At 42.6% G+C, this 133,844-nt stretch overlaps 8 protein-coding genes and 4 long non-coding RNA genes across 15 annotated transcripts; 6 read left to right on the top strand and 6 right to left on the bottom strand.

Annotated features, from left to right (window-relative positions):
* Positions 1-428: 428 nt before the first annotated feature.
* On the bottom strand, positions 429-22,791 carry kcnq3 (potassium voltage-gated channel, KQT-like subfamily, member 3). Its single transcript, XM_088014772.1, has 18 exons — positions 22,257-22,791; positions 21,452-22,170; positions 17,776-17,933; positions 11,678-11,814; positions 10,610-10,719; positions 10,397-10,523; positions 9,059-9,231; positions 8,490-8,663; positions 8,105-8,215; positions 7,712-7,807; positions 7,537-7,631; positions 7,380-7,406; positions 5,265-5,458; positions 5,080-5,185; positions 2,641-2,772; positions 2,461-2,556; positions 2,289-2,376; positions 429-1,987 (listed from the first exon to the last, which is right to left on the bottom strand). Exons 1-18 carry the CDS (start codon positions 22,789-22,791, stop codon positions 1,352-1,354), a joined length of 3,714 nt encoding a protein of 1,237 aa, XP_087870898.1. The 3' UTR covers positions 429-1,351.
* Positions 22,792-29,232: 6,441 nt separating this feature from the next.
* Positions 29,233-31,337, bottom strand: LOC106925068 (tripartite motif-containing protein 16-like). Of its 3 annotated transcripts, none has more exons than XM_088015033.1 (2): positions 30,857-31,333; positions 29,233-30,289 (listed from the first exon to the last, which is right to left on the bottom strand). In XM_088015033.1, the coding sequence occupies exons 1-2, from the start codon at positions 31,320-31,322 to the stop codon at positions 29,658-29,660; spliced, it is 1,098 nt and encodes a 365-aa protein (XP_087871159.1). In that variant the 5' UTR covers positions 31,323-31,333; the 3' UTR covers positions 29,233-29,657. The 3 variants fall into 3 exon arrangements, with proteins under 3 accessions (XP_087871159.1, XP_087871158.1, XP_014854619.2); XM_088015032.1 differs by having other exon boundaries at positions 29,233-30,292; positions 30,860-31,333; XM_014999133.2 differs by having other exon boundaries at positions 29,233-31,337.
* Positions 31,338-65,375: 34,038 nt separating this feature from the next.
* On the bottom strand, positions 65,376-83,804 carry dnaaf11 (dynein axonemal assembly factor 11). The gene is made up of 12 exons (XM_014999127.2): positions 83,780-83,804; positions 83,153-83,320; positions 82,009-82,086; positions 81,756-81,928; positions 80,673-80,833; positions 80,393-80,530; positions 71,509-71,586; positions 71,288-71,353; positions 70,973-71,042; positions 69,496-69,591; positions 68,861-68,946; positions 65,376-66,060 (listed from the first exon to the last, which is right to left on the bottom strand). The coding sequence occupies exons 1-12, from the start codon at positions 83,787-83,789 to the stop codon at positions 65,895-65,897; spliced, it is 1,290 nt and encodes a 429-aa protein (XP_014854613.2). The 5' UTR covers positions 83,790-83,804; the 3' UTR covers positions 65,376-65,894.
* Positions 83,805-84,753: 949 nt separating this feature from the next.
* Positions 84,754-89,621, top strand: LOC106925064 (uncharacterized). 2 transcript variants are annotated; one of them, XM_088015034.1, is made up of 5 exons: positions 84,754-84,968; positions 85,092-85,327; positions 86,599-86,672; positions 86,746-86,857; positions 87,873-89,621. In XM_088015034.1, the coding sequence occupies exons 2-5, from the start codon at positions 85,093-85,095 to the stop codon at positions 88,568-88,570; spliced, it is 1,119 nt and encodes a 372-aa protein (XP_087871160.1). In that variant the 5' UTR covers positions 84,754-84,968; position 85,092; the 3' UTR covers positions 88,571-89,621. The 2 variants fall into 2 exon arrangements, with proteins under 2 accessions (XP_087871160.1, XP_014854610.2); XM_014999124.2 differs by having other exon boundaries at positions 84,755-85,327.
* A 1,729-nt stretch (positions 89,622-91,350) lies between these two features.
* Positions 91,351-92,883, top strand: LOC148154509 (uncharacterized). Its single transcript, XR_015765937.1, has 2 exons — positions 91,351-91,656; positions 92,181-92,883. It is a non-coding gene; the product is annotated as an uncharacterized LOC148154509 (long non-coding RNA).
* Positions 92,884-93,310: 427 nt separating this feature from the next.
* On the top strand, positions 93,311-97,528 carry LOC106925062 (uncharacterized). The gene is made up of 3 exons (XM_014999118.2): positions 93,311-93,948; positions 95,567-95,627; positions 96,153-97,528. Exons 1-3 carry the CDS (start codon positions 93,592-93,594, stop codon positions 97,130-97,132), a joined length of 1,398 nt encoding a protein of 465 aa, XP_014854604.2. The 5' UTR covers positions 93,311-93,591; the 3' UTR covers positions 97,133-97,528.
* A 6,981-nt stretch (positions 97,529-104,509) lies between these two features.
* Positions 104,510-116,046, top strand: LOC106925063 (uncharacterized). The gene is made up of 4 exons (XM_014999120.2): positions 104,510-104,942; positions 113,572-113,672; positions 113,974-114,058; positions 114,137-116,046. The coding sequence occupies exons 1-4, from the start codon at positions 104,633-104,635 to the stop codon at positions 114,874-114,876; spliced, it is 1,236 nt and encodes a 411-aa protein (XP_014854606.2). The 5' UTR covers positions 104,510-104,632; the 3' UTR covers positions 114,877-116,046.
* LOC148154506 (uncharacterized) lies at positions 104,949-113,006 on the top strand. Its single transcript, XR_015765939.1, has 2 exons — positions 104,949-105,085; positions 112,249-113,006. It is a non-coding gene; the product is annotated as an uncharacterized LOC148154506 (long non-coding RNA).
* On the top strand, positions 105,529-107,060 carry LOC148154508 (uncharacterized). Its single transcript, XR_015765940.1, has 2 exons — positions 105,529-106,693; positions 106,840-107,060. It is a non-coding gene; the product is annotated as an uncharacterized LOC148154508 (long non-coding RNA).
* On the bottom strand, positions 109,664-112,246 carry LOC148154507 (uncharacterized). The gene is made up of 3 exons (XR_015765935.1): positions 111,179-112,246; positions 110,909-111,032; positions 109,664-110,077 (listed from the first exon to the last, which is right to left on the bottom strand). It is a non-coding gene; the product is annotated as an uncharacterized LOC148154507 (long non-coding RNA).
* A 156-nt stretch (positions 116,047-116,202) lies between the features above and the next one.
* On the bottom strand, positions 116,203-126,760 carry tmem71 (transmembrane protein 71). Its single transcript, XM_014999125.2, has 11 exons — positions 126,542-126,760; positions 123,836-123,897; positions 123,449-123,505; positions 122,683-122,728; positions 122,004-122,213; positions 120,209-120,477; positions 119,919-120,131; positions 119,756-119,822; positions 119,500-119,561; positions 118,719-118,768; positions 116,203-118,642 (listed from the first exon to the last, which is right to left on the bottom strand). Exons 3-11 carry the CDS (start codon positions 123,477-123,479, stop codon positions 118,619-118,621), a joined length of 972 nt encoding a protein of 323 aa, XP_014854611.2. The 5' UTR covers positions 123,480-123,505; positions 123,836-123,897; positions 126,542-126,760; the 3' UTR covers positions 116,203-118,618.
* A 614-nt stretch (positions 126,761-127,374) lies between these two features.
* On the bottom strand, positions 127,375-131,493 carry ift57 (intraflagellar transport 57 homolog (Chlamydomonas)). Its single transcript, XM_088015031.1, has 11 exons — positions 130,812-131,493; positions 129,716-129,890; positions 129,500-129,618; positions 129,330-129,420; positions 129,161-129,229; positions 128,955-129,077; positions 128,800-128,871; positions 128,560-128,691; positions 128,420-128,482; positions 127,803-127,869; positions 127,375-127,719 (listed from the first exon to the last, which is right to left on the bottom strand). The coding sequence occupies exons 1-11, from the start codon at positions 130,967-130,969 to the stop codon at positions 127,538-127,540; spliced, it is 1,251 nt and encodes a 416-aa protein (XP_087871157.1). The 5' UTR covers positions 130,970-131,493; the 3' UTR covers positions 127,375-127,537.
* Positions 131,494-133,844: the final 2,351 nt, after the last annotated feature.

Raw genomic sequence — 133,844 nt, 5'->3', positions numbered from 1 at the left:
TAGAAAAAACTGTTGTTGTGTTCAAGTTGTGCTAAAAGGAGTTAGCATATCAGGGGAGCTATGCTAGCCTAAAATAGCATCTTAATGCTAAACATGTAGCAGCTAATGCTAATGTTAGCGTCCACAGTCCTGGACAGAATAAAATTTTGCTCCAATCAGATGGTTTAAGAAACTAAATAACAGATTAAAAACTATAATATCTTAGTTGTTGAGCTCATGTTTCTATTTATTAAATAATTTAGCAGCAAAAATTGGTTTTCAAGATAATTTGTTGCTTATTCTGTCAATATACGGTTTTAAATTAAACAATTAATTAATTACAGACTCTGTAATTAACTCAGTTAAAGCTTTAATCGAGTCCCATCGCTGTCGTCCATGGAGCTGAATTATCACCAGAGTTTGAGCGAGTCTGAAAACGTACAAACCTGTTATGGTTAAACTTTTACATTTACTGCAACTTTCCAAAGTAGTTCAATAACATGCTTTCACTTTGTCATTGTAACTGTTTTATGGGGATTTTTATTTTTAAGAATACCAAACTAAATCTGGGTAAACATGGAAAAAGCAAAGGGGCGTAAATACTTTGTGTCTTTATACATATTGGCCAACATTATGTTGCCGTGTTTCATGAGATGAGAGACGGTTCATATCCCTGAATTCATGTGCCAGCAAAGCATCAGAAATTTAGTGTTTCAAATATTTTCTGACAGTAAGTTAGTAAATCTGAGATGATTCCAGCGAAAACAAAACGACATGAAAGTAAGAAGTTTGGATCAAACATGGAGACAGACGGTTGGTGAGGAACAAGAACAGACAGGAGACTTTTGGTTCCAGTGTCGCCCCCTAATGGTCACCCCAGGAATGGTGCAGCATCATGCAAACCATGCAGAAACAAGGATGTCTTCATATAAAAAATAAGTGTTACAAAATGGCATAGCAGGTATATGTTCCATTCAATCTCTGTTCTTTTTCCTGATAAATCCTGAAATTTGCAGTGTCTACACTAAAAGTCGCATGCGTCACATGCAGTGCGGTTGGCTTTGCAGCAGTAAAGCTTTTGGTGTATATATTACGTATAATGTTCTTTTTTAGCTAAATTTTCGTGAAGAGTGCGCTGTACAGAGTTTTTCTTTACAAACGGTCTGCTTTCCCTTTTTTTGTTTTGCCGTTGGGGCGGACTCGTTGCCGGTCTCCGTCTGGACCGCGGTGGTCTCTGCAGGTCGTTCAGAACGCGCAGCAACGAGGCGGATTAGATCCACCTTCGGCCCAAAGGTGTGGCTTTGACCCAGCGTTCTGGGTTTTACAGGCATGGGTTGGATTTAAGGTCTCAGAGCCGAGGCGACGTCGTGTTTCAGGGCGGCGTGTTCCACTCTGCGTCCCCGAACCCCTCGCCGGTGGAGGAGAGGGGCAGGGCGCCCCCGCTGGGCGTGAAGGGGTCCGTGTCCGTGTCCGTCTCGCCCTCGGCCAAGTAGCTCGGCCTGGTTCTCGTCCAGCTGGCCTCCCCGGCCGCCACCGCCGCCCCCATCGACAGGTCCAACCCCGCCTCGCCCTCCCGCTCCCCGGAGATGCTGAACCCGCTGGGCGAGCGCTCCAGCTCCTCGTGGTTCACCGACAGGAGCGAGAGCGGCGAGTCGCCCCCCCCTGTGGTCCTGCCCCGCCCCGCCGACAGGTCCTGCAGGGAGCTGATGGGCAACACGGTCGGCCGCTCCGTATACGTGGGGATGGCGCCGCCTGCCGACCTGACCCCCTGCCTGCCGCCTCGCCCTCTGCTGCAGGTCGAATTGGCTTTGCTGACAGGCACCTGGTATGACATCTGAGGGAACACCTCGGAGTAGTTGAGGAAAACCCGGCGGATCTCACCGTTCGCCGTCTGGTCGCAGGCCTCCACGGTCATCCGGGCGTCGCCGGCCGAGTCCACCTGCAGGTGCTCGGTGTGCTGGATGTGCATGTCCACCAGGAAGTCCAGCTTCTTCTCCATGTCCTCCACCTGAGACAGAGACACATCCGTCCATGAGCTCAGGAAAGTGACCCGGAACACCGACGCTCAGAACCATGAAGGACACGGTCAGCTGCTTCTCCAGGTTCAGAAATACGTTTTATTCCTGATTCCACAGAGAAGAAATTCATGGATTTAAAGGTTTTCATAAACTTGAACTATGAATAAATTTAATTAATCAACCAATAAAAACACAACAAAATAATAGCAGCACAACAAAAACACACCAGAGTCCACAGATGGGAAGTGGGGGCATCAGACCATTATATAGTTCTTTAATTTGAACTCTCACCTGTCTCTCCACCCTGACAAATCTACCCATCATGCTTTGGTCTTCAGTGTCTGGCATGGACGTGGCTTTGGCTAAGTAGGACTCATGCCTGAAACAAAGAGAAACACGAACATGAAGATGGTGCCGCCATTACATGCTTGGACATTAGCGATGCAGAATGGTGTCGCAGTACCTGGGTGACTGGCTGGACGGGTAGTTAAAGGGTGTTTTCTGGGGCTTCTTGCTTTTCGGGGTGAGGGGAGGTCCAGGGGCAAGAATCATGTCGATCCTTTAGAGAAGGAACACATTGAGCACGGCACAGATGAGGCATTTAGCTAGATTTACCCTCCACATCTGTGTGGTGTCTGCTCACCTTGTCTGGAGGTATTTAATTCTGCAGAGCATGTCCAGATGTCCGGCAGAGTACTGCTCAATCACATCTTTGACATCGTAAGGCCTCAGAGTTTCCTTAAACCTCTTCTTGTTCAAGAGAAATTGCATGATCCTGTGAAAAAAAGTCCAAGATCAGGATTTCAACGAGGAGCGTAGCTGCATCTGTTGAAGCTTTGCAACTTCCTGGAGTTTAACCAACTACACCGTCCAACCGAGGCAGAAGAGTCTTAAAAACCTCAGGACATCCGTCCATTGTGGGGACTGGTTTCTATCTCCAACGGTCATTGGGCACAAAGGGCTGTACACCCTGGACAGGTCAGTGATCCATCACAGGGTAATGCTAAGGGCATCTCAGTGGCCAACAAACCTAACACTGATGTTTTACATTGCTGAGCTGTAGGATGCAGGTTCAATGTCTGCCCTGGGTTGGCTGCTTGGGGGGATGGGCCAAAACCACCAGGAGAAGATGTCAAAGAGGCGTCAAACGACTAAAAACTACCAAACTGCTGGGTCTCAGAGAGAGGTCATGCCAGATGCTAGAATGTCTTTTTCTTTGGTCAAGTACATATCTCACCACCCAGTCCAAGACTGTAAGGCAGACGGAGCAGCAAATTAAACCCTGTTGACTTTGATTGGACTGGAGGGAGCAGTAATAAAACAAGCACTGTGGGTCAGTCCTGTTCTTGTATTGGTGGCATTATCCTTTCAGTCTAAATTCGGTGCCCTCAGGTGGATAATGTTCATCTTAAGGACTGCCTGGTCTCAGTCCTCAGAGTTCAGATGAATCTGTCGGCGCTCCAACGTAGCCACTCTCTGTGCACAACCTCCAGTTTGGTTTAGACTGGTGTTTCAGTCCTCAGGGGCCACTGCCCTGCATACTTTAGATGTGTCTCTGTGCAGGAACACCCGATTCCAATGACTGCATGACCTCCTCTGCATGAAGATCTACTGTTAATCATCCACCTATTGGAGTCAGGTGAGTGGCAGAAGGGCCACACCTAAAACATGCAGGGCAGCGTTCCCTGAGGACTGGGACTGAGAAACACGGGCTTAGATCCAAGTCCAGCCTGGCAAAATGCCTTTTACTGAACAGTCACCTGACAGGAGCTCCTTTCTCTAGCCGCTCATTTCAGGCGAACCGTGCCCCGCCTCCTTTGGCTTTAACACTTTTCCTACTTGAGTTCAATCCCGTCATCCATCAGGTCTCTGACATGCTCGTCTTTCAGACCTGTTGCCACCCACTGAGCTGTTATCTTCAGCTCTTCCCAGAGTCCTCGGCTGCTGCAGGAGCTCCGGTGTTTGGCAGAAAGTCTTGGGGGTCCTGAAACCAAAACTCTTCATGTCCGAGTTCCCCTTTCAGGGAGCCATTCAGCCGCAGCATAATGGGGAGGGAGGAAGAAGTGCTTTCACAGGGTTAATCATTCATCTCACAGGTCTTCACACTAGATTGAGTTCCTGCATCATGTCAGCTGTGTGGCCTATAGATGCTCCAGGAGGCCGTTAACATGGTTTACATCACTGATGTCGACACATCCAGCTTTGTATTGCTGAAAGTCACACTGAGCACACATGATGAACCTGAAGACCAATTACATGTGGAGCTGAGAGCAGTTTGCACTAAAACACATGAAGGCCTTTAACTTGGTCACCAACAAGGTTTTGATAAAAAGAAACATTTTAACTGGTAACACATATAATACTGATATAATACTGCCTGATTATTGCAACGTGCCAAGACAGGACAGAGCGAGGAGACTGCCATCTATGGAAAATGTTGGCCTAAAACAAAGTTTCGTTTCAGATCAGTAAGATAAGCATGGAGGGTTTCAGAGCTTCTGCAGGCCAGTGGCAGGAGGGAAGCCTGACATGCAGGGCAGAGCATGTTGACCATCACCTCTATGAAACACAATCCTCTGTTCATTTGATCAGGTTAAAACAGTCGGTGTTTTCTACAGACTGGTTGTTAAACACTTTTATGATCCGGCTTCGGGTCTTTCTGTACATGTTGTCCCTGGACATGATGGTTTCTCTCTGGATATTTCCCCTGAGAGACCAAAGACATTCCTCCGTACCACTCCATTCCTGGAGACCCTTCGGTTGTAGACCTGTGGGAAAATGGGCGGAGCTACAACACAGTCCTTCGGTTGGGACAGGAAACGGTTTTCTTCATGTTTGTTATTGCTCTAGTATGACGCAGCGTTAGGTGTTTGGGTTTAACCCAACCTGCCCAACGAGAGTCCAACTGGTGGTGGAAACATTCTCCACTGGACATAAAGTATCGTACCAAACCATGCCGTACCGCTCAGTGGAGACGAGGCAAAGACCTTTTCAGGTTTTCTCTCTAGACTTTGGATGATGTTTTAACAGAATCAAGCTCAAAGTTCAGGATCACTGGAAAGTGAGAAGGATTACTCCGGACCTGACTGCCCTGATGACCAGTTTCAGCGTCGGGATCATCTCCTCCAGAAGGATCTCTGGCGGGAAGCCCCGGTCCTCCAAGACTGGGTCTGCAAGGCCTCCAGTATCTGGAAGACAAACAGGATGCAGTCACCAGCAGCAAACTGAGCGCTGGCGGAGTCGTCCTCCTGCGGGTGGCGCTCTGACCTTCAGAGCTCTGCCGCAGCGTGTAGGCCTTCATCCGGAAGGCGGTCCGGAAGCGTTCGCGGTTACTGAAGCCGGCAGGTTTGGGCTCCTTGGAGGGGCTCTCCTCGATGGACTCGGCGTTAACCTTCCTGACCATCCCCAACGACGGCCTGGCGTTGGAGTTGCGAACCCGTTCCAGCAAACTCACCTTCTGACTGAGGTGGAGAGGAAAGGAGCAGAGCGTCAAACCGTTTACATCGTGTGTTTGACAATAACAAGCTGCTTTCTGAAGTGCAGAAACAGGAGAAACAGGTGTTGACCACAACCACACGGGCAGGACTGGCACTAAAATAATATATTCAAACATTTGTAGTAAATATTAAAGAATCGTGTAGGATTTCACCAGCTGAGGCAAAATCTGCCAAAATATTTTCTTGTAATGTATTAACTACAACTAATTAAATCTGAAATGGACAAAAATATTAAACTTTTCCATGACATCCGACCAATCGATCAAATTTATTTATAACACTTCTCAGCAGCAAGAAAGTGTTTTACATCATAAAACACAAACAGTCACCAACTGAGAAGTCAAACATTACATTTCGTTTCCATCACCAGTGCACATCATGCATGTTGGTCCATGTTCCATTTATTATGGTTTTATATGAACCTGCACCACGTCGGGATTCCTGCGTCTCCAACGGAAACATCTTTACATCCTCAGGTTCTGCATGTCAGAGCTGCACGAAGCGGCGAAGAACCCAAGGAGATTGGTCTTGTGACAATATCTGGCAGCACAAAGTCGCAGCTTTCTGGTAAAATAAGACTCCTGTGTCCCTGAGAAGAGGCGGGGAGGCGGGGCAGTAACCGGAGCCGGCAGCGGCCCAAACGAGGCCTCTGAAACGTGGAGCGCTCTCAGCGACTTTGCTCCCACAGCGGACACAATATGAGCCTCTATGTGGCCTCCGGGCAGAAAAGGGCCGGCAGATTACAGCGCTGAGAGGCTGCAGAAAGGCAGCGCTGTAAAGGAAGAGGGAATCTTCTTTCTGAATGCTCCTCGGCGAATAAAGAGCAGAAAATGGGATGTGATTATCCCCAGATCTCTCTAAACGAGGCGACACAACAAGCCCAGATAGTCCAAGCCCAAAGTTTTCAGCTCAGAGCTGTGGTGCTTATTTCCAACAACAAGATTAAACTTCATAGAGATAAAAGAGATCACAATAAGCCGGAATGGAGAAGATCTGAAAGGATCTGCTGGCAGCAAGCAGCAAAACTCATTTTCTGTTCACATTGCAGGGAAAAGATCCCAGATTAGCACCAAACTGTTGAAAAAAGCAAAAACTCACAAAGAGCACAAAGCGCTGCCGTGGTTTCTGGATGGAGTCCAAAGCAACCAGATGAAGTCCGACCCAGATCCGTCTCTTTGTTCAGGATCATGTCTTTATAGTTTCTGTGTTCATGCAGGATTTTCCCAGCAGTGTGATAGAAAATGAAAGACATCTGATTGTTTAACGAGGAGCTGAGAGGAATGAAGGAATGAGACGCAGACGGAGGAACGGATGGGCTCGACTAACACCAAAACTCACTGATCCATTTATTGGTATTCATCAGAAAATCAACCGATAATAAATACTAATTATCACGCAGGAGCAACTCAGACGAGTTCAGAACGAGAAGAAATGAGATTCAACAGTAAATCTGAACCTGTCAGAGACCAAAGTGATTAAAAGATTAAAAGCATTTTTTATTTTCTAATATTTTCAGTGATTTTGACATTTTGATGGGCTGCAGAAACTCATTACTGTCTCTGAGCTGATGAAGGGAAACCATCTTTAATTAATGAACCTGAACCGTCACTCATCATTCAGGCAGGACTAATGGGCGGACGCACTAATAAGTTCTCAAGAAATCCTCAGCTTGATGTTAAAGTCAGAATGAGCGGCCGTTCAGGATCGGCTTCTTCCCAGAGTCATTTATCCGAGTCATGGATTAATATAGGAAGCTATTTAAAGCCTGGCTGGGTGGGATATTTTAGGAAATGTTCATTATTTTCTCTCTTCAGCTGGTGGCCTAATTAAAGTCTTTACTGTAGGCACAGCTCTGTAATTTGCAGCATCTCTGCAGGAGACCCACCTGACCATGGCCTCCAAGGTGTCCTTCCTGTCAGACAGAGAGGACAGAAAGTCAGGAAATAAACAGAAACCTGTGAGATTCAGACTGGCATTTATCTGAAAACCTGAAAGTCTTTTAAACCTGCAGCTTTAAGGGCTGGACAGCCGGAGCCTCGTACCTGAAGCAGGGCAGAGAGATGATGGTTTCATAAAACCTCCAGGTGGCAATAAGATCCTCCCTGATGGGGTTGGTGGAGTAATACCGCCAGGCCGACTGGGTTCAACACAGAACAGCTTCAGGATTCTGATGCCACACACAGAACCAGACGGACACGTTTGGGTCTGATCTCTGACCTGGATGAGTCCGGCCGCCGGGTGGCGCCGCTTCTCAAAGTGCTTCTGTCTGTGCTGCTCCTGGACCTTCAGAGCCAAACCAGAACCCAGAATCCCCTGCAGCCAGAACCAGAGCCACAGTTCAGGCTGCAGCTTCATAAGAGCATTGATAAAAATAACAGAACGGCTCGGTCCGAACGAGCTTTAAGATCTAATTACTGCTGCATCAGTTTTGTATTGGATTAGTTCCAGTCAATAACAGATTTGATTCATTAGCCTTGTTTGTCGCTCAGCTTTAGTTTTTAACTGTTGGTGCAGTTGCTGTAAGTCCTCTCACGCTGACCGGCTGTCAGTCTAACCTGCATATCTGCAGCCGAGCATCGCAGCAGCTAATGGTCATGACTCTACACTCACGGCAGGCAGAGCGAAGAAGGAAACTCCGATCAGAGCGAAGGTGCCGGCCAACAGCCTCCCAGCCCAGGTCTTCGGGGTTTTGTCTCCGTATCCGATGGTGGTCAGCGTGATCTGCAGGAGAGAAACATCAGAAACCGGAAAGGTCACAGAGCAGATCCGCAGCCGTCGGGATCGGGAAGGACGACGGATTTAATGAGGAGAAAATCACAGCTTTATGGACCCGAGGCGTTCGTTACTGCAGAACTTCACACAGATTATTTCACTGTGGAGAGAAACTCTGTTCAGACCATGTCACAGCTATTCCCATTTACATGTTTATAGGGGGAATCCAGATTCCTTACATGAAATGAAACCTGTGTAGTTATTTCAGCAGCGGTGAACGTACCAGCCCCCACCACAGCGCGTCGGCGTACGTGTCGAAGTCCTGCTGCTGGCTCTGCGCCGTGGGGTTCTCCTGGTCAGACACGTTGACCGAGCCGTCGTCTTTCTCCACCAGGTAGACCAGGAAGGACGCCAGGATCAGAGACAGGAAGCCGATGTACCAGGCCGTGATCAGCTCCTGTGGAAACACCGGCAGAGCCGTAAAACCTCTGGAGCTGCACCCAGGCTGCTCAGACATCACGACGGACACGTTCTCCTTCTGCTGACGGTTTTAACCTGAGACAACTGATTAAATCCTCTCTACGCGTCTTTAGGATCCATAATGAAGCACAGAGGCAGACAGCAGAGATTAGCATGTGGATCAGTAACTCAATGGCAGGATTAACTCTGAAAACAAGACGTTGTTTGTGTCTTTACTTCACTTTAGGACTTTTTATTCACAGTTTTAGTGGATAAGATGGATCTAACCAATGAAAAATGGTAAACAGATTTTAAATTGTGCGTTTCTGTAATCCCTGGAAGCTACTTTATCGTTTTTCTGTTTCCAGACGTGTTTTCTCTGGTCGGTCGTACCTTACTGTGAGCGTAGATGGCCGAGCCCAGCAGCTTCCACGTGCCGCCTCTCCGGTCCATGCGCAGCATGCGCAGGATCTGCAGGAAGCGCAGGCTGCGCAGCGACGTGGCCAACACGTTGCCCTGGTTACGCACCGCCACCACCGGCACCGAGGCAATCAGCACGAAGATGTCTGCAGCAGAAGGACCAGAGTTTCTGAGAGCTAATGAGTTTGACCCCAACACGTCTTCGTTGGGGAAAAAGAGACAATTTTTCAAGAGATGCTAATCTCTGAGAGGACCTGACATAAAAAACTGATTTAGTTTGATTAATTCACTCTTCTCTTGAGAAAAGAGCCGCTGAAGTCTGCAGAGCTTCTCATTTAAGTCTCAGATAAATCCTAACACAGCTGACAGAAGTGTTAAAATGATGAAGGTTACAGGATGATGGATCCTGCTGCCAACTGTCAGAAAGGAAAGCTGCTCTCTGAATGGAGGAGAGAAACATCGGCTCTCACCGCCTCGTTTACCTGGAAGGTACCCAGATGACACTCTGGGGAAAAAATCAACCTCACAGGTTTGCTTTTATGTTGGTTTTTAGTTTAGCTTTCTTAAACTCTCTGGTGAATTTCAGAGCCAATAAAGTAGTTTAAAACATTCGTCCTGGAAATGTTCTTCAGGTGACAGAAGATCGACTTTGTAGTCGTCTTTATGTGTCTCTGAAGGCTCAGCTCTGAGGTTGATACTTTCCATCCTGATTTTTGAGTTTAATGTTACTATTAAACTAAAAAGGAGTGAAAAAGCTATTATTAGTATTTTTATCTTATTTTCCCTAATAAACGGAAAGAAAAATGATCAAATTTAATTTAAACTCTTTTTCTGTGCAATTTGATCTTTAAAAATCGATGGAACCAGAGGAAGTCCTGGTCGTTATCGTCTCCTGGTTTCTGCTCAGAGCTGCCAGCTCGCTGAGGACGGACAAATCAGGCGTCTTCAGCTCTTCAGTGGGAGTTTTAAAGGCTGAAGCAAGCAGCTCTAAATCTGGACAAACTGAGGATGTTTGATGCCTCCAGCAGCTTCAGGCATCCTGACTGCCACAGAGAGTGAAGGACAGCCTCTTCCAGGGAGGATTTCTGGCCAATTACTGGAAATTTATTCTGAAAAGCTGCTGGTTTGTTCAGGGCAGCTGACAAAGCTCCTGTCAGCCTGACTCACTCTGCCTGCACGGTGCATTTACGAATGTTTTCAGCCTTTTCTCTGAAATAATCATCATTGTGTTTCTTTCAGCTTTATAAATGACTTCCTGAGCCTTTAATTTTATCTGTAAGCATTAACATATTTATGATTCTCCCTGCTTACCCAGAATGCACAGCGGTTTGCGGGCGAACTTCAGCCTCCCCCTCCATCCTTTGTAGCGACAGCAGCAACCAGCCGCCCAGATCCTCAGTGCAAACTCTGCTCCGAATATGAAGATGGCAAACGTTTCCTGCAGAGGAAACAGGCTCACACATCACTCTGTGTGTGTGTGTGTGTGTGTGTGTGTTTTCTGTGGAGAGACGGAGTCGTTCTCACCAGTATGACCAGCCAGTGTGCAGAATCCTTCTCATGTTCCCTGAATGTGGTCAGTATGGCCAGAACCAAACATCCCAGAACGATCAGAAACCTGCAGAGAAAAGAAAAAACTGATCAGACAACAAAACGGTTCGAGAAATTACAAATTATCTGGAGGATAAATCAGCAGAAAACCAGCAAGAATTCAGCCAAACAGCGAGTTCGTTGCTGCTGCCACTAGAGGGCACCGTTTCCTCTTAAGACGACAACCATAAACTTAGACTAAACAATAAACGGTGCAGATTCTGCACGTTGCTGCCCCCTGGCGTCAGCTGTAAAAACACCAATAAATAAAACCGACCAGTTCTTCAACCTGAGATCCGAGCAGGACGATCCATTTAAGGCACCAAACATCCAGAGAGACGATGACAACCAGCATGACCCGACTGCAGGTTTTCCAGTTTAATCAGCAAAAATCAGCCTGAACTGAATTTATTTAACGGTTTAATGAGAGGAACAAGCAGCAAAAACAACTCAATGAATAAAAACATGCAGTGAAAAACAAGCAAAGCCTTCCTGGGGATTAATGATGAAACCAAGAACAGTTTTATGATTCGGGTCCAATAACAGAATATTTTACCAAATTAATAAACTTCTCATTTATCCCACTGGGAAGTTAAATATGGGCACATGGTGATGCTGAGGGAAGGAGGGACCTCCTGTAGCAGTCAGTCTCGCAACAAATCTTAAAAGGCCTCTGACTGAAGATTGTTGCTGAGTGAAATGCTAAAAGGTTAATCATAACAACTGTCCAAAAGTAAATAAGAGCAAAAATCTTTCCAGCTTCCCAGCATCCAAAACCAGAGGGAACGATGACGGGAACATTCCCTAAACTGAACTGATGTGTTTGATCCAGATCCAAAATATTAAAGTGATTAACAAAATCCTCCCGGGGTTGTTTACATCTCAAGCTGCTGCCGCCGTGAGCTGGACCAACCCAAACTGTAACGCCGAGGCTCCTTCATTACTTCCTGTTGGACAAATAAACGCAGCGCAGGGTCCCATCTGTGCTGTGATTTCAATCTGGGCCGTCCTGCAGAGAGCCAGCCGCCAGGACAGAAACCTCCTTCCCATCATTTCCCTCCGCCAGGCTCAGTGAGGAGAAGCTTTTCATCAGAGCGGAGGCGGAGGACGGACACTCAGAGGGAAACACTTCCTGTCCGTCTCTGACACAACAGACGAGGAACGAATGTTTTTCATCCCAGCAAGACAAAAAGTCCAAGAGTCTCAGTTCACTGCCTCAACAAAGATCAGCAAGATTTCTGAATCTGTCAGCAAATAAAGCAAAGAGACACTTAAAACTTGAAAGACAAATGATAAATTAAACTACACTGCGATACAATCAAATTGGTTCAGATAAGTTAAAATCAGCTAAATGAAGATGAACAAAGAAAGAAACAAATAAAATAAGCCGAGATGCAAAAAGTAGGTTAAAACAAAATCTCCAAATTAGCCAACATATAATAAACGTAAACTAAACAAAACAGAGATCATATAAAAAAAGCTAAACTTAAACTCAGCTGTTAGTCTAAAATGAAATAATGAATCAATGTGGATGAAATAATGTAAAATATTACAACATCTAATTTTGTCTATTTATGATCACAGATCTGGTTTCGTCACTCGATCGATCAACAAATCCTCAAAATGTTCAGCTACTGGACCGAAAACAAGAATTAGCCACAGCTTTCTGTGCTCTAAGTGATCGGCCCATCCTCTATAACTCACTTTACATTCGTTAGCGCCGCGGAGGCCCGGTTCTGATGGGGCTCCCCGGCCCAGATGGGTCCCTGGAGGATCCCTAACAAACAATTTATGGCTGAGATTCAATACAGTGAGTGCAGACTCTGCATGTCTGACGGATAAATCCCTCAGATATATGCAAATAGTGGAGAGCGGAGCAGAGCAGCGGCTGCAGACAGAAGTTAAAGAGTGTGACATTTATTAGAGCCACTGGGGGTTTTTATATCTGACATGCTGGAAAAACAACCAAACTTCTGCTTCATCAGCAAATCTGTTGGCTGAACTGACACAGTTAAAAAACCCAACAAGCCTTCAGGCAACATTTACTGCTTTTAACAGCCCAGAGTGCAAAGATTTATGATGCTGTGGATATTTTGTCAAAACATTTAGAAATGATTATCCTTTAATTGCGTTTCTCTGGATACTTTTCCAGAGAAACGCCTCCTAGTGGTCAGTTTGTCTCTGTGGGTTTTGGTGAGTTATTGCTCTGCCTCCCGTTGGTCAGAGGTTGGACTTCAGGTTAGATTTGCAGCTGTTTGAAGCGAAGCCAGCAGAAACCGCCGTTCCTCCGACAGCTGAGATTCACACTCTGGTCAGAGAGCTGCTGACCCTGCAGGACAGTTTCACTCAGCGGCTGGACGAACCGCGAGTCAGGAAATAATGCAGCTCAGCAGCTTCAGACGGGCAATTATGAGAAAAATGCTGCCGAGTCACAAACCAGGAGATCCTCAGACACTTAAAGAAAACCACGGAAGATCACATCCAATGTAAAATCTGTTCTACTCTGAATTATTCAATATTTGTAAAGCAACGTTTCTGATGATATGTCGGGTGATTTACATCCGATCCTTCATTTCAGGCTGAGATTTCCTCTACATTCAGGCTGTTTCACACTGAAGCTGAGGTGGAAACAAAACTGATCCAGTAACGTCACACTGCCTGCTTGTCTCTGGTGGAACGTGAGACAAATTATCTGTTCCAGAAAAAAACGTGGAAATTTATGAGTTTGAAAAATCAAGAATTTGCTAGAAAAAACTTTTTGCAATAAACTTCAGAAATGAGAGGAAAAACCATGGAGATGTTCTGAGTTTGAGAAGTGGAAGAAGGTTTTCCACTTCTTTTTTCATTAGTTTTTTCTTGCAAATTTGCAACTTTTCAAAGACTTCCAGGTTTTTTCTAATCTTTGTCTTTTTTTCTACAAAATTTCTGACTTTAATCTCAAAATTTGAGGTTTTTTTGTGGCACATTTTTGACTTTTCAAACTCAGAAATGTTCTTGGTTTTTCTAGAAATTTCCTGAGATTCTTTTGGTGGAAAATTAGTTTTTTTCTGTCGAACTATCCCATCCTTAGTATCGTTATTTTCTAAACGTATCCAGATGTTTTGTGTCTAAACATCTGGACTTTCTGCTGATGTGGAGAAAGCAGCTCCTCAAACATGAAAAGGTCTTTTTTACATCCAAACACTGAACAGTTTCACAAACCAGAGCTTTCAGAAGAGCCTCTGCAGATCCATCAGCCGTTTAAAATAACCAACACTTCCCCTGGTTTCCTCTGCAGGAGAAGCCAGCCCACAGACTGACCTCTGACCCCAGCCTCCATTTACTGGTTTTACATGTGGAGCTGTCTCAAAGTGATTTAAGACGGGCAGGACCGTCGCTGACACGTTTGAATTATTACTTCAGAGAAATGGATGCGGATTTAACCAGCAGACTCCAGAACAGAGTTTCACCTCCGTTACTGAGGACGTTCAGCCGGATCAGTCACTCCTAAAGGGCGTCTGTCGCTCATCAATCAACGGCGTTCCTCCGACCCGCAGCTCATCCATCAATCAGCCGAGTTCGTCTGCCCAACTCTGAAGTTATTAACAGAACCGAAGACGTTATGATGAAAAATCACTGGGTCTCGCATGAGGGAGAGGATCTGAGTCTGTTTACAGGAGGGACGAAATCAGACGGGTTGACCTGGTTTCTAAGCAGCAACTTATTGTTGCCTGCAGGGAGAGAGAGAGCAACACCGACCAGCTGCCTGAGAGCGAGAGTGGAAAATTAGAATAAATGTGAAGCATTAATGATGCAAGAAGGAGGTCAGGAAGGAAAATCAGAGCCGAAATTCTGCTTCCAACGTCGCAAAGCATGAAGAGAGCTACAGGTGGGATGGGTGCCTGTTAGCTTAACTATTAGCAAAAACACCACAGTTGTGGATGATTATAATGTGTGATGCTGCTGAGTGAGGCTACGAGTCTCATATGAATTATTAATCACCCATCAGACGTTCTAGGGTTCAGGGTTCCCATGTCGTCCGCCCCTTCTTTTCACAACTCAGAGGACGACATGAAGTCCTCTGCTTCAGATGCTTCAGCTCGTGTCGCTTTGCAGGTTTTCAGCTGTTTTTGTGCCATAATCGCACATTTAGATGAGACTCTATGTACAGTTTGTACCTTCAACAGTTCCCAGCTGCGTTATTCAGCACCAAGCTCTCGTCCGGGCCGAGTTTCCGATGGGCTGGCCTGCCAAAGGCTGGGATTTGTCACCTGAGTGCCCTCGAGGCCGAGGCAGCCATTACTGGCTTGGCAGGAGGAGGTGTCAGCAATCAGTGTCAGGCGTCCAGCAGAGCTGTTCATTAGCACGAGGACTGCTCTCGCCTCACTGACTCTGACGTCTGTCGCCTTGTCCCTCCGTCTGGGCTGATGGAAACGGGTTTGCTTTGTCACATTCAGCAGCTCATTTAGTCTGCAGCAGCAGCATTCAGGCTCTCCAAAGACTAAAAGGTCAACATGGAGAAGTGGGACTCCTGGACGCAGTGATGTGATTCGACTCTGGACGACTTAATGCGTCTTTTATAATTAGCAATTGAGAAATAATTTCCACCGAAAGCCTCCATGTTGTAGGATAACTGGCTGCAGAAACTGTGAGGAGCAGAAAATCCTCTTTACTGCACGTTTTACAATAAAGACATGAAATCTTTTCACTTTTTACGAGATATAAAGGATGCACATATGCTAATTGTTAAAGGCTCTTACAGGGTATCGCCAGGCTTACTGAGGGCTTCATGTGTGGGACACGGGTTACCTACGTACGTTCTGAGGTGCAGACAGGATGGGAACCCAGGAGGAAGACAGGCGATGAAGTGAAGGGGCGTCTGATCAGCCAGTGCCTCTGTTACTCATCGTATCATTTAAACGCACAAACAGCTGCTAAATACATAAAATGCAGAGTAGAAACAATTTATCCACCATTACTTCCTCTAGTGTAGCTCCATATGCATCCCACATAGAGCACTGGACCGCTTTATGCTGCAGGGAACCTGCAGGGATCGGCTGGATTAAGACGTAATTAGTTAAATGGTAACTCTGCTTCCTTTCTAATCCACTGACTACTTTGGTGGTTGGCTAACCTACCAAACGCGCTCAGTGGTCACACACTCTGGAACCAAATTGATGGAAAACCATTTGGGGCATCCTGCATGGTCTAGTTCTGTCCCTGGTTTAACACACCTGGATCCAGTGATGGATCATTAGAGACCTGCTGAGGAGGTTGTTTCTACCACCAGGGGGAGAAAACATGCAGGATGCCGGCCCTCCAGGTCCGATTCTGGGAACCACTGAGTTACGGAGTAAATCACCAAAGGGATTGAGAGACAACAGAGATAATTATGGGCACAGTTGAGTTTTTACAGGTAACCTGCAGGGCATTTGGAGGGTAAAGTAACATGGGACCCTTAAATACCGTATATGGATAATTATAGGGTAACAGTAGTTATTGGCTGTACTTACAGAATGCTCAGAGTAATTACTAACCAGATTTAAAGGGACACTTCAGAGTATTACAGATTATTTCTTTGTAATATGCAGGTTAACCCAAAGTCGATAAGTCAATGAAATACTTAGGATGATAAGAATCGACTTACAGGGTGTGCAGGGGGCAATTATGAGGAGCCAGAGGAGTTTTATTACCCTGAACTTATGAGGTGAACTTAAAAAGAGCTTCTGGTTTCACTTACTGGTACCGCAGAAATATCTGAGCAGTCAGAAAATATTTCAATACAATCAGTGAGGAGGTATTTTACTCTGTGTGAGACCTGAGTGAAAATGAACAGGAGGCTGTAAAATCACAGGAAGGGGACCTCGGGTGCGTCTCCATGGTAACGGGGCTTTGAGAAAGTTGGGGTTTTGTTTAGTGGAGAGTATTTGGTGTGTGTGTGTTTTAACAGGAAACACTGTTAGCATTAAACAGTATTTACTTCTCCTTAATGAAAGCTTTATTCTTTCCAGAGTAATGAAGAAAAGGTCATTATTTATAGTGGCTTACAGTCAATTTAACTCAGAAATACCTTATTGGTCCTTATTGATCCTTATTGATCCCAAATGGAAATTACATTTTGTTGTACCTCATTATCAAACTTTCTACACAGAGTTTATGGTGTAACTATTGAGTATCATTGGGTTTTTATGCTATACCTTTGGAGCATCACTAGGTAATTATGGGTCCCAAGAAGGTCCGTATGGGGCCCTCAGGATGCTAATAGTTTAGTCAGTGGGTCACTTACAGGATGTCCTGTGAAAAGTTTAGCTTTGGGTTTTAACAGACAGAGCATTTATGGGTAAAGGGCTAAATAAAAGGTCTGTGCAATTAAACTCCCAGGTTTATTACTAAAACAATGCAAACCTTTTCCTCTTCATGAAAACTAAAAGGTTCGGTTGTCTGAATTTACCTGCAGAAAAACATCCAGACACGTAAACTGGACCCAAACCCAGAGCTGAACGTCTCGGGTTGGTGACGAACAGAAACAACCAGATCCAGGATCCTCCCAGTGCAGCGGATGATTATCTGCTTTCCACTCAGTATTGATCGTTTTGGTCCTCAGTCATAAATCAATCCCGTCTCATTGTTGCAGTAAACAAACTGGTTTTACTGTTTAAACCAGCAGCAGCAATCAAACACATGGAGGCTCTGAAAGGTGATTATCTTCAATATTCAAGGCATTTTAATGAAAACATGTTGCTGATTAAAACTTTACAGGCTTTTATTATTAGTATTATTATTATTAAGGTTTGCTAACAGCGCCACCTGCTGTCTGTTGGTCTAGACGTGAAAGTGACTCTAATTCAAGCAAATAAATATTTAAAAAAGAAAAAAACCTGATAAATAAAGATCGCATGTTAATGTATGTTTTGTGTGTTTAGGTTTGATAAAACTGAAAACCTCTCAGGTGAAGGAGGTCGTCCTGGTTCTCTGAAATCTCTCAGGTGTTCCCGGTCAAAGGTCACGTCAGGTTTCTCAGCTTCCTGTTTCCTCTCTGAGCTCAACGAGCTGCAGCATCACTCCATCCTCTCTGCTCCTGCACACGAGATGCTTTCTGCGTCTCCATGGCAACAGCTGCTCACTGGAGCATCCCTCCCGCTCCCCATCGCCATGGCGACACCTGCTCGTCTCCCTCCCTGCTGCCAGGGAACACCGGCTTTACCTCCGCTGTCAGAGTCTCCATGGCGACGAGCGCGTGGCAGACGAGTCGCACAGCGAGCGGCGCAACGTGATTGGACGCCTTTCAGAGCGAGTAAACAGAAAATCCTCAGACAGAATCAACAAAAGGCCGTCTGATCAGATGATGTCATCCTCACTTCAAGGAGACTTTATGAAGAAATGTAGATATAAAAGTATCAAAGGAAACGATCAGAGAACGCCACAAAACTAAAACCTGATGATAAAAAGCTTCAGGCTATAAACATCCACAACTCCATCACCTCCAACAGGTTACAGCAGAAATAAACTGAAAACAACCAGTTTTCATGTCAGAAACAGAAAATGTCTCAGATTTCCCTCCTTCACAACAAACATCCACCTTCGATTTCTAAAACATCAAACATGGCCGAACTCTTCGACCGCAGCAAGGAAAACATTTTCCTGAGCTGCTGGAAAACGGATCAGGTCAGGGAGGAGAGAGGCGACACTGGGAACCAGCAGTAATACTGGGAACCAGCAGTAATACTGGGAACCAGAAGTAATACTGGGAACCAGAAGTAATACTGGGAACCAGCAGTAATACTGGGAACCAGCAGTAATACTGGGAACCAGTACTGGGAACCAGCAGTAATACTGGGAACCAGCAGTAATACTGGGGACCAGTACTGGGAACCAGCAGTAGGACTGGGAACCAGCAGTAGGACTGGGAACCAGCAGTAATACTGGGAACCAGCAGCAGGACTGGGAACCGGCAGTAATACTGGGAACCAGCAGTAATACTGGGAACCAGCAGTAATACTGGGGACCAGTACTGGGAACCAGCAGTAATACTGGGAACCAGCATTAATACTGGGAACCAGAAGTAATACTGGGAACCAGTACTGGGAACCAGCAGTAATAAAGGGAACCAGCAGTAATACTGGGAACCAGCAGTATACTGGGAACCAGCAAAAATACTGGGAACCAGCAGCAAGACAGGGAACCAGCAGTATACTGGGAACCAGCAGTAATACTGGGAACCAGCAAAAATACTGGGAACCAGCAGCAGGACAGGGAACCAGCAGTATACTGGGAACCAGCAAAAATACTGGGAACCAGCAGCAGGACAGGGAACCAGCAGTATACTGGGAACCAGCAAAAATACTGGGAACCAGCAGCAGGACAGGGAACCAGCAGTAATACTGGGAACCAGCAAAAATACTGGGAACCAGCAGCAGGACAGGGAACCAGCAGTAATACTGGGAACCAGCAAAAATACTGGGAACCAGCAGCAGGACAGGGAACCAGCAGTATACTGGGAACCAGCAGCAGTAAACCAGGATCTTCCATAAGTCCTGGACCCATCAGCTTCCTTCCCTACATGAACAAACATGCAGCTGCTGCTAAATAAGCAGCTTGTTGTTCCTGACGATGGAGAAGCACCTTAAGGTTCATCCAGGGTCTTTGCAAGAACGAGTCACGAAGTTCCCCTAAAATGTTTTTCTGAAAGGTCGGCTGGCCGATGTTGACCTCTAGCTGACCTGTGTGAAACATGTTCTGCATCATTCATAATCCTTCAGCCGAACCCTGAACTCCACCAGCGTCTGTTTGGATCCTGTTCTTTAAAACGATGCTTGAACCTGCCTTAGATTAGATTAGACGTGTGGTCCATTAACGATGCAGCGCCCAGAACCGTTATCTCGGATCAGACGCGTCGGAGAGCTTAGCCTCCTAATGCAGGAGTCTTGTTCTCCGCAGGGAGCGCCGGCGGTGACGTCAGCAGACGGAGCCGCAGCGCCGAGGCTCCACCAAATTAAAGCCTGTTTCTCTGCTCAGGGATCCAGGATGGAAAACTCCAGTTCTACTGGATGTTCTGGTTCTGCTGGGGGTTTACTGGGCTTCACAATGAGAGACAGAAACAAGACGACTGCTGTGACACCTCCTCAGATGAATGTTTAAGGTTTGGATTCATGATTTATAAAGCAGAGCAGTTTATCGGCAGCATAAATCCTGGGATTAGTTTTGATGCTTTTTATGCTTTTCTTCTCATTCTGCTGCCTGGAAACATAAATCCAGACAGATCCAACAAACGAATCCCATCCAACCCGAACAAAGGCCGCAGAGAAACAAAGTGGATCCATTTTTGTGAATGTTTGTTGGTTTATTTGTAGTTTTTTCCACAAATGTTGTTCCATATTTCAAAGCTGACCATCATCAGGTCTTCTAACCACAGGATCATAAACCTGCTCATACATGCAAAGCCACGACTGACCTTGAATATGTTATGAATTAGAAATGAATAATGAGGCTCTGAAGGTCACGTCTCCCAGTTGCCTCGTCTTCATGATGCTCAGATGTTTTTTCGCCCCGGGGGACGAGGGGTCACTTATTTACAGCCTGGTGCAGCATGTGGACGGATCTTTAAGCGTCAACATGTCTGAATCAAAGGAGGAAGTTTAACCGCAGTCGGCTGTTTGAGTCTAAACACCTAAAAAGTTTGATATTTAATGGCGTAAATGAGTCGGTCCCAGCAGAGCGAGGAGTTTTCCTCTGATCCTCCTCTGATTAATTAGCCTGCAGTCGCAGCTGCGTCCCTGCTCACCGACAGACGGCTTCATGTTTCTGTGGGTTTCATCTCCAGTTCCTCCTCTGTGAGGAACAGCAGAGCTCACGAAAGACGAGATTCATTAGCTGCTTTGGTTCTGCATTACAGCTCCACCCAAATCCGGAGAGCTGTTTCTAAGTCTGAGAGGTGAAAAAGTCTGGGTTAGGGTCTGGTCACTTTTTATTCATCAATAAATGCACAAACGTTTTTTTTATAAATGCCATAAACAACATTCATGTGTTTCCTGAATTTTAATGCTGGTTGATTAAATTTGCTCGGATGCAGACAGATCTGAGACCTCAGAGTGTTGCGTCTCATCTGCAGTAGCTTCTTGGAGTCAGTCGACACGAGTCTGTCAGCTCGGGGTGTCAGTGATGTGACGAGGACAGAGCAGGACTGTGAGGACATGGAGACGTCCAACAGGTCCAACAGATGAGCTCCGTCTGCAGGAATCAGGTCACTGGATGTTTCCTCTGACAAGCAGGATTTCACTGCAGATTAATGCAACCAAGAAATAATAAACCGCTGAACCTCACAGCCTCTACAGACCACAGGCAGCAGGTGAAAGGTCATGAAAGGTCAGTTAGTAAAACACTGAACCAGTCAGGCTGTTTGAAGGGCAACGCTGCTTCTCTCTAAAAACAAGATGGCTGCCGGACCTGCTTTACAAAACAAGAACAATAATTTAATTTGTTTAGCCATAATGGACAGCAAACCAAACACCACATTAGTACAAACAACTCCAAAGCACGGTGGAGGAGGGATCATGATGTGGGACTGGGTGGAAGCATTTGTCCTCTAACTGGGAAGAACTTATTACACTGTCATTAAACCTTTCATGTGGAGTTATGGTGATCATTGGCCGTGTTTTTATTTGCCTTTTGAAGAACCGCACTAGAAAAGGTTGAAACAGAAAAATAAAAACAATTTCCTCGATTTAACAAAAAGATTTTACTCTGCCTTGAGTTGAGATTTGACTTTTCGGAAAAAATTGGTGGGTCTGTGACGTAGCGAACGCTCCCCCTGCTGGTGGGTCTGTGACGTAGCGAACGCTCCCCCTGCTGGTGGGTCTGTGACGTAGCGAACGCTCCCCCTGCTGGTGGGTCTGTGACGTAGCGAACGCTCCCCCTGCTGGTGGGTCTGTGACGTAGCGAACGCTCCCCCTGCTGGTGGGTCTGTGACGTAGCGAACGCTCCCCCTGCTGGTGGGTCTGTGACGTAGCGAACGCTCCCCCTGCTGGTGGGTCTGTGACGTAGCGAACGCTCCCCCTGCTGGTGGGTCTGTGACGTAGCGAACGCTCCCCCTGCTGGTGGGTCTGTGACGTAGCGAACGCTCCCCCTGCTGGTGGGTCTGTGACGTAGCGAACGCTCCCCCTGCTGGTGGGTCTGTGACGTAGCGAACGCTCCCCCTGCTGGTGGGTCTGTGACGTAGCGAACGCTCCCCCTGCTGGTGGGTCTGTGACGTAGCGAACGCTCCCCCTGCTGGTGGGTCTGTGACTTAGCGAACGCTCCCCCTGCTGGTGGGTCTGTGACGTAGCGAACGCTCCCCCTGCTGGTGGGTCTGCGACGTAGCGAACGCTCCCCCTGCTGGTGGGTCTGTGACGTAGCGAACGCTCCCCCTGCTGGTGGGTCTGTGACGTAGCGAACGCTCCCCCTGCTGGTGGGTCTGTGACTTAGCGAACGCTCCCCCTGCTGGTGGGTCTGTGACGTAGCGAACGCTCCCCCTGCTGGTGGGTCTGTGACGTAGCGAACGCTCCCCCTGCTGGTGGGTCTGTGACTTAGCGAACGCTCCCCCTGCTGGTGGGTCTGTGACTTAGCGAACGCTCCCCCTGCTGGTGGGTCTGTGACTTAGCGAACGCTCCCCCTGCTGGTGGGTCTGTGACGTAGCGAACGCTCCCCCTGCTGGTGGGTCTGTGACATAGCGAACGCTCCCCCTGCTGGTGGGTCTGTGACGTAGCGAACGCTCCCACTGCTGGTGGGTCTGCGACGTAGCGAACGCTCCCCCTGCTGGTGGGTCTGTGACGTAGCGAACGCTCCCCCTGCTGGTGGGTCTGTGACGTAGCGAACGCTCCCCCTGCTGGTGGGTCTGTGACGTAGCGAACGCTCCCCCTGCTGGTGGGTCTGTGACGTAGCGAACGCTCCCCCTGCTGGTGGGTCTGTGACGTAGCGAACGCTCCCCCTGCTGGTGGGTCTGTGACGTAGCGAACGCTCCCCCTGCTGGTGGGTCTTTGCCTCAGCACAGGTCCAACCTCCGGCTCACAGGGGAAAACTGTTTTTCTAAGACTTGGTCCATGCCAGGTTTCCACCTCTACTTCCTGTTTACTGCAGCCATGCGTAGCATCAACATCTGATGACATCACGCTTTTCATATCCTGACCGATTCGCTCCAAACCCAGTAGATGGAAACACGACTAATTTCAGATATTTACTTAAAATCTGCATGGCAGTCGGATGGAAACATGGTTGCTATGGCAACGTAAACAACCCGAGGCGATGACGTCACATTGAAATCAAAGGAATTTCCTCTTAGAGCCACCATTCCTCCATCACTGGGATCACTGGTCTGTTTCTCTCCACAGCTTGTTAACTTGCTGCATCACCCATAAATCCTCCCTGACGATGATTGTTGTCCAACATGTAATCAGGCCGTTTTGTTATTTTTTCCCTCCATCTTTCCCTCAGAGCGACGCACTGCTGCGTTTGGCATTTTAGTTTCCATGGCGACTGGAAACCTTTTGGCCCTCCTTCCTCCCATCATGCAGTCATTTTGGCTCTGCTCAGCATGCAGCGAGTGAAAACGGTAATCAGAGGAGAGGAAGCAGACGCTCAGCAGCTTCTGCGTATTATTCTGATGAATTCTCCTGAAACTCCGCCTGGTGCTGCGTCAGAGTTCCCAGTTTTATTTTTCTGCTACTTTATAAATATGGAGGTCAAAGACTCGGCTACGTTTCTTACTCTGCTCTCCTGCAGGATTGTTTTCCTTCGACTACCAGCAGGAATCCAGATGTAAAGGGATTCTTTCAGATGAAATCTGAAACCCAGAGGATGAAACTCCTCGACCCAACGCCGCTTCTGAAAACGACTAAGGCGATGCTGAGAGAAGATTATGTAATATTAGATGTCAGAAACAAGTATTGTATTTACATCCCTTTACTATCTGTAATCACATCGTCCAAACCCAACAGAACCGAACTTCAAGTGATTTAAAAGCCTTAAAAAGCAACAACTCTACATTGACTAAAATTATGTTTTCACTTCAGTTCTTTTGTCAGATAAACGTAATCAGTCATTTCTTCGGGTTATTGTCTCAATCGTTGACAGATACTCATTTGAAGCTATTAGATGAAGGTCACTAAAGTTCACGTTTCATTCATATTTGGTCGGCTGCTGAATTTTAGTTTACATGTAAAAATTAGAGTTAGGACTTTAACGCATTCATTTCCATTAGTAAATTACATGGATTTTATATGTGTTGCATTTTTCCATAAATCTGATGCACAGCTAGTGATGGACGATGAAGCCGCTTCTCTCGGCCCAATGAGGGTTAATTTCTGATTCCAAACCGATCTGAAGGAAAACTCTACCGTTGTGCTCGCGTTGTACAAAAAGGAGTTAGCCTATCAGCTAAAATAGCATCTCTGTAGCAGCTAACATGTAGCAGCTAATGCTAACGTCAGTATCCACATTTCTAAGCACATTTTAGCGTTCTCCATCAGTTCCTCCATCAGTTCCTCCATCGGTTCCTCCATGTTTCCTCTATCGGTTCCTCCATGTTTCCTCCATCGGTTCCTCCATGTTTCCTCCATCGGTTCCTCCATGTTACCTGGATCCCAGAGCTGCTCTGAGCTTGTTTCCTGGAGCAGAACCGTCTCAGCAGCGCCATGTTTCTGTCCTGGTCAGGCTGAACCTCCACTGGGACGCGGCGTCGCATGCGGAGCCTTTAAACCTGTCAGGGACTGAGTCATTGGACTATTTAAGCTGCAGCTGTCCTGCAGGTCTCCTGCTGCAGGCCGTATTTCACACTGTAAGCTGACTTTATTGCACCTGCAGAACCACGGCGGCTGCAGCAGCGCCTCTTATTAAGCCTCAGAGAGGCAACATTTAGTTTTTCTATACGCAGCGACGCCGGATCATTACCTGAGCTGTAAACGAGCCGCAGCAGAGAGACGGAGGTCTTAGAAGTGCAGCTCTGGAGGAGCTTGTTAAATTGACTTCCTGTCACCTGGATTGATCGTCTCCGGCTGATCCTGCTGGTCGGATCTCCGGGTCGGAGTGTCTCAGGTCTCAGCGTTTGGAGGGATTCAGTGCAGAAGCAGCTTCTGTGTTTAGTCGTGGCTCTTTGGCGGATTTAGTAGATTTTATGCGACTGAAACTAAACAACATGAAAACACAACATGCAACAAGTTATGTACAAGTTGCTCCTCTGCAACCCCGACAAGAGGGAACAGAGGGATGGATCACAGAGGTAAATGAGGATAATCAGGATAAAAAGACACAAACACATTAAAGTCACAAGACACCAGAAGCATCACTGCCGTCTCCTCTTATTTTACGGTACTGAAGCTACAAGCACAGTAAAATAAATCACTGTCAGAAGTAACATGGCTGAATAACTTCTCAGACTCGACATCATTACAAAAACCAGAACAGCACAAGCAGCACAATGTTCGGCACATTAATGCCACGTCATTAAAATTAATCTGAGTGTTTTTCTTTCATTGCTTCAGACTTTCTGTGATGCTCATCTGTCTTAAAGAAAAGTTTCTACCACTTTTATAATCTCCCTGCACACAGGCTGCATTCACACCGGCCCTGTTCAGTCCGCTCTAACTGAGCTCCAGTCCGAAGATAAACGTTTCAGAACATCTGATCCTTGACAACTGGAGAGCAGGACTCCTGAAACATGAACACTGAGGAAAACCCAAACTGTCTGGGTCCAACATCACCGGGTCAGAACCAGATATGGACGTGTGAAAGAGGCGTGGCCAAGTGTGGAGCTGAGTGGAAGGAGGTCGAGACAAAAGAACCGTTTCCAACTCAACGACTTTCCAGACCCACCTAGTGACTTTTATCAAAAAAAGCAACTAGCAACAAATCTAGAGACTTTTTTCTGATTGGAGAGTTTAATCCCGACTCCTCTCTGTGTCCTGAATCAGTAGTGAGGGCGGCCATCAGCCTCTCGCTTCGTCTGCACAGAAACATGAAGCTGCAACCCTAAACAACACATTTAGTCAGTTTATCAGTAAAAAAGCAGATCTGGAGGTGAATTCTATACTATTTAATACTTCAGTGACATTTACCCATCTGTGCTGTGGATGATGCTCCAAAATCTAAATAACATCCCAAATATGTGAGAGACAGAAAAATATTTCTCATTTTGAACAGAAACATAATTCAGATTAAATATGAATATATTTGGTCTCCACAGCTGCAGATCACAACACTGGTCTGATGAAGACATGCTGCTAAACAGTCCCAGTAATTACTTTATGAGTTAATATCTCACACAACTGTAAAAATAAAACACTACCCGTGTTTTCATATTAAAAGTATAACTGCATGTAATTAAACCCATCAGTGTTCTTATTTCTGAGGTAAATTCATGTTTTCTGCTCCAACTTTGCATCTGAATGTTTTTCTGTCTCCTCACTGAGACGCTGCAGGTTTTGCCGCCTATTTAAAGGAGACATTTCAGGACAGTTTGAGATAAACGCTCATTATCTGACCACGTTTTGGCAGCTTGAAGCCTCAGAGGGACAGTCAGCGTGACGCCACCGGCAGCTTCTGCTGCTTCTCCTCCCGTCTAGGAAAACGCTTCCACAGCTATCGATGCGACATGCTGAGCTGGTCCAAGTCCTCCAGGGACAAACCAACCGGGAGTTCGTTTCTGACAGAGATCCTACTTCCAGAATGACAGGATGATCAGCTCTGACTGCTGATGGAAAAACAGGCAGAACAAGCAGAAAATGCTGAAATGTCTCCAGTTCTTGGTGAATAGCAACCTAAAAATACAACAAGTTATTTTCAATTCTAAATCACACGTATGTCTGAAAACAGAGCAACAAAAACACATGCAGCTATTTTATTGCCATAAAGTTTTCTTCCTTTTGTGCCCATTTTTTCAAACTGGGGATGAATCTCATTAAATCTAATATTTTCTTAAACCTTGTGTAACTCCACTGATGGTGCTGGATCCACCTTTGGCCAGTTGGTTCTTATGAACATGAGGCATTATGAGACGCTTGAAGATAAAATTACAGAACAGCTGCCACTGTTCATCGTTCTAATGGTGAATGATCCATCATCATAGTGATGGCCATCAGTCACTGGATTCGGATAAAACACACTTCCTTCTGCAGGTGCAGAGGAAATAATAGAAAATGATTTTAAATCCTTCAACAAAGAAAACAGAAAAGGTTGGAATGAAACGACCAAAACTATGATAGAAAGGATGAAGATGTGAAATTAGTAGCTGAAAGTCATATAAACTTGTTTTATAGCCACTTTTCCATCAGTGTTTTGTTAATCGATGCCGTAGGCCGCATTCCCAGCTGTCCAGTTCAGTCCGCTTTAACCCAACTCCAGTCTGTTTGCCTAGAAAGTCCAGTTCGTTTGGGGAGGTGTGAAAGCGTAATCGAACTCTGGTCCTCCTACGAACCTCAATCTGGGTTCAGTTCAAACGAACTCTGGTTCAGTTCGAATGTGAACACCAAGCAGACCAGAGAGCGCTCCAAAAGCAGGAAGTGGACTACAGCACAGGGCATTCTGGGTAAATACAACCAAATCAAACACGCTAGCCTAGCGCTAGCGGACGAAATGGGTCGTGATTTTTTGCCAAAGACAAAAGAGAAATCCTCCAACCACTAAAATCTGATGCTACTCCGTTTTTGTGTCTTCTTCAGAACCGTTTCTACTCAAATAGTCCAGAAGTTAGAACTAGAATACCTTTTAGGCTCCCAGTGTGGAAACTGACATTTCGGTACAGCCTGTTCAAAGAACAAGAAACATGAGACACGAGTAGACAGGAGTCGAAGGCTGCAGCCGTCATGGGAGGCGCTGCCCACACTGCTGGATTTATGCAAAATGTGCAGAGAAAAGCTCAGTTATTCTAAATCCTCATCTGTATTTCTACGTTTGGAAAATACAGATCACACTTTTAAATCTTCCTCATCTTTCTCACTCCTGTGTGATCACACTTTTAGTTGTCCGTTTGTTAAAAATCCACTTTTCCTGTCCAGGAAAGTGAGCAGGCAGATAAAGGAGCTCAATGTTTGGATCAAACTGCTAACTTCCAGAACCAGCAGCTTTGGCTCGGGAACCGCCCGAGGTCCGGTGCTAATTAATCCGGAGATCCTTCTGCTGGCTCAGAGTCTGCGTCTCCTCGCCAGAAGTCCTGCCCTCCTCCAAATCCGCTCCTCCTTTTCTCCTCTAGCAGTTAAAATCGGAAGTGCAGGTTTCACAGGGTGACTTTGAGACACACTATCACATCTCATTACCTACTTTTATTCAAACTCTGATTTAATCTGGCTTTAACTTTATTCAACTGGAATCAGACCAATAATGCTCCTTTATGCCCTGAAATCCTCTTTAATATGTAAAGCGGTGAAACGGCGACGCATCGGTTTCCACAGGATGATCAAAGTCTGGCTGGGAGCCATTTCAACGGGAGGATCCTCGTCCTGAGGCCACATCAGAGTTCTGACGTGGACAGAGACTTTCTGAGCTACGTTTAATTAACCAAGGTTGTTAGTTTCCAACTAATTACTCAGCAGGGCTTCAGCCGCAGTGCAGAGAAAAACTGGAAGGTTTTCAGGGTCAAAGATCAACTTGAAAGGCTGCCACTGACCTCTGCAGGTCAGAGCGGGACAACTTTCTGCTGTTTTATTTTAGGAGCAGATGTCTGGGTGTTGTATTCTACTTCTTTCTTTACTTTTATTTCCTTCTTTCTCTTTAAACCTTTTCCCCACCTCTCTTTGTGTCCATTACTTTGAAATAAACCCAAAGCCATTTCTGATAGTTTTGCATGTATATCAAGTGAAAGCCGCATCGCTCCGCTTGTGAAAGTAAACCTGTTGTGCCACTCAGACAACAATCCTGATTTCCACACCGTCTCATTTACAGTCAGTTGGAAACTCGGCCTTCTATCACCTGAAGAACATTTCCAGGATTAAAACACCAACGTTTCAGCAAGATCTAGAAACTCATCCATGCATTTATCTTTAGTCGCATTGATTACTGAAGGTGTCTTTACAAGTCTGCCTAAAAATATCACTCAGGTGATCCAACACGCTGCTGCTGGCGTTCTGACTAAAACCAGGAAGACAGATCACATCACCCAGGTCTAAAGTCCTCACTCTGAGAGAAGAGACTTTAAAATACTGTTGGTGGTTTATAAACGGCTTTGCACCAAATTACATCTGCTGGTGTTGTATCAACCTGCCAGACCTCCCAGGTCTTTGGTTCTGGTTCTGCTCTGCGTCCCCAGAACCAGAACCAAACATGGAGAAGCAGCATTCAGTTTCTATGCACCACAAATCTGGAACAAACCTCAAGATAAATGGAAAGCAGCAGAAACTCTGAGTTCCTTTAAGTCCCGACTAAAACCCACCTGGTTAGAGCTGCTTGTGATTAACAAGATCTGGATCAATGACCATCATTTGATGTGTATTGATGATTTTAACTATGGCAGTTGACCAAATGTAATGTCAGTCATCTGTTCACAACTATTGACTATATGTTGTGTTTGTAATTTTTTGGTTTTCATGATGGAGTCCGGCGACGATAAAAACAAAAGTATGTTTTTATCTTTTTTAAAATCTCTTTCTCACTGTTTATTCAATGTCACATGCTGTTTTTATTTTTTCTTTAATTATGTAAAGCACCTTGTAATGCTGTGTTGCTGAAATGTGCTATACAAATAAACCTGATTTATTCAAGTGAAAACAGCCAGAGAACGAACAGCAAATATTTATTTTTCTGATCTACATCCAAAGTATTTAATAGAAAATAGCATCAGCTCTAAGTTGTTTGTTTCAGTTTCTTGAAAAAAGACACAACAGCAGAGAAGTTTAGATTTTCATATGGAGAAATATTTCAGGGTTATATAAAAATGAAGTGATTTACTTTATGACTCCTGGAACGCAGACGACATTTAAACCAAAAAAATAAATACTAGCAGAGCAGAGAAGAACAATGAACCCTGACCAACAATCAGAGAGAAAACCTATTTGGGTTTACAGAACTCTGCAGTGTCTCCAGTCCAGCGAAACCAAACCCCAGCATGTAGCGGCTCAGTGAATCTGGTCTGGACTCTGTGGATCAGAGTCATGGATTCAGAGACGCTGTAGAAGGACAGAAGACCTGATCTGTGGTCCAGGTACACTCCGACTCTGGAGGAAACTGGACCTGAGACGGGGCTCCAGATGTTGTTGTGACCAAATTGATAACCATCTGAGTAACAATTTAAAGCCCAAGATTTGTCATTACCTCCAAATCCACATTCATTCCCACCTCCTGATCTGCTGATGTTCTTGTATGCGACTGCAACAAAAACTCTTCCTCTAAACTCCACCTCCCAGTAACAGCGTCCAGTCAGACTCTCTCTACTGAGGACCTGACAGTAATCAGTGAATCTGTCTGGATGACTATAATAAGACTGAGGTTGGTTCATCGCCGTCACCTTCCTGTTCCTCTCTGACAGAACCAGCTTTGTGTGAGCTGTGTTTGGATCCAGAGTGATTTCACGTGAATATTTTAAGAATCCAGCTCTGGTCTTTGGTTCTGGTTCTGACAGTAGAACATCCACCTTGGTGATTTTCAGTGAGATGTTTGTCCATGAGTCTCTCAGGACGTCCTGTAGTTTCTCTCTGAGCTCTGACACAGCTGCTGTCACGTCCTCAAAGTGTCTCAGAGGACGGATGTTGATGCTGGATGAGTGTGTCGACTCACTGAGTGCTGGCAGTGAGGGGTAGTTGAGGAGAAACTGGTTGTGATCCTCTGTGTGTGAGAGCTGCTCCAGCTCAGCATCTTTCCTCTTCAGCTCAGTGATCTCCTGCTCCAGCTTCTCCTGAACATCTTTGACTCGACTCACTTCAGTTTCCTGCTGGGATCTGATCTGCTGCTTCACATCAGAGCTTCTTTTCTGGAGGAGACGGATCAGCTCAGTGAAGATCTTCTCACTGTCCTCCACTGTTTTATCAGCAGAGTGATTGATGGCCTCCACCTCCTGTTGAAGCAGCTTCACATCTTTCTCTCTGTCCTGGATTCTCTGCTGGATGTTTCCTCGTCTCTCCTCCAGCTCTCTCTGCCTCTCAGCTCTTTCTGCTGCAGCTGACACTGTGTCGTGGCCTTTATGTTCATCCAGTAAACAAAAAGCACAGATACACTTCTGATCAGTGCGGCAGAACATCTTCATCACCTCATCATGCGTAGAGCAGATGTTCTCCTGGAGGTTCTTGGACGGCTCCACCAGCTTGTGTTTCTTCAGTCCAGGAACTTCAAGGTGAGCCTGAAGGTGTTTCTCACAGTAAGAGGCCAGACAGACTAAACAGGACTTGATGGCTTTCAGTTTTCTTCCAGTGCAGAAATCACAGGCCACATCTTCAGGTCCAGCATAGCGGTGATCAGCAGGAGCAGCTTGGAGTCCGGTCTTCTTCAGCTGCTCCACTAAAGCTGCTAGCATGGTGCTCCTCTTTAGTGCAGGCCTGGGTGTGAATGTCTCCCTGCACTGAGGGCAGCTGTATATTCCTTTCTGATCCTCTTTATCCCAGTGGGATTTAATACAGTTCCTACAGTAGCTGTGTCCACAGGGAATCGTCACCGGATCCTTCAGTAGATCCAAACAGATCGAACAGGAGAAAGTTTCTTGGTCCAGCTGATTCTGCTCCATTTCTGCTCTCAGACACAGCGACTGTGTGAGTTTCAGTTCCTCGGACCACAAACACGTTTGAGCTCTGATCTACAAACCATGTGTCAATGCATAAAGGCTGCAGCCAATCAGCTTTCAGCTTCAAGGTGTGTTTGAGCAGGAAGAAGAGGGAGGAATATCAGACTTTGATTCCAGGAAGAGGAAGGCTCAAAGTGATAAGGTTTAAAGATTAACCATCTTCACAAGTTTTCTGTTCAAAACAACAAACTACAAATAACATTAGTGAACAATGGAAGGTCGAGTTCAAACCTTATTAGGAAATTAGAAGATAATACAGGGACAAGATAATGTAATTGATATGTATTTCTCAAAGACATGCCCTGAGGCAAGTTAATATGTCAACTCCAGGAAATGATAAACTCTCTAATATAATGGGAGGAGAACTTGGTGGATCTGCATGATAAAGCACGGGAATGTGGAACACTGGCTAAAAGTTGGAAAGAGGCACAAATCCCAAACCTGGGGAATATTTATACAAATCCAGGAAATTATAGGTCCATTCCATTAACATCCTTCTGTAAAAACTATGCAGAAAATGATAAATAAAAGATTAAGGTAAAGTTATATTTAAAAAATACCCAAGATCTGAATTTGAAAAGCTGAGAACAGAGAGGAAATGGATCTATATTTTGTTGTTGTTTCCGTTAGGTACATTTGAAGACATTTCCCTGTTATAGTTACTGATAAACAGCTAAATACAACCTGCTGTTTCCACTGGATTTCAGACAGGAAGCAGCAGACAGGTGCTGTTGGCTGAAGGCCCTGATTACCTGATCACCAGGATATTCAGCGACTCTGTGTCAATTAATGAAGCTGAACCAGTACAGCAGATTGGAAGTATTAAGGAGAAGGCCTTGGTTGAGAAGAACCAGCAGATTAGCAGAAACCCGTCATACCAGCTGCTGAGCATGGTGGAGGAGGGCGGGTGATGTGGGCTCGTCCTGCAGCCACCGGTCCTGGGTACTTCAGACTCAATAAGGCTACGTTCACACAGCAGGTCCTGATGCTCAGTTCAGATTTATATTTTGCTGAAATCAGCTATTTTGTGGTTGTTTGTACAACCAATAAAATGCCACTGCAATCCGTCTGGGGGACGAATGATTTACGACCCTAAAGCACCGAGAAGAAGAATGTAGACGTCACACTGCAGCGCTCTGTTTACCGAGGAAATGATCGATCTATGGACCGGTTTTAAAGTTATTCAGCAACGACAGTATCATCACGACCATTGCTTCGTCCAGATTTACTGCGTTTGGCCTCTTCTGGTACCAAATTATGAGGCATGTTGGGTAAAATGCAACATGGCTGCTGGACTGCAGGTGCTTATAGATGCGCATCTGATTTAGTTACAGAAGTGGAAGTGGCACAAATCCGATTGTCTTTTGGGTGAAAAGATCGGAAACGGGTCATTCAGACTGAATGTGAATGCAGCAACCAGGATTTCCTCTGAATGCCAAAGTATTCCAGAAACTTGACCAAACCTTGGTCACCAACTGGACTGATTCCAACAGCAGCAGATTTACATAAGAAAAAAGAAGTTGTTACAACGGCCTAGTCAAAGTTTGGAGCTGAAATAGAGCTCTCCAGAAACAAACAGTTGACTTCATTCGCGGTTGCCTTTTCTCTCACCAACGTTTTGTTTTTTAGTTTCGTTCTGATTGAACATGTTTCATATTACGGGCCTCAAATCTTTATTTTAAACTATGATGTCATCATTCAGATTTTAAAATGTATTGTTTTCCGTTTCCTCCTCTGATTCTCTGCTTGAGGAACAGTTGGAGTCTCTACGGACGGTGAATCTGCAGCGTCATGCTGTCATTAATCCCACGTCTACAGATAATGTGAGTGTGAAACAAACTGTTGTTTTCCAGGATCCAGTGATCCTCTGCAGCTCTGCAACCTGCTGCAGCAAACGCTACCGAGTGTTTTAGCTGGGGTTGCCTAGCAACTGGGACTCGGCTGTGTCATCGTGTTGTTGCTGAAGCACAAAACACACTCATTACAGACAAACACACACACACATCTTGATCCGAGCCCTCACACCCACCAACCTGCTAAATATAGGCAGGCATTGATGCAGTCAGCAAACCGGCGTCGTCTCGGGGGAAAACATCGGGTCACGGTTCTGCTTAATGCATGAACCCGGTATCATTCTTTCACTTCAACTGTTTACAGCAACAAGGTGCTCTGATCACTTTAAAGACCAAACATTGCAGATTTCAGGCTGAAATGAGGTGATTGTGTACAATAACCACTGGAACTGGTCCAAATCACAGTGGTGGAGGGACTGGTGGTGAACCAGCAGGACGTAAGAGAAGGAGACGGCATTATCAGCCGTTCACAGGTGCTTCAGCTCAGGGAGGAGGAAAACAAAACTGAAACACTGCCGATAAAGACCTGAGCTGGTTCTACTGGTGACTTGGATCTGCAGAGATGGAAAAACTCAAGTTTTCCATTTACAAAGACGTAAAGCTACAAAAAGAAAAAAATTACTGGAGTCAGAATACTTGAGCTCATTCATAGGAGAGGTTTTTTATTCGTGTTGACGACTGATTTACATTTAGAGTACAGAAAACACCTGAGCTCTTCCACTGAAGGTGAACTAAGTCTCTGACAATCCTCCGCTACGTCTTACCTGGGCTGTGATTGGCTGGATAATAAACCTCCTGATGCAGGAATCAGGAAGTTGAGGCATCCATCCTTGACTGGCACCAGATTCTCACATTACATCCAACCTTAGCGTTTCCCAGAGGGGTAATGCTGCCGAGGCTGAGCTCAGCTAAGCCCAGGAATCGAGGCTCAAACACCAGGAGCCTGCTAACGAGCTCCCCCATCCTGGAGCCAGGCCCCATCCAGGCCTCGCTCCAGGAGGGGGCGATGGGGCCTAGCTCCCCCCTCTGAACCCAGGCCTGGCTCCAGGAGGGGGCGATGGGGCCTAGCTCCCCCCTCTGAACCCAGGCCTGGCTCCAGGATGGGGCCAGGCTCCAGGAGGGGGCGATGGGGCCTAGCTCCCCCCTCTGAACCCAGGCCTGGCTCCAAGATGGGGCGATGGGGCCTAGCTCCCCCCTCTGAACCCAGGCCAGGCTCCAGGATGGGGCGATGGGGCCTAGCTCCCCCCTCTGAACCCAGGCCTGGCTCCAGGATGGGGCGATGGGGCCTAGCTCCCCCCTCTGAACCCAGGCCTGGCTCCAGGATGGGGCCAGGCTCCAGGAGGGGGCGATGGGGCCTAGCTCCCCCCTCTGAACCCAGGCCTGGCTCCAGGATGGGGCCTCTGTCTCCCTAATCCTGGCAATCTTCTCCAGCAACTGTGGAAGAAACGTGCTGACGAGCTGCTTGCCTTAACTTCAGTTTATACTTGGCAGCTTCTAATGAAATCGCTCTGGTGGGCAGCTACTGTACCTGCGTGGCATTGACCAGACCACTTTCAAAAACAGAGGGTTGAAGTGCAACAAAGCAAGCTAAGGTGTGAAGCTTTCTCCACCCGCTCCACAGAGTTCTCCAGATCAAAGGTACTTGAACCTCACAGACAGTCGGGGTGGCGAGTCGACCGAAGAAACTTACTGCCAAACATCAACAAAAAAACACAACTCTGCTGTATGTGAACCACCTTTGGACCCGTTTGATATTTGGAACAAAATCTAAAGGAAAAACTGTTTTTCCTTTTCTGCTGGGTTGATCTTCATTCTCCTCTGGGATCCCAAGAAACTGAAGCAAAAACTCAAGTCAAACTAGTGGGAATCATTCTGGCCTCAGTGCAGCTGCCTCCCATCCCAACTGGTTCCTGATTTACTGATGTAACAGTCGGACTTCCAAGTGGACTACAGGCCTGAACTGAGCCCTTCACAGTGTAATTCAGATGTTGACTCTTCCACTTTCTGCATGTTAGACAATAAATTTGGTCAAAACAATTAACAGATTGAACTCATTCTTGGTAAAAGGGCTTTTAAGAAAAGTTGCTATATTTCATGTATTAATGATAAAGATGAACAGCAACTAAACCAAAAACAGACAGCAAAGGTGTTCAAATCAAGGGCGTAGGTTCGGTCTAAGTTTTGGTGGGGACCTTGACACCCCCCCATCCCCCCCGGCAGCACAGTGAAATGCCCAAGAGCACCGAACATTTTTGAGAAGGGGGGGGAAACCACATTGGCTTAATAACCCCCTCCCCCCAACCATAACCATATCATACATCTTGTGTATACAACCAGATACAGTCATACTCAGCAGATCAGTTCAAGAACACTTTACTTTTTCCTTTACAAAATTCAGCAAACGTTACAAGTAAGATCAAAAGAAATATCCTCTGGATACTCCCTGGTCACTGGCACTCACACTGACAGCCTCCTATAGAGCAAACAAAGCGTAACCTGGTTTGTATTCACACTAGCTTAACTTAATTTAAGACTAACACTTCAAATGCCATATTTACTGAGATAATTTCACAGTATATTTCATATCTGAGAACTAACACCTCACCTGGAGCCCTGAAGCTCCAGCCACCTCTCCATCGTTCTGCTCTGCCCCTTGCTCTGCTGTCTGAGCATCCTATGTGAAAAAATATTACATAATTAACAGACCTATTCTACCTCACATTCAGTGCTGACCTTACTAAACACCGGACTTTACAACAAATGCGTTGCGTGATAGATATCTAACTTATGGGTCCACTCACTGTACTTACAGCCGACGTAGCGAAATAACTTCTAATGTCTGTCCTTTTCTTTTTTGGTGGCGACATGGTCTCGGAGACTCAGAAGGAGACGCGTGTGCCCAGCTAGCCGCCGCCTTTTGCAGCTAATCAAAGAACGTCCGACGATTCAACTGACTCCCCCTCCCCCCACCCCCACAGCACCTGACTCCCCCTCCCCCCCCCCCCCCCGACAGCACCGTTCCGACACGGTCTCGGAGGCTCATAATAAATGTCAAACTAAGAAGCTTCCGTTCCGCGCACCGCCTGTTGCTGCTAATCAAAGATCGTAGATCCACGTTCTTTGAGCCAATATGGCAAAAATTGGTCGGGACTTTTTCATATCCCGTGAATATTGGTCGGGACATGTCCCTACCGTCCCTACCCAAACCTACGCCCATGGTTCAAATACTCCTTCATATCAGAAACATCTGCTTGGGTCCATCGCTTTGCCTGGAATCACCTTCATGCCAAAGCAATCATAAACTAAAGCCATGAAGCTTTTTCTTTGCTAGTTAATACGGTGAAACCAAACTCTGCCAAGCATGTTCCAGCTAATCCAAAAAATACAGAAAAAGGATGTAAAAAAGGCTGCCAGCAGTAGATGTGTGTGAGTTGGCGGCTTTGGAAGAGGAAAAACAAAAAAAGTGGGGCGAGAGGCAGAAATAAAAGGCTGGCGGGAGACGAGAAAGGAACATAGAAGCAGAAATAACCGACAGCTGGTGGCGGGGAGCTGAGAGCATGGCAACAAGAGGCTGATAAAAGAGCAGAGAGTCGACCGCATCCCTGAGAAAATAGTTCAAACACCGGTCCTGAAGAACAGCAACAAAAGAGAAGTAGGTCTCGCAGATGCATTGCTGCCTCACCCTTACATTTATCTGGTATATATGGATGAAAGCAGAGCAGTTCTCTGCACCTGGACTTGTACGTTCATATAAAACCAGAGCAGAGGCTGATTGGCAGGCAGCAGCAGCAGCTGGGTGGACAACCGATGGAGCGTTTGAGGAGGACAAACACAGACAGAGATGTGAAGCCTGTGATCAATAATTCAGAAGCCAGGGACGGCTGGAAAATGTCAGGCGGCTCTGAATCTTCACACCACTACGAACACACAGTCTGCAGGTCTGTCAGGTCGAAAGGAGGGAGGTCTCTCTTCTCTGTCCTGGAGCAAACCTCCAGCACCTTTTCCCTGCTAGGAGAAGGTCACGCTGGGTTTCATTAGCCTTCTGTTAGGGGGCAGAATGTCTAACAGTTGTGGGTTTGATTCCTGTTTCCCTCCTGGAACATATCAATCTGCCTTTTGCCGCAGCAGCTGAAGCCAAATTACCCACCAATCTGCATACTGATGCATGAAAGAGTACTAATTTCTTAGTGTCAGTCCATTTAGTGGGACTAAAAAAGGACTGGACAACTAATCACAATCATCAAACTGTGGGAGAACAAATCAGGTTTTTATAAATGCAACTGCTCCAAAATGTTAAAAAGCTCCATTATAAATGTTGTGGAGCTTTTCTCATGGTAGACATAAAAAATAGGACAGCAGACTATGGAAAAATTTGTGATGTAAATAATGTTGGTGTGATCTTTAGCATTTTGACAATCTGATTTGTGGTAGTGTGAGATTTTGCTGCCATGAGACTCAGCCTGACTGGCAAATATGGCATTATGTAACCAGTAACACATCACTTAGTAACAGGTAACATGAAGAAGAGGAAGTGTTAACTACTGGAAATATTACATTTGCTTGAGGCCAGTTCAGAAAATCTTAGGAAAGCCAGGGGCCTGGAGAATAAATAACTACAACAAAACACACAGTATTAGAAACATGTTGCTTTCAAGAGACACAAAAGAAATGTGTGCACCCTGTTTACCCAAAATAAAAGTTTGGCCCTGATCTTTAGGTGTCTTGTTATAAGCTAGTCTGTAAGTGTAAGGTTGGTAAATTCCCTTCCAGTGATCTGTCAATGCAGAGCAGTTTGTCCTACCACACTGTGGACAAAAGGTTCTGTTCAAATGGCCAACGGGTCGCCATCCATGAATGGAGCATCTAAAGTCTTCAACCTGGTGGATCCAGTCTCATTTCTCAGATCTCTGGTCCTCCAGATCTCAATAATATAAAAAAACTGACCTGTAGATAAGGTCAGAACTACATTACACTCATGCTTTACGTAAAATCATAACAGTTAACTGCCTTGAAATAAGGCTGAAACGTCACTTTACTCATATTTCACTTCTGTTGTATAATTTATTCAAATTAAATTTTACCAATGTGAATTAGTATCATCCAGATAATAGGTAATAAAGCTAAAGGTAATAAAACATAATACATGACTACCAATATGTAAAACAAAGAATAGTGCAAAAATACTTTTAGCCACATAGTCTGAGTCTTTATAGATTTTCCCCATTCCATTTTGCTCTGTAATTCACGGAGTCAACATGCTAACTGTTTTAGCATAGCTCAATGGAGTTTACAATAGTCTAAACTAGCATAGCTGCTAACGGGTTCGCGAGGTCGATGTGAACTCGCCAATAAAACTGACTAGGTAGGGAAACTATTGTCAGTCGACTGGCTGTTACATCAAATACAGAGACTCCTCACAAGGTTTACGTCACGCTTTCAGTATAAAACAACTATTAACATCATAATATCAAAGCATACCAGCTAGTTTCATGAACTGATTCGGCAACTTACGAGGTTAGCTAGCTTCTCTCATCACAGCCACGCTGCTACTAACTAGCGCAGGCAAAACGCAAACTGGGGGCGGGGCAACCAATGTGATTGGCTGAGGTTCTTCCTCTTCATCTTTTTTATGGCGTTTGCATGTGCATTACCGCCATCTACTGGAATAAAATGTGGATCGGGATGCTAAAAACATATTACACAGATTTTAAAACTAAACAAAAAATAAACAAATAAATCAAAATAAACAAATAAAAAGCAATAACAACAAAAGAAAACTATATTTTGATTTGCTGAGGTTACCTGAAACGACTTAGTCTATTTGTTAAGATGCACAATCATACATTTTTATACTGAGCTAAACAATAGTTATCACACACTTATAAAATGAATGGAGTTTTAAATATTTACATTTGGGGTAGTTTTATTTCTTTATATAAAACAGTTTAGAATGTCCTTTTTTTTGTCAACTTTAAACAAAATGAAAATTTTTTGTTTTTGAAATATGTTCCTAATAAAAAACATCTGGACCAGAAAGCCCCCCTTAAAAAACTAGAAATCTGTATTAACCAGTTAAAGCCTGATCACTGCTCTCTGGTTAATCACTAGTTAGAAACTCCCGCTGGCTGTCCAACTATCAGCAACACATATTTTAGATACATTTGATGAATAGAAATAAAAACATATTTTTTCAGTTTTTGATCTGCCAATCACAAATCAGGATGGAAAACTGGTCAACCTGTCTCTGCCGTACTATTTAAATCATTTAAGGTTTTAGTTTAGCATTAGCTCATTTCTAAAAACTGAAAATAAATCGTCTTTGCTTCTGTTTAGATGCTTATAGTCTACTTGTCCAAGTCGCCCATCCTGCAGTGGGTCTGGTGTTCGGGTGTGGTCCTGTTTTTATTTAGTGTCTAATGTTGTTCTGCTGGGTCCATTATGTGGCTAAGAAAAACATCTGCACGTTCCAGGCCCCAAATGTTTTCCAGATCTAATTAGCCTTAAATAATCCCTTTAAGGCAGGAGGAGTTATCGGCCTGATCTTTTCAGAGCTGCTCATCCATCATCCAGTATGTTAGTGAACATCAGGATCCATCAGGAGGAGGAAGGAGAACCAGGGGAGTCAGCCTCACTGATGGCTCTGCTTTTAATGAAAGCACTGCAAAAGGAAACTCTTTATTTTAATAAAAATGAAAATGTTTGATATTTTTCAAGTTCCTGAGTAGATTTAATATATTTCATGGATTTAATTAAAGGTAAAACTACCTACATTTGAAGTAACACTTTATTTCTGTTTGCAGTGGCTGATGGATCGCTTGAACTGCCAAATATTCATTCAGTGACTTCAGGTTGCAGACAATGAGTCCTGGAGGTTCTTCTGTCCCAATCATGGCAACTAACTGAATTCTGTAAGTTCATGAAGACAAACCAGTCCAAGTGGGATAACTCCACCTTTTCCCTTTAAGAACCAGAACTTCAGGTCTTCACTGGTCCAAAAGCCAAACTGCTGCTGCATCTTTGCACTTTCATGACCACAAACTGGTTCCAGTACAAATAAACAGCATCTTTCCAAACTCAAACTTTCTGCTGGGCCAAAGTAAAGAGCCACATTCTCACCTGCTGCATTTTCCTTACAAATGTGAGCAAAACTCTGTCAATATTTCACTAATGCTGAAAAAATAAAACACAATTTTACAATCGCATTGTTCCATTAGATAAGAAGCACAGTTAAAACCCCATGTCATTAAAAACACTCCATCATCCTTCTACCACTTCCTGTCTCCTTCTTCATGGTTTACGGCAGTAGCAACATCTGGTTGATGTTCATGTGTTTCCAGATTTACTAAATAAACTTCGATGAAGCTGGAAAACCACCTGATCAGAACATGAAGCTGTTTAGCTGAGCTCCACCATCTCAGAAACTCAGAACCAGAAAAATGGTCAAAGTTTACAGGATGAAACCTTCAGGGAGACGAAATGACGGGTCTTTATAGCGCCACCTCTGGCTCACCACTGGAATCACTTTGGTAGAAATAACTGTTGAGATAATTATTTCACAGAAACAACAGGCTGAAATGTTTCTCCAGATCAGGTAGCGAAGGAAGAAACAGACGTAATGAACGGCTGCAGTGAAAGTTTCTGTCGCCTTCAGGAGGAGAAAAGCCGCATCAGCATCTCTCTGAACGTCTCGGACTCCAGCCGCGTCCTCTCCCGTCCTTCAGGCACCACACGGGTCTGAATCCCTGCCAGTGATTTGGTTTCAGTTTGACGGGAATGTTAGCAGATGATCTGCTGATCCTCTTATTATCAGCGCTACAACGTCAGTCTGAGCCGCAGCTGAGAGCCGACCGGAGGATCCGGACCAGATTCCTCTTTTTTATTCAGATTAGAAACTGTGACCCTTTAGAAGTTAAACAAAAAGACTGTTAGCAACATGAAAGATTACTTTAAATTCAAAACTGTACTGATATAAAAGGACTATAAAGTTAAAAGGACTTTGAACTCAGCTGATTCTCTTTTGCAAACTGATAAGTAACGAGAGTAATTAGGGGATTTCCTGGCAGCCTTAATAAACTCCTAATGTTTAAACTGCTGCCAAGACTGACATCAGTCAAAGTGTGATGAGGCACAGAGTCAGAGCAGCCATGAAAATGTTTTTAATCACAATTTATAATGAGAACCGATTTACAGAAACACCTGAATGCACCGGCAGGGATTTTACACCAAGAAGCTGAAACTTTAAACCGAGACCAATGACGACGATTTAAGACTTTCTGTTGCATAAAAATTCATTTTCTACACGTATAATTAGATGTCAAACAGAAACGTGTTTCCTGAGATCCAGGAAATGTCCAGAGTTCTGTTGGATCAAGTTAAAAACACTTAGCATTTCTTCCACTTGTGTTTTAGACAGAAATGGGTCTTTTAAAGGAAAATAACCCTAAACAGACCAGCAGTCTGGACTCCGTCACAAAGTCCTGATCTCGGTTCCAGAGCTGGAGAGGTGTGTGAGTCCGGCGGCCTAAACCCGACCCAGTTCCTCTGGTTCTGTCAGAGGAATGGGCCAGAAGCAAACCACCGTAAAAACGCTGAGGAGGGAAACCCAAAACGTCTGAAAGTCAGAATAAAAGGAGATTCTGCCAAACGCAAAGGAAACTTTCACAGATAGATTGTTTGGTCCTAACAGACCCACAGTTCATTTGTTTTAATTTCAATAAATGTGGATTCGCTGATGTATTTATTGCTCTGTGAGACCCGGGCGGACTGGAAGTGATGCTCCATTATGACAGGAGGGTCCGGGGCGCGGTGCAGGAAGGGCAGGACTAATGGTTCCTGGTGCAAAACCCTGCATCAATAAATGATGAGAGCAGAGTTCACGCTGGAGCTAAGTGCTTGTCAGCTGCAGCACAGATCTGCAATCCGATGCTGCAGCCGCACACACCACAGAGCAGAGCCTGAACCAGGACTTGGGTCCAGATCAGAGGCAGCAGAGACGTAGCAGAACTTTAATCTTTAATATTCAGGGATTTTATGAGTATGAAAGCCGGTGCAGCAAGCAGACAGGAGGCGCTTTTCACCCAGAAGAGTCTGAAACAACGACAGGAGATATTTATCTGTGTTCATCTGTGTTTAATTCAGAACCACTGAATGAAACCTGCAGTGGTTCTGATGGGTTGGGTTAGGATGGGTTAGCATGCTAAGGCTTCAAACGGTGAACTGGACTTCAGTTTGGATTCACACTTTGTTCGACAGAATCGCTTACGGCTTTGATTTTATCCTTGAGCCACATCAGAAAATCAAAACTTTTATCTTTCCAACTACATGTAACATCTAGACAGAATGTCACAAAGACAATCTAGGTCCAGATCCAGAACCAGAACCAGAACCAGAACCAGACTACTGTTGGGTATTTAGATGATCTGGAATGAAATAAAGCAGCTGCTGCTGTGAAGTCGTAAATCTGTCGCATTTCTTTAACCAGACGTCTTTCTAAACACAATCTGAGCTCATCATTTATTTCAGACTTAAAGGATAAAAATGTTTCTGGAGGCAAATGGGATAAATTATGGGAGAAACAGACCAGCAGGAAACTCCTCTAAAAGATCCAATAGGCAAAACGAAAATGCTACAGATTGGGTTTAATCACTTTACAGATTAAAAATCTGACTTTAGCTGAAATACATCAACATTCTGAGATTATCTAGATGAAGATTAGAGTTCTGATGGTTCTACACAGAAACCCAAAGTTAGAAAACCAAAAACTGGAAATGGATGGATGGATGGATGGATGGATGGATGGATGGATGGATGGATGGATGGATGGATGGATGGATGGTTGGATGGATGGATGGATGGATGGATGGATGGATGGATGGTTGGATGGATGGATGGATGGATGGATGGATGGATGGATGGATGGATGGATGGGTGGATGGATGGATGGATGGATGGATGGATGGATGGATGGATGGATGGTTGGATGGATGGATGGATGGATGGATGGATGGATGGATGGATGGATGGATGGATGGATGGATGGATGGATGGATGGATGGATGGTTGGATGGATGGATGGATGGATGGATGGATGGATGGATGGATGGTTGGATGGATGGATGGATGGATGGATGGATGGATGGATGGATGGATGGATGGATGGATGGATGGATGGATGGATGGGTGGATGGATGGATGGATGGATGGATGGATGGATGGATGGATGGTTGGATGGATGGATGGATGGATGGATGGATGGATGGATGGATGGATGGATGGATGATGGATGGTGTCGTTGTCGTCCCTGTTTGGTCCCATAAAGCATTTAGTTAATGCAAACATTTAAAGTGAAGCTTTTACAGCAGAAGGTGGCCAAACAGTGCCTGAATGTAAATATTCACCAAAACACAAATTCAGCCCATTAAACAGCTGAGATAACAGGAACAGGGACGAAGCTTTGATTCTGTTTTTGTTCTGTCAGGATTAAAAGGTTTGTGTGTTTAACACCCCCCCCCCCCCACACACACACACACACTCCGCCCCAACATAACAGGGAAATTACTCCACTAATGTGCACCAACACACACAAGCTGAGCTGCAGGAGAAAACAGCTGCACCAGATAATTAAGTGCAAATTCATTGTTACCACACAGACTGTATCAGAAGCTCCCACACAAACAACCACAAGCAGCTTCCCTCCATCCCTCCATCCTCCTTTCCTGCCCTCCTTCCTTGAAGGGTGATGCTGCGTTCTGATTGGACCAAACTGACGTCCACATTCAGCCATCGTTCAGACGGTTTCTGGCTCCGTCTGCAGAGACTCAGACTGACTTTAATGAGGTAATCAATTGGATTTTTACTGCCGAGCTGCCCGACCCGAACAGAACCGCTGCTGTCTCAGAACCAAGCGAACACAAATCAGGTTAATGTCCAGCATGACACCATGGCAGGAGCAAAACCTAAAGGTTTCATCTCAAACTGACCATAAAACCTCCATTCAGGTCCAAACCTGAGACGGAAAATAAAACAGAGAAACTTATTAACAATAAATATGTTCATGTCACTACGTGAATAAATCCGGATCCGTCCGCCTGAGTTGGTTCTGGTGTTTTAAAAGCCAACAGCTGATAAGTGGTGAGTGTGAAATGACTGAACACTTCCACAGAGCTGCAGCTGTCCGCCGCACCAATCAGAAAGGCAGATTAATAATCAGGAAGGCAGATTAATAATCAGAAAGGCAGATTAATAATCAGGAAGGCAGATTAATAATCAGAAAGGCAGATTAATAATCAGAAAGGCAGATTAATAATCAGGAAGGCAGATTAATAATCAGAAAGGCAGATTAATAATCAGGAAGGCAGATTAATAATCAGAAAGGCAGATTAATAATCAGAAAGGCAGATTAATAATCAGGAAGGCAGATTAATAATCAGAAAGGCAGATTAATAATCAGAAAGGCAGATTAATAATCAGAAAGGCAGATTAATAATCAGCTGGGTGTTTCTACGTTTCCAGCATCAGGAACAGGAAGTTCTCCTGGTTGAGCTTCCTGAGGTTTTCCTCTAAAATTCATGAATGATATTAACTCAAAATGTTCACCATGTGATTCTCAGCCTGAACTATTGTTCACTTTTTCTGACTTTGCTAAAAGATGTGTGTTGGTGTATAATTAATATATTTATAAAGATTTTGGGTAACACTTTATTTGAAGGGGGGTAATAAGACTGTCATGACACCTTCATAACACCTGTCATAAACATGTCATAACACCTGTCATAAACATGAATAAGCCTTCATGAATATTTATGACTGTTGTCATAAAGCGTCATTCGGTAAATTATGACACTTTTAATACAAAGTTGACTTTATTCAAAATGTCTTTATGACAACTTGACATTAACCAATAAATCATTACTGATATAAATTTGTTATAAAAGTTTTAATGATTGCACTTTAAAAATTAGGTAACTTTATGTTATTAAAGGTAAAGTTTAAACAGTGATGATTTCTTGGTTAATGTCAAGTTGTCATAACAAAGACATTTTGAATAATGTCAACTTTGTATTAAAAGTGTCATAATTTACCGAATGACGCTTTATGACAACAGTCATAAATATTCATGAAGGCTTATTCATGTTTATGACAGGTGTTATGACATGTTTATGACAGTGTCATGACAGTCTTATTCAACCCCCTTCAAGTAAAGTGTTACCAGATTTTGTTTTACGTTGGGATAATATTGTCCTTGGTTTTCTCAATTATTCAAGAAAATAATTTTTTTAAAATTAATTTTATTGTATCTTTTGCAAAGACTTTTTTTTCACAAAAGTAAATTCAATAGAAAAATTTCTTGCTTTGTGACTTAAAGTTAAGTGATTTAAAAACAGACAAAATGTCAGAAATAACAAAACATTTCATGAATTACTAAATAAACTGCAGGAAGCAGGAAATATTCCCTCCATGATGCAGGAAGCCCAGAAAAATCACCAACAGACTGAAATTACAGACGGTAAAGATTCAGTTCTCCCTGGTTCCCCCACTGCACCACACACACACCCACACATGTTTGTGTTGCTATCTTTGTGGGGACTTTCCATTGACTTCCATTCATTTCTACAGCCTAAACCTGACCTTTACCCTTTTCCTAACCCTAACCAAAACTCAATTCATACCTTAGCCCTAACTCTGACCCCTGACCCAAAAACAGGGTTTCCCCTTGTGGGGACCAGGCTCCGGTCCCCACGAGGAGCAATTGGTTCCCACAACGTAGTATATGTCAGGAAAATCGTCTCCACAAGGTATTACAAACAAACGCACACACACACACACACACAGAGGGTGTAGCAGCTGCAGTGGGATTGGAGGGAAGGGGGGTTTCCCTTTACTGGCCTGGATCTGGTTTCTCCTCCCAGTAAGAGCATCCTCCTCTGGGTCCACCTGCACCATCGATCCGGGTCACAAGCTGCAGAGTTCAGGGTTGCCCCAAAACAAAATCATCCAACAAAATGCTGCAGGGTTTGGATTTTACACCTTCATAAATCTCATGGTCGACGTTTTCAGAAGCATCTAAAACATGTTGAGTTTCTCCTGACGGCTAAAGTCTCAGCTCCAGCTGTTCCTAATCTGGGTCCAATTCCAGGTCCAGAAGGACAGAACAAAAAAACATGACAGCAGGATTTAGGAGACATAAAGACCAAAAAGTTATTTTAAATGGAGCAAAAGACACAATTATTCTGAACTTTGGTAGATTTGAATTTATTTTCATTAACTGTAAAGTTTCTGCTGACAGGAAGTAAAGTGGACGTCTCTCAAACATAATTAATAAAAGAGGATTGACTGGAAATACATATAATAAAAATAATGATTACATTTTCAATCAATGACAATAAAACCTTTACTGTGACCAAACTGCAGGTTTCCACTGATTCAGACATTTGGTGATGAAGACTGGAAAGCCTCCCTGCCATCACCCTAATATTTACTCCACAGTCTCTGTTAGATTAAAGTCAATAAAACCCCCAGTGTGACTCGGCTTCTGCAAAACATTAACACTAAGCTGAGCCAAAACAAACATGTGGGGACAAAATGACTTTACTTCATCTGCCAGAACTTTGAGTATTTTATTATTGGTGTGTAAAAAACAAAACAAAGTAAAACAAATATTCAAAGTAACTCCATCTCTCATAAAAATAACCAGAAACATCCAAACACAAAGAGCTTCATGCTAAAGATCCCAGATAAACACCAAGCAGCTCCAGACCGAGACGAGGAAACGCTCTGCAGAGAAAAGCTGAAATAAAGAAACACTGAAACCAAGACGAGTGAAAACAGACAGAAAGGCTGGAAACAACCTGAAGCATAAAAAACACCATCGTCCAAATATCGTCCTGGAAACCAGCAGAGAAATGTGTGAGGGCGTCTCTGTGAGACCTGAGGACCAACGGGACGTTTTGTAGCATCGCTGCCTTCATCGCTCCATCCTTCATCCCTTCTTTACGTCTCAACGGCTCAATAAAATCCTCCGCTGAGGTCAACGCAGAATAAAACTGAGTAACGTCTCTGAAAACTGCAGCTCCCGCTTCCCAGCATGCATCTCTGCAGCCGTAAACCATCAGAGTCACTGAGAGGAAGAAGAAGCTGAGAAATTATCATCATCATCATCGTCATCGTCATCATCGTCATCATCATCGTCATCATCACCATCATTATCATCATCGTCATCGTCATCATCCTCCTCCAGCTGCAGTCAGAATAACTGGACCCGTTTCCACCAATCCAACCCGGTTCTTCCTGACTCCTCCAGAACAGCCGACTGAAATGTCCCAACAAAACTTTGTCAATATTCTGCTAACGTCGAGAAACACAGAAAATAGTTTTGCTCACAGGATAAGTCATTAAAAAACATCATCCTCCAACCACTTCCTGTAGTCCTCTTTGTTGTTTCCCCCAGTAGTAACATCCGGTTGTTGATCAAATGACCCGTGTGATGAAATAAAGGTAAAATAAACCAATAAAACAAATTCAATACGGACAAAAACCACCTCATCCTAAAACCTTTTATCGAAAACGAGATGTTTTGTTTCATTTCCCGTGTTTCAGCACATTTATTTTATATCAAATTGTGCAACAATACGGTCAAAGGAAACGTAAAAACAGTAAACGGTAGCTCTACTGTCGGAGTTCGTTTCAGAGCTCGGTTACACATTCACACCTCCCCAAACGAACCGGACTTTCCAGACAAACGGACTGAATTTGGGTTAAAGTGGACTGAACAGGGCCGGCAGACGTGAGTTTACAGAAGAGTTTTGTTTTATTCAGATCTGATTTCACTCTCTGGAAAAACAAACGATTCACTCAGTCAGGATTTACTGGACCAGAATAAAATAATCTGTTTGACTAAAAGTGTGACTAACCGACATCGTTGCAGTTTTTACCTGCTGATCGAGGATGAGCTGCTCAAGGGCACTTCAGTGGCTCGTTTCTGACAGCAGGAGAAAACATTAGTCACTCTGAGCACCCACAGATTCTGATGCACACGCAGAACTTCAACATGACATGCGTGTAAAAACTGAGAGGGAAGTGGGATGAGGATGAAAGAGGAGAAGCGGTTCAACGAGCTGCGATAAGGAAACTCGACACAGAAACACGAGGAGGTGGAGGGGAGAGCAAATGTTCCACACTTTGGTTTGTTTGGCACAGAAAGTCTGATAAATTAAGACAATATGACCCAAATACCAGCAAACATTGAGCAGGTTTCTAACGTTACCCTTTAAGAGGAAGCTAAATCTGACTAGCAACTTGAATCTGTGGTGGATCTTCAGATCGTCTGTACAAAGCTTTAAATGTTACCCGTAGCATGCTAACACTGTCTTAGCATTAAGATGTTAGCTTAAGATCCTAAATGTATAGTTAGCATTGTAACATTAATGTTGGGGGATACAGGAATGCTTAATGAGTTTTTAAATATAGACTCATTAAAATGTTAGCTGAATGCTAACTTTAGAGTTAGCAAGGTGATGCTGTTGTTAGCTTCAAACAGTTGCTTGACGCTATAGCATTTGTTTTAGCATGCACACTTTAAGCTGCACACACTGTTCACTGGTTACAATGAACTGCCATTTTATAGCATAATTAAGAAATTAAGAAACTATGTTAACCTGAGTTGTTATAAAAATGCTACATATGACATCTAAAAACAATTTGACTTCGTAATGCAACACCTTGTGTCTTTAAAAACTCCTGCTCTTTCTGAAGCTCCGCCTCCAGGAAGTCATCACATCATGACGTTTTTACTGCAGCTCAGAGGTGGAGCTTCGCCTTGGAGGCGGGGCTACGTCCACCCAGGCGTTTGCACAGCTGAATGGTTGCCATGGAGATTAAAGGATTTTTCAAACACACATGAAAAAGATCAAAGCAAATCTCCAGATGTTTTTGATGAGAGAACAGCATCATAACGTGATGGAAAGATTAAAAAAAGTTCATTTTATATGATGGTGTCATGAAGCTTGTTAGTTTAGAAAAGTGAAGGTTAAACATGAACTGTAGGGGAGACAGAAATCTGAAACCAGATTAAAAACAGTTCAAAATGTTTAGAAACGATTCCAACCTGGATCAGGTTCTAGTCCAGGTTAAATGAACCCGGTTTGGACCCGTTTTTAACCCCAACAGATCAGAGAGTAACGATGAGTTTGTGTTTCTCCTGCCGGGTTCGTTTCAGATTCTCATCGTAACGTTTGTTTGTTTTTTGCTGTAAATCTTCAACTGGATTCAGTTTCGATCTGCAGGAGGTTCATTTCAGGTCAGAGCCAAACTCTTCACTCTGGTACCCAAATACTGGTTTCCGTAGCAACGCAGCGATGAGAGCGTGCAGAACCGGCTCGGGATGGAGGCTGAGTGAGTGAGCGTGTGCGTGTGAAAGCAGAGGGAGTGAAAGGGAAACTGGAGATCTGGGGCGTCAGCAGTTTTGGTGGCAGATCGCTGCTGACCTTTGACCCCCTGCAGACGTCCAGACGCACCAGGCTGACAGCAGAGAGTCTTCTGGATGAAACGTGGATAAAGTCACCATCTGAGCTGCGCAGCTCACCAGGATGCTGCTTCCTCTCTCAGGAAAAGACGCATCAGCAGTTACCGGGCAGAGTTCAGACCGGTCAGATAAAATTAATGATACTTTTATAGCCATCAGGTGCAATAAAATGAAATGCTGCTGATAAGAAAGATAAAAATGTTTAAAGCAAAAAAACCTTTGACCAATTTCCACTGACCATAAACTTACACAATGTGACAATTAGGAAATAAATTATCTTAACGTTGTAAACTTAATGTAAAATTCCAAATAAAACCGGTTTTGCAGCTGCTTCTGCTCTGATGTCTTCCTGAGTTTACGTTCTGCCATGTTTGTAGTTTTTAGTGTTTTGTGATGAGCAGCGCCAGCAGGATAAAACTGGAGCAGGAAGCCGAGCGGCTCGTTAGCGACAGATTCACTCGTTTCTCAGAGCGACTATAATATTCTGACTGAGTGGATGCTGACTCAGCAGAATCAGTTTGATCTCATCGTAAGCTTTTCCCTGACAGGTTTGATCCTGAAGCTGCAGAAAAAGCAGATTTTTCTCTCTGAAAACATGTTTAGAAAGCTGTTGGTGATTAAAACCTTTAGCTCCACATCGTTTCATATGGGTCCCCATTTTATTTGATGGTTAAACAGAACTCATGCTTTGGGTCATTTGTTTAAATTTACTGGGACTTTTCATATCTACACTCATCAGATTGTTGAAATCATTCTCTGCTGACAAGCAGGAAGAAACAGGCTGGTTTATTTGTAGAAAACTTTCTAAGCATGAATGCATAAAAACTCACTTTGATCGAGTTAAAACTAGTAATATAGTTACAGATCAAATGTCTTGTCAGATTAAATGTTTTTTCAACACCTTAATTAAAACTGAAGACTTTTGTTGATGAAAGCAGATTTTCCAAAAATGTCTTATTATGATTTGGTTCTTATAAAGTTTAATTCCTCTTCCTTTATTGTGATTTAGTAAGCAATTAATCGCAGTAAATTAACTGTAAAAAGAGAAAACAAACAAACACACACACACACACACACACACACACACACACGCACACACACACACACGCACACGCACACACACACACACACACACTAGAACTGTTTCTGTTTCCCAACCGGACCCGGATGTTCTGGGCTGTTTCATAAACGGTTCTGTTTCATTTCTCCCACAGATTCGTGGTTTCCTAAACCCAGCTTTAGGTTGGGGTATTAACCTGGTTCTGGTTCTGATCCAGTCTCTGTCTGGGCAGCTCTGTTTATGTTTACCAGCTGTGGGTCGGGTCCAGACTCCCTAATGGACTCTGTGGTTGTGGCCGTTTAGACTAATCACATCCGTCTCTCCGCTGGGAGTCCAGAACCGACGGTTGCAGGTTCTGTCCGGACCCATCGGTTCTGGTCTGGTTCTGATGGCTGGACCGTCGGAGGATAATGATGTCGGTTTGGCTCATGCTGTTGACCCTCCAGGTTTCCCTTAGTGTTTTATCAGCCTGGCGGGCCACCAGGCTTGATTTCACCTCCACCAGGCCGAGAACTGCTTGTTTTTCTTTTTAAGTCTTTATAAATGATGTTTCAATATTTTTAATAATGTCTTCCAATAACACATATTTACCCAGTGACATTTTCAAATTTACTCTCAACTGGATGATAAATCAACAGCAAAACACTCGTCTTTTCCAGCAGCCATTGTACAGCGCAGACAGCAGGAAAACCAGATGACCAAATGTAATAGAGCTCAGATGTGGTTGCTAGGTAACAGATGGAGCTCAGATGTGGTTGCTAGGTAACGGGAGGAACTCTGCTTCGGTTTGAATTCATATGTGAACGCCAAGCGGACCGCAGTCCTCTCCAAAAGCAGGAAGTGAACCACTGGAAGTGGAGTTTCTGTGTCGTTTCCTTCAACGTTTTCCAACTTTCAGTCCAACTTTCTTTGTTCATTTTCACATTAACACAAGGAAGATCTGCTAACAGCAGCAATGGACGACGAAGCCGCTTCTCTCAGCCAATGAGGGTTAATTTCTGTTTCTAAAATAATCTAACTGGACGCAGGAAAAGGTGTTATTGTGCTAAGAGCAGTTAGCCTGTCACCGAAATAGTCAAGCCTGAAATAGCATCTCAAAGCTAACATGTAGCAGCTAACGCTAACATCAGCATCCACATTTCTAAAACATTTGTTCAAACTGAAGGATGAAGAACCTCAATAAGATAAAAAACCGTAAATATCTTTACTGAGCTCACATATCTATTCATTCAACAGTTTATCAGCAAAATGTTGTTTATCTTGTCAATATATGGTTTGATTAAAACCCAATCATTTAATTACAAAGTAATTAGCTTAATGTAATTAATTTCCACCACTGACAGTTACTGAAACTGAACTGAGCTGCATGTTAATGCATCCAAATCTGAGGCTGTAAAATGAGAGAAATGTCCCGACATGCCAGAGTTTAGTGGGACATTTTCAGCATCACCAACATTTTACAGCCAAATCTGAGGAGGATTTTTCTTCCTTTTTACTGAAAAAGTCCTGCATTAAACCTCAGGAAGCCTCAGACATCAGGTGAGCATCGGTCCAGACGACTGAACCTGAACCACCACAGCTCCCAGTGCTCCCAGTAGGACAGAAGAAGGAAATACGCAGCATGCATCTGAGTCTTTACGCCTTCATGTGCAATTAAGAAAACATATTTTATGAAAAAGCTCAGAAAACTGTGAATGTTTAGATGCATTTTTATGATTTGTCCCTGAAAGCCGGCGAGTTTGTCTGCAGATTAAATCACAGGGACAGAAAAAGGAGTGGCGCTTCGCTGCATCCTGTGGAGGCGAGAGGATTTCACACCAGAACCAACACATGAGGTCACTTTGATACGGACTCCCACCCGACATCAGCAGAAGGAAAAACTGGCTGCTGCCGGCAAGAGGCACGTGATGCAAACAGCACGTTTCTGCTCCAGGTGGAGGGAGCAGAAATAAAAAGAGTCATGACAAGAAAACCGGAGGGATTCCTCAACCCTGGATCAAACACAAAGGTAAAAATCCTGAATGAGAAGAAAAAAATACAAAAAGACGCAAAGCAGCAGCTAAATTAGACTAATGTGGCGTCAAACTGCTCAGTGGAGACGAACTGAAGCACAAACCCAGATGCAGCTTCGAAGAGAAGCAGCAGAGAAATGATCAAAATTAAATAAACGTTTCCGACAGATAAAATCAAAGCTGAATTTAAGCCTTTTTTTAATTTTCTGGCCCAGATTCCAGTGATGTAAGGAGGAAACTGGGCTGAACAGGTCGGAGGAAACAGGTTGCTTCCTGTCGGGTTGGGTTCAGTCTGATGAGTTCGCTCCTCTATCAGCCACAACAACAAGATCAGATAAACGCTCCTCCTCACCGCAGACAGGCGGACGGTTAAAAACGCTGCATCGGAGACCAGAGCGCTGAGAGGAGTTCTCTGAAGGGGTCAAAGGTCAACAGCTCTGAGAAACAGACGCAGAAGTTTAATGGCCGACCTGAAAACAGGCGGATCGTCCAACGATCGCAGAAAATCCCATAATGCTTTGGTAATTCTCCATAAATCATCTGAAAACCTAAAGTTCAACATCATCAAAAATAAACATTTTATTCTAATAAAGATTTTTCTTCATCATCACAAACTAAATATTGAAATAACCTAAATATTTAGTTTACAAACTAAATTTATCTTCAAACTAAATATTTAGCTCAGAATTAAATATTTAGTTTGAAGATAAACATTTATCCTCAACCAAAATGTTTAGCTTCAGAACTAAATAATTAGCTTGTAAACTAAGTATTTACTTTGAAAAGGAACTTCTGACTCATTATAACATGAAAACCCAAATTATGGCTGTTAGTTTTTGACTAATTTTACAAACAGCGTCTGGTATCCAGGTTACCATGGCGATGATCAAACCATAATACCCAGTTTGATTCCTGACATAATCATCATTTCAAACCTCTGACTGACTTTTAAAACCAAAATCCGTCCAACCAGAGATCCAGCCTCCAAACACCACTAACCCAGTTCAGACTGGTCCAGAACCAGTTCATGTCATGTTTAGCTCTGTCTCTCCAGGAAGTTGGGATCTCAACTATTAATACAAATCCACTCATCAAGCGTAAGTGTTGCCATTTCTGCAGAGCGTATGTGATGCTCAACCAAAAGGCAAAAACCGAACTTCCAGACGAACCGTGAGAAAAAGATGCTGCATGAGGGAAATGTTAGATAAATGATGGCTAGTTAGTCCATGCTAGTGGATCAGATTAAACTTGTTACCAATGATCTGATGTTGCTTTACGTCTTTTGCCAGTTAATGGAATAAAATCCAAAAATGTCAACTTTCTGTGCTCTGGAAATTTCCACGTTTTTTTCTAGAAGATTTCTGAGATCATTTAGGAATCTGAGTTTTCTGGTGAAATGTATTTTATATATGTAATATATAAATGTATATATTTATTACTGCAGCGGTTCCGATATGATTAGCAAAATCGCATCAATCACAGAAAAACATCGCAACATCCTGGAGGGACCGGATGTGGATTAGAGCCACCGGAAAACAGAAAAATACCTTTTCTCTCAGATTTCTGACTTTAACCTCAAAAGTTTAAAGTCAGAATTAATTTTCAGTTTTTTCAGTGGCCCTCGTCCCGTTCCGTAGTTTGTTGGGTCAGAAGTTTCTCAGAACCCGCCTGGCTCCTCTTCAGCCTCATTTCTCACCAACAGATGAGTGACATGATCAGTAAACACCTGCATGCTCAGCTCTCCAGCAGCGGGTCTCAGCCGAACCGGACCCGGTCCGGTCCGGTCCACATGTCGCAGCATTTACTCACACGAACGCGTGGTAGAGCAGGGCCCATCCTCTCGGCCTCTCCAGCGTGTCGTAGATGAGGTTCTGGATCTTCCTCTTGCGGATGTTATTCCTCTTGGCCGGCCGGGTGTAGCTCAGGGGGGTTTTGGCCAGCAGCCCGATGGTGATGCCCGGAGCGCCCCGCTTGAAGTCCTCCCGGCCCACAAGCAGCAGGGCCCCATCTTTGTCCGCTCCTCCACCGCCGCTTTGGTCCAGTAAGTCCCCGGAAGGAGGAAGAGGAGCGCCGGAGGTCTTCTTCTGCTCCTCGGAGCCGCTAGCGACGGTCCTGGACCGGAGCCCCATGGTCAGTGCTGGAGGGCCGGTGAGGGCAGCATGCCATGATCCGGACCAGGCACCCGGTGTTCAGCCGCGGGTCAATCCGGGAGGAGGTCTCCGGGGAGCGGGGAGGTCCTCAGCGGTGCGCCTGGAGGACAGAGGGAAGAGGGATGATGAAGAAACGAGAGGAAGAGGAGGAGAAGAAAGCATCGGCATCTGCAGCCAACAGGAACCAGATCCGAGCTGTGCGTAAAACACGCCCTGCTGCTGCGAGGAAACTCTAAAAACTCACCGCTGCGGCTGCACGTCTGGAAACATGAATACCAACCAGACGGTGAGTCCAACAGCTGATGTGAAGGAACCAACCCAGAAACATCCCATCCAGCCTCCCAGCCCACAGGAACAAACACCGAGCCCTACCAGCGGCCGAGTCCGAGCATGGTGCGCGCCTCCGGGCTGCCAGCCTCCATCCACCTGCAGCGGAACCGCGGAGGAAGAGGAGGGAGAGGAGGGCGGAGACCGGAGGAAGCGGAGCGGAGATGCTGCGTGAAGGAGCTCGATACTGAAACTGAAGAAGATGAGGAGGGGAGAACCAGCCAGCTTCATCAGCACCGGCGCCGACGTGACGTGCGCGCACACTCACAGGTGCGTGCACCCGCGCGGGAACGCGACTCACACCTTGATCGTTGCGGTTCTCCTCTTGAGAAAAACGCGTGTCAGCAGAGACATGTGTGTGGATGCGCGCTCCCGAGGACTTGCTACGCATAGTGACGTGCGTGTGCGCGCGCTCTCGTGTAAACATCTGTAGGAATTTCTATATTTCACCAAATTTCAGCAAATTCCTGACATAATGGAGGTAATTAAACAGAAACCAGACTGTTGGTCCGTTTAGTGAGAAACAACAGAAAATCCTCAGAAGGTTGAAATCAGAACTTGACCAAACCCACAGAACCCTGCGGCCCGCAGGGCGCCGCGCTGGAGGGGGCGCCAAAACGACGCTGAAAAATCATTTCCAAACTTCGACTCTTCATCACTTCATTAGATTATTGAAACCAAAAATCCTGAAAATCTGTAGATGTTCTTTAATTCTGCTGTTCAGATCAAATACTTTTTAAACAGATGAAACATGGAATCGTTTCTCATGTCTGTTGCTTTTGTATTTATTTTTCATGTTTTCATTTAAGCATCGTTGCTTCAGAATAACCACATGAATGACGATGGTTTATATTTTTGTCTACAACAGTAAAAGTAAAATCCTCAGTAACTGTGATAAGATTTCTATTTTCTGCATTTATATTGTTTTATATTTACGTTATGTATTTATTTTAATTTGATTTGTTACAGTTTGTGTCTTTTATAAAGTTGTTTTAGTTGATGTTTTGTGATCAGTTCAGTGGCTTTATGAAGAAACTGTTGGGCCAAAAGAAAAAAGATCAAGACATTACATTTATTTTAAAAAAAGATTTTATTGTAAAGTATAACTGCTAAAGTTAAACTCTTTAGCGATGAGTTTTAGTTGCAACTAACATTCAGACCTTTTAGTGGAGATATTTTCATCATCTTTGTGTTGATGAAGGTCCATCTGCACTGTAAAACACAAAATCTTACCAAGTATTTTTGTCTGGTTTCTGGTATAAATATCTTAAATTACACATCAAATAAAACAAAACTAGCTTACAGGTCATTTCAAACTTTTCAGGAAGATGTAAGATTTTGTTTTGATTCATTAATATTGATTTAAAAAATCTTGTTCCATTAGATTATTTCCCTAATAAGATGTGAAAATGTTTTCTCTGTGCTGAAAAGGCAGAATGTTTTGTCGTCTGCACCAGGATTCACCCAGAGGAGCAGAGAAATCCTAAAATAGATTGGTCCGACGTCTGTTTGCCCTTTAGCTACTTAACGCTGCCGGTCGGTGGATTTGACTAATTATCTGGATGAGAAGCGGCCGAACAGATCCGTAATTGAAAAAGCAAAGATTTGCCAGGGTGCTGGTTCTGCTGTACAGGACGATCCGGTGAGTCACGGCGGCTCCGAATCGCCTCCCAGGGACAGATGGGATTCAGAGTCCGCGCTGCTTCTTATAGCTTCTCATAAAAATCAATCCTCCTGCTGGAGTTCGGCTTTTTTTAGACTTTGCTGCAGCAAATCCTGCTCTCTTCATACTTGTTAAATATGTCCTTCAAGTTCTTGTATCTTTTTGAAGTCTGGATAAATGACTGGAACATAAAATCTTCTGCAGACTTTTATGTTTTCTTCCTTTTTTCAGCACACAATAACGAGTAAAATTTATTTTTTATAAATCAAATCATAATCTGGGGTTATAATCTGGGGTTCCTTTACCACAGTGAACTGGATTGAGGTTGTTTCCCTGTTTCCAATCCAACATTCTGCAGTTTTAAACTGTATAAATATCCAGTGAAAATGTTTTTGTGCTCTGCAAACAATATGTGACACTGAAAAACATGCAGCTGGTTATTAATTACTGTGTTTTATGCATTTTTAATTCAAAGTTGGTTAAAAAAAAACAAGATGTCAGACTTTCTGGTAAAACAAGAAGACAGAAGTGGCTATAATGTTAGTTTGTAAAAAGAAAAATCCAGACTCCTTATTTTAGATGTTAAATAAGCGACCCTTTTTTTTAATGTGACATTTTTCCAAATTAGGAAAAGTAATTAATCTGCCAAACTAGTAATTATATTTCCAAATTGAACAAAGTTACATTTCTGGACTTGTGTAAGTGACTCTGTTGCTGCTAAGCTAAGATAAAATGTTGCTGAGGCACCATATTGTTAAGCTAGATACATTAAAACACTGCTAAGCTAGCTGTGTATTTAGCTTGACTAAATAAAGCCAACTGACTGTACAAGTGCTAATTTTGCCAAGTTAAAGTGATCTATTGATAAACTGACCATTATACTAAGCTAGGCTACGTTAGCCTAATGTTTAGCTTGGCGAGCCAGCCATTTTGCTAACCTAAGCTGAGTTAGCATACAGCAAAGCTAAGTTATCATTGCTAGAACCAGACAAAGGGAACCTTTTGTTAATTAGGTCACTGTATATTTAAGCTAAATTACGTTTACATTAAATTTCCAACTTTCCAAACTTTTGGCTCAAAGTTGTTTCTTAAACTTACAAAATGTTTAAATGACTTTAATTTTGAAGCAGTTTAAGTGTATTTTCCATATGTTCTGTGTTTTTTTCCACCTTATTGATGTAATTTCCTGTGTAGGACGTTTGTGATTTGTTTGTGTTTCATAACCAGCCGGATCTGAACCGGAGTCCCTCTGGGTTTTTCCAGGTCTTCCTGCTTTCTCGCCTCGTCACCTTTGTCCTGCACCAGAAGGTTTCTGAAAGTTTTATTCTGCTGCCGCTCCTGAAGCTTTCACGGCTGAGTGGTGAGGCTGAGCTGGACATCGGAGTGACAGGAGCGTTCAGAGGCTCCTGACTGGACCGCCTGGATCCTCCCTGATGACACACAGAAACCTGAGAGGAAAAAAACTTTAAAAGACTCCATAAGATCATAGTTTTTACTTCAGGAGCTCTTTATGACTTTCAGGCGTAATAACGGCTAAATTCGGCCTAATTTTAACCAGAATTTGCTTCACTGGAAGCAGGAGGAGGAGTGCTAAACAATTGTTTCTTAATTTCATTTTTATAATTCAACAAATAATTTAAAGTGTGAATAACTACTGGCAAATTTTACAAAATCCATTGTTGCTAAAATAAGCTAACTGACAAAGTCGCTAATCTAGGTTAAGCTAAATGGTGTTATTGATCAACGAAGTTTGTTGATCAAATTGCAAAGCTAAGCTAACAAATAGCAAAGCTAAAAATTGTCGCTAAAGCAACATAATTGAACCTGCTACCAAAGTAGGTTAAGCTAAATGGCCTTTTTGTAAAGCTAAGTGATTTGATTGCTAAATGCTCAGTTATGGTTTGTGACTACTTAGTTGACAATAATAGTTGAACTGAATTCTCATGACCCTGAGTGGTTAAGTTGAGTAAATGCCCAAAGCTACCTTATAAGAATTAGAAACATATTTTCATTTATTTAGTTAAGGTTTAAAATGCAGTTTATTAATTATGCAACAACTACAGATGGTTTAATTTTATATAATGTATTCAGTCTGAAAACTACAACAAAATCCCAAAGCCACAGCAGCAGGTTTCTAGAACAAAATGTTAAAATTTTAGCATAACTTCCATCATAATGTTGTGGCTTTGACATTTCATGGCTGTAGAGGACCGACCTCATTTCACCAACACTAAACCAAAGTTCAATAAACCAAAACAAACCACGAGACAAAAGGCATTTCTTTGTAGTAAAATGTGTTTTTTTTCTGAGTGAATGTTTCCCCAGCATGCTGCTGCTGGCTGGACTCAGGTTCTGGTTCCTGTTTACCCAGGCTGTGAGGAATCCTTCCTGGGTCTTTGTCAGAGATCAGCTGGTGAATAATTGAAGGCATTACAGCGCTGCGTTATATCTGCATGATGTGGCCGACTCCTCAGCCGCCATGTTTTATTCATTCAGCTCATCCAACTTTCACAGCGCGGGGTTAAAAGACACAAAGACGGAGACGACTTCATCGACACGACCAGCTGAGGAAGAGACGGGCGAGGAAATCCTTCCATTGTAGACGGAGAGGTTAACTGAAGCAAGTTCAGATTTGGTTTTACATAAAAGCTGGAAGTCTCAGCAGGTTGATGGCTCATATTCAAGACCGAATGAGATTGTTTAAAGCTGTATCGTCTTATTATTTTGGAAATATTACCGTTCACGCTTTGGTAAAAGCCCAAAATGAATCTGGCATTCTTGCATTCTTGAGAAAAAGTTGTTAGCCTGAGTAAAGCTAGCTTCAAAAACAGTTCAAATCCGGCCCAGTCCTGCTGCAGATCCTGATTTAACTCTTTGAGTTTTATTTAATTGACTTAATCTGTGTCCAGATTTTTGATGCCTGGTTGTTTATGCTACTGAAAAATGAGACAACAATCAGACTTCTGCCAACAGTTTACACATGCTAGCTAGCTAATTAGTGGGCTAGTTAGCATGTATGGCATTTCTTGTATTATGTTTGGGTTAACTTTAATGTATTTTTAAAAAGAGTGTTTGCTTCATTAATTTAACGTAGTTTGTCTGTATTTGTTTATTACTTTTTATAGAAGTTTTTGATACCAAGATATTTGGTCTAATCTGTCATTTTGTGATTCGTTCAGATGGAAAAACAGCATCAGACCACTTGTAGCTGCACTGGAAGTTAATTTTGATCTAAATATGATTTACAAGTTTCATCACATTAGATTAATTAAATCTGATGGACTGTTTAGGCTTAATAATGCAGCAAATATAAAAAAATATTTTCTTGGTTTACAGATTTGATTCTAGACGTGAGATTAAAAATTAAAGGTAGAAACAAACAGATTTAATTTGGTCTTGACCTTGAACTGATCGGTGGATTTTCCTGGTGAATCTGACGGTGGAGCCCAACATCGACGTAAAGCCGCCATGAATCAAACTGCTCCCATGAAAAATGAGTCCAGCTGTCGTCTTCTGCAGGACTGACACAGGATCAGATCTGCCGATTCAGCAGAAACAACAAAACAAACACATCAATCCACACCGAGCGGCATAAATCAACGTTTGACCTCAGAGCAGCGGCAGGTTCACAACACGCGTCTAATCCTGGAACCAGAACCCAGAAGGTTGTAGGAGACTCATCGCTTCGATCTGAAGAGCAGCGAGGATCAGTGTGACTTTCAGATCAAATATTTTCAGACCTTCACTGTCATTGATCTCGTTTTTTTCATGTTATTTCAGAGCTCAGAGGTGTAGAAGAAGAGAGAAAACCTAAAGAAACTGCACCAAAAAAGCCTAGAAACCATCTGGAGCAATAATGAAATAGGATAATTTTCCTCATAATGTAAAATAAACAGAAAGACGAATTCGGCTTCCACTCTTCCAGCTCTGAGCATTTTCTCCAACCAGCGGTCGGCTGCTCAGTTTTTCCGTCTTCCAGACGGTCCTAATGTTTATGGATTGGTCAACATTGATTTTCCATTTTCTCCCAGTTTCAACAATACCATCTTTTTCTTCAGACAGTTCTCTGCTCTCAGTGTTTAACAATAAATGCAGCTGGAAGTGAGCAAACATGCTGCCGTATTTTTTGTCCAGTCATTATTACTGGACGCAGCAGGAAACCGATAAAACCTGCTGCTCACGTGTTTCAAAGTTTCAGAAATCATAAATGAAGGCTGGCAGGATGCAGAAATACTTCCTTAAATCTGAGGGGATTTATTCAGCATGAATTCAGTTTTCATATCCGCTGCTGCCTGAAAATGATTTGACCCACAGGAGAACTTTCTGCTTTTGGGTTTTTAACATTTGATTTTTCTGAGTCTGAATTTCCATGTTCCATCCAGTGTGCTAACGTTTCCATAACCTACATTAGAAATATTAATATTACTGTTAGCCTGGAATGCTAGCATCAGCTAGCATCAGCTACCATCAGTGTGCTAATTTTTGTATTAGTATGAAAGCAGACTATTAGTAAACTGCTAGGAAAGAATGCTACTTTCAGTATGCTAATTTTAGTGTTACCATGGAAACGGGCAGTATTAGCATGGACTGTTTGTGTGCTAACGTTTGTTTTTGCATGATTTCAGACTATTAATACTAACCAACTGTTATGTCACATTTAGTGTGTTAATTTCTTTACTAGCCTAGCATTAGCATTTTAACATTAGCATTAAAATATTTGTTTTAGTATATTATTTATAGACATTACTGAAAGCTTGGCATGCTAACGGTGGTGTTAGCATCAAAATGTTAACCATAGCATCTTAATGCTACTATTTGCATAAAAACATTAGCATGCTAATCGGAACGTTAGCATGCTAATGTGCTTTGTGTTTAAGTTGAAACTTTGAAATTCAGAATGATTAGCTAACTGCTACAGCTAGCTGTAACAGCAACAACAGAGCTTCCTGTAAGTTTACTGACGTTTTGCTGTGGCAGCATTTATATATAAAAACAAAGGCAGGAGTCAGATTCCTCCTGTGATTGGTTGCTTCTGATGGCGCTGCTGCAGAGGAAACCCCGCATCGCGACTCTGTATCTGTCCTTGGCTGCAGCTCAGGATGCAAAGATGGAGCCAGGGAGGGTTCCTGTGAGGAGCTGCAGGCAGGTTAAATAATTCATCTCACAGAGACGGAGGAAAGAAAACAGCAGAAAATAAAACAGGAAGTTGAACAAAGATTAGCACTGAGGAATACTTACAGATCTGGAAGCATCACCTCACTGTGAGCGCAGCGTCGATCAGTGAGCTGTAAATATCTGAGGCTATAGGAGCCTTCATCTGTTCCATAATCGAGAACTTTGACTTTATATTAACGTATCTGACGGGCCTTTCCAACCTCCTGGCTCATTATAGAAACAACCAGAGACCTGAATTATACATTTAGCTGGAGGGATTTTCATGTGGAAAAGAAGCTGGAAGACGTTGTTAGCGTACGGCGTCTGACTGAAGAAACGCTCATCATACAGCCAGAAAAAAACACCCAGCAGCACCGAAGAACTGGGTCACTGAGAAAAATCATCATGTGAAGACAGAAGAAAAACAACGGAGCATTTAATTCAAAGGACAGGAAGAAAATAAACCATTAAAACCAGGTTGACCACAAAGACCAGTCAGTCAGCACTCTGAGCCATTAACCCCGACATAATGGTCCCAGTGTGACAGTAAATTCAATCAGCTGTTAAATACACTGATGATGGTTTCTAAGCTGCTTCCAGACAATTTAATCAAGAATTTACAGATTTGTGGGAAAATGGAGATTTAACAATGATGCTGATTCATATCAGAAAAAAACACAAGATTAGATTAAATCTGCTTTAAAGACGAATATCAGGAAACAAATATAAACCATATACAACACAAATACACATTTAAATGTCTGAAGTGAAGCAAAACCCAAATAAATGAACCAAAACGTATTTACATCTAAAGTATCATTAAATCATTCAGACTGATTTGTTTTTAAAACAGCAGCTTGCTGTAATGTTTCTCAGTGCTGTGAACACATCGGCAGGGTTTTCTGTTTCTGTCCTGAGATCAGATAAAGTTTTACTGACGGAGCTCCACAGGGCGCCACACTCGGTCCTCCTCCGGTCTGTTTTCATTTGGTGCAGTCGTTACAGAGACAATCCGGTTTACAGATTAACCAATTAGATTATATGTCTGGCAAAATAATCTAGAAAAATAAATGGCCTATTCAAAGTCAGAACTGTCTCCTGGTTAACCGAAGAATTTGTTCTGAATATTTCCTAAAACTGCTCAGAAACCCACAGTTGATGTTTTCCATGTAAACTTTATTTGGATGAAGGTGAATTTATTTTTGAGTTTGTTTCCTCTCAGTCCTGATAAAACTGATGAGCATCACATTTGCTTTATAAATAAACATGCATTCATTTAGAAAAGCTGTGGAAGTGGGAAGCACCCACTGAGTTACTGCACCGGCGGCGCAGAGCCGGAGATTTATTACCAATAAATCAGAAATCTGCAGCCTGCAAAGACCTGATCGATCATCATTTCTGAGTTAAAATAATAAGATGTTTTCCAGTGAAAGTGGAGAAATGAGTTAGTGCGGCTCCAGGCTGCCTTCCATGAGCTCTGATGTACTTGCAGGTTGCAGTAAAGACAAACATCCTGCTGTACGGCGCACACAGCTCAGTCCAAATATAGCCTGGATAATAAAAGAGTGAAGCCGTCAGGATGGCAGAACGATTCCTGCAGGCGTACAGAGGAGGAAGAGCAGGGCGAGGAAGAGGAGGAGCGACCTCAGAGCTTTTTAAGGTGACAACTCAAGAGGAAAGCGAAGACTCAGGAGAGTTCAGCCGAGATTCAAGGAGGGAAGAGCGAGCTGAAGAATAAGTTTATGTCCTCTGGGCAGAGAGGAGCTTCTGATCAAAGTTTGGCACTGAATCTGAGGGCGAGCAGCACAACTCGACGGCCTAAAACCGCAAACAAAACACAAAAACAGCCACAGCGCATCGATTTTCCTGCAGCTGCAGCTTAAAAACAGCACAAAATTAAATCAGGGAAGAAAACAAGTCAGGATTTTAGTAGTTAATGAATTAATGAGAGGAATATGTTCACTTAAAAAGAAACTAACTAACTTTGGTCAACAAGCAGCAGTTAAACATCTGTCAATAAAGGTCAGTATGAGAGAGGCTACGCTAACTGCTAACAACACATCAGTCAAGCTAATTGCTGAGCTAACAGCCAAATCAACAATTCAGTTAATATTTAATCGAACAGCTTAAATATTAAGCAGAGTTATAAAGGGAGATAACTGGACTTTTGTTATCTTGAAAATATTTCAGCCTCATTAGTGACGCTCTAATTCCCAATCAGCATGATTGATCTGATGACAGTTTATAAACCTAAGACTCTCATCCTATAAGCTTCTGAACTGAAAACGACTTTTAGATGAGAGACTCTGTTGCCTTCATTAATTCTCAAGTTGACCTTTGACCTAACAGTCAGGGTAGCACTCAGACAAACAGCTGTTAGCATGACCGTTTACTCAATCACTTTAAGAAACAGTCATGCTAATACAAGCTATACTTAAGCTAACAGCTCTCTAAACACTCAAAACAGTGAAGCTAATCAATAAAGTGACAGAATGAAAGCTGAGCTAAAATTTCACTAATATTCAAGCTAACAGTCAAGAACCTCTTGAGCTACGCTAATGCTAACATTCATATAAACAGTTAACAGTTGATAGTCAAGCCAATAATGAACAGTGAGAGAGCAATCACACAGTCATGTAAACAATCACACTGCTAACATTAATAGCCATGTAATAATTAAGCTAACATGCTACAGAGCTAATAGCTTCTCGACTTAAAGTAAAACTATCAGTCAAGCTAACAGCTGACTGATAGTTAGCTTAAGTTGGTTTGCTAACCGCTAATAAAACCCAAAAGAAGAAGAAGCTGCCAGCTGAGTTGGCAGATGAACTAATAGACAAGCTAATAGAAGAGCTAACCTTCAGCCAAGATCACAGTTTAAGTGACCAATAAGTTACAGATCAGGAAGAGTACGGTGAATATTTAAGCAAATATTACACTTTCTCAAAGTCAAGCAAACAGGCACAAACATTTTAAAGGGAACAGTTGAGCTAAAGTTTAAGCTAATATTTGAGCTAACAGCTACTCTGACATTTTCTTTCTGCAGATTGGAGGTTTCCTGTTGAGGCCAGTGAGGCTGAAGAGTCGCTGACAGAGACGAATGAACCTGTGAGGCCTCATCAGATCAGAAGCAGGAAGCTTCAGCGTTAGCACGCCGGGTTCCTCCGAGGAGTTAGAAACTAATTTAACACTTGCTCTTTGCAAAGAAATGAAACGATTCCAGGCAGACACTGAGCTCAAACGTTGGAGAAAAGCTGCAGAAACTCTTCTGGACGTCCGGAGAGGCAGCCAGCTTCCTCATTATGGTTCCACTGATTCTTCAATCTGAGACCAATAACACCCAAATCCACTAAAACATGAAAATCCCAGTTTACCATAACGAATCCGTCACAAACTGCAACTAAAGACAGTCAGATTAAAACACAATGAAGAGTGAAGGTCAGTAGTTTCACACATTACAGCAGATTTAAGTTATATTTGTGTTTTTGTTTGTCGAGGCGATACATCATGTTTGGTCTTAATATTTATAACATGCATATGGATTCTGTACTTAAGCTCAAGAAAAAGGATTAAAAAATAAAACACCAAAAACTGTCCAGAAGAAAATCTTTTTACTGAAATAAAAAATAAAATCTGTTTTTCTGTCAGAATCTTCTGAGGTTTTGTTGCCATCACTAATATTTGTTTTGCTGTAAGACAATTAAAATCACGTAACCAGGATTTGCCTTTTGCGTCATTTTCTGTGGAGCGGCGGTGAAACTTTGTCTTTAAAACATTTTAAATGAGTGGAGGAACCTCGGGGTCGTCCATGAACCCTTCAGGGAGTTCTGCGGTTAAATCCCGTTTCTCCTGAAGATCTCCGCTGCTCCGCTCAGACACAATGTTGGTGATATCAACGGATTTACTGGGATCAACTTCCAGCCTCTCAGGAATTTTATCCTTTCTGGAAACAGAGAAATGTGTGTTAAAATAAAGCTGGAACTGAGTTTTGATGCATTTTACACTCTTTAAATATCAGAGCTTCCATGTTTTCATGGTGTTTGCAGCCACAGTGAATCTATTTTCCTTTTTTTCCCACATGGAGCTGAAAGAGTTAAACTAAAGCTGTAAAAGGTTCAGGTTGAGAAACAGTTGCTGGTGTTGCTGCTGTGCAGCAGCTGGTGGCAAACAGCAGCAGAACCTCCTCACTGCTTCTGCTGCTTTATTAAGAGGGGAATTCAGCTTCCAGAGGACAAAACGTCCCGACTCGTCTCACTGAGGAAAACTACCGGAGAAACGGGTTTCAGCTGGATCCTCGTCCTGAACCCAGGAACTGGACGGCTTTCGGGTCAGAACCTCAGACTGTCACTCTGAGTTTCTCCTGAACAAACCATAGAAGAAGAGCAGTGGAGGTGTCACCCATAGATATAATATAACATAATAATAATATAATATAATATCCTTATATTATGTCTATGGTGTCACCGCTGCAGCTTTTTAATGAGAGTGTAATTGAGTTCTGATTGGACGGGCCGGTTCTGGTCAGTGTCTGGTGATCCGGGTTTTGAGGAATCTGATTGTAAGGCCATCAGCTCACCTTTAGACAGGAACCAGACTGTAATCTGATGAGTCACTTCACGGTTCGGACCTCCAGCCATCAGAACCACCTTCACAGCAGGAGTCCAGTGATTCATCAGAGATGTTGGTCCGTGTGGAGCTTTAATTTCTCGGCTGTTTTGTAAACTTTCAGTTGAATCAAGTTCAACTTTGTTGTTCTGATTAGCGGTTTTGTGTTAGCGTAGCCACCGTTTTAGGCTCAGGTTCCCATTCTGAGTAGCTTGATTTTGTTTGGATAGGATGAATTAATAGCTCAAATTATTTATTCGGTATCTTTATTATAATAACGTTTCTTAGTGGAACCAAGAGTTTTTCTGCTAATCAGAAAGACGTTTTGGGTGGAGCAGTCAGTGGTCCTCTCTGCTGCCCCCTCTGGTGAGGAGGTGCCATCCCACCCCCTCCATCAGCCTCTGTGTCTTCATATCAGTTTTTATTTCGGTGAGTGAATCATCAGGAGCTGATCTTCATGTCTCAGGAAGCTGGAGGTACTCCATTATCCTAAAATCCATTTCCTGCTCTCAGGAAAACCCATTCAGACCTCATCATGTCCTTCAGATCCGCTGCAGGACGGCTGATCTGTGGCAGAGCCAGGGGTCAAAGGTCGGCCTCTGATCGGCTGCATGGTGCCATAAGTCACCATGCAGGTCCTGGACCGGGCTGCGGGTCAGCAGGGGGGCTGATGGGGAGAGATGAAGGACAGGAAGCGACTGATGATGGTGATGGTGGTGATGATGATGATGGTGATGGTGGTGATGGTGATGATGATGATGATGATGGTGATGATGATGATGATGATGATGGTGGTGATGGTGATGATGATGGTGGTGATGGTGGTGATGATGATGATGATGGTGATGGTGATGATGATGATGATGATGGTGGTGATGGTGATGATGATGATGATGATGGTGGTGATGGTGATGATGATGGTGGTGATGGTGATGATGATGGTGGTGATGATGGTGGTGGTGGTGATGGTGATGATGATGATGATGATGATGATGGTGATGATGGTGATGATGGTGATGGTGATGGGAGGGGCTCCAGTGGTGTAAACTCTCCCAGCAGCCTGTGGTTCACCTGCTGCTGCCAGAAGGCGGCGAATCCTTTATGATTCATTATGGATTATTGATCAGATGACCAGAGGATGATCTGCAGGTCAGTCAGGAACTCGGAGATCCTGAACGTTGATCCAAACTCTTCAGGTTTAAACTGAACGTTGATCCAAACTCTTCAGGTTTAAACTGAACGTTGATCCAAACTCTTCAGGTTTAAACTGAACGTTGATCCAAACTCTTCAGGTTTAAACCGAACGTTGATTGAAACTCTTCAGGTTTAAACTGAACGTTGATCCAAACTCTTCAGGTTTAAACCAAACGTTGATCCAAACTCTTCAGGTTTAAACCGAACGTTGATTGAAACTCTTCAGGTTTAAACTGAACGTTGATCCAAACTCTTCAGGTTTAAACCAAACGTTGATCCAAACTCTTCAGGTTTAAACCGAACGTTGATCCAAACTCTTCAGGTTTAAACTGAACGTTGATCCAAACTCTTCAGGTTTAAACCAAACGTTGATCCAAACTCTTCAGGTTTAAACTGAACGTTGATCCAAACTCTTCAGGTTTAAACCGAACGTTGATCCAAACTCTTCAGGTTTAAACCGAACGTTGATCCAAACTCTTCAGGTTTAAACTGAACGTTGATCCAAACTCTTCAGGTTTAAACTGAACGTTGATCCAAACTCTTCAGGTTTAAACCGAACGTTGATCCAAACTCTTCAGGTTTAAACCGAACGTTGATCCAAACTCTTCAGGTTTAAACCGAACGTTGATCCAAACTCTTCAGGTTTAAACTTGGTTGTTTCTGTTGCTGCTGAGTCGATTTTCCAGAAAGATCCAGTTTCAGACTTTAATTCCCAAACAAAGCCGTTCCCAACCAGCAACACTCTCATTTATTCTGCTTTATCTTTAAAAACCGCAGGACTTGGAAATATAACCTGAAATGTCTCGGAAAGTAAAAATCAGGAAACATGAACTGGACCTGGACTGGGAAGTTCTGGAAACGTAAAGAACCCAGTAAGTTTGTAAATGTGATGGCCCGCAGCGCTCCGGTTTGGGTCCGGGTCAAGGTCCGGGTCACGGTCCTACCTGTTCCGGTCCTCTGCTGAGCTGCGGCTCGGAGCGTCTTGGCGCCGGCGAGGAACGGGCTTCTGTACTCTGAGTTCGCCTTCAGCCTGGGGGAGAGGTCAAAGGTCAGTGGGCCGGTCTGGTTCGGAGTCGTTTGAAGATGAGGACAGAGAATCTGAGAGATGTTGTCGTTTCTCTCATCTTGTTGGTTTAGGACAGAATTTAAAGACAAAAATGAAAAAAGAAACAAAACTGAAAAAAAAAATGATTTAAACTGAAGAATTACTTAGAAAAAAACCTAAACTATTTCAGATTCAACTTGTTTTCTTATGAACAAACTTTATGGCCCTAATTTAGCCCCGTAGTTCCTGGACAGAACCAGAACCAGAGCCAGCAGTACCGACCCGGGGCATGTTCAGAACCAGAACCAGCAGTACCAACCCAGGGCATGTTCAGAACCAGAACCAGAACCAGCAGTACCGACCCGGGGCATGGTGAGAACCAGAACCAGAACCAGCAGTACCGACCCGGGGCATGTTCAGAACCAGAACCAGAACCAGCAGTACCAACCCAGGGCATGTTCAGAACCAGAACCAGAACCAGCAGTACCGACCCGGGGCATGTTCAGAACCAGAACCAGAACCAGCAGTACTGACCCGGGGCATGGTCAGAACCAGGTGTCCGGTGGTCTGGGAGCGCCGGGCCGTCGAGCTGTCGGGCTTCACCTCCGCAGGAAGAACCACCTGGAACATCTGCAAGGTAAATAATTCAGAACCGTAATTAGTGAGATTAATGCAGCGACCCGGTTCTGACGCCGACTCGGTTCTGACGCCGACTCGGTTCTGACGCCGACCCAGTGGATTCAATCATCACTCCAGCTTTTTAAAGACGCACTTCCAAAATAGATGGTCAATCAGACTCAGCAGAGAAATTAGGAAAGCAGGAAAACTAAAACAAGCGCACATAAATCCAGCGGTGTCTGCGCTGATGAAATGTTTGCTGCAGGCAGGAGCTGAGGAGCGGCAGCTCCTGGATGATCATCCAGATGTTTGGTGACTCTGAGGCTCTGCAGCTCCTGGATGATCATCCAGATGTTTGGTGACTCTGAGGCTCTGCAGCTCCTGGATGATCATCCAGATGTTTGGTGACTCTGAGGCTCTGCAGCTCCTGGATGATCATCCAGATGTTTGGTGACTCTGAGGCTCTGCAGCTCCTGGATGATCATCCAGATGTATGGTGACTCTGAGGTGCTGCAGCTCCTGGATGATCATCCAGATGTATGGTGACTCTGAGGCTCTGCAGCTCCTGGATGATCATCCAGATGTATGGTGACTCTGAGGTGCTGCAGCTCCTGGATGATCATCCAGATGTATGGTGACTCTGAGGCTCTGCAGCTCCTGGATGATCATCCAGATGTATGGTGACTCTGAGGTGCTGCAGCTCCTGGATGATCATCCAGATGTTTGGTGACTCTGAGGTGCTGCAGCTCCTGGATGATCATCCAGATGTATGGTGACTCTGAGGCTCTGCAGCTCCTGGATGATCATCCAGATGTATGGTGACTCTGAGGCTCTGCAGCTCCTGGATGATCATCCAGATGTTTGGTGACTCTGAGGCTCTGCAGCTCCTGGATGATCATCCAGATGTTTGGTGACTCTGAGGCTCTGCAGCTCCTGGATGATCATCCAGATGTTTGGTGACTCTGAGGCTCTGCAGCTCCTGGATGATCATCCAGATGTTTGGTGACTCTGAGGCTCTGCAGCTCCTGGATGATCATCCAGATGTTTGGTGACTCTGAGGCGCTGCAGAGGTTTCCTATGACGTCATAAACCAGAGACGCTCCGCAGCTGAAACTAACAAACTGAGCCGAACGAGGCAAAGAAATCATTCCATCTGGTTCCTCTGCATACAGCAGACACATCCAGATTTTATTCTACTTGAATATTACACTGCTCTCTTTTTGCTGAAAAAGATTAGAAGTACATTTTATAAAAATATTTTCCCATTTTCACTATAATTTCTGGACCTGTTAAAATGCCAGCGCAGTCTGAACAGGCTGCTGGGAGTCTGAGGACCGCTTTTTGTTTTAAAGTTCAGTCTTTATGTAAAGGTTTAACTGGTTTGTCTCAGCACCTTTCCTTTGACGCTGACTCTGGCGTACGTCGGCTGGACGTCCACGTCCATCAGGGAGGTGTCCATGTGTCTGAGGATGAGACGCTTCAGGTCAGCTGACACTGAACTGCATCAAGATCAAGTTTCCGAACTGAAGTTCTCAGTGAAATTAAATCAGATTTACTAGGAAAACAACAAACGCTGTGCAGGACTCAGCAGGAGAGATACTGTTTCTAATCCATCATATGTTTTTATATATTTCCCCCAAAAGATCAGAATAAATAAAACAAGGAACTAAAACCCAGTTTAGAGTCAGGAGCTGCCAGCAGGCCTCACCTGTAAACGGCCAGGTCCAACACAACAGCGTCGTTTTCCTCATCCTCAGTCAGAGAAAAGGCCAACCTGACACACAAACATCAGAAACACGACTGAGATTCAGGTCAAATGTCACGTCAGATTTTATCTAAAATGTAGCAGAACAGAAAATAGCAGAATCTAGATCCTGTCAGGTCCGAAAGGTTCTGGCTATTTTTAAAGGAAGACCCTGATTTTCTTACTTGGGTTCGTTGATGTTCATGACCCGTCCGTCAGCGGTGATCAGAGTCCTGGGAGGTTTGTTCTTCTTCTCTGGTTCCCTGCAGAGAAACAGAACCAGACAAACTACAACTCTGACTCAGCAGACAGGAAAGGTCAGATCCAGGATCATGGCGTCTGAAGCGATGGATGGGGCCGCCATGTTTTCATCTGAAAATTCCTACAAAGTGGGCGGAGCCAAGATACATAGAGGGGCGTGGCCAAATGGGGCATGAGTGGGTCAGCAGGATGAGAGAACATTGTCGCCAATTTATCGCTGTGTTGCTACAATTGGCAACTTTTTAGACAGCTGGTGACTTTTTTCACAGAAGTGATGAACTAGAAATGGGAAGCTTTTATGGCGACAACACATGAAAACAGCAGTCGCTCTGCAGTAACTGAGTGATCCCCGCCCCTTTAATAAACACCAAACGCCCCTTTAATAAACACCAAACGCCCCTTTCATAAACACCAAACGCCCCTTTCATCAACACCAAACGCCCCTTTAATAAACACCAAACGTCCCTTTAATAAACACCAAACGCCCCTTTAATAAACACCAAACGCCCCTTTAATAAACACCAAACGCCCCTTTAATAAACACCAAACGCCCCTTTAATAAACACCAAACGCCCCTTTAATAAACACCAAACGCCCCTTTAATAAACACCAACCGCCCCTTTCATAAACACCAAACGCCCCTTTCATCAACACCAAACGCCCCTTTAATAAACACCAAACGTCCCTTTAATTAACACCAAACGCCCCTTTAATAAACACCAAATGCCCCTTTACTAAACACCAAACGCCCCTTTAATTAACACCAAATGCCCTTTCATCAACACCAAACGCCCCTTTCATTAACACCAAACGCCAAAACACCAAACGCCCCTTTACTAAACACCAAACGCCCTTTCATCAACACCAAACGCCCCTTTCATTAACACCAAACGCCAAAACACCAAACGCCCCTTTAATAAACACCAAACGCCCCTTTCATCAACACCAAACGTCCCTTTCATCAACACCAAACGCCCCTTTCATTAACACCAAACGCCAAAACACCAAACGCCCCTTTAATAAACACCAAACGCCCCTTTCATCAACACCAAACGTCCCTTTCATAAACACCAAACGCCCCTTTCATCAACACCAAACGCCCCTTTAATAAACACCAAACGCCCCTTTCATAAACACCAAACGCCCCTTTCATAAACACCAAACGCCCCTTTCATCAACACCAAACGCCCCTTTAATAAACACCAAACGCCCCTTTCATAAACACCAAACGCCCCTTTCATAAACACCAAACGCCCCTTTCATAAACACCAAACGCCCCTTTCATCAACACCAAACGCCCCTTTCATAAACACCAAACGCCCCTTTCATAAACACCAAACGCCCCTTTCATAAACACCAAACGCCCCTTTCATAAACACCAAACGCCCCTTTCATAAACACCAAACGCCCCTTTAATAAACACCAAACGCCCCTTTAATAAACACCAAACGCCCCTTTAATAAACACCAAACGCCCCTTTCATAAACACCAAACGCCCCATTCATCAACACCAAACGCCCCTTTAATAAACACCAAACGCCCCTTTAATAAACACCAAACGCCCCTTTAATAAACACCAAACGCCCCTTTAATAAACACCAAACGCCCCTTTAATAAACACCAAACGCCCCATTCATCAACACCAAACGCCCCTTTAATAAACACCAAACGCCCCTTTAATAAACACCAAAAGCCCCTTTAATAAACACCAAACGCCCCATTCATCAACACCAAACGCCCCTTTAATAAACACCAAACGCCCCTTTAATAAACACCAAAAGCCCCTTTAATAAACACCAAACGCCCCATTCATCAACACCAAACGCCCCTTTAATAAACACCAAACGCCCCTTTAATAAACACCAAAAGCCCCTTTAATAAACACCAAACGCCCCATTCATCAACACCAAATGCCCCTTTAATAAACACCAAACGCCCCTTTAATAAACACAGCAGTCAGAGCAGAGGACATCCAGTCCGCTCCATGTTCACACTACAAACGGCTGAGAATTGCTGTCGATCAGCGCTGGCAGTGCTTGTTATTCCAACTTCTGACACCAGGGGGCGTGTGTCTGCTGGACCTCTCGAACCAATGAATGTAACTGCAGTAGCCAGACTTTAGTCCACAGAGGGCAGCACTGAGATGATTCCAGGCAAAAATATTTAAGAATTAAATAAAATTTACACTAAAATGTCACAATTTGAACAGAAACGTAAAGATGATACAGTTAAGGACCAGTTTAGACAGTTCATCTAAAAAACAAAGTTTATTTTGGGTTTAGTCACTGTAAGTCATCAGTGAACTGGAAGTAACATGAAATCTAAAACGATCTTCTTAAATCAGCCAGAACATTGAAAACGGATCATGGAGTGATCCTGACTCATTTAGTTTCTGTTCCTGGTGGACATTTCCACATCCACACTGTAATATTACAACACGCCTGTTTTAAACTAGAATCTGACTTTTACTCTGGGTTTTATCGTAGAGACTGAAGAGGACACGTAATATGTCCTCAATACATGTAAACATGTCATTTTTTGAGCAATATTTGTTCAAAATGTAAAATAACTTTATATTTAATATGACATTTTTATAAAACCTTACAAAAACAAAATCTGAAAACAATTTAATCTCCAAAATACTGCTACAAATCCATTTTGCTTTGTTTTCATTTTTTATTTCTATGTCCGGGTCTTGCAGGGTTGAATCTGTATCTGTATTTCTACGGTTGCCTCCTGAAGTTGGACGTGAGTCAAAGAGTTTTCTGCCGTTACAGTCGGCCCCTCTCTCCTTCAGCTGCATGAAGCTGCGGTGAAACACACTCCTCACAACCGTCCGTCCATTAGCCCCGCCGCGCAGCAGATGGCTGCGTCTGTGTCTGAGGCAGGTGAGCGTTTAGCGCTCTGCGGCGGGTCGGCTGCCCCGACCTCTGGCAGTGGCCATGAGGAGTCTGCAGCCTGCTCAGCTCAGAGGTTCAGAGCCGCCGAGACGAAGAACGAGCTGCCAGACTGAATATCAACTTGTTTTGTTGCATCGTTTTCTCCTTTTTCATGTCGAATCGCAATTTCATGTTTGAAATAACAGAAACGACTGCTTGGATGCCAGATCTATAGAAAAATGTCTTCATTACATAACCTGCCAGTGGGACTATAACTTTCTCAACAAAAAAGGTTAAAAAGTTTTTACGTCAGAAGTTACTGACTTAAAACAAGCTCTTATCTTACTGAAAAGTTACTTGTAAGTTAGTTTTGTCTTATTTCAAATGTACTAAGATACTTACACCAGAAACTAGAACAAAGTCCTTCATAAATCCTGAACAAATCCTGCAGGTTTTGAACTTTGTGACCAGGGCGAAGGTGGAGTTTATAGTTATTAAAGCTGTGAAATGAGATTTGACTGAATCCAGACAAAATGAGCATCCTCATCGGTGTCTTTCTGTCCATGCAGCAGCTTCTCTCTGCTGTTGACAAGGTGACATTGTGGCTCTGCATCCCGTCTTCCTCAGATGGGTGTGAAGAGGAGTCTCAAACAGCTGAGTCATGCAGACATCAGAAGTGACAGCTCTCTGCTGGCCTGAGTGGAGTCAGGAGGGGAGGATGATCTCTTCAGACAGTTTCCAGTTCGCCATGAGCCGACCGAGTCCGTCCTGGACGCAAGTCCACGGACGCCTCGTCAACTCATCGAGTTGGTTTCACATGACGGAGGCGTACAGTCTCCATCACATACACCTCCATCTCAGGACGTCCAGCTCAGGACTGAGGGAACCTCGGTGGCCCGGACACCAGGGACGGAGAGACGGAGGGTCAGAGGGACGCAGAGACAGAGGGCCAGAGGGATGGAGGAACGGAGGGACGGAGGGACGCAGAGACAGAGGGCCAGAGGGATGGAGGAACGGAGGGACGCAGAGACAGAGGGCCAGAGGGACGGAGGGACAGAGAGACGGACGGTCAGAGGGATGGAGAGACGGAGAGACGGAGGGACGGAGTGCCAGAGGGACGGAAAGACGGAGGGATGGAGAGACGGAGAGCTGGTCCTGGTCTTGGAGGAACTGGTCTTGACTCCGTGCCTGATGGACACCTCTGGTTATTCACAAACCCTAAGTGGAGACGATGACGTCCTGAAGTTGTGAGCGTTCAGAAGTGAGGCTGGCAGTGTGCTGTCTGGGTCTGAGCTTCAGTGGTTGGTCAGGTCGCACTGGACTGATGGAGGAGTTCATCTTAAGACACTCAGAGGTTGTTTAGACTGTAAGAGGACCGGAGGCCCACCAGGTGTCTCAGGCCCCAGCATGCTCAGGCGTACTCCACTCTGCAGAGGTCCGAACATACTCAACATGGACTCAAAGCAGACCAGATGATGCCTCAGAGAAACCGTTCAAGCTAATCTCCACCTCCACCGTCTCTATGCAGCTCGATTAGCTGTCTCCATTAGTCAGGCTGTCAGCTTCTTTGACCTTGAAGCGTCTTTGTGTTTTCAGTCTCAGCTCTACAGAACCGTTTCCTGGTCGACTCACAGTGGAAACAACCACAGGAGCAGGAACTTCATCTCTCCTGACATTCCTGTGATGCCATGAATGGATTCATTGGTGCTTTGAGCTTTTTAAACTCTAAAAACTTTTACTTCTCAGAGTGTGGGTTAACTCCGACTGAAGTGCTGAACATTTGGAGGACTGATCAGAAACACCTCCAGGTCTTTGGCAGCAGACGAAGCAGCAGAGAGCGGTAACCCAGCAGGATCATTCATCGGCCAAAGCTCGGCTGTTCTGCTGCTTAAGGTGTCAGGAAAGCTGAAAGCTGTGAGTCAGCAGGAAGCGGCTCTGTCCTCATGGGCAGTGTGAAAACTGAGACTTTCTAAAGGCTCTGTGTGATGCAAACCAGTGGACATCCAGAGATAAACTGAACCACAGCGGACCAGCTGATGTAACGACTCTCTGTGCCAGAAAACACAACAAAAATTGAGCCATTTGACATTTTTTCTCAGCTCTGTCTGCTTGTTCTGACCCTGTTTCCATCAGAGCCTAAACCTGAGCTCTGTGGTTTTATTTTGAACAACAAATAAACAGAAACATGAGAACCGAGTCAATCCTGCAGACTGACGGGAAGCCAGAATTATCCCGTTAGAGGTGGGATGGTGTGTTGGTTCGTCTGGAGGCGATGAACACAGACGGTCCGGTCTGATCCGCAGGTCTCAGAGTTTATGGATTTATAATCAGAGACGTTTCCCCATCAGGTTTATCTGAATGGCCTTTAATCATAGCTACACCCTTTACGACTCCAGTTACAGAACAGCAGAGTGACGCTCCACCAGGCGGCCGGATGACACTGACGAACCTTCAGAAAGGGACGGACGCAGCCTTTAACCGAGGAAACAGCCAACAGACTCACATACTTTAATCCCAACAGCGCAGGATTAGCAGGACTGGCTCTACTGGTATCAGCTTCCTGTCCTGGTTGCACACCTCCAACATCAAGTCACATAAAATGCTCAGCAAAGAGGTGAATGATTTATCCTTTAATCATTTAATGGTTCAATGGGGCTGATTCACCGGGTTATAAAGACTCAGGTCCCCCGGCATGGACCCACAGCCGGCCCAAACGCAGCAACACACCAGGTGAAACCAGTTTAACTCATAAAGCTGAAACCAGTTTAAGTCATGAAGACACACCAGATAAAACCAGTTTAAAGCACAAAGACCTGCAGTGTGGAGACGGCCTGTACTCTGTGTGAACCAACTGAAGCAGCAGTCGATTGGACCGTAGGTCCTTCTCCTTCATTGTGGCTCTAAGTGGTTCTTCCTCGGTCAGCCCCGGCCAGATTCTGCACAGCCTGGGCAGTTCCTCTCTTATTTTCTTTAGAAACCGGGCCAGGCCAGCTACTTTGGCTGATTGGTTTGTGGATTTATGTTACTGGATGAGTGACAGCGGTACCTGTGAGGGTCAACCGGTCAGGGCAACCCATGATGAATAAATATACCGAGAGGTTTCAGAGAACCTGTCTGCCCAAGAGTACAGGTGCAAAATGACTTTGGAGCGCTGGCCACCGCTCCTTCCTGCCGACGGTCCTGACCACAGACTGAGAAACCAACGCAGACACACCCGACGATAGATCAACCTGGACATTAACCGGCTGCAATGAGAGTTGATAGTGGTGAAGGAACTTAGTGCTGCCACTACCTTTGTGTACTTCACCATGGAAAGTACTCCTGGCTCAGTACTCCTCTGCTTTCTCTGAGGCTGAACCTCTGATGACTGCACTGCTGTGATCAACCTGGTGGACTCTTTGTTTTGACTCTTTGTTTTGACTCTGCTGCCAGTTCAGTGCTTGTCTCTCCTCTGTCCTGTTAGTTGTAGCAGAGGACGGTTTCTTCTTCCTGTTGAAAGGTCGTTGTTCCTCTCCACTCCACCAGATGATTAATCATGATGACAGATTGCTGTAAAGTCAGCGACACAACCCAAACGATTGTCTGCTGTCGTCCAGCAAACTCTGGAAACAGATTCAGCTTCCAGGGGAACCTGGTGATCTGGGAACAAACTGTGGGAAACTAAATATTTCCGTCTTGTGATTGGCTGACTGGGATCGTTCTGGATCAGCGGGATCCAGCCTGGAGTCCAGTCAGAGTCCCAGAGACGTTTCCTCCAACCAGGTCCAACACGTTTTCACACGTTAACAACTTATTGTCTGTTTGTTGTTAACTTTCCTACTTCAAACAATCCAACATTTAACCTGTAAATCATCACCTCCAAACCCATCGGTTCTGTTCTGGACCCGTCGGTTCTGTTCTGGACCCGTTGGTTCTGTTCTGGACCCGGGCGTTCTGAGTCCCAGCGGGTCGCAGCAGAACTCTGGGTCCAGTTCTGTCCATCCAGGACGGGTTCAGCGGCTACATCCCGTCTTCCTGCTGACCTGGCCGGTCTCTGTTCGGTCCAACGTCACCAGAACATTCTCAGAACAATCGGCCCATTAAGCTGCTAATTAACCCGAGCGGACTCGGCGGCAGACGCTCTAATCTGCTCTGCTGACGTCAGATTAAGGTCGGCCATCTCTTCATCTGCTCAGGACGCTGAGGACGGGTCCATTAGCCGGCAGCAGCTGCATCGTGCTGCCATGACCCAAAGGTCCGCTCTCGGTTCTGCACAGAAACGCTCAACATGTACCAATGTTTTATACTGTTTGGTTTGTTTTTTATTTAACTCGGTTGTTTTTTCTTCCTCTGATGAATCTCTGGCTTCAGTGTGTAAAGACTTCAAGGGAATTTATTTCTTGTGTTTTTTCTGTAATTTATTCCAAAAGATCAATAAATAGATTGATGGAAAAAAAAGAGTGAATGTTGATGCTGTGGGGTGGACAGGGCTCCAGTAGCAGCCAGTCTTACAACGAATCTGAAGAGGCTTCTGACTGAAGGCTGTAATGATCCCGGCAGCAGAGACTCCACCAGCTGTTTTCTAGCTCTGCTAATCCACCTCGTTTGATTTTGCCGCTTCGCTTTAAACTTGTCTGGCTGAAAATGGCCACATATCTTTAAATTACTGAAACAGAACCCATCTGACAACAGGAAGTAGGCTGGTAGATCATAAAAAGACAAATTATGTCCAGATCTAAACAAATGGATGAGAAAGTCCCTGATTTACCGTCTGTCTTCTTCTGGTGCAGAATTAAGACGCATGTTTCATGTCAGAGAAGAAGAAGTTGGATAAAATGCGACATGAGAGTTCAGACTGCCGACGCTTTGAAAACTGTAATTTAGCTCCACATACGGAAGTGGCTCAGATTGGATGTCTGGAAAGAATCGGGTCGTTCAGACTCGTGTGAAAAGTCGGACCTGGTCGCATTCGGCTGATGAATTATGATTTTAACATCAAATTTGGTGAAATGGAAAAATCATCTGATCTGATCTAGACTCGGGTCCTGGAAGCAGTTTTTTGTTTACTCAGGTTTTCTTTGTCTGATATTAAAGTCTGGATAAATCTGAACCAAACCCAAAACAGAAGAATCCTAAAAGGAGGAAAAACCTCGTTAGTTGGGTTGGGAGGTACCAGCAGGTCTGGTTCTGTGGTTTGGGATCACAGGTCCAGATGTTTGTGCGACCTGGACTGAAGGTTTCCATCTGTCTATCTGGTTGTTAAACTGGATCCTGAACCAGTTTGAACCGGAGCTGAATCTGTTTTCTGCTTCCTTCCTGCAACATTTCTCTGAGTTTTCCTCTGATTTTCCTCAAGGACGAAGAAAATATGAAAATGTCAGGAAGCGTCGTAACATCAGCTGCTCAGATGTTCAGTTTCTGCTCAGGTGGAGATAGAAACAGGTGCTATGGTGACACCTTGTGGCCAAGATCCTAAACTACATCCAAACAGACAAAGTTCATATTTTAAGTTCTCATATATTGGTTCCTGTTTAACGCCTGGTTTTCTAATAATATGGATATATTAATATAGATACACTATGTAAATACATAATTAAATATGTTTTTTAAATCTGTGTTTAGATGTTAATTTATTCAGAGTCTGACGGATTCGGTCAGAACAAGAATAATCTGCAGGATCAGGAAACAATTGACAATTTTCTCAACAAAATTATTCTGAATGTTTAGGAGAATTGCTCCATAAAATAATTTCACATTTTTAATTTGTTTCCAAAACAATAAAGTTAAAATGTTTGGCTTTTCTTTTAAATTTACTGTAAAAGAAAAGCTAAATAATTTCTAGGTCAGACTCATGAAAGAGAACTGGGATTATTCTGAGTTAAATCGAACGTCTGACACAAACAGAGTCAAAGCGTTCAGAGGATAAAACGGATGAAACTGGTCCGCTCACTTCCTGTTGGCGTTCTTCTCCTCCTCCAGGCGGCGGTGTGCCTCCAGCCGGGACTCGGGAGTGAAGGAGCAGGGCGTGTGCCAGAAGTCCTGCTCCTCCTCCTCGGCGCTCCGCAGGTTCTCCTTGTCGTCCTGTGAGCTGAGGAGGAACACGCAGACATTCAGACCATCTGGGAAAGTTTGAACCAGGTTTGCTTTCAGCTCCAGATCCTGAATTTAAAGGGAAATACAATCAAAACTCTGTTCTTCTGATAGAAATAACTCCTCTTGCTGAAACTCACTCTGGTTTCCTCTCCTTGTCTCGTCGTGCAGCTTCCTCTCTCTGCTCCTCTCTCCTCCTCAGGTACTCCTGCTCCTGCTCCCTGACTCGCCTCCTCACCTGCTCCAGGCCCTGCAAGGCTCTGATCCGCTCCGACCGGCTGATCTCCGTCCCGTCCAGCCACTGGAGACGGACACACAGGACAGGGGACTTCTGGATGCTAATGACTTAGCTTCAGCTGCAGGTACTGTCTTCAAATCAAGATCCTGAAAGGTATGTAAAGGTGACCTATTATGCTTCATGGAACAGATCAGCAGACGTTTATGGCAAAGAAGAAGTGGCTCCTCCTGTACAACCAACCAGAATGCAGCAAGTGGTTTCAGGATGGTAAGTCAACAACGAAACATTTGTGTTTTCCAGCAGCCATTGTACAGCACAAACAGCAGGAAAACCAGCTGAGCAAACGGGCTGGAGATCGGCTTGGGTTGCTAGGTAACGCGGCAGTGCTTGCTGATTATGGATGTTACCTTCTGAAGGTTTTTGAAACCAAAAAACTCTAACCTGCAGCTACAGCGTAGCTGGGTATTTTGGATTCATAGAAATTTGACTCCGTAATGTAACGTCTTGAAATTGGGCCTCTGTCTCTTTAAGAAGCTCCTGCTGTTTCTGAAGCTCCGCCTCCAGGAAGTTATTCCAACATGGATCCTCTATTAACCCCTTAACAGAGTTTTTACCAGTGTTGCTCTGAGAAGTAGCTCACCAGGTGTTTGCTAATAGCTGCTGGCTAGTCTGAAGGAGCCGAGGGGAGAAGCTGCACTTTGAAGGCGGGGCTAAGTCCACCCAGGCTTTTTAGACATGGCGATTGAAGGATTTCTCAAACATGTTTGACAGAATCAAAGCAACACTCCAGGTTTGTTCCTGATGAAGGAAAAACATTATAACATGATGGAAAGATCAAAAAAGTTGATAATTAAGCTCTTGGACTGTTTTTAGAAGCAATAGACGCCAAAATGGAAGAACAAAAACCTGCGAAATGTGAATTTTTTGTAAAAGGTCCTCTTTAAAATCATGGTTTTGCTGATGAAGTGTGAGGAAGTGCAGTGACCTTGAGCTGAGGCAGCGCCGTCACGACGTACTGCCGGTAGCCCTGGAACTCGGTGCAGGGGTTCCCCACCAGGAAGAGCTCCCTCAGGTGGGCGTTGTGCTGCAGCGACTCCACGCTGCTCAGCAGGCCCACGAAGTTCACCGTCAGGTCCAGCTTCCGCAGGCTCTCACAGCCTGAGGGCAGGAGCAAAATCAGAGTCTGGTTCTGAAAGCTGGTTCTGAAAACGGGCCTGCAGGGTCGGCTCAGCGGACACCTTCCAGGTTTTCAATGACTTGGATGTTGTTCAAGGCCAGATTCAGATACTCCAGCTTCTTCAGGCGCCCCACGTTCTCTGCAACATCAGAAAAGACCAAACTATAACAGATAAAACAATAATATCTCCTCAGGAACTCAGTATTTGCAGCTCTATAACTGATGAAACACTAATAATCAGTCATATCCAACAGAGAAGCAGGAAAAAAATCCTACTTCTGGGAATTGTGAATCAATTCAAAACAATCACATTTCACCTGCTTAAACTTTTGTAAAATAATATTTTGAATGATTCTTTGATATATTTTTATTTAAGAAAAACCCAGGCAGCTAACCTAACATTTGTTATTTAAGTATTTTATGCACAAACCTGTCTTTGTTTAAATATAATCTGACAGTATTTTTAGAACTGTTTTAAATAAATGTTCCATATAAAATTATTCCTCTGGTCAGTCACATAATTTAAAGAGAATCTGTAGACCGTTGGAATAGAATAAAATGTTTCTGAAACAAAAATAGTTTCTGGATCGAATCTTCAGCCTAAAAATCAGAATTTATTTTCTTGCTGCTGAAAGATTCACGTCTCCGATATCCAATCATTTCTACCATAAATAATAAAGTTCTGGTTTCCATACGTTGACATGAATGTTTTAATTTAGGGATTTTAACGAGTCGTTTCAAAGGTTTTTTTAAGGGAATAAAAAGAAATGAAATCATTTTTTAAAACTCTCTAATCAAAAGTATTCACACCCTCACTTGTATTTTTTAAAGCTCTTCACTAGGTTTCACCTTTTCCAGACACTTCTGTATCTGTCAATATGATCTTAACATAATTCTGGATGAATATTTGACCAATTATATTATAATAACTCATCATAACCAGTTTTGGAACTCACTAAGCAAACTGACATTAAACTTCCTTCCTTAGGAGTTTTGAGTCATTTTTACCATAAATAAACAATAAATTCAAACTCCATTGTTTTGTTTTTTTTATCATTTCTACTGTATGTTGTATAATTATTATTCCACCCTGGAAGGAGAATGGTTCAAATAAATCACTTGAAGCTGCAGATGATGCAGCATAAACCCCATCCTGTGTTCTCCATGCAGCTCAGACTGATGTGTCTCCTGTAAACCGATCGTACCGATTCTGGGGATGAGGTTGTTCTGCAGGTAGAGGATCCTCAGCTCCCGGCACCACCGGTCCACATGCTCGATCCGCTCGATGTCCTGCTGGTGCAGAGAAACCTCCTCCAGGGAGAGGATCTCACAGTCGTTGTGCTCGGCCCGCCGCCGGATCAGCTCCTCTGTGACTGGATGGAGAAAAACACAAAGAACATGGACTTCACATGGACCCACAGGACTTTATGGAGCATTTCTGAATGTTTATGATTAAATTATTATGTTAAAACATATCAGGAACCTACAACAGAATGAATTAATTCAACACACGACTATTTTAAACCATTAGAATATTATAATTAACTTATTTTTATTGATCAGTGATATTTATATTTTACGCATACTTCTCCGCATAGTCTTTCAAAATAATAAAGTTCTGGAAATCACATTACGTAACAACTCCACTGAGCGGCTAAGCTAACTAGCATTTATTTTCCATGAAGCGGAAACAAACTAACCAAAAACTAATAAAATTAGAGACAAATATGATTTTAAAACAAATAAATCCAAAAGATAACTGTAAAATTAAGCTTATAGACGTTAAATGTTCATTTTTATTAGTTTTTCGGAACATTTCCCCCTAAACTTACTGTAAACCATCTTCGTCTCAGTTGTTGTGACGCGTTGCCGTGGAAACCAACTTTATGCTACGTTCAATTTCTGCAGGAAATTTTAAGCATATCAAAACTAATTTAAAGGCTTTTCTTTTCTGAACTTGAAATTATCACAAAACAAGTCAGAAATTAAGATTAAAAAAATGAAGTGATAAGTGAATTAGTGAGCCTTTAAATGTAACAAAAGTGATAGGATCCAGTCAAAATTGATCAATAAATCAGACTGAGTTCAGACTTCTGTTTAAGGTAAATACTCCACCATCATTATTTTATATAATGTATGAATTTTTACGTTTATTGTAGCAACTCATGCTTGTTTTATTGTCTTTTTGTCTCCTAATAAAGAAACCTTGATTTTTAATACAATTTATTTTAAAGTTTTTACTGTAGTTTTCCTTAAATAATAGGAGTTACAATAACATTTAATTTCCCTTTAAGATTAATAAAAGATTTTTGAATTTAAACTAGAATTTGAAATAGAAATAAAATATTTGACTTTTTATTGGTTCTCAAATGTACATTTACTTCTCATGAACTTTTTGATTTAGCAAATTTCCCTCCATGACATGCTGGGTGATGGTTCTACATTACTTAAATTTTCTGCTACACACCAGAAACGCCGTCACACATTTTACTGTTTGTTTCAGGCGTAAAAACATCTCTTCTGATTGAGTAACAATTTCGTCTTAAGACGGAGCAGGCGAATTAAAAAATACAATAATATAAAGTCATGAATTACGGGAATAAAGTCGTGCAATATAAAGATCAATGTTACGGCTCAGTTTTATTCTCATATTGATGACTTTATTCTTATATTATGCCTTGGTCATTATCGTACGACCCTATTCTCGTATTATTTCGTTATGGTAATATTACACCTTTATTCTCGTGTTATTTCAACTTTAGTGTCATTCTCGTAATATTAACTTTTTGTTTTTTAGTCTGACCCCAATACTTCGTAATTCCAAAATCTTCTTCAAACATATATTATTATTTGTCAGGATTAAATGGTCAAACATAAAAAAAATAAAATAAAGCCCGCATTTACAATGTGTTCTTGAACACCGCATCCCATTAAGCCCCTGACCCTTATTTTGAAAATTCAGCGCACACAGAGGGGAAGTCCAAACAACAACTGCAGCATCCGGCCGTTTTCCCTGAGCAGGTGAGCCGCTCTTCGGCTTCAAAAACGGTTTAGTTGTCTACAGAAAGCTGGAGGTCGCTGGATCTCACCCTCCCGGCCTTACGGAGCTGCTGCTGCTGAGATTTGCGCTCGTTTCCCCGCCAGAATGAGCAGCTTGAAGGGGTTCCAGTCCCAGCTGTCGTCCATCATGGAGGCGCTGACCCGAGCCGCGGTGGCGGAGATCTGCGGGCTGGTGGATGACGGCTACGCCGTCCTGCAGCTGGAGATCTCCCGCAGCCGCAAGGAGAACGAGGCGCTGCGGACGAAGCTGGAGCTCATCGAGTCCATCATCGCTCGGGGCAGCCGCCGGAGGGACGGCGGGCCGGAGGATGCTGCAGCCGGTGAGTTCAGCGGAACCGAACAGGTGAAGGTTCATCACAGGTTCTGTTTTTATTATTATTGGTTGCGAATAATGGAATCAGAGCTTCATGTTTCCACCAAACTCCATTAGAAAACTGCAATAAAGCGGCTTCGGCTCTACTGGGAACAAAGTTAGGATGCAATTCTCAACAGGAAGAGTTTACTTTTAGTCACTTTTTAATTCGGCATATTAATAAAACCGGAAACTACAAAACATCCCTGCGTTACTACAGTTATAGAAGGAGAAGTATTTAGTGGGTTTGTTTTGTTATAGTTCAACTGACCTGTTTCCAGGGCCGGTTAAAAGGTGAATGGAGCCCTGAGCAGAATCCTATGTGGCCACCACCAACCTACTGTCTATTTAATGTTTTTATTCTATAATGTCACCCATAGAGAAATAACACAGATTAAAGATATCGCCTGATTTTGCAAACTATAACAATTTGTTTGTATTTATTTGAAACATTATGACAATTATGCCTACCTAAGATAACAGCTATTGCAGTCAATATTTTAAATAAGATTAAACAAGTAGCAGCTGTAAGACAGTGTTATATTGCTCCTTTATTTCCCAAATGCCAAAATTTTCTCGAGAGGAAAAAATTTAGAAGTCCTCTTTCCTCAGCAGCAGGTGGGGGAGGGGCAGCACTGGATAAACAGTAAACACTGCCATCTTTCCAAGGACAGAATAGAAAATAAGGATTTTGGAACTGATGTCATTTACACACATTCCTGATTTATTACAGCACCACAAAGCTAGTAGCATGATGGTTTCTGATTATTTTTTACAAATCTGTCAGTGTTAAACATTTGGAAAAAAACTAAACATGAGAATTCTTCCTAAAGTTTCAAATGTCCTGATCTGGAAAACCACAAGTTTTAACCATACATTCTTTCTAGATATTAAAAATATTGTTTGTACAGTTGGAACAAGCATAAAAGTTTGATATTTTTATTCGACAGAGTCAGTACAGTGGAGATGACTGACTGGGCTTTCAGAGGCATTTCAACACAAGCAGATATTTTTGTTTTAAACTATGATGGAGCCTCTACCGTGCTTTACTGGTATGATCGTTTCAGTTGAGGCTGAATCTGATAGTCCTTCAAAACGCCAGGAGAACGTATAAAAACAGCAGCTTATTCTGTCTGTCTGGGGTTTCTGCATTTTACACTTCATCCTGGAAATATTAGACATTTTTCTGGATTTTTTTCCTGTAGTTCTGTTTTTATCGGTGTTTGTTTTTCCACCCAGAGTTGGAAGCTGAAGCGTCTCTACAGCAGGTAAAACCCTCCAGCTTCAGAGGACATGGATCCGTTCCTGCAGAGGTGAGACATCCACCATCACTTTACTTCACTAATAAACTAATCCAGGTAAAACCGCCATGTTGTTTTCTGACAGGACTCTGCTCCAGCCACTGCGGAGGAGCCGATCCAAATGGATCAGGACATTGTTGTGATCAAAGAGGACACAGAGGAGGAGAAGGACGACTCGCTGCTCCTGCAGGAGGACGGTGAGAGGAACCCACGTTTATCCAAATATTCCAGCTTTAGGCCTTGTCCACATGTTTTGTTTTTCTTTATAAAAAAAACATTTTAAAAAATTTCATACACATGGGATCAGTTTCAGAAACGTGATGATCCACACCAACCTGCTGAATTACACCACTGAGCATCCAGACCCATAAGGGGCAAATCTAACACCTGTCAGCCAATCACAGTCCTTCAAAAGAACCACGACTTCCTGTTAGGAACCAGCTGACCAAATGTGCTGCAGTTCAACTTGGGATTCTGGGTAATGGGTGGAACTTTGCTGGGGTTGCTAGGTAACGGTGGAACTTTGCTGGGGTTGCTAGGTAACGGTGGAACTTTGCTGGGGTTGCTAGGTGACAGGCATTACCTGCTGATTTGTGATGTTATATTTCACAGGTAAAAAATCAAGGTAAAAAATTTTGAAATCACTAATTTTCCAGACACTAGAAAAAAATATTGACATAGTTCCCACAAGTCTGAACAGGAAGTCATCTGCGCCACTGGACCACCAACTTGGTAGGCAAGTGTAGCACAAAGCAAAAACAAACCCTCTTGACCAATGTGCAAGAGACAGATGCCAACAAATTGACCCATCTGAGACAGAAAATGTGGCTTGTTTATTGTTGTCATAGAAACTCCATAGCAACTGTCATAACAGTTAAGGATACCTACCAAGAAGGCTGTAGGCTACAAAGTTCCTGGAAGTGACATCATCAGAGCTATGTCTGACCAAAACCAGCCAAGCGATTTCTGTTTTGTTTTAAGCATTTGAGCTGTTTTTAGAAGCAGTAGAAACCCAAATGGAAGAACAAAAACATGCAAAATGTGAATTTTACATAATACGTTCCTTTTAATAATTGTTTGTAGTGACGCTAACAGAGTTCTGCTGTGGACGAAAGACCAAACCGTATATAAATCTGTTCAGCTTTCTCGATATCCTGCTATGTATGGACTAGGCCCGAGTTAGTGAAACCTTTCGCTCTGATCCGTGTTCAGGAACGGAGGCAGAACCGGGCCTCCCTGTGGGGCAGGAGGGCCCGTGCGGGAGGAAGATCTCCGACATGCGGTGTTGGGACCAGAGCAGCTCCTGCAGTGGGCGGCCGTCCCCGGGCCCGTCCGGCGCTGCCGAGGGCAGCTCTGCGGACTTTGACCTGGCCTCCGAGTCGGACAGCGGCGCTCTGTCTGCAGCGGACATCAGGACCGGCTTCCTGCTGGGGTCTGGAGACGGACCGGCCGCTCTGCCCGCACTGTCAGACCTGAAGCGGGGCTCGGCTCTGGTCGGGTCTGTCCCCTGCGATGTGGATCTGGACCCCGGTGCCTCCTGGAGCAGCCAGGCTGTGCCCAGCATGGTGCCGGTGCCGCACCGCTCCATGCTGCTGGCGCTTGGCAGCTCCAGGCTCGACCCGCTGGAGCTCAGCCGGTTCTGCAGGGACCAGCGATTTGCCTGTAGCTACTGCGGAAAATGCTTCACATCATCGCGCAGCCTGGAGACGCACGTGCGCGTGCACACGGGCGAGAGGCCGTACAGCTGCGCGCAGTGCGGGAAGCGCTTCACGCAGTCGGGCCACCTGAAGACGCACCAGAGCGTCCACACGGGGGAGCGACCCTTCTCCTGCGAGCACTGCGGGAAACGCTTCGCGGCCAAGCAGAACCTGCGGATCCACCAGCAGAAACATCATATGGTGCCGCTTTGACTGGGCCAGAACCGAGCCCAGACCCGCTGACCCACAGACAGGGCTGGCCCAGGCCTTTAGGGACCCAAAGCAGATTTTCACATGGGGCCCCCCATACCAACATGTCAACAACAGATTCCTCATTCCTGAGCTGCTCTGTGTGTAACGTTCCCACTATCATTAGCAACATTTGAAACTAGCTTACCAGTGTTATTTTGGCTGTTGATTTTAAAATTACAGGAGTAATAAGCTTAAAAAATAATTTGGATTTTAAAATGCTGAGTGGTATTTAAGTGTGCCATATTGTTTTAAGGATTTGAAAGTAGCATCAGCTGATAAACACTAAATTTACAGTTTTAAACACAATTTAAACACTATTCACAGTAAACAAGTTTGAGATATTGTATTTTCCCAACAGTAGCAGCAGTCAACAGGAGGAAGAAATCACCTTCCATGGATCAGTTAAGCTACTGCTTAACTTGCATCTGCCTTGGGCCGACTCTGCTGATGGACCAGAACCTCGAGCAGTTTCATGACTTTTTCCGTTTATCAAGACATTTCAGTGGAAAAGCTGCTCAGATTTCTTCTCTCTGCCTTTTCATTCATTTTTATTTAACTTTTAAACAGGAAGACATTCCAGTAGTAATCTAGCTTTGTCTTTAGAGACTGCATGAGTGGTGCTGAAGTTTGGTGTCAGTCAGTAAGAGGAAGATTTTCTAAAGTTACATTTTTATTTTTTATCTTACCGAATCAAACAACAAAGTTAAAACTGACAGAAAAGCTCAGACTAAATCAATCTTTATTGATCATCTAAAAAGTTTCTGATTTCTAATGAAAACGGCCAATCAGGTGCCAGGATTTTCTGTCACCATGTGGAAACTGAAGAACCTGCTGTGCTTACATCCACCAATCCTGGAATGTTATTAATTTTACACTCATGATAAATAAAGCAGATTTCTCTGGCTATAATTAAACATACACCTGGAACAAAAACATTTGACCGATGAAGAAAGTGTAATACTGAAGATGTATGTATAATGTTGACTGTTTAATAATAAATTCAAACTGTTAACTATTTGTAAAATTTATTGCAGCTGCAGTGAAATCCTCCTCAAATCATTTATCAAAAGTACAAGTCAGCTCTATGCCTGAGTTGACTAAATCAGAGTTATTTTAAAAAAGCGTTATTGTTTTTAATGATCATTTTACAATCTGTTGGTTCAGTGGAGATAGTTTCATTTTAAGTTAATCGTTTTTTTTAACCTTCAAACATTACAAAAAATGCATCCTAGTAATAATGATTTGTGAAAAGTTTCCCAATTAGTAGTACAGTAGACTGCAACTATAGTAAATTATTTTCAAAGAAATTATTCGAAAAGAAATTTAGCCATCTGTAGTTTTTTTTTTATTTTAGCACATCTTTAAAATTCCAAAATAAAATGCAGCTATAAAATACCTAGCTATAATGCTACTTTACAAGCTACTGGCTAGCGTTTGCAAAGCCACCAATCCAGAAGCACCATTTATTTTCCTTGGTGCTGATTGGCTGATCCCCAAAGAACAGGCAGACTGTAGATGTTATCCTTTGCTGTGCAGTAATGCCAAGATGGTTTCCATTGACTATTAATGCAAATAAATGTGGTTTTTAAGGAAGGTCTCAAATATTTGGGGATTTTAGCTATTTGTAGAGGCAGAAATACATTTAGAAAAGTAAATAAAGAACACAGGCAGAAATAAATAGCATTGGAAAAATGAAAAAGTTGAAAGAAAATACAAAAGGAGAATAAAACAGAAAAATATTCAAACGTACACAAATAAAACTTTAAAAAGAAGTTATTGATAAAGCAATTACAAAGGTTAAAGGAGTTGATTAAAAGAGATGTATACATTTACCTCTGGCTGTCTAATTTAATTACCACCACCATGTATTTACTGTATTTGGTAACACTATATTTGAAGGGGGTTGAATAAGACTGTCATGACACTGTCATAAACATGACATAACACCTGTCATGAACATCATTAAGTCTTCATGAATAGTTATGACTGTTGTCATAAAGCGTCATTCGGTAAATTATGACACTTTTATTACAAAGTTGACATTATTCAAAATGTCTTCGTTATGACAACTTGTCATTAACCAAGAAATTATGATCTAACATAAATTTGTTATAAAAGTATTACCGATTAAACTTTAAAAATTAGCTTTATGTAGTAATATTATAAAGCTCTGCCATGTTGTTTAGTCTTAATTTTCTTAATTTAATCGATCCTAAAGTTTTACAGCAAGATGTCTACAAAGCACTTATGAACTTAGCATTTGAAACATTATTTAAGGCTGTTTTAACCCTTGTGCGTGAGAGGACTGAGGCAAACGTAGAGAACTGTGGCAAATGATAAAGTTTTACGTGTGTGGGGTCGGTTGGTATGGACCCCATTTCTAAACACAAGGGCTAGTGCAATACACCATCTCCACCAGTGAGAGGCAGCAGTGCACGAACAGGCGTGCAGTGTGTTGGTGAAGAAGAAATCTTCCATATTGTGGCGCAAACCTAACAAGTTATAACGGCCAGACCTCCTGTTTAAAAAGAAGCCGAAGTTTGATACCTAATACATATGAGGTATGTGTCTTATTAACTTTACATTTTCTTTGAGAAAATAACATTGACTATGTTCTCTTTCTCTGTAATGTTAGCTATAAGCAATTCAAGCCAATCCTACCTTGCTGTAAGTTAATGTTAGCTAAAGTTATTAAACACAATTACTGTAACGTTAGCTCTTAATATTAAATATATTTTAAAGACAGGCAAATTGTTTTTCCCTCCAATTTTAATCTACCAAATTAAAAGCTAATATATTAGTCAAAGTTATCCTTCATGTGCATTATTTAGCGACTTGGCTGATGTGACACAGTGTGTTCTTTGCTTTGGCAAGTTTAGCCACATGAAGACCCAGGCTAGCCTAAGGACACATGGTGGGAGGACAAAGTTGGCTAATGAAGACATGCTACGAGTGTGGAGGATGTAATAAGGACCAGCCACCAGAGAAAGAAGTTCCTATTTGACCAAAGAGAAAGAAGCAGATGAAATATTCCCCAAGAAAATTAGGTAAGTGGTTTTTGTGTTAATATTTTCACTATGTGAAGTGGAGTGGGACAGCCAGGTAAGTGGGGAATGGGGAGCAGGAATCAACATTCACCAGCTGAGTTAAGTTACGTTTTAGACAACTAAAACTGATGTTAGATCTATTTATTTATTAATAAGCTTCTTGCAAACAACCCTAAGTCAGAGTATCTGGTTAGAAATAATTTAGAATGCTCATTAAGTAAAAAGATGCATTCATGTGCCTAAAACTATATGTTAAATGATGCTTTCTAAATAACAGTGGCAGTCTGTCTGAACTTCTGCCAGACAAATATTTGATCAGAATAATTTTGTTCAGCTCCAGTTATTATTCCAGTTGTGTTAAGAAATAATTGTATTGCACTTTATAACAACCAGTCATGTTAACTAGGCATTTATCTGCCAGTCTACCATTCTGACAGTGAGCAGCAAGGGACATTTTTGAAATGGTATTTAAATAAATGCTGGAATATGATGACATTGTTTTTTGTTTTTGTTCTTTTTTTAAGTGACCACAATGAATTGAGTCATCACCGACTATGAGAATGTCCAGAAGAGATTCACCAAGTTTGAATTCATGAAAAGGCTTTCGCCATGATTAACTATTGCAAGAACAGCTGAAATTTCTGAGCATTTCTGGACACCTTCAAAGAGCTGCTTCCAGGAAATGAAGACAAGAAGAAGATCTCCTGTTTTCAGAGCATTACAGGAAGACTATTACAAAGGAGATGGCTGACATAATCAAAGCAAAAAATGTTACTGTTGAAAGAACCTATTTTCTTAAGTTAAAGAATAAGTAATTCTGTTTTAGTTTTTCAATCAGCATTTCAGAGTAACAATATACTGACCAGACGTTAAATCCTCTGTTATCTTAGAACAAGTTATCTTTTGTTTTATTCCAATGTACGAAGGGTTTGTTCTGCAGTTATGATGGTAGTTATAAGTAGTCCAGTGTGTTTCACTTCATTTGAGGTAAGACTTAATATCAATAACTCTGTTGGCATTGCATTTGACATTGTAATACTAAATTACATCTTTATAATTGTTGCTACTAGTTTCAATTTACTTGAGGTAATAGTATTAATGACACTGTAATAACACTTAATGACTTATTCATAACTGGTGCTACTCGTTTAGTTGATGTAAAATAAATTGTTAATGAGTCTGTTATTAAATCATTTGACCGTGTAATAAAGCTTAGTGAAATCATTATTGCTGTCCTACTTGTTTTGCTTTATTTCAGGGAGTGGAAATATTAATCATTGTTTTGTTAAAGCTTTTGCTAGTGTAATAATTAAATTATTATGACAAATTTATGTTAGATCATGATTTCTTGGTTAATGTCAAGTTGTCATAACGAAGACATTTTGAATAATGTCAACTTTGTATTAAAAGTGTCATAATTTACCGAATGACGCTTTATGACAGCAGTCATAAATATTCATGAAGCCTTATTGAAGTTCATGACAGGTGTTATGTTTATGACAGTGTCCTGACAGTCTTATTCAACCCCCTTCAAATAAAGTGTTACCCTGTATTTTTGTACATTTAATCACATCTTTGAGCATTTATTTGTTTCTGTATTTATTCTTCTGTGGCAGTATTGATCCCCTATAAGTGTCCAAATTATTGAGTTATCTAAAATACCGTGGGAGAGTTAAAAGTAAATGTTTACCAATAAAAAGAGTAATTTTAGTTTCTAAACTTGACTCGCCTGCTTTTACTTTGAAATAGAATCTTTATCCGGTAGTTACGTAATAATGAAAACCATGACTCTTCCCTGTAGTCTCAGTCTTCTGTTGTAGTCCTCTCTCTGCGGGGCTTGTATCCGTCGTCTCGGACGGTTTGTGAGGTCGGCTTGGGTTCGTACGTTCGGTTCGGAGCTGCTCAGTTCTGTTCCGGTTCTGTTGGAGCCCAAGGATGTCGGTTCTAAGCAGCAAAGCGCTCCAGGAGCAGCTCTCCGTCGTCCTGGAAGCGCTGACCAAGGCGGCGCTGGTGGAGATCTGCGAGCTGGTGGAGGAGGGTTACTCGGTGCTGCAGCTGGAGATCAGCCGGAGCCACAAGGAGAACCAGGACCTGCGGAAGAAGCTGCACCTCATCGAGTCCATCGTGGTCCCGGGCGGGGGCGGGGAGAGCCAGGCGCTGGCCCCGGACGAGAAGACTAAGGCGACAGAAGCTGCTGTCCGACCGGAAACACCGCATAGACAGCGGGACAGAGAGCGGGAGGAGGACGCCTCCGGAGGAGACGGAGGATCCGCCGGGGTGGAGCCGGAGGAGGTAACCGCTCTGACCGCTACACATTATTTACCACCAGAGAAACCTGAGAGAGGGTTATCGCTAAATAATTATGGAGTATTAGGGACATGGTAGCGAGATAAAAGCATTTTTCCTAGTTTCTGTTTTTTCTAGAATATCTGGAAATTCCCCAGTTTACAATGTCGAAATTGTTCGACCTTTGGAAAATTTCTGAGTTTCTAAAGAAAAAAAATTGACTTCTGAAATTCCCAGGATTTTTCTTGAAAATTTCTGAGATTAATCTAAGTTTTTTTTTCTAACAAATGGCCGATTTTTGAAATAAACAAAAATCCTTGTTTTTTCTAGAACATTTATGACATTTTTTGGAGGGAAATTTCCTCTTTTATTTTTCTGTCTACAATGGCCCTAGCATGCCTTTATAAAACAAGTCATTTATTAGACGTAGACATATGAGGCTGAAAGCGGCCAATACTGGCAGGGACATTTTCCCCATGGTTTTCTCAAGATAATGAGTTAATAACCCATTTTGTCGAGAAAACCTGAAATTAACTCATTATCTTGACAAAACTATTGGAAGAAAATATATATGAGATTAAACACTTAATAGTTTTGTATCTTTTGATCCATTTTTAATTTTGGGCCCGGTATTTCCCCTCAGCTAGGAAAATGGAGGCAAACTTAATTTTGAGTCATAAATGTCACCATTTAATTCAGGGACCACTGATTTGCATGTATTTGCATAAAAACCCATGAATACTGCTTTGTGATTCGAGATGTTCCAGTGCTGTACTGAATAAAAACATTTAGCTCAAAGGAAATAAAGTAGTAATATTTGTTTTTATTTCGGTTCCAAATGGAAAATAAAAATGAAAAGTTGGGCCTCAAAATGTAAGAAAATGTTTTTTTAAAGATGAAAATGCAGGTGATATGTGGCCAGCATTCAGTTTTAATGGATATTTATCATAATGATGCAGGGTTTGGAGGCAGCTTTGAAGGCTGTTTGGGTTGCAACAACAAATCTCCGGACTGGAAGATAACTGTCCTCATGCATACAGAGGTGTTTAACTGCCACAGCCAGGACGTAAATACAGCAGCAGAATCTCGTTAAAACCGGAGACTTTCTCGTTATAACGAGATTTATATCTCATTAAAACCCGAGCATATTCTCGTTTAAACGAGAAAGGTCGTAACGTGAAACTGCAACACCTCGCGGGGCGTTTGAGTGCCGTCTGGAAGAAAACGGAGTCAGAGGGAAGATGTAATCTGTCAGAGGAACTTTTTTTTTTCTATATCTTGTTAAAATGAGAAAGTTTTCTGGTTCTAACGAGAAAACTTTCTAATTTTAACAAGACCCTGCTCCTGAATTTATTCCCAGCTCTGGCGGTTCAAGGCTTCCGTAGTGGCAGACATGTTGGTGAGATGAAGCTGCTGATTATTTCCTCTCTGGGTCGACGCTGCAGGCTGAAAGCAGCTTTGTGAAGTTAATTAGCTCCTAATCTGGGGGAACCAATCTTTAACGGATGAAGTGATTAAAAACAACTGCAGCTCTTTGACTTGTTCTGAGTGTAAAATGGAGAAATAAGCCGATATCCTGCATGGCTGCTTCTGCTCTTATTAGACATTTTGTGGCTTCCTCCAGGTTCCGGATGTGGTTCTGATTAAAGACGAAGACTCGGACGGGTTCGACGGCATCGACGACGGTGAGCGGAGAATCTTTCTGCTGCTGCGCGACACGAACATTTCATATCAGCCCATATTGATAATTATTAATATTTTGTTTTTCATTTCCAAATGATGCCAAACTAGTTCACTTCACCACAAGCTGTTTTAGTTTAACCAGCTATGAAGACAAAACTTGAAACTGCTCCATCATACTCTGTTGCCCATTCTGCAGACTGTTGAGATTTCATAGTCAGGAACATTATTATTTGGTTTTAACTACTTAAGTCAGCTTATTTTCACATTATTAAAGGGTTAATAGAGGAGCCATGTTGGATGATTTTCTGAAAGGAATTTCAGAAAGAGGAAGAAAACTTTTAAAGAGACAGAGGCCCAAATTCAAGGCGTTAAAATACAAAGTCAGATTTCTTATAGCATGACAGCTGAAGGTAACAGTTACCTGATTATGCTATACAATGGCACTATTTGCATTTAAAACATATTGTACTGGCCCTTTAAATCTGTGGATGATCCGTAACGCTGCAGAGTTTTTCCTCTCTGTCCAGGAGAACGGAGGCGCCATGATGCCGGAGCGGCAGCCGCCAGCGAAGCCTCCCCCTCGGCTCGGTCCGTCCGCAGGCGGCGGCGCCGCAGTCGGCCGTACGAAGATGGCGACCTGTCGGCGCTGAAGTCGTCCAAACTGTCGGGCGGGTCGCAGCAGAACGTCCCGGTCTACAGCCTGGACTCGCCCTGCAGCGACCCGGGCGGCTCGGCGCTGGAGGACGTCCAGGTGAAGGCGGACGCCTCGGCCTGCTCCTACCCGGACGTCCAGCTGGTCCAGGACTGCTCCCTGGCGCCGCCGGGCCCCAGCAGCAGGCAGCTGTTCTTCAGCAGCGGCGCCCTGATGGAGGCCCAGTCCCCGTCCAACCGGGCCGACCTGGACCTGAACCTGGACCCGTCCTGGTCCAAACAGCCCAAAGGCTCCATGGCGTTCGCCCAGTTCTGCCCCAGTGAGAACCTGGAGGGCGACGTGTTCAGCCTGAAGCTGGTCGGCATCGCCGGCGGAGCCGACGACCACAGCGCCGCAGCCTTCGAGTTTGAAAACGGCGGCGCTGGCAGCATGCTGAACTTTGGGCTGTACGGATCCTCGCCGGGCCAGCAGCTCTCCGCTGCGGATCCGGACGAGGACGCCCACAGGAAGCGCTTCGTCTGCTCCATCTGCAACAAGACCTACGCCACGGCGCAGAACCTGGAGGTCCACACCCGCATCCACACGGGCGAGCGGCCGTTCGCCTGCGACCAGTGCGGCAAGAAGTTCACGCAGTCGGCCCACCTGAGGTCGCACCTGAACGTTCACACGGGGGAGAGACCGTACGGCTGCTCGCTCTGCTCCCGCAGCTTCATCGTCAAGTACAGCCTCAAGCTTCACATGAAGAAGTGCCACCCCAACAACTGGGTCCAAACGGGCCCAACGACTGGGCCCAAGCGGCCTGAACCGGGTCCCAACTGGGCCCAACAACTGAGCCCAACTGGGCCCAACAACTGAGCCTAAGCAGGCTGAACTGGCCCCATTCGGCCTGAACGGGCCCAAACGGGTCGCTCCAGAACTTTGTTCCACTCTTAAATCTTTTCTTTTCTAGCGAAGCGTTAAACGGCCAGAGGTTGTAAGTTGATTCAGGAGCGGTTTCTCTTTAAGGTTTAAATCAACTCAATCAGATTTATATTTCTTTAAGACCAAAATAAAAGGTTGTAATTTTAAACCATCTCAACACGACTTTGGATTTTTGCAGTGAAAGAAAAAGAGAGAGAGAGAGAGAGAGAGATTGGAGCTCCAACTTAGAAAATGTAGTTCATTTGTCACATGTATTGGAATGTCTGTCAAACTTAATTTATTAGCATTAGGTATATTAACATGACTACTTAATAAACTTAATAATCTGGGGATGCTCCGTTCTGGTTTTTCTGTTCTGATCTCTGATCACTGCCGATCATCTGGATTGGCTGTTAATTTCTCGCTTTAAGTATAAATGATACTAATAGATCTGGCAAAATGGAAAACTTATCTGGCAATAAATTCACCTAATATTACGGAAGCGCATTGCTATCACGCAGGAAAAAAAAAATTTCGAGCGCTATCACGTTATAACGTGATACGTATCTCGTTAAAACGTGATAGTATCTCGTTAAAACGTGATACGTATGTCGTTAAAACGTGATACGTATGTCGTTAAAACGTGATACGTATGTCGTTAAAACGTGATAGTTATCTCGTTAAAACGTGATACGTATGTCGTTAAAACGTGATACGTATGTCGTTAAAACGTGATAGTTATCTCGTTAAAACGTGATACGTATCTCGTTAAAACGTGATAGTTATCTCGTTAAAACGTGATATTTATCTTGTTAAAACATGATAATTTTAGGTCCAGGAAGTGGCGGTATTATGCTAGGCTAGTACAGTGGCTAACATGAATTGGTCAGGTTTCCTTTCATGTTTGGTCTACAACATGTAGAGATACGGATGCTGCTTTGCACTGTGGTTAAAACCATTAATAGCATGCGTACTCTGAGCAGGATCCTAAACAGAACGGGACTGCACCGAAGGAAACGTCAGTCCGGTCCTCTAGCTGTAGCGGCGTTCCTGACTGTCTGGATCGAAGCTCAAGTTGGCTTCCGATTGTAGCTTCTGATTTGGGAAATGGCTAAAGGGAGATTATAACGAGGCTCAGACGTATTTGCTGAACAGTTTCTGTTCAGATTTGTTTTAACAGTACACTTGCTGAACAACGGCAACGACTGTTCGTAACCAAGCAACCGAAATCAACAGAAGGCTCGATAGTGGCAAAAGACAAAACTAGATCCTGTTAAGCATTCTTCAAAATAAAAGACTTCCTCTCTCCAAAATAAATCATACATAAAGCTTTGAATTTAATTATTTTTCACGTCACCTTTTGGAATTGTGTACAATCAAGTTAAATTCGGTGAATAATAATAATCATGTAAATTATACTTAACATATGACTGTAAATAAGTAACTAATCATGGAAATTATATTTAACATATAAATGTTAAGAAATCATTTGTTCTGCTTTAAAAACGAACATACATCGACACTTCAAATCTGGAGTAGATTATTCTAATCTACGCTAATGGCAGAATATTTCAAACCTAGTTTGTGATTTGTGAAATCTTTATCTGATTTGAAACCTCAGCAATGAGAGATTTAAAAATATGTTTGCATCTGGAATGCATTAGAAATAAACTCCAATCACATTTACAATATTTGTTATTATTTTAACCTTCTGTTTTCTTTCACTTTTTTGTCCTAGAGCACCTGCCTTTTTGTGTGGCTTACAAGGATCCATCAGCTGGGATAATAATGCCAACAACTTTTCAGATTCCGATGTATAGTGATGCAACGTAGCATCAGAGATGAATAATCTATTCCAGATCAGAAGTGTCTAAGTATGTTAGCTTTAAAAGTTTAATAGTTAAAGATGCTACTCATCTCCTTAATTGGTCACATCAATATTATAAAAATTACAATATTGCCAAAATTCTTATATGTTTTCCAATCAGTTTCAATTTCCTCACTCCCCTTCTTCTTTAAGGAGCTAAATATAACTTTTTCCAACTTCACTTAAATGGTAAACGCCCGAGAATGAAACTGTCTGTCTTATATCAGCCATATGACAGAGGGTGTTAACAATTATCAAACCTATTATGTTATTTCAACCCAGATCAGGGCAGCAATGTTTTACTTTACTGCCAGACAGCCCCCAGCATGGGTTACTATTGTATCCCACTTGATTTCTATTGCTATAGACTTGTACATGTACTCATCAGGCAGGAAAATGTTAATTAAGCAAACAAAATACCCATTTCTGAAAAATACAATGATGATCTGGCAAAAAACACTTGATTATTTGGGAGAAATGCAACAACTATCCGATGTAATGTTTATCCATGTAGAGCAGGATTTAAACTGCTAAGAATATAACTAAAGTGTCTGATCTTTTTTCAGGGAAGGTATTTATGTAACTTGAAGAAATTAAAAACAAACATGATATTCCTACAAAATATTTCTATAACTACGTTCAAGTTCAGAGTTTTATTTTATCAAAGCAACACAATAATCTTTATCTACCCTCTTTGTCTCCATTAGAAAACATTATTTTAAGTCACCTATATGGTAAAGGAGAGGTGTCTCTTCTTTGCTCCTTGTTTGTCGACAAATATTAAAAATTGTTGACCAATATTTGACAAATATTATTATTTTATTTTTTTATTTTATTTATTTTATTTTATCAGGTAAACCCCGTTGAGATACACATCTTATCTTATTTTCAAGAGGGACCTGGGTAGAAGTCTGCAACACACAGCAACCTGGTTACAAAATAAAATTAATTAATGCATATGCAGAAGTGTAAAACAGTAGAAAAGAATTTAAAAACAGTGACACTGTTTAATAGAATCTCGTCTGTTTTTAAGAATCGCTCGAAATAAGTCCAGTGAAACCAGCTTTGACATCTTTATTTCAGACTGGAGCTGTTTCCAGGCTGTAGGAGCCATCACACTAAAAGCTTGCTTCCCTTTTTCAGTTCAGAAAAGTGAAACATGTAAAAGAAAAATATTGTTAAAACGTAAAGAATGGGAATTAACAGACCTATGTAAAAGAAAGTTTAAGGATGCTGGAGCCAAGCCGAGTAGAGATTTATGAATCACGATCATTAGGTGATTGTTTCTCAGGACGTTTAAAGGAGGCCATTCAGCTTTTGCTGATTTATGATTTATTTTGGAGAGAGGAAGTCTTTTATTTTGAAGAATGCTTAACAGGATCTAGTTTTGTCTTTTGCCACTATCGAGCCTTCTGTTGATTTCGGTTGCTTGGTTACGAACAGCCGTTGCCGTTGTTCAGCAAGTGTACTGTTAAAACAAATCTGAACAGAAACTGTTCAGCAAATACGTCTGAGCCTCGTTATAATCTCCCTTTAGCCATTTCCCAAATCAGAAGCTACAATCGGAAGCCAACTTGAGCTTCGATCCAGACAGTCAGGAACGCCGCTACAGCTAGAGGACCGGACTGACGTTTCCTTCGGTGCAGTCCCGTTCTGTTTAGGATCCTGCTCAGAGTACGCATGCTATTAATGGTTTTAACCACAGTGCAAAGCAGCATCCGTATCTCTACATGTTGTAGACCAAACATGAAAGGAAACCTGACCAATTCATGTTAGCCACTGTACTAGCCTAGCATAATACCGCCACTTCCTGGGCCTAAAATTATCATGTTTTAACAAGATAAATATCACGTTTTAACGAGATAACTATCACGTTTTAACGAGATACGTATCACGTTTTAACGACATACGTATCACGTTTTAACGAGATAACTATCATGTTTTAACGACATATGTATCACGTTTTAACGAGATACTATCACGTTTTAACGAGATACGTATCACGTTTTAACGACATACGTATCACGTTTTAACGAGATACTATCACGTTTTAACGAGATACTATCACGTTTTAACGAGATACGTATCACGTTATAACGTGATAGCGCTCGAAATTTTTTTTTTCCTGCGTGATAGCAATGCGCTTCCGTATAATATAGACATAAAACATGGAAAATACAACAGCTGTCAGGCAAAAGGACAACTGATAAACCTGCGATCAGCAAAATAAAATGTAACAGTAAGGCTCTCGGTGCCATAAATTATACATGAGTCAAATAAATCTGGCTATCAAATAATGTCAAGTAATAAAGGAAACATTCAATCAAAGTCATGCAGGTTGCATCAAAACAAACAATCCTGTTACGAAATCCAAACTTCCTTAACATGGCTGAGGAATGCTGGTTCTGATTGGCTAGCTGAGGAATGCTGGTTCTGATTGGCTAGCTGAGGAATGCTGGTTCTGATTGGCTAGCTGAGGAATGCTGGTTCTGATTGGCTAGCTGAGGAATGCTGGTTCTGATTGGCTAGCTGAGGAATGCTGGTTCTGATTGGCTAGCTGAGGAATGCTGGTTCTGATTGGTTTCTGACCGAGCGGAGTAATTCTGCAGGGAGGAGGCGGAGGAGATCGATTTATTTTTTCCAGAGATTATCTGTTTTATGTTAGGACATATCGAAAGTTTTATTACTTATCTAAAATCTTTTTTGTTTACGTTCCCTGCTGCAGCTTTCAGCAGCTGTCAGGTGGAGGTTGAGCGGCTCCGTCTGTGAAACATTACTACCAGTAGCAGCGGTCCAAGAGCAGAACCAGCGTCTTACACCGCAGCTTGAAGACTTAAATTATTTCTCAGGTTAATTGTTTAGCTTTCTGACCATCATGCTCTTCTGGGTGACTGTTGGTAGCTGTGCGCTGCTTTACCCTTTACCTGGTCGCTCCGGATGTCCTTTTTTCCTGCAGTGAGCCTCGATGTATCCAAACTAAGTCAAGTGCTTGTTTTTTAAATGTCACACATTGACTGCTTCACCCCCGACGTATTTCTCCGTCGCAACATGCAAACTTCCCCCATTCGCTCTGAGCTTTATAGTTTTTCACCATTTGCTTAGGATTTGTTGCTGCGCTTTGCAGAGTAAAGGAAAGAGGAGATCAGCTGCACCGGCTGCCAGGTGAGATACTGTGATCGGTTTGTGATCGGTGACAACAGACCGTGATCGGCGATCACCGATCATATACTTTTTCACAGAAATCGGCCGGTTATGATCGGTGGCCGATCGATCAGCACACCTCTACTTGTAACAAATTACATTTTTTAAAAGTTGCATCATCTGGTTTTTTTTTCAGTGTAGGGGAAACGTTGAAACAATGAGAGGAAACTCCTTTATGTTTTAAGAAGTCAAGAACATAATTTCATCTAAAACTAGGTATAAAACTCGTCTCGTTATGAGAAACTCGTTTTAATGATATAAAAACAGATTAATGAGTTTGTTATGAAGAGATGAGTTTCATCTAGTTAATTAGCTTTAAAACCCAAACTCTCAGTTTAAATCAGTTTCTTGTTAGAGATGGAAACAGATAAAAGTCTCATAATGAAAAACTTTCTTGTTTTAATGAGAAGTTTTATGTCCTTATAGCGAGAAACTTCATCATTAAACGAGAAACTCATTAAGACGAGACTCTACTCCTGAGTTTATTTCCAGCTCTGGCAGTAAAACGGTTCCGTAGCTTTCTGCATGTTTGTGTAAAACCACTTCAGGTTTTAATGAAGCTCTGTAGCATTTTTCTAAATAATGTAAAAATTATGAACTTTTTGAGATGGAAACAGACAGATTAGAGAAGGAGGAAATGATAACTGATCCAGGCAGCTTAAGGATTTCAGAGGCATTTATGTTCTGAGAAAAAGACGAAGATGAAACTTTTTATTTCCTCTTTTATTCTGGAGCTGCAGAAGTTTGAAGGAGTTTTTGTCCTTCTGGTGGGATTGAGATGAATGGTGTCCCTAAATATCCTAATAAAAGATTATTAGGACCAGACCAAGAATTTTGTTTTTTTTTAATTAGGAGAATAAAGCAGTAATTTTCTGAGAACTCCTAAATGGATTTTTTCCCCAAAGTACACAAAAAGTGAATTCTGCAAACATGATCCCTTTAAGACATCTGCATCAAATGATCAATATCAGGACTTTGAAATAATTCTGAGTCTGTTTTGAATAAAGAAGCCGACTGATCTGGTCACATCAGATGTTAACTATCAAAGCTTTTCTCTCATTAAAACGACTTTTCTTGTAATTTTACAACATTTATCTGGTAATATGGCTCCTTTATTCTTTTATTGTATTTTTGTTTATTTAAAAAAAATCTCTTAGCCTGGTCCTAATACTTTGTTATAAAACTAATACTTTCCTACAGACTAATAGTTACCATCATGCAGTACCACTCCTGACCACTAGAGGCTCCAGTAAACTACTGCTTTTTGAATGTTTTGTTCCTGAAATACTAAAACAATGACATGTTATACGCATCCTGTCTCCTGTGTTTTAATCAGTTTTTATTTCAGTTTAGACTTCATTTGATTCTGACATCTTTACAGTTTTTTTTTCACTCTACTTGGAAATGTTCTTAAAATCCTTCACAGTCTTTCAGGTTCTTGTCCAAAAACGTATTCAGGTGAGTCCACAGATGTTCTGCTCCTGGATTTGGAACCTTATTTTCACCAAACTTATCTAGAAACATTTTGGTTCCCTATCCACTACAGAAAAAAAAGCAAACTATATTATAGGTAGTTTTAATAATGAATTGATGCATTATAGGTTACATACATCCTCTGAGCAGTACCTCCATTTTGTTAAAAAAAAAATCTTAATTTTTGTATACTTGTGCATTGTTTATATTCATAAAAATGCCAAATTTGTTTCATTAAAACAAATAATAAAGTCTTTGGGTTGCCCCAATGACTCAAGCCCTGGGCTGCTGCCCTAAAGGCCATTCTGAAGTCTGGCCCAGTCAGGATGAGTTCCTCACTACCAGGATGATCCTAAAGGATGAAATAAACAACCAGGACACAAACTAAAGCAGTCAGACTCCGAGGTGCTAAAATTCATTCTGAATACAAAATGATAACAGTAAACAAGCTATTTGGGGGGTTAAGATGTCTGTAAACATACTAGATTAGATTTATTGTCATTGTACAATGACTAAAGCTGCTAAGGGATTTTATAAACAGTCAAGGCACATAAGAGTAATACTTAAAAAAAATAAAACCCTTGCATGTTTTTTTCCTTAATTGTTCAACAAAAACTATTTTTTCATATAAAAGTTCCAAAATTATATTTCCCGAACTTCTAAATCCCTGAATGTTTTACTCTGAGTGACTAACTGTAAATTTCAGGTCAAACACAGGCTTTTATTTTGGTGACTCCGGGTTTTCTATCCCCGGAATGTGTCAACACGTGACTTCGCGCATGCGTACTGAGTATTGCTTCCGTTCCTTTCGGTGTGGAGGCCCCAGGCAGGTAAACAGAGGTTCTCCAGAGGTTCTCCTAAGGTTCTGTTGGTTCTAACTAGCTCTGAGCGGTTTCGGTCGACCCAGCAGGAAAATGTCTCCATCCGCCACGTTTCACTCCCAGCTCGCCTCCATCATGGAGGTTCTGGCCAACACAGCGGTGGCGGAGATCTGCGAGCTGGTGGACAACGGCTACGCGGTGCTGCAGCTGGAGATCAGCCGGAGCCGCAAAGAGAACGAGGTTCTGCGGAGGAAACTGCGGCTCCTGGAGCTCCGTGCGGCGCGGTCTGCCGCGTTCAGAGCCGCCGCGAGCGGAAGCGGCGCCGCGCTGCTGTCCGCCGCTAGCGGCCGCCCGCGCGCCAACCAGCGAGTCCACGAGCCGAGGAGGAGCGTGACTCTGACAGGTGACCTTTATCAATTAAACACCTTTAAGATCCACATTTACTTGATGCTAACAGAAACTATCCAAAGGTTTAAAATTCACATCTATTAAGCGAGGTTGAAGTTGGCGTCTGATTTGGACTAAATGGCTATTCCGCTACCGTAGGTATGGAAAGCCATTTGCGCCAAAATTGAATAAATAAATAAATGGGTTAAATAAATAAAAAATGAGTAAAATAAATCAAAAAATGAAGTAAATGAGTGAAATAAATAAAAAATTTGTTAAATAAATAGTTTAGCTTTTTCATTAAACCAATTTTTAATTTATTTATTTTTCATATTATCAATTTCCCAATTTCTCTTTTTCATTTATCTATTTGTCATTTATCCCTTTATCCATTTACCCATTTTTCATTAATCTATTTTTCATTTGTCCATTTTTCATTTATCCCTTTATCTATTTACCCATTTTTCATTAATCTATTTTTTAATTTAACCGTTTTTCCATTTCCTATTTCCATTAACCCGATTTGCTATTTCCCACTTTCATTAATCAATTTCTCATATATCCCTTTTCTTACTTACCCATTTTCTTTTATCTATTTTTCATTTACCCATTTTTCATTAATCTCTTTATCTATTTACCCATTTTTCATTAATCTATCTTTTAATTTAACCATTTTTCCATTTCCTTTTTCCATTAACCCGATTTTCCTATTTCCCACTTTCATTAATCAATTTCTCATATATCCCTTTTTTTATTTACCCATTTTCTTTTATCTATTTTTCATTTACCCATTTTTCATTAATCTCTTTATCTATTTACCCATTTTTCATTAATCTATCTTTTAATTTAACCATTTTTCCATTTCCTTTTTCCATTAACCCGATTTTCCTATTTCCCACTTTCATTAATCAATTTCTCATATATCCCTTTTTTTATTTACCCATTTTCTTTTATCTATTTTTCATTTACCCATTTTTCATTAATCTCTTTATCTATTTACCCATTTTTCATTAATCTATCTTTTAATTTAACCATTTTCCATTTCCTTTTTCCATTAACCCGATTTTCCTATTTCCCACTTTCATTAATCAATTTCTCATATATCCCTTCTTTATGTACCCATTTTTCTTTAACCTATTTTTCATTTAACTTTTGTTTGAAAAACTTTTAATTTTCCCATTTTCCAATTTCCCTTATTCATTTAGTATTTCCTTATTTTCTTATTTATCACATTCTATTTTCCCCGCTAAACTTAGGGGGAAAAAATAAATGCAAATGAGGAGTGGCACGTCATCAGGCTACAACTTCCCCAATTGGTTGGTTAGCGTCACACCTACTTTGCTTTCAAGAAAGATGGCGACCTACTAACGGGTTATCAATAAGCATAAGCTCATTAACTTCATTAGAAAATAGTGTTATTACTCCTGACTTTATTTTTGTGTGGCCGCTCAGACAGAACGTGTTTCAGCTGGCGGCTCTGATGGACTCAGAGCTTCACCGTCGGGGTTTTTTATAGTTTGGACGAAGCGGCCGCTGAAGTTGGCTTACGATTGAAGGTTCAGGACGCCTTCGTAGCTACCAGCTGCGATTCAACTATAAGGAGCAGACTTGACTGTACATCGTAAGTGAACTGCAATATCCAGTGGCAGCTCTACGGAGCATCGAGCTGAAAGAATGACGGTGGCAAGCCTTGGAGATCTGCATCGGAGGCCATCTTTCAGACATGCACCGCTGCTGTCCGTCCAGGATCCTCCGTTTGCCCAGACGGTAAGCTAACGCTGATGTTTTCCAACTATAGTCATATTTGTAACCAAACTTGAGGCCAACAGGTGTACTTTTGATCGCCACCAGGTCAAAAGTACAGCTTGTTTTTGCAGCACATTCATTAATGTTTCTATCGTGTATGTTTTCAGATGCTAAGCTGTCACAGCAGATCATCCTGCAGACCTCTGGTCTCTGTTTCCAGTGGGCTCACAGCTTCAGGGTGACCAGAGACCTTCACCTTTCTGGAGCAGGAACACCCGGCCAAATGCACTGGTGACACATTTAATTTAAAAAATGTGGCTGTTCTTATAGCATTGATATGCAAGAACCATCTACTGTTTTTAATAATAAAAATATATATATTATGAAATCTGTGTTCCTTCTCATCTGTGTAGTTCTAATTTAATCAAATCTCATGTTTTCACATCCCAGAGACAATAAGATGGATAGTTTGTTTGTGGCTTTAACCCATTCATTCCAAATTTTTCCCAAACATGTAAATATGAAAATCCGATGTCATTGATAGCCCTTTGAACTAATCAGGGAAATAATTTTAAAAATTGTGGAAAAGTATGTAAAAAAGTGTGTTTTATGTTCGGTCACAATTGTGACCGGTGGGATAATATGGTGTTCTAATACTAAGATGAGCTAAAAGTGCTTTTTCCAAATAGACATGATCATAATATGTGAACATTGTTTCTTTAGTAGAATATATCTTGCCACAGCATTACTTTAGTGCAACATTTGCTCTGTAAAGTACAAATTTGACTATCAATATATTCTAAACCAAGGTAAATTTGAGTGCTTGAGTGTTTATGCATAATTATATTGAACTTCAGTCAGTTGTAGTGTCATCACAGTAACATAGATCATAAAGATAACATCTACAGTAGAGGCTTTCATTTATATTTCTGAAAATTATGAACATTTGTCACACTGTCATAAAGTAAAACTCAATAGACTTAGTCCAGGGGTCTCCGTCTCCAGGATTTAGGGCCTGTGTCATGCATCTTTTCCATCCGCCTCTGCTTCAGCACACCTGAATCAGGTGATAAGCAGGACTCTGGAGAACTGGACTGCATACTGAAAGGGTGATCCATTTAATTCAGGTGTGTTGGACCAGGAACACACCTGAAAGTTGCAGGATACCGGACCCCAAGGCCTGGAATCAAAGGAGAGTAGTATGGCTCCTTCTCACCATTTGGTGACTTTGGTTTTCTTCAATTTTAGGTTATTTCATCTCTTTCTTACTTTCCATGTTCTTTCTTGAAGCACTCAGTGTGCAATAAAACCTTGAATTTCTCCAACGCATGGGTGGTGCAAAAGCAACAACTGGAACAACATCTCTGGAAATGACTCTTGCATTGACTGACCAGAAAGTGTCTTGGTTACATCTCGTCATAACTTGAAGAGAAGTGTCCATTTGAGATCTACTTCCATGACCTGCTGGCCTTATACCAAACCTTTGCATAAGATAATAAGCCATGATGAGCAAATCAGTTGTTCCTCCTACGACACATTTGTAAAATAATATCTGAAAGGTAAATGGCCTGTACTTGTGTAGTTCTTTATCAAGTCCAAATGACCTGAAAATGTTTTCACCACATTTAGTCATTCACCCATTCACACACACATTCACACACCGACAGCAGTAAGCTACTATATTGTAGCTACAGCTTGCCTGCCACAGTTTGACAGAAGTAAGGCAGTCATACACCGGCTCCTCCACCAGGGTCCTCTGAATACCACCGGCTGGCATGGTGGCTGAATTGTCCTCTTGATCAAGGTCACAACTACTGACACAAACAAAGTGGGGGTTCCAGCAGGCAACCCACCAGGTACAAGATAAACTCCAACCTCCTAGGCTACCGGCACCGTTTCAGGTGTGCTTTTGGTATGAACCATGTTGAGAACGAGAATCTCAATCGATGAATCATAATTTGTATTGACACACGGAGCATAAAATCAGCCAAGAAAAGCATTCAGACTTTACTTATTTTATTAACTTTCAGCGCTGAAAGGAGACGCTTTACCATTACATCCGAGAAGAGTTTCTAAAAAAGTCTGTGCAGCGTCTGAGGAGAAGGAGGAGGGTAGCTGATTATATGGACTGAAGACACTCCCTGAAATCACACCATGTCTCTGTGGCCTGATAAGTTTCTGTTTCTCGTGAGAAATGGACCTTAGTGTCTAACAGAATCAAAAATGTAACTCTTTACTATGGGCCCTTTGTCTAACAGCGTGTGACTCTTTCTCGGCCTTGGTAAAGCATCTCAACAACCACCATCACTTCTTGGACCTGACCATGACATTGAACCTTGAGGGGGTTTGGTCATAAAGGTCTACACCTCTCATGTGCTCATTGATCTAGTTGACATCAGTCTCTATATAATTCTTCATCTTTGTTTCCATTAGGAAAATATTGTTGTTTTTCTAGTGGATCAGCAGTTTCTCATCTTGTGTTGGAACCTCATTTGGATCCTCTTTAAAGGGTACATCAAAGAGACAGCTGTCCCTTCGTCATAAACTTTTGCAGGTGGTAACAGAGTACCACATGCCTGATGAAGGGTCAGATTATCCTCTTTTCCCATGAACTGATCATATGCATTCAAAATCAGGCATGGAAAATGGCCCATCTTCCCCTTATAGTCCATGTTTAAGCCATCACTATCAAAATCAGTAAGGGTTCCATTTTTCTCACAACTACATTGTTGTATGCTTTGTCTGGCTATAACAAAGTCCAACAAATCAAGAACCAAACTCAAAATTAATCTTAAAAAGGAAGAAGTTAGGAATTGGAAGAATATGGTATGTATTTAAATAAGTGGGCCTATTGGTCAAACGTATTCTCCCACCTGTCACTATTATGACCGTCAACATGTTTACACATCCTGCTCACACACCTAACAAATTTTTATAAATGCAAAGGTGAATATCATAACTAGACACTTTAAAGATGATGTGCACCAAAAATCTTTGTTGTATGTTTATTTAAACACACATTGCTATCCTCTTCTTTGGGAGGTTTGTGGCACTCTTTTTCTCGCCGAGGTGCAACCAAGATTTAATCAGCTCTAGTCATGTGATAATTTAGTCTAAACATGTGATACTGCATAAGTATTATCCAAACACTAAACTTTGAATGTTTGCTGAACATTAACTGAAAATTTAATCAGCAAGCTTTTTAGAGTCCTTGAAAGTGAAAAAAAAATTCATTTTTCCTCTGATGTTTGGGTGAACTCTTCTCTGCGGAGGTCGGCCATCTCTCTGGTTCTTCCTGAAGGAGACCCATCAGGAGTTCTGGTGCTGCTCACAGTGCAGACGGTTCTCCTCCCTGTTTGCCGTTGTCCCTCTCTCAGCCAGAATCTCCAGTCATTTTTCTTGATCCTTGAATAAACATAACAGAATATGTTCTGGGTGTTATTTATGATTCGTTTGTTAATTAAAACAATGTTTAATATAAAAATAAGATTAATTTATTTCCTTAACAATTCCTTCTCCTGTTCCCTCAGAAGGAAAGAGTTTAGGACTCACTAATTACATTTACTCAAATATAGTTGAGTAACTTTTTGAAACTCAAATGAAGTTTTAGGAGTACCGTTACTATGCTGAACTTTTTACTTTTACTCAGGTCATTTTATTATGAAGCATCACTATTCTTATTTAAACACATTTTTTATTTTGTCTTTAAAAAACTAAAAATTCCGCTGAACTTTATATTTTGAGCCCTCTAATTGTGTAATTTTTTAAGATATGACATAATTGATAACTTGATCAGTTACTCAGTACTTGTATACTTTTTACCAAATGCTTCTTTACTCATGTGTAATTTCTTATTCAGCTACTTTTTACTTAAACATGTAAGTAAGAGATAAACATGAGTAAAAACATGTTTGGAGTACAAATTATGGAACAGTAACCAAATGTTGAGGCACATATGTTGAACAAAAACAGGGAAACTAAGGTGGCCAAGTTATACATCCACAAAGAACTACTGAAATAAATAGTCATAATTACTTTATATGAATACGACATGTATGCATGTGGGCCACACTTGGCACATTTCAGGGATGTAACCAATAGGGACAGATTTTAGCAGGAGTTCAGCTTTTATCCATTCTGCATTCTGTACCCTCACTAAGGTCACTGTATTCAGGTAGTCTGTTTACAAACATCAGCGTTAATTTACCCCCACATTTTTTAAATTAAATGTGTCACCAGTGCATTTGGCCGGGTGTTCCTGCTCCAGAAAGGTGAAGGTCTCTGGTCACCCTGAAGCTGTGAGCCCACTGGAAACAGAGACCAGAGGCCTGCAGGATGGTCTGCTGTGACAGCTTAACATCTGAAAAAAAACACGATAGAAACATTAATGAATGTGCTGCAAAAACAAGCTGTACTTTTGACCTGGTGGCGATCAAAAGTACACCTGTTGGCCTCAAGTTTGGTTACAAATATGACTATAGTTGGAAAACATCAGCGTTAGCTTACCGTCTGGGCAACCGGAGGATCCTGGACGGACAGCAGCGGTGCATGTCTGAAAGATGGCCTCCGATGCAGATCTCCAAGGCTTGCCACCGTCATTCTTTCAGCTCGATGCTCCGTAGAGCTGCCACTGGATATTGCAGTTCACTTACGATGTACAGTCAAGTCTGCTCCTTATAGTTGAATCGCAGCTGGTAGCTACGAAGGCGTCCTGAACCTTCAATCGTAAGCCAACTTCAGCGGCCGCTTCGTCCAAACTATAAAAAACCCCGACGGTGAAGCTCTGAGTCCATCAGAGCCGCCAGCTGAAACACGTTCTGTCTGAGCGGCCACACAAAAATAAAGTCAGGAGTAATAACACTATTTTCTAATGAAGTTAATGAGCTTATGCTTATTGATAACCCGTTAGTAGGTCGCCATCTTTCTTGAAAGCAAAGTAGGTGTGACGCTAACCAACCAATTGGGGAAGTTGTAGCCTGATGACGTGCCACTCCTCATTTGCATTTATTTTTCCCCCTAAGTTTAGCGGGGAAAATAGAATGTGATAAATAAGAAAATAAGGAAATACTAAATGAATAAGGGAAATTGGAAAATGGGAAAATTAAAAGTTTTTCAAACAAAAGTTAAATGAAAAATAGGTTAAAGAAAAATGGGTACATAAAGAAGGGATATATGAGAAATTGATTAATGAAAGTGGGAAATAGGAAAATCGGGTTAATGGAAAAAGGAAATGGAAAATGGTTAAATTAAAAGATAGATTAATGAAAAATGGGTAAATAGATAAAGGGATAAATGAAAAATGGACAAATGAAAAATAGATTAATGAAAAATGGGTAAATGGATAAAGGGATAAATGACAAATAGATAAATGAAAAAGAGAAATTGGGAAATTGATAATATGAAAAATAAATAAATTAAAAATTGGTTTAATGAAAAAGCTAAACTATTTATTTAACAAATTTTTTATTTATTTCACTCATTTACTTCATTTTTTGATTTATTTTACTCATTTTTTATTTATTTAACCCATTTATTTATTTATTCAATTTTGGCGCAAATGGCTTTCCATACCGTAGGTTCATCTATGACGGCGCAAAAAGGCCATTGTAGATTTTTTTTTTCGGAAATCTTTAAGATATTTAATAATAATAATAAAAAGTCGAAATCTGATCTCATATATTCTAGAAAAAACCTGGGCATTTGAGTTTTAAAAGTAAAAGATGTTCATTTTCGAAACTCAAAATTTCCAAAAGGTTCAAAAGTCAAGAATATTCCCATTTTTAAATTTTAAAAGTAATCTGCACATGGTTTGTTCAAATGCAAAGATTCGGTCACAACAAGATCAATAATTCCCCCACTAATAAACGGACCAGTTACCAAAGAGATTAATTAATTTGTCCAAACTATGAGGACAATTGTCCAGAATAAAACAAGCTAAACAAAAACCATTAGTGGGGTTTGTTTGTTTGTTTGTTTGTTTGTTTGTGTGGAGGGAGAAAGAGCTCAGACCGTATCGGCCTCCTACCAGACCAGTTTGGAGGTCCTGCTGGTTCCAGTAGCCACCACCTGACCTGCATTACAGAAACAGGACTAGTTAAATATCATCACACTGCTAGTTAGCATCTTAACAATGGTTCTTTTGTACACAGAAAATCAAATACTTGACTTGCCGTTATATACATGAATGTGCATAGTACGAGCTGAACTGTTAGCTGCTAATGGCAGGCTAACCCAGTTAGCATTAGCTACAAACACTAGCAAGCTAAAATCAGTAACTATTTCTTCACAGTTCAGTTCATGACAGACTTCCTGTCTCCAGCTGGTAGAAAATAAATCTAAATCATGTTTTTATAGTGAGTCTGAAAGTAGAAAAGCAACAAACCTGGAGCAGCTCTGGACCACCAGTCCTCCCAGTGGTTGGCTGAATGCGTCATGTGACCAGGATCACGTGACTGACATGTAAAACAAGCTGGTGATGTTTAAGTTAATGGGAATACTCTGTAGATTTTAACCTGGATAAAATCAGACACTCAACTTTAGTTAGAAAAATATTTACTGAAGGTTCAACAGTTTTGTCAGAATTGTAACTAATGGCTCTCTGAAATTTGAGAACTATGAAGCTTTACTGGAAATATTCTGAAAACCGACCAACAGAAATTAAAATTTAATAAACACCGGCATTTGATATATAGTCAGAAATTCATATTTTCAAATTTAATAAAGACTAAATGGCAGAAATTCATATTTCATCAAGCCTATAATTTTTTTTTAAACTTTAATTTAAACCACTTCCAAGATGCACCAAGAAGAACTTGGAGAATAAGTACCAGTGTTTTTCAGTGGTCTAGTCAAAGTACAGACCTGAGCTCAAAATCCAATCATTATTTTTGCTTCTGCAGAAGTTGCAGCAGAGCTGTGCTTGCCGCCCAATCAGCAGACTTCTCAGTGCAGTGAGACCCGCCCACCACCAGAACCGGAACCAGAAGCTACAGGACAGACGGTGAGCCGCAGCCGCAGCAGCAGCCGCAGCCGCAGCAGCAGCCGCAGCCGCAGCAGCAGCCGCCGCCGCCGCTGCAGCTTTATTTAACTGTGACTGTTTAATTCAGTTTTAATTATTTAAATACTGTTTAGTTTTAGTTTAGTTTTTATTAGTTATATTAGTTGTTCTAGTTTTTTCATACTTTGGTTAATTTTTAGGTGCAGAATTCAAAAAGGTCAAAGTATTGTGATTATGTTTACATCGATGGGGTGACGAATACTCAGCAGAAGAAACCAATTTACGAAATGGATTCAATTTCCAGGCGGATGCAGCCGAGACCACAGTGGTGATCAAGGTGGAGGATGAGGATGAGGAGGAAGAGTCCTGGTCCCAGTCCGACCCTCATGGTAAGCCTTCCTGTTAGCCTTCCTGTTGGCCGGTGCGTTGTTAACCTGCAGGCGGACTGAGTCTGGTTTCGCCTCCAGGTCGGTTCTGTGGCGGTTCTGAGGATCAGCCCGAGGCAGAAGCTTCGTCCTCGCTGGTCAAACAGGAAGAGAGCGGTGCAGATGGCGGCGTCTCTTGGACCAGCGCGGAGGTGAGCTCCACCTCCACCCAGCAGACCAATCAGAGGCCAGAACCAAGTGGCTACGACTCCATGATGCTGCAGCAAGCCTCCCACGCTGCAGCAGCAGAACCCGGCGGCTCCTCTGGGTTTGTTCCCAGCAGGAACGCTTCAGCCGATTCAGGAAGCAGCTTCAGCCACCATGAGGCGAGTCTGTCTGCAGCGGGGCAGCGGCAGCAGCAGGGGGCGCCACAGAGAGTCGGCTGGCGGCAGCAGAGCCGCGCCGCCGACCCCGCAGGGAAGACGTTTGCCTGCAGCTTCTGCGGGAAAAGCCTGGCCTGCCTGAAGAACCTGAAGACCCACATGCGGGTTCACACGGGCGAGAAGCCGTACGTCTGCGCGCTTTGCGGGAAACGCTTCTCCGACTCCAGCAACCTGAAGCGCCACCAGAGCGTCCACACGGGGGAGAAACGTTACGGCTGCGTCCACTGCGGGAAGCGCTTCGCCCAGTCCGGCTCGCTGAAGGTCCACATGGCCGTCCACACGGACTGCGGCCAGTTCCGCTGCTCCGTCTGCGGCAAGGCCTTCACCTCCGCCGGCCACCTGAGGAGGCACGTCGCCATGCACGCCGGGGACAAATGCTTCCCCGCTGCGTTACTGTGACGACCGTCAGCAGACGCTGCATCTGTCATCAGAAGTTTCAGACCAGCCGTCGGCCAACAGTGGCGCTGACGCTTCCTGCTGGACGGATCAGAGCGACAGGAAGTCCTGAAACTGTCCGGGTCATCAAACTGCCCCTCTAGCTGCCATGTTTATGTTTCTGTGCAAATTGTGACATTTTTCTGTACATTTTTAAATTTCTGCTATATTTTGGCAGAAATGCTTTAAGAGAATAAAGCTACTGCTGTTGAGTTTTCCTTTTTGCCTGGTTAGCGCTTACATCACAGCCCTGTTTTTACTGTCCCACTTAAAGGAGTTTTTTCCCGGTGGTCTGGCAGGGGTCACGCTTTTATGAGACTTATTTCTGTGTGTGTGTGGTTTTGGGAATTGACGGTCTGACGGGACAAGGGCCCGTTTCCCCGCTGTCTGACTGTGATGTTTTTCATTGCTAAGGGTTAAAACTATCTCAGACACACGCCCCCTAGTGGCGAGTGAGGAGAGGTAATTATGAGCATTGTTTGACTTTTGACCTGCAAAATTGGCTGGCTGGAAGTCTGTGATGTTGAGCAGCTTCACAGCAAATACTGTGATGTAATAGTTAAAAAAACATAATATGGAGAAGAGAAAACTGATTGGATTGAAACATATGAAGGTATCTATGCAGCACCAGGAGAAACTAAGCTGAACTTTTTCTGCACTCCTGAAGATGCCAAGTAAACTACAGGTGTTTAAGGGCTGAAAGTGGATTTTGAATCCTAAGTTCCTTTAACTGGTCCAAAGGAAACCTGCTCCAGAGAACCGCAGATGGAGACGACTCAGCAGATTACAGGAACGATTCTTTAAAATATCACATATGACAGGATGAGTTTTAAATCCACTGTGATGTTCCAGACATTAAAAGCAGCAGCATCTTCCTCCTCAGAGCTGCTGCTCTTCATCCTCAGTTTGACTCAAAGCGGCAGGTCCTCATCCGACCCGGTTCGGTTCGGAGCTGCAGGTTCTGAGGAGAACTGACTGGTTACACATGATGGAGAAAAGTTTCTGGAAAAATCTGCACTGTTAAAAACTTCCTGTTTTCTGGTTTATTGTGACTCAGTGATGATGAACTAAATATTCTGTTTTGTTTAGAAAGTTGAGTCAAAATTAAAGTTTTTATGTCACTTCTTAATAAAATGACTCGATTGTTTCTATGATTTCTTTGATTTAGAGAGTTGGTGGAATCATTTCTGTCTTTGTGTTGCCTTCAGGGCCCAAGGTCAAAGGTCACAGATTTAAAAGAAGTTGGACACAAAAACTGGACCTTTTTTTAAACAAACACAGAACCACAGATTGTCTTTAACGTGGTTTAATAGCTTCATAATGAACAGTCACTTCAAATAAAACAGTCTGACAACAGGCAGGAGACGGGAAATTAAATCTAATGTCACAGCGCCACCAAGTGGTCAAATATCCAAAGACGCCCCTGAAATGTGCGAGTTGATCCCTAAAAATCTCTTTTTATGGGAAATCTTTTCAGATTCAGACAAATTTAATTTAAACTCCACATTTTTCTTTTGTTTCACATTTAATATTTAACTCCTGCTGAGCTGCCAGACTGTTTCTAAAAACAAGTGCTATCACAAGCACAGCGTCACATTTCCAAGTGCATTCAATCAAAAATACAAACAGTAGGACATGAGGAGTGTGAGGTTAAGTGCTTCACACAGATCTAAAGCTAAGAAAGTAAAAAAAACTTCCACAAATTTCACTTAAACGTGATTTTTAAAAACCACACAAGTTCCTAAGCTGCACTGACAGGTTCCAACCAGCAGAGGGCAGCAGAGTTTTGGTCTCTCTAATAAAAACACAGCAAAAAGAGCTGAAGGACAACATGTTTATCAGTAATAAACAGGAAGCTTCCAGAACAAAGTAAAGCAGAGCGCTGTCGTATCAAAAATATCATCGTTTTGTTTCTGGATAAAAAATTTGGCACTTTGATAAAAACGTTTCCGTCGGCTCTTCGGACCACAGCACGATTAGAAGGATTGCTGTGGGAAGATTTTTAATTTTGCAAGCCCTGAACGCATCACGACCTTCCAGACGGTTCCCTGCAGAGCGTCGGCTCTGCTTTAGCCTGAAACCGAAGCTCAGCTCTGGATTTCTGATGAATGTTCAGAAAGTCTTACAGTACAGGTTACATTACTTGGTCTCTGCGATTCCTCACAATAATATCATCAACATGGAGCCGCTGAAGTGTGAGACTGTTTTTAGTTTGAGTGGATTAAAAAATAAAAGCACTTCAAGGGCTCCATACAGAGGCAAGTCCCTTTCAAAATAAAAAATTGTGACAAAGTGAAAACTTTCACATGGGAATAAATATACATGAGAAGTAAATAACATTATTTTTTCTTAAAATTATCTTCTGAAATCCTTTTTCTCGCTCTTTTACAGCTGAACTTTGGAGCAGCTTGGATTATTTTTTTAAAGGATTTATTACGTCCTACTTATTAATAATAAGAATTAAACTTTTATTCAATTTTTTAATTTCTAAACATTTCATAAACATCAAGTTTTTATTCATATTAACCTGTCTGAACAGGATAAAATATATTAACGCAAAAATAAAAACAACAAAAAAAAAAAACGTCTGGACCTCCATATAAAAAGATGCTTTTCAAAATAAAAGTTTGTGCAAAAGGGGGAAACGTCACAAAAAAGGATTAAATATATCATAATTTAATTAGAATCGTTTTCTTTATCAAACTTGAATTTTGCACTAAATTATATCATATTTAAAGCAATAATAATTTATGGAGCAAATCTGTTCATTTATCAGATTTTTATGCTTTATGATGTGACTGAATTTTAATTGATTTATGTTAGTTTTAATATTTATTTTTAAAATGCCTTGTTCTCACTTATAGCTTATCATGTGCTCAATTTTATTTATTAATTTGCATCTTTTTTAACTCAGAGATGATAAATTAAAAGCACTGCAGGGGCTCCATACAGAGAGATGAATCCTTTCAAAATAAAAGCCTTGCCAAGCAGTGAGGACCTGACCTCAGTTTTAAATGTAATTTCTGAACCAAACAGATTCATCTGGAATTTAAGCTCTGAGAATTTTGTAGCAAGTCTTTTTTAATATTTATATTTTTCAGGATTTTAAGTTTCCTGGATTTTACTTTACGATAACAGAATACTTTATTATTATTGCTCTCATGCGCTGTGGTTTATTTATTTATCTGTTTGATAAATAAATGGTAATAAATCATCACTCCTCGTCTGTAAATGAAATATTAAATCTTCTGCAGGATTCCAGGTGATTTTTGTGCATTTAGAAATAAACACCTGAACTTGATTAAAAACTTTTAGTCTCTTTTTCTCCCAGTTGAAGATTTTTTCTGCATATTTTAAACATGATGTGAAGCTTTGCAGCTCCCTGCGATGCTAAGCTAACCGAACGGTTCTCACTGTGACTCTGAGCTCCTTCAGCCATTTTAAAACCAGCAGCAGTTTTTACTCTTTATCTGCTGGTAAAAATCAGATCATTGATTGATTATTGATTCCTGAGGCGGATGACTCATCCATGACTTTTTCTCTTTCTGTGAATTCAAACCTGGTTTGCTTTAAAAGCCTCCAGAGCTCAGAACCAGTTTCACCTTTTCGTCCAGCTGAATTCAAACACTGAGGGAAAAACTAGCAGGAAGGTTTCTACAGAATCCTGTCAGAAGTTCTGGTTCCAGTTCCGGTTCCGGTTCTGTTCCTACTCGTTCCTGGATGTGATGTCCTGAGGGACAGAAATTGAATGTTAGTCGTTTTCTCTGCAGCTCACCGACGATCCGCTCAGATCGTTTCGGACTCACCTCCGTCTTCGCTCTCCTCCACTCGCCCATCGGACCCGACTTTGTCACGACTGAAATAAAATAAAACATTTCATTTAACAATAAGAAGCATTAAAGCCTCTCTTATTTACTGTAAATTCATTAGTCTATTCCTTATTCTGCATCTAAGAGAATTTAAAAAATTAAGTTTTATTTTGTTTTGTTTTCCAAAAATTAATTATTACTCAGAAAATCAAATAAATGCATCATTAAAAAAAAATCTCATTCTAAACAATAAACTCTAATTATTCTTAATGTTTATAGTTTTACTTTTTTTAAAATTACATTTATATAATATTTAGATTTTTATTTAATTTTATTTGACTTAATTTGTTCATGTTTGTATTTATTTACTATTAATTTGCTTTTCTATTATTTGAAAACATTTTATTTTGTTTAAATTTTAATCCACATTATTTAAACTTTTAAAAATGTTAGTTTTTTGTATTCTATATTAAATCTCATATTGTCATTAAATTTTTTAATTATTTTTGATATATTTATTTTTACTTATTTTCAATGTTTATTGTAATTTTTACTTTGATTATAATATTAAATATTTAATACATTTTCTTAAATTAAATGTAAAAATCTTATTTTACATGATGTTAATATTAATTTTATGTTTCTGAATCTATTTTTAATGGGAGTTTGGAAAACGATGTAAAAACATTGAATCTGTTCTGTGAACTGGACCCGGAGCAGAACCAGGACCAGAACTCGAACCCGGATCTCAGAACCGCAGCAGCCCAGTCATACTCACACATCACGGCTGAGATCGTCGCCAACATGGCGGCCGTTACCATGGCGCTCCACCAGCAGGAGCTGCAGGAAGGAAGAAACATCTTCATCATCTGGAATATCATCATAACATAACATCATCATCATCATCATGATGAATAATAAAACAAACTGGTTCAGCTGGTTCTACTGGTTCAGCTGGTTCTACTGGTTCAGCTGGTTCTACTGGTTCAGCTGGTTCTACTGGTTCAGCTGGTCTAACTGGTTCACAGTCTCACCCTGAGTAGAGAACGCTAATGATGAAGATGCTGAAGATGAGGATGAGGAGAGCCTTCATCGTCAGCCCTGAAATAAAAGCGAAGTTTCATGAACCTGAGCGTCTCAGAGAGTCAGAACCAGACGGTTCGGGTCACACATGCGGTCCAGGTGTTCCCGGCTCACCTGGAGGTTCTGGTGGCGCCTGGCAGCAGCTGTAGAAGGCCGGAGGGGGCGGGACTTCAGAGAGGCCGCTCAGCGATTGGGTGAAGCGCTGCGTGGCCTGACTGATCTCAGAGCAGATCTCCTCCTGGATCAGCAGCTTCCCAGGAGGCGGGGCTAATTCTTCAGGAGGAGGCGGGGCTTCTTTGCCTGGAGGAGGCGGGGCTTCGGTGGGATCTGGACCAGGAAGTAGAGTCATGTGACCTCAGCGGCTCATCATGGCAGCGTTGGACCGAGCCGTTCTGCAGACTCACCGTAGGTGAAGCTTCGTCCGTCGTCCAGATCGGCGTTTAGCCCCGCCCACAGAGACTCGTCCAATCGACACGGAGACGCCCCCTGCTGGCCGACCCGGGGCCAGTCCAGGTCCAGGTCCAGGTCCAGGTCCAGGTCCGGGTTCTGTCTGAGGCCGGTTCCCAGCATGCCTCTGAACACCTTCTGGTCCAGCCATGACTGGCAGCTCTCTGAAACGCCGCTCAGCAGGGAAACCAGAGCGCTGCGAGGTTTCCGCCTGCGCCGGAAAACTCTGAGGACGCAAAGAGACGCCGAGGTCACCGCTCTGTTGCTAGGCAACGCCTGGAGGTCAACAGCTGTCAGGAAAATGATCCAACAGAGGAGTTTCTACACATCTATAACCAGATCGAAGGACACAACTGATTAATGCCAACAGTTTTCCAGACCTGGAAAATTCCTAAATCCCAGAGTTTTCCAAAAAGCTGAGAGAGAAATCCTCCAAAAGGATGAAAAAAAGCTGCAGCAGGAGACAAAAAACTTTCAAAAATGATGAACAGGATGATAAAGTGGCCACAAGGTGGCAAATAAAAAGAACGTCTTGATGCAGGAATCCTCAACAAACAACTTATCTAGATCTACTTATCTAGATCAACTTATCTACAACAACTTATCTAGATCAACTTATCTACAACAACTTATCTAGATCTACTTATCTAGATCAACTTATCTACAACAACTTATCTACAACAACTTATCTAGATCAACTTATCTACAACAACTTATCTAGATCAACTTATCTACAACAACTTATCTAGATCTACTTATCTAGATCAACTTATCTACAACAACTTATCTACAACAACTTATCTAGATCTACTTATCTAGATCAACTTATCTAGAACAACTTATCTAGAACAACTTATCTAGATCAACTTATCTACAACAACTTATCTAGATCTACTTATCTAGATCAACTTATCTACAACAACTTATCTACAACAACTTATCTAGATCTACTTATCTAGATCAACTTATCTAGAACAACTTATCTAGAACAACTTATCTAGATCAACTTATCTAGAAACACCAGAGAGGTTAAAATGACCGCTGGGCATCAAAACCACTTAATAAACTGGAAAAAATATTAAAAATGATGCAAAATGACTAAAAGTCACCAAAAATAACTAAAGAGACTAAAAATGTGCCCAGGTTAGCAGCAAAAATCAAAGAGAAGAAGAAAAAGGTTCAAACAGGATGAGATGGGTAAAAAAACACAAATCAACTTTAAATTTATGAGAAATTCACACAGATTAAAAACTAAATGGTTTTCAGTTTAGCAGTTAGCAAGAATTTACTGAATAATGTTACAGATGTGTATCTTCAATAAAAACCCAAATATGGTTCAGAGTGACATCAAAATATCTTTAAAGTAACAGAAAATAAAAAAGGATAAAAGTAACAAAACAAAAACATTTGAAATTATCTGAAATGAAAGAAACACGAAACAAAACGAGTTTCACAAAACCAACCGACTCAGCAGCAGAAGTCTAAACCCGCCAGCAGGGGGCAGTGCTCTGAACTGAGACCTGCTGCAGCTTTTAATCAGCTCTGAAACAGAACCACAAACATCCCATAACACTGACGGTCTCCTAGCAACAGCCATCGGTGACATCACCGCGGCGCCGCTGAAGTCACTGAGGAAGAATTTACAGCTGAGTTAAACCCGCCTGACGAGGCGGAGAGCCGCGCTGTGATTGGCTGCTGCAGGGCAGGAACCAGCCCACCTGTTCTCACCTGTGTGATGATGTCACACCTCACCTGACCAGGTTCTCCTTGTAGGACACGCTGGTCCTGCAGTCGGTCAGAGACACGTTTCCGTCCTCGTCCAGGCAGAAGCTGTCCTCTGTGACGTCATAGTAACCGTTGGTGAGGAGGCGCGGCGAGCGGCGGCAGCAGCAGGGGGCGCCGGCGTCCGCAGACGGGTAGCAGACGTACGACGAGTCGGGGGACAGAAGGGACACGTCCGGGCTGCAGGGGGACGAAACGTCTGGAGTTTAATTTGATGTATTAAATATAAAGTCTGATTTTTATTCTTCATGTTTCAGTTTGATTAAACACTTTGACATCCGTTTTCCTTCTGGGCTCAGAAAGTTGTTTGACTGCCAACGTTTAAATATTCACTGGTCTGTCCCAACAAGCACAGATTTATTGTTTTTCCCTCTTTCAAACAAAAACTGGATGGTAAAAGTTTCAGTCTGATGATTTGGGCTCAACTCGTTGGTTTACAGAGACTTTATAATTTATTTTATTTGTTGCTTTGTTTATTTAGGATGTTTCCAGTTCTGGTCCTAAATGTTTGTTAGAACTTAAAGTTGTAAATGTGTTCTTGCATTATATAACTAGAAAATGGTCCCAAAACAACTCAGTAACTCTCAGTAACTCCAGGGACGTTTATCGTCCAGATAAAGTCAGGAGTGTTTTTAGGAACCTGGTTTACCTGTGGCAGGAGTGATTCCCACGCAGACGCCGTTTTATCGGGGAACCTGAACAACAGAAGAGGTTCGGTTATGTTCAGGAACCGGCAGGTTTCTAAATAAAGACGAGTTTTTATCAGCTGAACATTCCTCAGAGACACAGAGTCCAGGTTTAAACTCTGAGCATTTCCTCACAGCAGAGCCACTGACAGTTAATTTAGCACCAACTCTGAGCCGCCTGCTCTGGTTAAGCACCTGGCGACGGTGGGAAGAAAAACATTCCTATAGAAACGACCAGCAGAATCAGATCAAACCAGGTTAAGGAGCTTCATTCACAGGCAGATTTAGATCCATTTTCTCTCTTCAGAAGAATAATAACTCCATATAGATACATCTGAGTGAAAATCTGTCAGTTTCTGTGATCACATTCAGACAGTTTTCAGATGATTTATATCCCTCCATCTTTAATCAGCTACAAATTCTGCCAAAGGTTCATTTTCTACCAATTTACCACAATGGAGGAAGGATTATGGGATTCACAACAGATTTCACTCATTTTATTTTCTTCTGTCTGCAATAAATGGTGGATTTTAGGGATTTTAGCAGAATTAAAATGTTAATTACAAATAAAACTCTCACTGTAAAGCACGGTGGTGGCAGCACCTCAGGTAATGGAGGCTGGGCTTGAATTTAACCCACCAACATGCCTGAGCCAGCCGTCTGTTTTCAACAATGAGAGAGGTTGGGTGTGTGTGTGTGTGTGTGTGTGTGTGTGTGTGTGTGACGTACTGGTGACGGCTCCAGAGAAGAACAGAGCCATGTTTGTCCTGCGTCTCGTCTGTTGATCTGTGAAACAGCAGAAACCCGACGCCCAGCGGTGAGAGAGAGCAGAACCGATCAAACTTGGCCAGAAAATCTTCAGATTCAGTTTGAACAGGTGAACATTCAGGCTCAGATTAATGGATTTTCTGCAGAAATGATGGCAGTTTATTGGTAATGAATAAAGCCCAGATCTGGAGTGAGTTGCTTCAGTTTCCTCCCGTTAAGTTTCTCCCCTCTCAGACAGATGAGCTAATCTGTGCAGATCTGATCAGTCTAAGAGCTGCAGGGATTAGCAGAATCTACTCCAAGCCAGCTTTTTAAACCGCTGCTTATTTTTAAAAAGTTTATTTTTACCTTCAGGCTGAGAAGGAAGAAGTTTATCTGCTGCGGTTCTGTCACATCCTGCAGCGGCGAAGCTGCAGAAAAACAAGCAGAGACAGAAGGAGGCTGAGACTCTGAGCTCATGTTTCCTGTTAACCGTTTATCAGCCGAGCACAAAACTCAGAAACTCGTTTCTGACTTCAACAAAGTTAGAGACGCCCTGAGGTCCTCAAAGACCGAACCTCCGGCTGAGAGAGGTCGTCTGGACCGAACCTCCAAAATGACCCGAGGACAACATGAGGATTAAAATAAAACCATTACATTTTGAAATTAATTTTTACTTTGAAATGTTTCTTCATCTATCTATATATATATATATATATATATATATATATATATAGTTTAGAACAAGGCCTGCTGCATTCAGTCCAGTTTAAAGTTTAAAGTTTTCTTAAAGTCAGAGTCACTGGACAGACGTGGTTCTGAATATCATGAAATAAAAAATAATGAAAAAGTCCTGATTTTTATAACATAAATATCTTGGCAGTGTCTCGTATTTTTCACTGTAAGAGGATCTGGTTGGTAATCTCCAGTCCTAAACCCAGATTTTATCCTCAGCGTCTTTATCTAGTCTGGGTTTCTGGTGGTTCTGATCCGTTCTGACCTGAACCGAAGCAACAGAAATCATTTCAACTCTGGATTTAATTCAACCTGGACAGGAAGTTGTTTCGTTAAAGGTGATGTCACAGCAAACTGGTTTGAGAAGGTTTTTAAATATAATATTCGGACGTATTTCAGACGTGAAAACATGGCAACAAAAACAGAAAAATTCAGGGTCTTCAGATAATCGGCCCAAACCGAGCCGGAAAACTAACGGACCAAAAAAGATAAAGGAACGACTGAGTGACGAGATAAAACAGGCCGAGAACAAAGAGGTTCTGGAAGGAAGCTGCTAAAACACACATTCTTCTTTTTAAAACCTCATTTGGTTTAATTAAGGTGAATATCTGCAGAGCGATCCGGACCTCAGTGAGGATCAACTGAACCAAAAACTAAACACGCTGATGGGAAAACCTCTAAAACGTATCCGGCTGTCTGGATGCTCATGTTAGGATCCTGATTATGAAAACAATCAGCTGAAACGGGCTAAAGTGTGAAGTCAGCATTAATATGATGCTGGAAATATGAAAACGCCAAACTGTCGACAAAAGAGAAAAAGATCTGATTAATAATCTGCTTCATAATGATTAGATGTTCTCCATCATCCATGTTTTTATTAAGTTTAAAGCTTGTTGTGTTCATTATTTCTGTTTTAAATTATAACAGAAAAAAGACTAAATATTATTTGGGGAACATCTTTATTATTCACATAATCTGTCATTCAGAAACCAGATGTAGGGAGTAAAGTCTAGAAACAGAAAGATTTTTACTGACTAAATCAAATTCAAAACTTTTCCAGGATTTCCCAGACAGGGAAGGAACCTTGAGAATCCTGCTTAAATACCTCAGAAATTAGCAACAAACCAGTGCAATGTAAAAACATGTCATTCAGGACATATGGAATATTCATGTGATCATTTTAAAGCTACTGCAGGATGAATAACGGCGTATCAGGGCCTTTATAGACAGAAAAAACAAGGAGGACTAAATTTCTGGCAAAAAAATCAATTTCAACACCTCATTTTTTATTTTTTTATATAATTTTTGAAGCTAAGAAATTTCTTGGATTTTTTTCTAGAAAATATCTGAGATTGTTCTCAAAATTTCAGAGTTTTTTCTGTCTCCTGTGGCCTTAATAACATCTGATTATTAAAAGCCAGGAGGGAAAATCCCTGAATGATTATTTCTCATCTTCCTTGTGAAACGCTAAACTTCCTCACCAACCGAATCCTGCTTCCTGTTTTCAGAGCAGCTCTGACCTCTGCTCTGTGTTTGGACTGGTAAAGCAAACAGAACCGAGTCAAAGCAGCAGAACAGCCAGGAGTTCAAACCTGCATCAGGATTAAACTCTTCATCATTCAGGAGTCAAACATGAACATTTGATCCAAATTCAGTCTAAACTCTGCAGAGACTCTGATTTTCTGCAGATTTATTTTCTGTAGTTTCTAATGTTCAGCTCTTTTCCCCTCTGTGTGCTTCACCTTGGACTGTTCCCATCGCAGCTTCCCAGCATGCCTTGCAGCAGCAGCATCAGGCTGGGAGCTGCTGATGCTGGAGGAAAACGCGTAGCAGGAAACCCAGAGCTGGACCGAACCATTCCAGTTCCCACCAGAACCGGGGTCCATCTGAACTCTGGAGGCTGACCAGTTAATGTGTTTACTGGTAAATTAACGAATCTTTAATTATTTATTTCCACTTTGTTGATTTTTTTAAACAATCTGATGAAATTAAGATGCTTTTCTGCTTTCTACATCTGTCAGTATTTCTATGATAAAATCTTTTTGGTATTTATTTTGCAAATATAGTTTAAAAGAATGTCCCTTTCGGAAATACAATGGAAAAATATATATTGGGTGTTTTTGTAAATAAAGGTGAAGAACAGGCTGCTATTTAATCAATAATTGTGAAAATATATTTAAAGTAATTAAAGTTACTGAAGGCAGTTTCTGTTGAATAAAAATTAAAGAGTACTTATTTAAATGTGTTTTAATTGTTTTCATGATTATTTTCAGTATTTTTGCTGAATTTGCTGCTCAGATCGAGACAAAAGAGAAAATAACGGGACCCTGCTGAACTCACCAGTTTGTTTTTCCTCTCGGTTCCTCACCGGAAGTTTAAATAAATCCTCTTCCTTCCGTAAAAACTTCCTCCCTTCGTCTGCTCTGTTGTTTTCTTTGGTTTTTATGATGTTTAACAGGGTTTCGGTTTTATCAAACCGAGCAGAAGTCTGTCTGACTGGCTGTCGCTGCCTCGCCTCACCGGAAACAGCAGATGTTGTCACGATTGAAAAACAAACCCAGCTTCCGGTCAGAACCTTCAGAGTAAAAGCATAGATAATTTTTTTAATGAATAAGGCTTTTGTCCTTAAAAAAGTTTTAATAAATTACTTATTTTCTTATGTTGCAAATTTGCTCCTATTGTCCAGCCTCTTTCTCTTATTTTCCTGTTTTCTTATTGCAGTTTGAGTCTGCATGCTTATATTTATATTTAAATCAGGTTTCCCACTGAGACAAAAATATATATTTCTACTTATAAACTGCTCGATCTCAAACTCTCATTACATACAAATTTTCAAATGTTTGGGCTTATTTAAAACATATTTTTTGTAGACTTTATTTTACATAATGTATTTCTAATAAAAATGTTTATTACTGCTTTAAAATCTCCCACTACGACTATTTCAGGAAGTGATCTTACATTGGTGAAGCAGGTGTTTTATTTTGAAGGAGTCAGCATCCTCTTGTGGCAGTAACTGAGGGGTTTTAAGGAGTATTGGTTGACTTTTCATACTGGCTGAAATATTGAGGAAATTTTCTTATTCCTGTTTTCAGCTTTTATCCGGTTGAAACGTTGATTTGGAAGCAGCAACGGTGACATCTAGTGGACAAAGTGTGTAATAACTAGATTGGTCATTTAGAAAAAGATGTTTCAGTTTATTTAAACAAGAACAGTATCAAATATATAAAGCAATTCAATAAATATCTGTATTTATGCAATAAAACACGTATTTAACAGATGGGCTGCTGGGACAGACAGACTCCCGGCGCCGCTGCGAGGAGCAGAACCTCGGCGGTTCTAGGTGAAGGTTCCGGCGGCGGAATCAGGGATGTTGGTGGCGTGCATGTCCCGGGTCATGTTGGACTTCTCCTTGAGCTTGGCCTGCAGCAGCGTGTGCTCCACCACGCCGATCCTCACATCCATCTGCACCACTTCCTGCTTCAGCTTGGTGAGGCTCTGCTTGATCTTCACCACCGGAGCTGCAGACCAGACGGAGACACAGAGACACAGGAAGGAAACGGGTCGGACATGTTGGGGAGGGAAACGGCTGATTGAGCCTCACCTCCATCAGACATGCTGCTGCCTTTGTCCTCCATCTCCTGCTTCACCTTGTCCAGCTCCTCACTGATCTGAAACAGATAAAACATGGTGGTGTGTTCACTGACTGATGGTGATGTGTTCACTGACTGATGATGTGTTCACTGACTGATGGTGGTGTGTTCACTGACTGATGGTGTGTTCACTGACTGATGATGTGTTCACTGACTGATGGTGGTGTGTTCACTGACTGATGGTGTGTTCACTGACTGATGATGTGTTCACTGACTGATGATGTGTTCACTGACTGATGGTGGTGTGTTCACTGACTGATGGTGTGTTCACTGACTGATGGTGGTGTGTTCACTGACTGATGGTGTGTTCACTGACTGATGATGTGTTCACTGACTGATGGTGGTGTGTTCACTGACTGATGGTGGTGTGTTCACTGACTGATGGTGGTGTGTTCACTGACTGATGGTGGTGTGTTCACTGACTGATGGTGATGTGTTCACTGACTGATGGTGGTGTGTTCACTGACTGATGGTGTGTTCACTGACTGATGATGTGTTCACTGACTGATGGTGGTGTGTTCACTGACTGATGATGTGTTCACTGACTGATGATGGTGTGTTCACTGACCTCAGCCAGTACTCTGGTCCTCGCCATCACTCCTACACTCGCCTGCCTGTAGCGTTCCTTCGCCTGATGGAGGACAGTCCGATCAGCTCCCGGTACCGTTGGCGGGTTCTGGTTTGTGTTTGTGGGTCAGCGGGTCTCACCTCGCTGAGCCGGGCCTGAGCGTTGCGGTACTCCTGGATCAGCGGCTCCAGCTGGTTGTTGATGTACTTCTCTCTGCTGCTCACCTTCTCCAGAGTTTTCCCGATGTCCTCCTGCAGCTTGTCCAGGTAGCTCTGCAGACACACAGGACAGAACACGGCGGGGTGAGTCCGACCAGAACGGACCGTCCAGAACCAGGTGAGTCCGTCCAGAACCTGCTGGGTCCGTTCGGATCAACCCACCTTGGTGTCTTTGAGTGAAGTCTTGATCCCGTCTCGGTGCTGATGCATCTGGTCCAGATGGATCCTCCAGTCCTGGAGAAGCGGAGCAGAGTCAGAACCAGCATCAGAACCGAACGGGTCCGCTGCGGCCCAGGTGAGTTCAGGTGGGTTCTGACCTTGTGGTCGGTCCTGATGGTGACCTTGAGCTGCGGCAGAACCCGCTCCACCTCCAGCCTCCACTCCGCGGCGTCCACCGTGGACTCCAGGATGTCGTCCGGCTTGGAGCTCGGTTCTGCTTCCTGCCAGAACACAGAACCGGATCAGAGGGAGGAAGTCGGGTTCAGACTGACAGGAAACTCCTCTTCTTCTTCTCTGGCCTCACAGCGTGAGCGTTGCGCAGCTTCAGCGCCTCCAGGTCCATCACGTTCTCCTCCTCATCGTCGGCTTCCTCCTGAGGTCAGAGACACAGTCAGACCCGCCGGACCGTCCTGACAGAACCTGCAGCAGTCCTGGGTTCTGGTTCATCAGAACCATTTGGTGAATAGACCTACAATCATCTCCTCCTCCACCTTGCTGAGCGTCAGCTCCGCGTCGTCGTCCATCACCGACTCTTCCTCTGTGTTTTCTGCAGGGTAGTTTGGCCTGAAACAGAAACAGGAAATGAAACCCTCCCACATCCTGTCGGGTCCAAGGTTTGGTGGATTTCAGGACCGGTCGGTACCGTCTGAAGGTGAAGCCTCTGTTCTTCAGCGCCTCCTCAGCCAGACGGTCCAACACGAAGCAGACGAACTCACCGGAGCCCGACTTCAGCTTGGAGGGAGGGAAGTCCACCTTCACACCCTGAAGGACACAGAGTCCAAAACGTCTTCGAATCTCCAACAAAACAAACCCGGACCGATCCTTTTCCAAACCCATCGTTTAAATCTGCTGGACTTACGAAGGCTCTGAGTTCGGCCAGGATGTTGGACACGGTGGCGTTGGGCTCGTCGTACTCCTGCGGCTCGGTGAACCGGCGCCCCGCCACGTTGATGAGCCAGGCAGCGATGATGGTGAACATGTAGAACTGCTCGCCGGGGTTGGATGCCAGGTACGGACTGGAGACGAAGTAATGCCTGGCAGGGCGGACCGAACACGATTAGAACCGAAGGAAACCGAAACAGAGCCTGGAGATTCACATTAATACCATGATAACAATCATTTACAAATTCAGTCCAGAACCAGAACTTCTTCACACAGTTTCCTTAGTCTTTTTAAATTCAGGGTTAATGTAGATCACAGAAAAAAAAGAAAATTATGTAGACACAGAGGAGTAAATTTATGCAAAAATTTCTAAATTAATTTCGCATTATTTAATATTTGCAATATTGAATAATTTATAATATAATAATGCATCTTATTTGATAGCATTTTACATACTAAAAAAACAACAAAACAGAGTGACGAAGACTTTTGTCATCCAATTTTTGGTAGAGAGAGAAAAGAAAAAAAACAATAAATTATGCAAATGGGAGTTATTGAGTTCATCTTAATTTATCATGTTATTAATAGATTTATTGGTTATTGCAACAGGCCAAGTAAAAATGAAAACAAATATATAAAAAATAAAATGTTTGAGAGAAAATGTTGATTTAGTGAGCAGCTTGTTAACCGCCTTCATTTATGCCTAAAAATTATAGGAATAATTTTTCTAGAGATATTTTCTGACATTATAAAACCCTAACATTATGTAGTAATTTGCAACAAAAGAAAATCCCAGGAACTCTCGATATTTCAGTGATAAATCAAGGAGATCATAAATCAGAATGTTTTCCAAAGTGGTAGATTCTGGATCATTTCCTGGATCAGAACATCTCCATGTTTTAATGTTCTAATGAACCTAAAAACAGACCTGCTTCATGTTTATTAATATTTAAATGTCATTATGGTCTCTAGTTATCCATATTTTGTTTCATCTACACCTCTTATCTGTTTATTTACTCCTGAAATAAACAGAAAGCTGCTTTAATCAGCTGTTGTTCACCTGTCCGTCTCACCTGGTCAGGCTCTTCATGTTGTGTTTCACCAGAACTTCCTCCTCGTAGTTGAGCAGCTTTAGCTTCTCCAGAAGGTCCTCCATCATCACAAACCCCCGGTGAGCCGCTCCGGGGCCCCGGTCCTCTTCCTCTCCGCGTCTTCTTCCCTCTTCAGCCATCCGGAGACTTTCGTTTAAAAATAATAATGGTAAAAACAGCTAAATGAGGTTCGAGGAGTCGGTTCGTGGCCTCCTTGATGCTCCTCTCGTCCGTTGCCAGGGCAACAGAGCTCTAACTGTGGATGTGGCTAATGTTAGCTGCTAGCAGTTAGCTACTACCTGTTTTAATCTTTAGGTCCAATTTTAAACATATATATTCAAGATTTCTGTTTTTATAACGTTTAAAAGTCTAAACAGTACATATGTGTTCCTAATAATAAACTCATAGAATCGTTTAAAGACACCGGTTTGACACGGCGGAGAAGCTAAACCGTCTTCCTTTTTCTTCTTCTCTTATTTTACTGACGGGTTGCAAAAACTAAAGCTGCACATCGCCGCCTGCCGTGCAGGAGTGTGCAATTACACTCCTTTAACTTAGAGTAAAATTTCACTTTAATAACAATAAGGAGCTAAAGAAAATAACGTCTTTCATCACTTCCCTTAAAAAAAGAAAATGAATAAAAACGTGCCCTATTAAAAAACATTGCCCTGTTTCTTAGGTTATCTAATATTGATATCATACTAGAAATAAAAATTTTAAAAATGTTTGAATGCTCCCCAATACATTTTCGATAACTAATTGGAAGGATATGTAATAAAATGATATGCTATTATTCTGCTAATCACTGCATGGTAAAATTCAGAAAGGAGATGAAAGAAGATTGAAATTTGACTGCAAATAATTTTCATTCAATCAAAGCACTCAATTCTGTTCTTTAATTTTCATGGTTTTGTCTGATGCAAAAATTGTCCCTTAACTGTTATTTTTCATACTATGTCTGAATTTCAAATATTTGCTAATTCCCTTTGTGTTGTTTTTTATTCTGCAGCATCATTGTTCTCCTTCTGTAAAGTATTCTCCAGTGATTCCTCACACCTTCACACGCCTTCAGTGTGTGTGTTCATGTGTGTGTCGGTGAATAATTCATGCCTCCTCCCCGGCGGTGCAACAGGAGGTGTGCAGAAGGAGGGAGGGGTGTTTGTTTTATCTGCTCGCTGCTCCCTGCCTGCTTGTCGGAGCTTTTATTGACAGGTTCACCGACAGCAGCGCCGCCTCGCTGACAACGCCTGCTGAGCTGCAGCCTCACCCAGCTGGGTGATGATGAGAGCCCACAAAAAGAGAAAAATCCTACCAGCTTCATGCATTTTTACTGGATGCAGTAAAAATGTTTGATTAAAAAAATCTAACCTAAAATTATTTTTGCTCCATGAAAACACTGCCCCCTAGGAGGAGTCAAATACAGACTTTCTCCTTCAACCTTATTCGTTTTCTAATTGCCGTCTAATGACCTTTAACCTGCTAACTGAGCCTGTAGAGTCTAAGATGGAGCTCTTGGGTATTTGAGTTTATTGCTAAGATTTTTCTACTTCTGACTAATTTTTGGACTTTGGGTGTTTGGAAATAATCTTTCATCCCATATTGATCATCCATTGCTGATGTCTTTGCACCTTGGCATCATGTTAGCAAACAGATGAGCCTTTAGAGCAGCAAACTGCCTGAATTCCTGCTTTTACAGAACTTGTCTCACTAATGACGATCAGTTAAATCGGTGGATTTGAAGACAGTTTGACTGTAAAAACTGTGTACCAGACACCCAGTCAGCCGCTGGGCCGGCTGCTGCTGGATGGAGGGCTAATGGTGAGGAGACGAGGGCGGATCCACAGCTTAACCTGAGCGAGGCGGTAATGATCCCCGCCTCGCCTGAGGCCCGGCAGGCGGCCCACGGACCTGCTGGGCATCCGTCACTCGGCCTATTTATGCGCCGCCGCACAGAAATATCTCCAATCTGAGGATCATTACGCCACTGGATGTTTTCTAACAGAGGTGATAGGTGACAGGTTTTCACCGCTTTCAGCGATAAATTAGCACCTGGGGCTTGACGTGGTTGTCAAGGCGGTGAGGAGGATGGAAAATAAATGTTTAAAATAAATGTTTCTAAATGTCAGTTTCCACCGTTCAGTCAAGATGATCTGGTCATTTTATTCTCCTCAGGAAGCAGTTAGATATGAAAACAATAAGAGACCAGATTGCTGACCCAAATTAGCTGCCTTCCTTTCCTTGGCTATTTTATAAAATATCTCTGCAGAAGGAAAAATAACACATCAGTGTGTTTATGCAAAATGCTAACTGTCTCATTTATTTACAGGAATTACAGCACATAAATAGATATGGTGGCATAAGCAAATTATCCTCCATTTCTCTATTGTTTGTATGTTTCTTCATTTGAAACAAAGTCTTTTGGGAAAAGAAGAAAATAGGAGAGGAAACAGCATAACAAGTCTTCATCCTCTTCAAAATAAGAGCATGAATATAAGCATTTAATAACAGTCAACTAAACTGAAATGGACGTTGAACTTTACCCAACTAGAAGTAAGTTAGAGATTTAGAGTCTATTATTTTCAAAGTTAGCAGAACTGCTAATGTGCTAAAGAACCAAATTAGCTCTGGATTAGTTAAAGCGTGCCTATTACTGCTTCCTACGATTATAAAATGTGTGCTACTGACCATTCACCAGGAAGAAGCCAATACCTCTAAAACAATTTATATATTAAAACACTAATGAAAATATCAAATTATTAAGTTTTAAGTTTTTAAATACTGAAAGATTCAATAAGTTAGCAGAATATTGCAGTGGCGGACCACTAGGGGGCTCCACTCACACCCAGACTGTGATCTAAAAATGTGTTTTAACATCTTCAGTCAGAGGCTTCTTCAGAGCCACCGTGATACAGACTGCTACAGGAGATTCTTACTTCGTCCATCAACCTTGACAAAAACGCTTCAAAGGTAAAAATATGAACTACAATTTAATTTTCCTCTGGGATTAGTAAAGTT

This window comes from Poecilia mexicana, unplaced genomic scaffold (genome assembly GCF_051168715.1).
Source record: "Poecilia mexicana isolate PSO_F unplaced genomic scaffold, ASM5116871v1 scaffold_17, whole genome shotgun sequence".
NCBI lineage: Eukaryota > Metazoa > Chordata > Actinopteri > Cyprinodontiformes > Poeciliidae > Poecilia > Poecilia mexicana.
This window is presented reverse-complemented; position numbering and strand designations above follow the sequence as displayed.

Bases quoted from the DNA above. Each gene is read 5' to 3' on its own strand.
- tmem71 (XM_014999125.2), bottom strand. From the start codon at position 123,479: ATGGCTCTGTTCTTCTCTGGAGCCGTCACCA. The intron at 120,478-122,003 runs GTGAGGTGTGAC...TTGCGTCCTCAG, and splicing joins TACAAGGAGAACCTGGTCAG to AGTTTTCCGGCGCAGGCGGA. The intron at 120,132-120,208 runs GTGAGTCTGCAG...TTCCTGGTCCAG, and splicing joins CGGACGAAGCTTCACCTACG to ATCCCACCGAAGCCCCGCCT.
- LOC106925068 (XM_014999133.2), bottom strand. From the start codon at position 31,322: ATGGAGCAGAATCAGCTGGACCAAGAAACTTTCTCCTGTTCGATCTGT.
- LOC106925064 (XM_088015034.1), top strand. From the start codon at position 85,093: ATGAGCAGCTTGAAGGGGTTCCAGTCCCAGCTGTCGTCCATCATGGAG. The intron at 85,328-86,598 runs GTGAGTTCAGCG...TTTTCCACCCAG, and splicing joins GCCGGAGGATGCTGCAGCCG to AGTTGGAAGCTGAAGCGTCT. The intron at 86,858-87,872 runs GTGAGAGGAACC...ATCCGTGTTCAG, and splicing joins GCTGCTCCTGCAGGAGGACG to GAACGGAGGCAGAACCGGGC.
- ift57 (XM_088015031.1), bottom strand. From the start codon at position 130,969: ATGGCTGAAGAGGGAAGAAGACGCGGAGAGGAAGAGGACCGGGGCCCC. The intron at 129,078-129,160 runs GTGAGGCCAGAG...GTGTTCTGGCAG, and splicing joins AGCTGCGCAACGCTCACGCT to GAAGCAGAACCGAGCTCCAA. The intron at 127,870-128,419 runs GTCAGTGAACAC...TATCTGTTTCAG, and splicing joins GGACCAGAGTACTGGCTGAG to ATCAGTGAGGAGCTGGACAA.
- LOC106925063 (XM_014999120.2), top strand. From the start codon at position 104,633: ATGTCTCCATCCGCCACGTTTCACTCCCAGCTCGCCTCCATCATGGAG. The intron at 113,673-113,973 runs GTGAGCCGCAGC...TTCAATTTCCAG, and splicing joins CAGAAGCTACAGGACAGACG to GCGGATGCAGCCGAGACCAC. The intron at 114,059-114,136 runs GTAAGCCTTCCT...TTTCGCCTCCAG, and splicing joins GTCCCAGTCCGACCCTCATG to GTCGGTTCTGTGGCGGTTCT.
- kcnq3 (XM_088014772.1), bottom strand. From the start codon at position 22,791: ATGTCATCAGATGTTGATGCTACGCATGGCTGCAGTAAACAGGAAGTA. The intron at 9,232-10,396 runs GTAAGCAGGGAG...CTTCTGCTGCAG, and splicing joins CAAACCGCTGTGCATTCTGG to ACATCTTCGTGCTGATTGCC. The intron at 2,557-2,640 runs GTGAGCAGACAC...CCTTCTCTAAAG, and splicing joins ATTAAATACCTCCAGACAAG to GATCGACATGATTCTTGCCC.
- dnaaf11 (XM_014999127.2), bottom strand. The intron at 80,834-81,755 runs GTCACTGCACTT...GTCCGTCTCCAG, and splicing joins CGGCGCTGCCTCAGCTCAAG to TGGCTGGACGGGACGGAGAT. The intron at 71,354-71,508 runs GTAAGAAAATCA...TTTGTGTGTCAG, and splicing joins ATGAACATCAACGAACCCAA to GTTGGCCTTTTCTCTGACTG.
- LOC106925062 (XM_014999118.2), top strand. From the start codon at position 93,592: ATGTCGGTTCTAAGCAGCAAAGCGCTCCAGGAGCAGCTCTCCGTCGTC. The intron at 93,949-95,566 runs GTAACCGCTCTG...GGCTTCCTCCAG, and splicing joins CCGGGGTGGAGCCGGAGGAG to GTTCCGGATGTGGTTCTGAT. The intron at 95,628-96,152 runs GTGAGCGGAGAA...CTCTCTGTCCAG, and splicing joins GTTCGACGGCATCGACGACG to GAGAACGGAGGCGCCATGAT.